The sequence below is a fragment of the Ictalurus furcatus genome, chromosome 2 (assembly GCF_023375685.1).
Source record: "Ictalurus furcatus strain D&B chromosome 2, Billie_1.0, whole genome shotgun sequence".
Classification (NCBI taxonomy): Eukaryota; Metazoa; Chordata; class Actinopteri; order Siluriformes; family Ictaluridae; genus Ictalurus; species Ictalurus furcatus.
In genome coordinates, this window is record NC_071256.1 from 8,588,275 (window position 1) to 8,732,453 (window position 144,179).

General features: G+C 40.4%; 3 protein-coding genes across 8 annotated transcripts in view; 2 read left to right on the top strand and 1 right to left on the bottom strand.

The window, feature by feature from the left end:
- The first annotated feature begins 2,740 nt into the window (after window positions 1-2,740).
- Window positions 2,741-99,600, top strand: enpp1 (ectonucleotide pyrophosphatase/phosphodiesterase 1). 5 transcript variants are annotated; one of them, XM_053646503.1, is made up of 25 exons: window positions 2,750-4,350; window positions 14,687-14,759; window positions 16,536-16,661; window positions 24,659-24,784; window positions 25,927-25,987; window positions 43,859-43,956; window positions 44,165-44,244; window positions 44,377-44,496; window positions 49,041-49,150; window positions 53,406-53,471; window positions 55,528-55,600; window positions 83,060-83,168; window positions 84,936-85,067; window positions 85,236-85,267; window positions 85,391-85,518; window positions 86,329-86,398; window positions 87,153-87,240; window positions 93,011-93,192; window positions 93,453-93,486; window positions 93,568-93,722; window positions 95,238-95,373; window positions 95,492-95,566; window positions 96,891-97,023; window positions 97,175-97,319; window positions 98,727-99,599. In XM_053646503.1, exons 1-25 carry the CDS (start codon window positions 4,210-4,212, stop codon window positions 98,877-98,879), a joined length of 2,646 nt encoding a protein of 881 aa, XP_053502478.1. In that variant the 5' UTR covers window positions 2,750-4,209; the 3' UTR covers window positions 98,880-99,599. The 5 variants fall into 5 exon arrangements, 4 of the variants coding, with proteins under 4 accessions (XP_053502493.1, XP_053502478.1, XP_053502485.1 ...); XM_053646510.1 differs by lacking the exon at window positions 53,406-53,471; XR_008388225.1 differs by lacking the exons at window positions 97,175-97,319; window positions 98,727-99,599 and having other exon boundaries at window positions 2,741-4,350; window positions 95,238-95,416.
- An 8,008-nt stretch (window positions 99,601-107,608) lies between these two features.
- Window positions 107,609-113,870, bottom strand: rpl7l1 (ribosomal protein L7-like 1). The gene is made up of 6 exons (XM_053646541.1): window positions 113,755-113,870; window positions 113,384-113,492; window positions 113,132-113,292; window positions 112,879-113,016; window positions 112,595-112,704; window positions 107,609-108,320 (listed from the first exon to the last, which is right to left on the bottom strand). Exons 1-6 carry the CDS (start codon window positions 113,829-113,831, stop codon window positions 108,112-108,114), a joined length of 804 nt encoding a protein of 267 aa, XP_053502516.1. The 5' UTR covers window positions 113,832-113,870; the 3' UTR covers window positions 107,609-108,111.
- Window positions 113,871-120,934: 7,064 nt separating this feature from the next.
- The window catches only part of ncoa1 (nuclear receptor coactivator 1), a 49,126-nt gene continuing 25,881 nt past the window's right edge, over window positions 120,935-144,179 (top strand). For both annotated transcript variants that reach the window (XM_053646552.1, XM_053646559.1), the window contains exons 1-3: window positions 120,935-121,368; window positions 127,266-127,442; window positions 136,048-136,156. In XM_053646552.1, the coding sequence (XP_053502527.1) occupies window positions 136,068-136,156 (89 nt within the window). In that variant the 5' untranslated portion in view covers window positions 120,935-121,368; window positions 127,266-127,442; window positions 136,048-136,067. The remainder of the gene's footprint in view (window positions 121,369-127,265; window positions 127,443-136,047; window positions 136,157-144,179) is intronic.

Sequence of the window (144,179 nt, forward strand, 5' to 3'; positions counted from 1 at the left end):
CAAATGTGGTGTGCCACATATACCTGGTAATATTACTAAAATATTATTATTATTATTATTATTATTATTATTATTATTATTATTATTCACACACTTACTGCATCTTATGAACTTTAAGAACCCTGGACAGGATCCCCTGTTTTAGAATTCACGACACACTGTGGTTAAGTAGAGAATTACAGATCAATGCATAAATCATCACTCACACATACTACAAATCAAATTACACAGCTTAAAACTGCATATAGACTACTTAGTCATGAAAAGAATTCAACCCTAACAGTATTTTTGATAAATGTGTTTTATTTGTGTAGACTGGTTGATTTGCCTGTTTCTGTGCATCAATATTTATTTAGATATAGACTACTTAGTCATGAAAAGAATTCAACCCTAACAGTATTTTTGATAAAAGTGTTTTATTTGTGTAGACTGGTTGATTTGCCTGTTTCTGTGCATCAATATTATTTATTACTTTAAGTAACTATTTGTAGTCTACCATTTGTTTAATTCCCTCCCAGAATGAAACAGTAAATCATTAACTGTTGGTACTGATTGTGGGTAACTACAGGCTGCAGATAGGTGTTACATAGCTTCACACATACACAGATCTATAAATAGACTAGAGAGATACACATAAGCTAGGCCCTATTGAATGATGCATTGTCTATGACACAGTGGCACTTTGACATTGTTACTGATGATCAAAATTTCCTCACCACTGGCAACAACCCCAAACTCAAGAAGATCTCCACAAAAAGATGTCTTTTATATGGCTGTTAAACTGAACAAAGCTCACCTTAGGATGATTGATTGACTCTTGACAGCTATAATATTTACTAATGTCAACATGTTGTTGATAGTTACTTTTCTGAGTATTGTATCACCTATTTTGTGAGGGTCACACAAAAATCCTAGGACTAGTTCACAAAAGTATATATAGTATACTTTTGCTCCACACATCAGTGGTGGGAACTGTAAATCCAACTGATGACCAGGTGCAAAGAATGTCATGCCTTTGTGAAGAATTCCAGCAGTTGCACAAGGCAAGATGCATGTTTGCGCTCAGTAGCACAGATCTATTGCAGCACCATATGCGACATTGAATACAGTTGTTGTAGTATGACCAAGCACAACTTGTGTGCTGTGGAGGAAGAGTAATTTCATTGAAAGTGTTTGGACCAAACAATGAAGGGTGTACCTCTAATAAAGAACAATCCAAAAGTACAGTGACGTCCACTGAAGCGAAGACACCATGTGGAAATGAGGTACCAAGACCAGAACATGGTGAAGACTTCCTGCATCCTACAGCTGTATGAAGAAGATGAAACAACTAAAGAGGCACCAGAGCCAAGAGGAAATGCACAGAAGAAGACAGGGAAATAAACAGTGTTGGGATATACAGGGATCTACAGTGTTGCTCAAAAGTTTGTGAATTAGAATTAGAATTTTCTATATATCTGCATAAATATGACCTAAAACATCATCAGATTTTCTCACAAGTCCTAAAAGTATATAATGAAAACCCAATTAAACAAATGAGGCAAAATATTATACTTGGTCATTTATTTTTTAAGGAAAATTATACAATATTACATATCTGTAAGTGCCAAAAGTATGTGAACCTTTAGGATTAGCAGTTTAATTTGAAGGTGGCAGGTGTTTCCAATCATTGGGATGACAATAAGGTGTGAGTGAGTGCCCTGGTTTTTTTTTTTTTTTTTTTTTTTTAAGAACAGTGATATATCAAAGTCTGATCTTCACATGTTTGTGGAAGTGGTAATGTTTGTTAGCTTGTTTTTTTTTTATATAGTTAAAAAAGTGTTGCAATCAAGTGTTGCTTTCTTGTTTTCTTTGTTGAATATAAAGTAATTTTGAGGTGTAATTAATAGTTAGTAATTTTGTAAGTTAGTCATTTTGTGTATATTTTTTTCTCTGTGAAAATATATGGTCTAACAGGACAATGAGCCAAAGCACAGGGCAAAAATTTCAAAGGAATGGCTTAAAAAAAAGAAGAAGCTTTGCGGAGTCAAAACCCAGACTTAAATCCAAATATTCCCTATTGTATCCTAATTAATTCTCTATCTAATCAGTCTACCAAATGCTCTGTATCAAAAACATACCAGTGGTTTTACACACTTATAGTTTTTGGGATACTTCCAGTGTTTCAGTCATATTCGAAGCTTTGGATATCATCAGTCATGTGGTAATAGAAATCTTACACAAGCTGCAACACACTGTGTGGAAACAATGGGATTCGCTGCAGTGAAACGAGCTTTGATGCCTTGGCTTTGCAGGTCCTTGTCAGGCGGCAGAGACAGCTACAATTGCATGATGTGCTTTATTGCAAACAGGACAGGCAAACAATCCAAAAACAAGAGACATAAATGGGGTCAGTAAACAGGCAAAAGTCAGGCGATCAGCAAACAGAGTTGTGAGGGCAGACAACTAGAATTGAGAAGCAAAATACACAAAACAATAGCTACCTCATAGGGCTGATATCAAGCATGCTTCAGGGTGGAAGAAAGAGACTAACAGCAGGAGGATGGCTGGAGTTTGAGTGTGGCATGTCAGATTCATCTCTCTGGACTTTCATTGGGTTTTTTTCAGTCAGAAGTCCACATCATCAACATGAACGCTGCTTTAATTCAGCTAGAGCTGACACACCACGGGTTCGTGGTCCTTCATCTGGCCCTTGCTTTTGAGGACACAAGCTAAGATGAGTTGGCTTCAGTGGTTTCGAACCACAGCTATAGCCACACATATTACAGTCAAGTCACATGTGCATGTAAGTTCCAACCTGTAGGAACAGCGGTGTGGTTGAGTCAGGAGACATTAGTTAATCATCTAGCTGGAGCCAGCATAGGTTCTGGATGTCCACTAGCTCATGACAGCCAGCCTCATGCAGGACAACCCCCCAAAATATGTTTCATGGAGATGCTCCTCCTTAGTTAAAAAAAGTGACCTACCTAAGACAGACAAGAAACAAAGAGAGAGAAATAGAGAGCTGCATACAGACGTTAGAGAGAGTGATAAAAGATGGTAAAAGTCATGTTATACCTTACACTTCAGTTCATTTAAAAGTCCATACAAAGGTGTTGCCATTTTTCAGGCCTGAACGAAGAAATTGTGTAGGTTTTGACTGTTGCACGATTTCAGGGCTCTTATTCTGGGTTTCCAGCATGAAGGGGAAACACTGAACAGAAAGTGGCTGGGATTTTTGGGCTCAGCCATGATTTTCTCCTGCTTATTTCACCCTGGATGAGTGAAGGTCAGTGAGGGTGAAGTGCTTACAGCCAGTGTTTGTGTCTGCACGCCATATGCTCTGCTCAGACTTGTGTTTGGAATTTGATTTGTTGGAGGGCAGTGGAGAACTATGAGCTTTATTTACTCTAACGGCTTGTGTAAACATCTAAAACAGTTAAGTTCTTTGAAGTGTTGCGAACCATCAGTCTATCTATGACTTTTATTTTGAAAGTTCTGCCTTTTTCACCGACAATTCATTCATTAAATCTGTGCACGTTTTGTCTTGTGCTGTGATCATGACCAAGTTGGAACTAGAAAGTTTCCTGGGGAGAAAGAGTGGTTTTAAAGGCTGCCCAACTCGTAAATCCTGCTGGGAAACTTCTCTCAGTTGCGCTTCTGTGACGTAGAGGGGAAAAGTAAGAACTAGAAATATATAGCCTACATGATTTAATTTTTCATTTTCTTTTTCTGTTGAGTTTCTGTTTAGATTTGAATACTGGGTGATACTTCGCTTTCTGTAAGGGTTTTCATTAAAATGCTCTTTCATGTTATTTTATGAGTTATTCACAGTGAATTATCACATCCAATTTATTAATACATTAAGCACTAACCAAACAACTCTAATTCCAGTTTTACAGACAGTTTACAGTGAGCATTCATTTTATTTCCGACTTCAGACAGAGCAGTTGGTGTGAACTCTGTAATGTGGGAAATTGGGAGGTTCCGAGCTGGAGAATTCCGAGTTACCAGTTGAACTCAAGCGTCATTATGTCTCTAGTCTCTACATGTAACGGGGATAGACATTACGTCTCACAAACATAAACAGCGCGACAGTGTTACACATGCAGGGGGACTCCAATTCGCTCAGGAACAGCACGGCTTTTAGTCAGCAGTCACAAAGTTAACAGAGCTGGTAACTTTTCTATTCTTGAGAGGGAAAGTGGAATAGTCTCAGTCTGAAGGTGAATGAGAATGGAAATAGCGGAGAGAGAAGAGAGTACAGCCAGGCAGGGAGCCACACTGCTGGGGAGAGTCACAACACGTCCACCGGAGCATCCACAAAACTCCACTAAGTGTACAGCCACTAAAAGGAGAATAATCACAGGGGTAAGTTTGTTCACATAAAATAAATACTAATGAATACAAACACATTCTCTAGTAAATTAAATCTTCAACGGTTAGAAAACTTGATTTCATGTTTGTTTGAGATATAAAAAATATTTATGCTACTCCTGTTAGTTTACAAATACATTTTTGGACAATGCATGAGTTTGAAAAACAAATCATCAAAATTAGAAACTGGTTAAAAAAAGAAAGACTATATGATTACCAGGTGTTTGCTTATGTTGCTCTTAGCCGAAAGAATTATATTCATGTCTTTTTGTTTGTTTGTTTGTTTTTAGTGCAAACGGATATCCCTGGCGCGATGTGTATCTCTGTATCACTTAATTCATTTAGAGTCTGTTCATAGTATATTTAAAACATCTGCATATTTCAAACGAAAGGATTTGGTGACCTCTCTGGTAGTCATGTTTTAGCAAGGTGAGAGCGAAAGGACATGGGGTCTTGTGGGCTGTAATCCGTTTTTTCTACCTAGTGCGGATTAATCTGATGATGGCGTGTTGCTATGTCCACTGAGTACCGCACAAAAAAAAAAAGAAGAAGAAAAAACCTGAACTGCTGCCACTTAATTTTGTGGGTGGAGTTTTCTGTTTACATTGGGTTAATTATATTTACTCGTTAATTAGGGGTGCCAAATTGTTAATGCTTTTATTAAAAGAATATGGAGAAACACACATTTGACACATCCCTGGAGAGTGGCTTCCTCAGTGAGGCCCAACGGGTGTATATTTAAAGTGCTACAGTAATGTGTTTGTTTTTCAACTCAAATATGCAGGACCCACAAAGCAGTGTTTTTCCACTGAGAACACAGTGTGGGGAGCAGATTTACACCCAGCCCTGAGAAAAGTGTTTCCAACCACATGCATATTACAGTTTGAGTATTGTAAAGCACTCCAGTGATGTATTTAGTGTCATCATTACATGTAACAAAAATAGTCTGTTACACTGAGAACATGAGAGCAGTAACATAAGAACCTCTGAGAAACTGTTTTCCCCTTAGAATATTCCAGACTAAATGTGCCAGTATGTCATTCATGTGTCTGTTTTAGTAGGCCTTTTTTATTCTACAGATTTCACACCTATTTTAGTACTTTAATTGACAAAACCAGGGATAACATGTTCTCAAAAACAGCTTGTTGTCTAGTGTTGAAGAATATAGTATGGGTGAAGCTTGTTTGAATGAGGCTGTGAAGCAGATACATGAGTACCATAACAGTAGGATATAAACACAATCCTACTGCAACATGCTACAAGGAAACCACTTTTCTAGGTGCAGTTATTATCAGAGTAAATCCTAGTGTGTAACTGAGCTGAGTAACCTAAAATAACAGAACAGACGACTTACTGTGTCATGTAATATAGTTTATTTGTGTCTGCTACAAAACCTCCAGCTTGTGACACGCACACACAGAGAAAAGAAAACTACTGTCCAAACAGCAGAATGTCTCTGAAGAACGATGTATATACCGTTCTAATTGGGATATATTAGTATATTAAACATTGAATTGACATATTAAATTGAATGTTACACAGAGGTGCTGAAAACACATGGAGACTGGTTCAAGATGACAGGAAGCCTTGCTCAAATAACGACTCTTAAAATTCTATACAGTCCCCTTTGTATGTATTGGAATGGCAAAGTCAATTCTTTTATTTTTGCTGTACACTGAAGATTTTGGTTTGAGATTAAAAGATGAATATGAGACAATGAAAAGGAGACTTGAGGGTGGACTGCCACCAAAGATGTCATGTTCTAAGTTGTTTACCGGATATAATCTAGATATAAATATGAGAGCTAAAATTCTGATCTATCATCTCATATTCATCTTTAGATCTCAAAACCAAATGCATTCAGTGAAAACAATAGAACTGGCCATACTGTTCCAATACATTTAAAAGTGACAATATAATTTTTTAAAATTACAGCATAAAAAAACTTGCATTGATTGCTTCTCATTTCACATGATTAATCTCAGTTTGTGAACACACACCACTTCTTGCTATATGGAACAAGATTAGCTGAATGGGTTTGAGTTTAACAAATAATATTTCTAACTTGCCACATTTGTTGCATGAGCTCAAGTGTAAATAGAAAGATGCCTTAAAGTTGTGTTAATAATAATAATCACTGACTGTGACAGGCAATGTTTTCATTTCTACGGAAGCAGTAAGTGTATGAGATTTAACACAAAAAACTCACTTCAGCTGCACTGCAAAAAATGGGTTTCTTGAAACAAGCAAGACACACTTAAATCTAGTTAAAGTGTACTAGAACCAAGAGAGAAAAAAATCTGCCAATGGAGTAAGCAAAACTGACTTGGTAATAATTCTCAAAATAGCATAAATATCTAGTCACTAAAAATGCTATTGGATCTTAAAACTAGACAAAACTGCCAAACTTTAAGCAAGTTGTGCATATTATAAGCAATGAAAACTCAGTTATTCAAGATAGACTTAATGAGTATTTTGGTCTCTTGATTGAGCTGACTTTAAGAACTTATTCCTTAATTTGGGGGGGGGAGCTTACAATAAAACACAATTTCTTCAAACAGAATAATAAAAATAAGTGACTTTGTCCAAAATTAAGGCACCAGAAGCATCGTTATTTTTTAGCATTTTTATTGAAGCAGCGAAAAACTCTGCAACATGGTGTCATGGATTGTTGAAGGCGTCGGATGTAAGCACCGATTTCTACTGAATAAAGTGCAAAACTGTGAAAACAAGAACCATAATTGTAAAACTGGACACAAGGCAAAAACATGCAGACTATGAGAGCAGCTGTAGCACACACGATAACACATGAACACGACAACATCAAAAGCTTGACATTTAGGTGCTGAAAAACAAGGGATGCTTTTCATTTCTTATTTGTGCATCCTTTTTTCCTTTCCTCGCTTCTTAGTTCCACCCCCTTAGGATGTAAGGGAAAGATGCGAGGATGAGATGCGAGGAGAGAGGAGTCGAAGCAAGTCAAATAGAATATCCTCGTTCTCTCAAGTGTCACTTCAAAGCGACGTCAATTAATGATGACTGTGTTCAGCTGGATTACCTCACTGTGCTTCAGGGATCTGCCATTATGTTGTTGGAACTTGGTTAATAACAACATTCTTATTAAAGCAACATGCACTGATAGTATGTGAAATGTCTGGTTTATTCAACAATGAATTAATAAACAATATAGAAAGTATCACATCTTTTGTGCAGCTTTGCATATCCAAACATGCAAGGATCAATTAATGACAATACTGAATGTAAGCATATTATTTAATAATATTTCACAGAAAATTCTATCACATCAAAGGACTTTTTGTTTGAAATTATGGCAGATCCCACAAGATCTGCCAGAGGGGAATTTATACAGTATCTCACAAAAGTGAATACACCCCTCACATTTTTGTAAATATTTGATTATATCTATTCATGTGACAACACTAAAGAAATGGCACTTTGCTACAATGTAAAGTAGTGAGTGTGCAGCTTGTATAACAGTGTAAATTTACTGTCCCCTCAAAATAACTCAACACACAGCCATTAATGTCTAAACCACTGGCAACAAAAGTGAGTACACCCCTAAGTGAAAATGTCCAAATTGGGCCCAATTAGCCATTTTCCCTCCCCGGTGTCATGTGACTTGTTAGTGTTACAAGGTCTCAGGTGTGAATGGGGAGCAGGTGTGTTAAATTTGGTGTCATCGCTCTCACACTCCCTCATACTGGTCACTGGAAGTTCAACATGGCACCTCATGGCAAAGAACTCTCTGAGGATCTGAAAAAAAGAATTGTTGCTCTACATAAAGATGGCCTAGGGTAAAAGAAGATTGCCAAGACCCTGACACTGAGCTGCAGCACGGTGGCCAAGACCATACAGCGGTTTAACAGGACAGGTTCCACTAAGAACAGGCCTCGCCATGGTCGACCAAAGAAGTTGAGTGCACATGTTCAGCGTCATATCCAGAGGTTGTGTTTGAGAAATAGACATATGAGTGCTGCCAGCATTGCTGCAGAGGTTGAAGGGGTGGGGGGTGAGCCTGTCAGTGCTCAGACCATACGCCACACACTGCATCAAATTGGTCTGCATGGCTGTCATCCCAGAAGGAAGCCTCTTCTAAAGATGATGCACAAGAAAGCCCGCAAACAGTTTCCTGATGACAAGCAGACTAAGGACATGGATTACTGGAACCATGTCCTGTGGTCTGATGAGACCAAGATAAACTTATTTGGTTCAGATGGTGTCAAGCGTGTGTGGCGGCAACCAGGTGAGGAGTACAAAGACAAGTGTGTCTTGCCTACAGTCAAGCATGGTGGTGGGAGTGTCATGGTCTGGGGCTTCATGAGTGCTGCTGGCACTGGGGAGCTACAGTTCATCGAGGGAAGCATGAATGCTAACATGTACTGTGACATACTGAAGCAGAGCATGATCCCCTCCCTTCGGAGACTGGGCCGCAGGGCAGTATTCCAGCATGATAATGACCCCAAACACACCTCCAAGATAACCACTGCCTTGCTAAAGAAGCTGACGGTGAAGGTGATGGACTAAACCCTATTGAGCATCTGTGGGCCATCCTCAAACGGAAGGTGGAGGAGCACAAGGTCTCTAACATCCACCAGCTCCGTGATGTCGTCATGGAGGAGTGGAAGAGGACTCCAGTGGCAACCTGTGAAGCTCTGGTGAACTCCATGCCCAAGAGGGTTAAGGCAGTGCTGGAAAATAATGGTGGCCACACAAAATAGTGACACTTTGGGCTCAATTTGGACATTTTCACTTAAAGGTGTACTCACTTTTGTTGCCAGTGGTTTAGACATTAATGGCTGTGTATTGAGTTATTTTGAGGGGACAGTAAATTTACACTGTTATACGAGCTGTACACTCACTACTTTACATTGTAGCAAAGTGTCATTTCTTCAGTGTTGCCACATGATAAGATATAATCAAATATTTACAAAAAAGTGTGGTGTGTACTCACTTTTGTGAGTTACTGTATGTGCATCAGGTTTTTTGACAAGAATCATTTCCGCATAGGCGTACACCTGTGTATCCTTGCTCCTCTGGATGGTTCCTCACTCCTTGCCTCCTCACGGTGCAATTAGAGGATTAATATGTCCTTCAAGATGTTTCACATTGATCATTTCCCAGGTCACGGCCTGGGGGACGAAAGAGCGAGGAAACAATAAAACATCAGTTTGAGTATTGAGAAGCACCCTAGAACTTCTATAGGGGTGCTTATTAGGGGTAACACAGAACAGGTGTGAGTGATCAGTGGGTCATGTAACATGCTGGGCCTGATGGGTAATGTAGTTCAGTGTGGATTTCAGCAAAACCATGACGCATAGCTGCTTCATTGAAAAATTAAAGTTGTGCAAGTGGTCTTAGTCTTAAAATAAGGAAAGCAATCTTGTTCCTCTGCTGGTATGTTATGCAAACCATTGCATATTGTAGCTTGTTACTGGTTAAATATAGCCTAATATTTGCTGGAAGACCTTACTAAGACAAAGTTAAATATTTTCTTAAAATGAAATTACTTTTATAATGCAAAACATGATTGACAAGATTTTTCTTTTTACACACAAAAAAATAATTCCCCAGAAACACGGCTTTTTACTTTATTGAAATTGCTTTTTTGCAATGCGAGATCATGATGAATATTAGAGTTGGAATGACAAAGGTCACTAGCTTAGCTTGAGGTTGAATGGCCACGTATCGCATCTGCATTGATTTCTGTACCACCCAGGTGATTCTCCAGGTCCTGTATTATCGTAACGAACTCATGCTGTTTGGAAGGTTGGAATCCATATCCTCCTGACTACCAGGGGAAAAAAATGTCTCCCAATTACTTTTTTTCTTAACTTCCCCAATTGTTTGGAAGGCAATAAGCATACTGAAAACTTTAAAAAAAAAAAAAAAAAAAAAAAAGGGGGTTTTATTTTAAAAATATACATCAGAACTCGGTACACATGAAACTGAATCATGATGACAATAAGTAAATAAGATTCCTACTTGGCCCTGAGTAATCATCTGCTCAGCAAGGTGCAATTTGAATTCAAGGAACTTTGAATTTGGTTTCTTTCCTAAAAGCTGGCAGTTAGTCTTATACTGAAGCCATGCATTGTTGATTGCCAAATCAAAAAAGTGGAAAATTGCACGCACTTGTCCATTACGAGTATGAGTGGCCATCCTGTAGAAACTCAGAGTCCTGTCTGCCATGTCCACGCCACCCATGTTGGACTCAGCAATTTACACTGGTCTTGGTACCTGGACATACCTTTTCTCTTTCATAGACCATCTACTTCATGTGTCCTGAGGCTAAGTGCCATAGGAAGATGATGGCATGACCACTGGGTTGTTGTCAAACCACTTAATGACAGCGAGTTCAGGACTTCATCTGACCACCATTTAAGATGCCCCTCTTCCTTTCTTTTTGAAGCCCTGATCCCGTATAATGTTGCACTCCTTTGGAATTCTGTTCTTCATGAGAGTTCCAGTACCTTCCAGCCCTTTCTCCATCAGGAGAAAAATGGAGAACAAAATGGAGGTAGTAACTACAAATGTCCACTGTGCAGGACCTTTTTTTAACACTCTCCTACCATGGTAAAACATTGTTACGTTACTTTAGAAAATGACTTATAGTGTTCTTCAGAGATTCATAAAATAAAATTCATAAAATATAACAAAGATTCATAAAATATAACATTTCAAGGCAAATTTTGCTCAATGAAAATGATTAATCACTTACTTTTCCTCTTTCCATAAAATGTCCTTGTGGTAATGGACACCATTTTCTTTGAAGAGGAAGTTCCCAAAACCCCACCCCCAGACATTTGCTATCATTTAAAAGTCCTAAACGTCCTCTTTAGAGAATAAAAGGAGTTAGCTCAGTAGTATGCATGGTGTGAGAAATATTTAAGTTTACAAAAAACTATTGGCCAAATGCGTGTACACACACATAGTGTACAACAGGTACATGTATGTGACCTCTATATGTACATATATATGTACACACAGTGCATCCGGAAAGTATTCACAGCGCTTCACTTTTTACACGTTTTGTTATGTTACAGCCTTATTCCAAAATGGATTAAATGAATTATTTTCCTCAAAATTCTACAAACAATACCCCATAATGACAACGTGAAAGAAGTTTGTTTGAAATCTTTGCAAATTTATTAAAAATAAAAAACAAAAAAAGCACATGTACATAAGTATTCACAGCCTTTGGAAATATATATATATATATATATATTTCGGACAGGCCTGGAAAGCCCAAACGGGTAGTGCGGGTGAACTGGGAATGTCTGGAGGAGGCCCCTGTCTGCGAGATCTTCAACTCACACCTTCGGCTGAGTTTTTCTGGCACCCCTGTGGAGGTTGGGGGCATTGAACCTGAGTGGGCAATGTTCAAAGCTTCCATTGCTGAAGCTGCGGCAGAGAGCTGTGGTCTCAAGGTCTTAGGTGCCTCAAGGGGCGGTAACCCTCGAACATCATTGTGGACACTGGTGGTCAGGGAAGCCGTCCGACTGAAAAAGGAGGCCTTCCAGGATGTGTTATCCCGGAGGACTCCGGAGACAGTTGCAAGGTACCGACAGGCCCGAAGGGCTGCAGCCTCTGCTGTGAAAGAGGCAAAGCAGTGGGTGTGGGAGAAGTTCAGAGAGGACATGGAGAAGGACTTTCGGTCGGCACCAAAGTGTTTCTGGAAAACCATCCACCACCTCAGGAGTAGGAAATGGGGAACCATCCAAGCTGTGTACAGTAAGGATGGGATGCTGTTGACCTCAACTGAGGAAGTAATTGCACGGTGGAAGGAACACTTTGAGGAACTCCTGAATCCGACTAACACGCCCTCTATGGTAGAGGCAGAGGTGGAGGACTATGGGGGATCATCGTCAATTTCACTGGTGGAGGTCACTGAGGTAGTCAAACAACTACACATTGGCAAAGCCTCGGGGATTGATGACATCCGTCCAGAAATGCTGAAAGCTCTGGGTGTGGAGGGGATGTCTTGGATGACACACCTCTTTAACATTGCGTGGAAGTCGGAGACCGTGCCCAAGGAGTGGCAGACTGTGGTGGTGGTTCCCCTGTTCAAAAAGGGGGACCAGAGAGTGTGTGCCAACTATAGGGGTATCACACTTCTCAGCCTCCCTGGTAAAGTCTACTCCAGGGTGCTGGAACGGAGGGTTCGGCCAATAGTCGAACCTCAGATTGAAGAGGAACAATGTGGATTCCGTCCTGGTTGTGGAACAACGGACCAGCTCTTTACTCTTGCAAAGATCTTTGAGGGGGCCTGGGAGTATGCCCATCCGGTCTACATGTGTTTTGTGGATTTGGAGAAGGCATATGACCGGGTAGCCAGGGGTTTAATGTGGGAGGTGCTGAGGGAGTATGGGGTGAGGGGATCCCTTCTTAGGGCTATCCAATCGCTGTACTCCCAAAGTGAGAGCTGTGTCCGGATGCTCGGCAAAAAGTTGGGCTCGTTCCAGGTGGGGGTTGGTCTCCGCCAGGGCTGCGCTTTGTCACCAATCCTGTTTGTGATATTCATAGACAGGATATTGAGGCGTAGTCATGGTGGGGAGGGGTTGCGGTTTGGTGACCTGATGATCTCATCGCTGCTTTTTGCAGATGATGTGGTCCTGATGGCGTCATCGGTCCGTGACCTCCAGCACTCACTGGATTGGTTCGCAGCTGAGTGTGAAGCAGCTGGGATGAGGATTAGCACCTCTAAATCTGAGCCCATGGTTCTCAGTAGGAAACCGATGGAGTGCCTACTCCGGGTGAGGAATGAGTACTTAACCCAAGTGAAGGAGTTCAAGTACCTTGGGGTCTTGTTCACGAGTGAGGGGACATACGAGCGGGAGATTGGCCAGAGAATCGGAGCAGCTGGAGCAGTATTGCAATCGCTTTACCGTACTGTTGTGACGAAAAGAGAGCTGAGCCGGAAGGCAAAGCTCTCGATCTACCGGGCAATCTTCGTTCCTACCCTCACCTATGGTCATGAAGTTTGGGTAGTGACCGAAAGAACTAGATCGCGGGTACAAGCGGCCGAAATGGGTTTTCTCAGGAGGGTGGCTGGCCTCTCCCTTAGAGATAGGGTGAGAAGCTCGGTTATCCGAGAGGAACTCAGAGTAGAGCCGCTGCTCCTTTGCGTTGAAAGAAGCCAGTTGAGGTGGTTCGGGCACCTGGTAAGGATCCCTCCCTAGGGAGGTGTTCCAGGCATGTCCGGCTGGGAGGAGACCTTGGGGAAGACCCAGGACCAGGTGGAGAGATTATATCGCCACACTGACCTGGGAACGCCTCGGGATCCCCCAGTCAGAACTGGTTAATGTGGCTCGGGAAAGGGAAGTTTAGGGTCCCCTGCTGGAGCTGCTGCCCCCGCGACCCGATAATGGATAAGCGGTTGAGAATGGGGATATATATATTATATATATATATATATATATATATATATATATATATATATATATATTATATATATATATATATATATATATATATATATATATATATACACATACATACATAAAATATTATACACACATAAGTATACATTTATATAGTAATATATTTAACAATTGTATATTGCAGAAAAATTTAACTGCAAAATAACTTTAACTAACTGTTCATAAGGCAGATGGCATGTTGGAAAAAAACTGTTCATGGGCCCAGATGTTTTGGTGCAGAGTGCACTATAGTGCCTGCCACAGGGGAGGAGTTGAAAGAGCTAATGGCTCGGGTGTGTGGGCTCTGTGGTGATTTTTTCATCCACTTTCTGACTCTGGACAGTAGCAATTACTACAGTTATTTCCTGACAGTAGTCATCAATCTACAAAATCTCTCCAGATTTACTCTCCTTTGCTTTATAATTGCTTGGTTTGAACCAAACACGCATTTAGCCAGTTTGCTCATACTGTCTCAAACATCTCTCAGCTCGCTGCTGGAGCCAAAGTAAAGACATCTCCTGATTGGCTGAACTTACTGCTGCAGCTGCACTCATTTATATTCATTCTATTGTTAAACTTTTGATGAATGTTTTGAAGAAGCCTGAAGTACAGACGAGTTGTAAAGCAAACTGTGGTCTGAATTGAAGAGGTAATTCTATATGCACAAACCTAAGAAAAGCACAAGTGGACCAAAATCCCTCTAATTGTCTCTAACCTTGTTAAAAATACCCAAACAATGGTTTAAATACAACTGTATAATGTGTATGTTTGTAAGACTCACTTGCTCACAACTAACTTGAAAGACGACAACATATATGGAAAACTTAGTACTAGTAGTAGTAACATCGTTATTGTTGTTGTTATTAATTGTTTTTATATTTTCTCCACAGGTTATTCTGACCACATTACTGGCTGTAATCCTAGCAGTTATATTTGTCTTGAAGCTACACTGTGATTTAAAAGGTGGGATCTTTATTTACTGCTTCACACTTAATATGGAAATTTAATCTTTCAATTTATTTTGCAGTCACAGATTTAGACTATAATGATGGTTGATCTGATCACAAATAGAGATGGATAGTCAGTCACTATTGGTTATCCTATGGGTCTCCTTTGTGCTATACTTTTGAATGTCATCAGCAGCTGGGTTTCCAGATCTGCCTGAAGGAGGATGATCATACTTCAAAACAAGACTCAAAAGTGCTAGCTAATAGCAGAAACTATAAATATGCATTAAGTGTATATTTACCACTTAATCAGACAGTATATCACAGTTAAACTGTCAGGTACTCAGATTGGTCAGTACAAGCTATACTCATAGTGTCATATGGTATTTTGCGCAGCTCATCACGCTTCACATGCACTCAGTAATCACACAGTCACACAGATGAAAAGAAAGTGAAGTAAAAACCCCAGTAAAATGTGAATTGCATTTTATTTTAATCAGTACGCACTGGGAGAGTGCTGTCAATAATCACACACACACAAACACACCCACACAGCTTTAACAAACTTGACCACAGTGCACAGGGCTATGAACTGCTGGAGTATGTGTAAACTGATGAGCTTTGTGTATACTAATGATTGATGCACATTTGAGAGGAAAACCCTGCATTCTCTCCAAAATCAAAGTGAAGTGCAAAAAGATAGAATGTGATATTTTTTTTTGTTTGTTTTTATAAAACAGACAAACAGGTCATTCAGTAATACAGGGTAGAATCTTTAATACTATGGTTTGGTATTAGGGCTATCATAAATGAATTTTTTTAAATATATTGTGTATCCATTTGGGCAGGAAAGTCCCTTTATGTCCATAATAAAAGTGGGATTTTTTTTATATTGTACTGCTGTTCAGATTTAGAAATATCTACAAATGAGTCAGCTGTAAATATCTTTCATTGCAATTGTAGACAGTCCATTATGTGCAATATAATATGGTCATGAACTGGACTGCAGAGCAGACATACAGTATGTTATGTTATTAACACTTATGTTAATTATATAAAGTAAGCTTTTCCACTCAACATTTCTGCAGATTAAAGTTAAATGAGATTATTTATAATATAAATAAATGACACCGAATTTCTTTTCGAATAGTTTGACTGTGTTATGAAGCATGCTGTGACCAGCTCTACACCACGTTTCTATTTGGAACAGAGAAAACAGTACTCTACAGTTTGAAAGTCTTTAGGAGATGTGTATGCAGGTGTATTTTTGGCCTCAACTGTAATACAACAGGGGAAGAAAAAGCACACAAGTTTGTAATATACAGTTCTTAGTGCAAAAACAAACAGTGTGAAGATGAGGTAGTGCAATCTTAGTAAATGCAATGCTGATATCCGTAGTACCATATTTACATGTACATTTACAATTAACCCAATCGGAGAGTACATACTGTACATGGTGGATTAGTGTAAAATCCCATTGTGCAAGATGCTCCATTAATGTCGGGTGTGCAAAAGTCATTTAAAAAATCATGTAAACAATGAGAATGGAACAGGGAGATGTGTCACCTGAGTCCTATTGCACTGGGTATTTATTAGCAGTGTATAAAGTAGGTGAACACCTTCTATATGTTAATGTAGTGATGTGAAAATATTTATTCATTGTTACCTTCTGAAGCCATAGAAATACATAACTTTTTTTTTTGTAAACTATAGCAGCAGATAGCAGGATGATTCATGTTTCAGAAATGACTAAATTACAGAGATCTCTCTTTTTTCTCTCTCTCTATGACAGATAACTCCTGTAGAAATAGGTGTCTTTCTGGAAATAGAAACAGCAAGTCATCATGTCACTGTGACGCACCATGTGTGCAGGAAGGCAACTGCTGTCTGGACTATGAAGAAGTGTGTGTTGAACCCAGTAAGTAGCTCAGCTGTTCATTCAGAGTTGACACCTTGAGTCAGTGATTTAAGTTCAAAAGTTATATCGATGTCTGTGCAGGGGAGGTTCTTCGTATTCAGACTCGACTTGAGCAGGGGCTTATGTTGACTTTCTGGACGACTTATTGAAGTGATTAAAATGTAGACTAGACTTGTGTGATATAATGATTTAATCATCGCTAAATGATGTTATACGGCAACAATATCCAGTAACGTTTGCTCTAATTTTGCATTTTGTGCAGGAGTTTAACATTGGCGTATGCTTGGATGAGTTATTACTCACAAATATACTAAAAGAGTGGTGTATTTATCCCAGGAAATGAGCTGAAGGACACATTAATCTGTAATGATTTATGCAAGTGTTTTGAACTCCCTGATATTAACTAACACTGCCTGAAATCCCTGCCTCCTTCATCCCATCTTACATACTCTCAACATGCTTTTTGTCATGAGAAAAAGTTTTGACTTTCTTAATTTGGAGATAAATCTATCATCCATTATATCTATGTTTGCTCAGCTTAGTGAACAGTACAGTAGTATAGAATGTAGTGAAATAAGTGCAATTTGGGGGGTTTTTTTGTCTGAAAGAGAAAAAAGGACAATTATTTTGACCAAAAAATATTGAATATGCCTTAAACTCTGCTTTGACTCTCCTGTCAGCACTCAGACACGTTCAAACATGGAAAATGTAATTCACCTAAATTTCCACCATCCCGCTAGTTTTTGTGATGGACACTGCTGGCAGGAACCTGATATTTTATTATTATTATTATTATTATTATTATTACTACTACACCCTCCTGTACTTTCCTTAAACCTGAAATGGTGGAGATGCTAATTTTCATGTCTTTTTTAGTCTATCGTTTATGGTGATATTTTACAATGGTAAATCACAACCATAGGGGAAAAATCTATATGGCAGAAGACCTATGTGGACTGTAGAAGCAGATCAAACTTTTTAAAATCAATTTTTACTTTGTCTTTGTAATTTCTTTGTCTGTAAATGTTCCAGGTAAAGTAATAAACGTTCCTTTTTCCACCTTATTTCTTTTAGCTGAACTCCAATCAGATGATGGCATCACATAATCATAGTGACAGTAAAATATAATTAATTATGTTGTAGACATAAAAGTAGTAGACATGAAAAGACAGTGGATGTGATTGAGATATGGTACTTATCAAAGTGATGGGCTTGGGGGGGTATGGTGGGGAAAGTGTGTAATATTTGAACCGTCAGTTGAGTTAATTAATATGTATAACATAGACTTTGGATTCTGTAAATGTTGTATGCATGTATGTGTAGTTTTGTTACGTGTGTTTGTAAGCATAATGTTTGAGATGTGTGGTATGGCTTTGATCATGTGGTTGGTCTGTAGAAGCTGTATTGTTGGCTATTGCAAGGTGATTCCCTGATGTATGTAGGTGATCAGTGGTGTCCAAATAGTGTTAATTTTGAAAGTTTTGTTTTTATTAGGTTTTTCCAGTGTGTGATATTAATATTGTTCTTTGAATTCCAATATTTTAGTATGGTTTTCTTGGCGATGGTTAGCACTGTAAGGAGGACTATTGTATTTTCCTTTGTAATGTTGATCTCAGATGTATCTCCAAGTAGGCAAAGTGATGTTGATGATGCTCAGTTGAATAAATTAGTATAATTTCATCACTGTATTACTGTGAATACCCATGAAAGAAAGATCACAGTCCACACAAGCATTATTTCATGCTTCAATTAACACAATGTAAACAATAATGGCTGATAACTTTTGGTGTCTTCATAAAGACTATGAATGGGTCTAGTGAACATATCATCAAGATTTTCTCTGTTCTCAACTATTATGATATACGAAGGTTCTGAACTTTTAAATTCAAATTCTGGAATTCAAGCACAATGTGACTTTGATCGTTTTATCATTGGTGCCTTCATATATAAATCTCTAAAAATGCTCTAAAGTCAACCTAAAAGACAACACACCTCCCCCCATTAGTATAACAACTACTAAATAGTTGTGATACTAATGTGGGGAGGTGTGTTGTCTTTTAGGTTGACTTTAGATCATATAATGAATTTATGTTGTAGAAATTCAAGGAAATGTTTATTTTCTGGTCCATGCTTTTCAGCTAGATATGGGAATAGGGAGTTAAATATGCTAAGGTCTTAAACTTGTTCTTTTTTGTTCCTTTTTTTTTTAATTTATTTTATTTTTTTTATTTATTTTTTTTTTTTTTAAAAAGGGACACCGTTGTGTTTTATACTACCGGATTCCACTGAATAGGACCATGGGGGGGGGGGGGGGGGGGGGGGGATAAACATTCCCACCTACATAGTTGAATGTTAATTCTGAGAGTGATAAAAAAAAAAAGACCAGTAGCCAACACCCTGAAAGTTCTTGCTTAGTTTATGAACAGTGAGCAAGTCAGAAATGTATTTGAGAATAATGGCATTAAATGTGTTGTAGATGAGTAAAAGTACTTTAAATCAATACTGTACTTAATTGGAAGGCATTGGAATGATTTAAGAATATGAGAAATATGGTCATGTTATGTGTAATATTATTATTATTATTATTATTATTATTATTATTAACAGCAACAAAACAACAATATGTTTATCTGTATAGCACCTGTCACAAACTCAAGGTCAATTTACAGAGCAATCAAATGAATAGTAACATTAAATCATAAAATAAAATGTTAATGATAAAATTTATGAAACTGACAGGTTAAGAAGAACCATGGCTATTCTGTAATTAGTGTTTAGCAGAAATCACAGGAACTGCAGAGAAGCAGAGATTTAAATAGTAATTTGTGGGAAGGAAAACAGTTTGTGTGTGTCTTGAGGTTTGATTTAAATCAGGCAAGGCGTGTACCGTCTCAGAGGGAGTGTCTCTGGATTTAGTAGAGAGATAAGTTTGTGAATTGTCAGCATAAAAGAGAAATTTTAGACTGTATCGATGAATAATGGAGGCGATAGGATTCATGTAGAGAGTAAGTAGAAGAGATTCCATAACGAACCCTCAGGATGCAGAATGCCTTGTATGGGTGTCTAATGTGGGATAGTGAGAGAGAGGAACCTGACCACAAGCAAGAGAGCAGTTACAATGTGAGAAATAGGAGGACAGGGAGACTGGCTTGAAGAGGGTGATGTACAGTGTTGCTTGAAAGTTTAAGTTAGAAGTTAGAATTTTCTATATAGTTGCATTAATATGACCAAAATCATCATCATATTTCCATACAAGTCCTAAAAGTAGACAAAGAGAACCCAATTAAACAAATGAGACAAAAATATTACACTTGTCATTTATTTATTGAGAAAAATGATCCAATATTACATATTTGTGAGTGGCAAAAGTATGTGAACCTCCAGGATTAGCAGTTATTTTTAAGGTTAACTTAGAGTCAGGTGTTTTCAATCAATGGGATGACAATAACGTGTCACCCCAACAAACAAGGTGCTCAATAAGTGAGCACCTTGTCTTATTTAAAGAAAAGGGATCTATCAAAGTCTGATCTTCACAACACATGTTTGTGGAAGTGTATCATGGCAAGGAGATTTCTGAGGACCTCAGATAAAGAGTTGTTGATGCTCATCAGGCTGGAAAAGATTACAAAATCATCTCTAAAGAGTTTGGACTCCACCGATCCACAGTCAGACAGATCTGAAGGAGCTTAATGACTGACTTGATGCTAGATAGGAAAGCTATGGAAAGCTAATATGACCTAGTCATATTAAGAGCATCTCTGTTATTTAATGTGATCTGTATAGGTAAGAAAATGAACTGTGAGGCCAGTTTTCTTGTACAGACACTCTAGCAGCCTACTGACAGCTGTTATGGTTTTAACCTCAGAGGTGAACCATGGAGGGGAACAAGTGGCTGGAACAGATCTAGTTATCTGAGGAGTAAATGTATGGAGAGTGTCAGAAATGCGAGTGTTAAATTTAAGAACTAAGTCTGTAGAAAAGAATGTAAGTAGAAAAAGAGGTAAAAAATCAAGTGCATTACAGATTGATGAGGTGCTAATGGATCCAGTTTTACGATATGATAGATGGGCTTTCGTGCAGTGTTTCAATACAGAAACATTGATTGTAAATTTAATTAACTTTTGATCAGAGACATGCAGGACAGAAACAGACAGATAAGTGGATCTAGCAATGGTGAGGAGCAATCCCCATTGTTCATAAACCTCAGAGGAGAGCCTGGAGGTAGAGTTACATGTAACCAGAATGAATATGAAAATAAATATTTGGCAAATGAATGATATATGGCGTGTTTTCAAATGATGGAGCTAAGAGGATGCTTGTATAGGCTAAAAAGCAGAATTTTGATTTTTAAGATTTTGAATTAAACTCAAAATGTGTCTCTTAAAAGAACAGGGTCATATTGTCCATTAAAGGTCAGTCTACTAATTAAATGTCACAATTAACAGCTGTACACAAATCTAATAGAACTAGAACAGAGAGTCTATTTGTGTCATTATTAAAGCTTAGGTCATTAATTTGACTAGAGTTACTGGTACACATCATACAAACTAGAAATAAGAGATAGCGGTGTCACTGTTGGTAGATGACCTTCAAGTATTTGTCTAAGGAGTGGAAGATTTGAAAATGGCTGTAGTTGCTAATGATCAATGGATCAAGATTGCTCTTCTTCAGAAGTCAGTCGTCTTCATGATAATACCATGGTTCAGACAGCTGAAGTAAGCACCTGTCTGTATGGAACAAGTCATGATGTTCAACAGATCATCAGATAACCAGTGTGTTTTGTGAAAGGCTGGTGGAAATGTACAGAAAGTACTCTTGGGGTTGCATGGATATCATCTGATCCATCACCATGAGAAATTAAAATATATTGTCTCTAATATGTGTTACTTTATCATGAAAAAAGAAGTTTGGCAGGGTTTATTAACTTGTCAATAACAGGGAAAAGAAACTGGTTGTTATTTTATCATTAATTAGTTGAGATGTCTGTAAATCTAATTTCAGGTCTTTTAAAGATATTCACTATTTTCCCATTTCAAATCGGGACATTTGAATTCGACAATGCCACGGTGAAGGAAGTAGATTTGGCCATGCTCCCAGGGTGGAGTGGAGGGTGTTCAGTCTCTCCCCTGTGAATCACAGCAATACTAACCACTCGTGGGAGTCATGAATGTGGTTAAGCAGCTCTGTGACGCAGCAGTTTGTAAAGTTGAGGTTGGCTGGCTTCATGTGTCTGTGAGAAAGCATGTGTTAGCCTTCACCCTTCCCAGTTGCTAGCTGTCATATGATAGGAAAAACTAGGTTGGTGTGTGGGAATTTGAAGGTGGCCAAATCTGGGAGAAGATGGGGAAGATAAACAAAATATATGCAAAAATAGTCATAACTTTAAATGTCTGAGATTTCCAATATTAATGTTTTAGAGATAGCAAGATCAAGATGAGTGTGACTCTAGTAACATACTGTGAATATTTAAATGTCTCGAGCAGCTTATTAAAATGTTTGGTATATGAGTTGCTGGTAAGTCACGAGAAATTAACATATAATTAAAGTCGGTGGAAATTTTGGACAGAAGCTTAACACATTCATCCATAAATTCTTTCTGACTTGATTTTATTTTACAGGACACATTACACTTAGTCCAATGTCAAGTGGGCCAAATTGCAAAATTGCAAAATTATTTACAAACAAAATATACAAAAGATTGCACTAATATTCACCCCCCATTGTTATGAACCCTTTACATTGGTTCATTTGGATGGAGACTTAAATTTTCAGATTGCTAATCAACAATTACATCATTAGCACATTTTGTTTTAGTTTATTGATCTAACTTGCTCACTAAAGCAAAAATATTCCGTTCAAATTTGTGACAGTTCAATGACAAATTTCCTTCCTTTTAACGAAGGACTGAGGACTGAATAGTGACAACAGTTACTATAGTTCATGACTAATGATTTAAAATAACACATCAAATATATGTTACAGTTTTATTTTATTTGGAACATTGCTTTATAAACAAATCAACTTGTAGACTATAAAGACTATTCATTTAGTCTTTATTGTTTAACTTTTTGATCATTTGTTCAAAAAGAATACATAGCAAGGGGTCTGAAACCATTCCTCCATACAGAAACTCTCCAGATCCTTCAAATTTCAAAGTCCATGCTAGGGGACTCTCCTCTTCAGTTCACCCCACAGGTTTTCTATGGGTTTCAAGTCAGGGGACAAGGATTGCCATGTCAGGACCTTGATTTTGTGGTCAGTAAACCATTTTTGTGTTGATTTTGATGTATGTTTTGGATAATTGTCCTGCTGGAAGAGCCAACCACGGCCCATTTTAAACTTTCTGGCAGAGGCAGTCAGGTTTTCATTTAATATCTGGCATGCTACTTTATGAGCTTGCTGAAGGTTAGCTTGCTGTTCCTGGACAAACTCAGGTGTACCTTTAGCTTCCCTGCTAAATTCAGCCGACCCTAGCCAAATGTCATATGGCTGGAAAACTTCTCGCCCAGAAGCAGGTTAATGGAAGCATTTCAAATTGCATCCTCCGATACAACCTATAAGTTTGTGTTTATGTGTAAGTTTATGTTGAATCAAAAAAATATATATTTCTTTCTAAAGCTACGTTTTGTAATGTATATTCAATGCTTTTCTCATCTAAAACAATAATGACTTTAAATGAATTTTTTTTGGGGGGGGGGGTAAACTTCTCAGCCAAAATTCATGTACGATTAATTCGATTGATTAATTGGCATATCATGTAATTGATTAATTTGATGATAAATTTTAATCGATTGACAACCCATATATATATATATATATATATATATATATATATATATATATATATATATATATATATATATATTCATTCTAATCTTAATGAGTATTAATTTGATCTTAATGAGTATTAATTTGTACACTCTTGAGCTTTAAGACAGCACACTACTAGCACAATGGGGAAGTTTTATATTGAAATGTATATTGAGATTTATTTGTCCTCAGAACAGAATTTTGTAGTGTAGGTTAATTCAAAGTGGTTATGTAACAAAAGTCAGTGTGCGAATGTCTCAGCATGCCTTTTATGGTCTTCAGGTACTTTCTACAGCAGGAATGTAAGTGGAGTCAGGTTTCTTAAAAAGTCCTGAAACTCTGGTTCTCAATAATGGAGAATGGTTTTGCATCATTAACAATCATGTTCACCAAACCTTCATCCAGTTCCTCTTACAGTAAGATATACAGAAATACTGTTTTATACATTTGTCCTAAATAAAGATGAACCAGAATAGAGCTGAAGTGGAATTGTGCACTAAAACTGACACAGAGACACTGGCATGCCTTATAATTGAGACCTGAGGTAATGAAGCTTTGTTTCCAGTGGTCACATAATGCTGTCATTTTGAAAAGAGGCTCTGGAGGCTTTTTAAAAAACAACTCAGTAAACCAATCTCTAATAAACACTATGATTTTTCACTCCACCAAACCTTTTCACTGGTTTGTTTCTGCCAGAGCATAACAAGACCAACATGTTGATAAAGGAGTTTAAAATAAAAAACAGCAGCACCAGAGAAGATCATGTTATTTATAAAGATTAAAATCTCTAGGGTGGATTTCTTTTAGTTTACTGTTTTTTCTTTATTTAGTGACAGAAAATATGGGTGATATTTCTTCATATAAAAAGGCTATACAGATTATTTTTGTGGATGTGGTTTGCTGTCTCTGGTTGAAATAGTGAATAACATAGCTGTCCTGTTAGGAACTCTTATGACTGCTATAAGTAAATCACAGTCATGATGATTCTGCTAATTATATTTACCCACTTTTTATTTATTCTCCTATTCTTCTTGCTCTCAGGTAGAAAATGTGTTTAAGCATAGATATTTATAAATATCACAGATATTTGAATGTAAATTTGAACATGGTCATTTTCGCATTGGTTTGATGCTAGATTATAATTATTAAAATAGTTTTCCCAGTGATTTGGCATTTTCCCCTACCAGGTCAACTATGGACATGCTCCAAATTCCGTTGTGGTGAGGAGAGATTACCCAGCAGCCTTTGCTCTTGTGCTGCAGATTGTGGTCAAAAAGGCGATTGCTGTACAAATTACAACAGCATGTGTAAAGGTAAAGAAATTGTTAAAATATGCCCAGATAAACTCTGATTTGACTTATATGCATGCAGGTACCATTTACTCCAGCCAAAGATCTTCTACTGTACTACTGCATACATTTACATTTATTCACTTAGCAGACGCTTTTATCCAAAGCAACTTACAAATGGCATACCCCCCGCCCCATCCTCTGTAGTGACTTTCCTCAAACCAACATAGATTTTTTCATAGTCACCCTGAAATTAATAAAGCACATTTTAATTATTATTTCTTTTATGGTGATTTAATTTGTAGTCATAGACTCCTAGAGTCAGTTAAATATTGTAAACTGTCATCAGAATTAATGAAGCAATACTAACTGTTTGCCCATGGCTGAGTCTCAAATGGCTCCTTGTTCCTTGTAGAATAAAGTTTGTATGGCATACTGTATATAGTGCACCATATGTCTGGTTTTAATGAGTCTTTTATGAAGAGAGTTCCTAGGAAACTTGTCAAATTGGTAAGGGGTAAAGGGACTTTGGACAGGCTACTGTTTACAGTGTACATACCGCAATGTCATCAGTAAAAGTTAATGATGCTGAGTGTAGAGCAAGGGTCATACACGGTAGATACAATAGTCAGACTGATCCCAGTTACTTAACATACTACAGTTAGTTGCTGGGTAAGTGGTACATGTAGGCTTGGGGGCTTGTCCAAGTTTCACATTCTTAGAACCAGTATATTTTTTAAATGAGGGTAGACATGCTTCTGTGCCATTATGCTGTCTATGTCTATGATGTTCCACATCAGGCAATTTATTATTCAATATTAAGTATTCAAGTTTTGATCGAATGTTGTGTGGTTTGTACATTGTACACTTTGGACTATGTACATAAAACTTGGCTGGCATCTTTCTAAAGCACACTCTCCATCCACTTTATTAGGAATACCTGTAAACCTGCATCTAATCAAATCAGCCAATGCAATATAAAAGAAAATCATGCATCAGGTTCCACTCCTGCCAGCCTCTTGATAACTGCATAAATGAGCAGGTGTACAGGTTTTCCTACTAAAGTGGACGGTGAGTGTATGTCAGACCTTTTTCTCTTATGGCACTTTTTACAAAAACCTCTGACTAATCATATTATAGCTTATAGCATTGATCATTTTGTGCAGGAGAAAAGGCATGGCTAGAAGATGAATGTGATGATATCAAGACACCCCAGTGCCCTGAAAGGTATGATCTAAAGTTAGAAATCAGTTTTCATGTGCATGCTTGTATAAATTTTGTACACTTTGAAGCAATGTCCTGATTGTTACTTTTACAGGTATAGTATTTGTAATGGGCATTTAAGGTAATTTAATGCTAGGTACAAATGTAGCTGTGGTTATTTGAACACCTGATACTACCTGGGATGGTGATTAACACCTGGATATGCTTGCATGCATTAGCACATCATACAGAGACCTTCAACAAAGTCACAAAAATGACAGTGACGCAGTATTTGCTATAAATACCTTATGCTCCATCCTGGAACCTACTCGCCGAGTGCCTGGTTGATGGCAATTTCAAATGACAGAGGACCCTGACATCTGCTGTTCATAGAACCAAGTGACATTCATAACTTGCATTCTATTTCTCCCCTTCTAACCAGAGATGGTGCTTAAAATCTGGATACCCCCGACCACAAGGTGATGAGGAACCACCTGTGGCTGACTATGAACATAACCGAGATGACTGCCGTGCTAACACAAATAGGAGGTGTAATGTTGACCTTGTACAATCTGGAGAGGTACACAGTAATGCTCCTGGAGTGCCATGGCTCTTAGCAGTATATGAGACACTCCTCATGGAATGGCACTCCACGGTAGGATTTGAGCATCCAGCCAGTTTGTGAGCTGTGGTTACTAACTCTGTCACATAGTGGACCAATTGATGCTTAGATGGGGAAGCCCTTGTGTCTTTTACTGAGACAGATGAAGAACTGCTTTGATGAATGAATAGCTTCTATGTGGTTCAAATACTTCCTTATAGCACTTAATAGTCACAGTACAAAACAGTCTACAGATTGACCTCTGTAGGATGCTGCAAGATTAATTACCTGGTTCACAAATTTGGGTGAAGTAACCATAGGCGTGAACTTTGAGTTTGGTCATGAGGTCACTAAGGAATTGTCCAACCACCAGCTTATGCCTAAGGTATGTGGGTGTTGCCACAGGGGGGAAGTTGCCAGGGCACCCAAACCACTAGTAAGAGTAACAGTGGGAACCAGGGGCTTGTTGACCATTTTGTTGCCGCAGGTAGAACTCTGGTTCGAATGCTGACTTTCTGTGCAACGTGGTCCTTGACAATATGTATGCTCCCCAATGTGCTGACCCATAGATAAATTATTTGCAGTGAGGTTGACCATCAGTAAGTCCAATTAAGTAGTTTCTGTGTAAGGTAGTGAGGGTTTTAGACCTTGTGTTGTCCTGTTGATTTATGTACCTGACCACAACACTGTCGCCCCAAATGGATCAGGATGTGGTTGAATCTTAGAAGTAGTAAGTACCTGAGAGTCAGGCAGGCTACCCTCAATTCTTGCAGGTTAATGTGTTGCATTCTCATTTTACATTGAGGTTCCATAAACCCCCACCCCTTGACACCTCGCTGCACCAAGACTGGTGAGGGAGATGTCTGTGGTGACTGCCTCTCTCTGATGGAGAACCATTCCCAGGCATAAACATTTTGCGAGAAAGGCTTGTCATCTTCAGCAGATCAGGGTAAATGCCCCTTTCACAGAGATGATGTGACTTTGTTGATTGATCCTGGGGTTCAGCCTCAGACTGAAGACCCATCTTGCACAAACCACTGCCATGGCTGCAGTCAACAATCCCAACATTCTTAATAGGAGCTGGAATTGCATCCTGCTGGTGAGTGTTGATGTCTGTGAACCACTTTGGTCTGAGGATGGCTATGAAAGTATGCGTTGTGCAGATTCATTGACATGAACCAGTCCCATGACTGCATTTGCAGTTTTGACCATGCAGTATCAAGATGTGTATGGGGATGGTGGGGCATGGGCAGCCAGCTAGCCAGTCAGCAAGCTGCATCTCTGAGCTGGAGGAGGCTGATACAGATCTCAAAGTGTACCTCAAATGTACCTCAAAGTGTATTTTGCTTCTGTACTGTGTGGGGCCTGAGCCTTTGTGACTAGCAGCCTGGATAGATTGATACTGAGGTAGACCACTGGTGGTCTCCTCAGACTCTAGGACATTTCAGCACTTGGTGCATGGCCATAAGGCTATGATGGTTAGGGCTAAAATGCAGCACAGTCTGCTGGAATCATTAGCGGCAAGTCCGCAAGTTGAAAATGGTGGATGATTGGTTTCTTGAGTTTAGTGCACTAAAATTTTTGCAGGGTGAGAGCATAAAAAGAGAAATGGGTGCTCTGGTGCAACAGGCAAGTACAAGGGCAATAAAGGGACAGACACACTCCAGCCCTGTGAATGATAGTTCTGGTTGAGTGAACTGAAAGCGAGCTCCTAACAAGATAACAACCTAGCAGAGTTTAATAAGATAACAATTAGAGCAAAATAAGATAACAATTAGCTGTTCTAGCTAGCAAGTGGATTGAAATTGGTGCACTCACCACAAAGGAGAAGGCAGAAGAAAACAAAAGAGAAATACCTGTTATTCTGCTGATAGTGCCCTAAACACTGATATTTCCAGGATTGATTTAGTGAATCTCCCTCTTCATAACAGTGAATAACACTAGTATAAAGATGAAACTGCAAAATTGTCATCAATCCAGGCATGTGATCTGATCCAGGTCCTATACAGAATGTGATCAGAGGTATTCGTTATTAATAACACTATAATACAGTAAAAATAAAATTATAAAAATACTATTATTATAATGCTAGCATAACCAACTATATTCTTAGTGCAGTTCATTGTAAAATATCTAAGCAACAAACCACCACAAAGATTCAGGTGTTTGCACTTTTTTGCTGACATCTTTGCACCTTGGCATTATCTGGTGGTAGTATGAAAGTGACTCTGTTTAACAGGACTCTAAGCAGGGGTTAAAGTGGAATTTGGAAGGTGGTGGAAGTCTGACGGTGATGGTGAGGGGTTGCAGTTTCAATTAGATCTCATTATCACACATAGAAAAACATTACAGGATTAGAAAGAAAACTCTCACTCCGGATAAAAAAAAAAAAAATCTCACAGAAAGGAAAATTTCATGCCAGCCCAGTGTCCATCCATTAGGGGAGTAGGGTGAGGGGTACTGCTGCCAAACTGAGTTTGAGGCTTTGTCATTATTAATGTTGTCCTGCCCCACCAAAGTTATGGTCACAAGCCATGCTGATATTGAGCAGTCACAAAAGTCACAAAGTGTGTGTGTGTGCGTGTGTGTGTTGTGAGCAGTGTTGGGTAAGTTAGTCAAAAAAAGCAATCCACTACAGATTACTAATTACTACTTTAAAATTGTGACTACATTACTGATTACTGCATGTAAAAAGTAATCAGATTACTAACTACTTTACTTTCATGTTACTTTCAATAACCTATCAAACCTACAAAAATACACTACAAAGTGAAACTCACAGTTCTTTCAGTAATGTTAGCACACAGTGTATGACATGATCAGAAAAATTTATATTTATCACAACACTTGTCTCGGGCTAGTTTGGTGTCACTAACCAAGGGAAGGCTCAACTAAGTTATCATGCTACTACTAGCTGATACAGTGCCATGCAAAGTACATATTCTTTCTTTATGCTCTGCTCATATCATGTTCACGTAAACTGGAACTCATATAGACATTTACACATTTAGACATGTTCCTGCTCCGCGTCAAAGGATGTTTCCGTTTCAACTCCTTTACTGGTTAAAAAAATCGGCGTATATTAATTTTTCTTAACACTGACTGTGTGAGCTAGCGTTTGGCAGAATTGAGAGCTGTCAGACAATAAGACACGAGTATTTCCACGTATTTTCCTGTAAACCCTGTCTGATTGGTCTTGCCTCCGTTCACTGAATATATAAAGCTATAGACAGTCTTCTTTTACTGACTTTCAGTTATGTAGTGGCAATCCGCTCCAAGTGGAGAAATATTCTGGGCCAAAGAAAAAATCTTTGGGGCAAAACTTGATTTTATTTTTAAAAAATGCATTTTACTTAATATTGTTTGCTTAACAATAAATTTGTAACGCAAGTAACATAATTTTATTGACATCAGTAACTGTAATCAAATTACATAAATTTAAAATGTAATGTGTTACATTACTGCATTATCAGAAAAAGTAATTAGATTACAATAATGTGTTACACCCAACTCTGGTTGTGAGGTGAGGGGTGGAATCAGGCAGTGTTCAGCTATTTTACAGCTCTGGGGAAGAAGCTGTTTTTCATCCTTGTGGTGTGTGAGTGAATTGTCCTTTATTGTCTGCCAGAGTGGAGCAGTTTGAAGAAGTGGTGTGCAGAGTGTGGGGTCCCTGATCATTTTAGAGGCCCTGCTCTGACATCTGGGCAGATAAATGTCCTCAAATGCCAGTAGCTATGTGCCAGTGATGTTTTGAGCCACCCTGATGACCCGTTGAAGAGCCTTCTGGTCTTCTCTTGTGCAACTGGCATACCATGTTTTAATGCAGTACGTCAGTACACGCTACACTGTACATCTATAGAAGTTCATGAGAACATCCTGGGGCAATCTCACTCTCCTCAGTGTTCTCAAGAAGTAGAGGCATTGTTGTGCCTTTCCACAGATGGTGGAGATGTGTGTGGCCCAGGAGAAGTCCTCTATAATGTTCACCCCAAAGAAACTGGGGGTCTCTCCATCGCATTGCTATTTATGAGCACAGGACTAAGGTCAGTTCTCTTTTTCCTCCTGAAGTCCACCACAATCTCCCTTGTCTTCCTGGTGTTAAGGATGAGATTGTTGGCAGAGCACCATGCTGTCAGATTTCATACCTGACAGGAGGATATGTGCTTTCCTTACTTGACGTTCTGCGGTCAATTTTTCAGGAAGTTGGAGTTTGGACAACATTGCATTGGGTAATGAAGAGCATTCTGACATTCATACATGTTTTGCCCATCCAGGTGCTCCCATGTGGTGTGGAGGGCGAGGCCGATTGCATCTTCTTTTGATCTGTTTGCCTTATTGGCAACCTGATACTGGTCCAGAGTGGCAGGGATGATGCCTTTAATATCTGCCAGTATCAGCTTCTCAAAGCACTTGGATATCAGAGACGTGAGTGCAATCAGACGATTGTATTTGCTTTTTGGGGATGGGCATAATTGTTGTAGTTTTGAGGCAGGTAGGGACAATGGCACTGGTCAAGGAGAGTTTGAAAAAATGCTGGTACAGACCTCTGTTAGCTAGTCAGCACATGCATGAAATATACACCCTGGGACACCTTCAGGACCAGCCGCTTTCCTCACATTAACAAGGTCAGAATGGTTCTGTGCAGTTTCAGTGTCCAGTGTTGGCGGTTAATGTTGGTCAGGTGGCAGTGCAGGCCTAACTGTTTCCCTACTATTGTTCTCTCTGTAAAAGTGGGCAAAGAACATGTTGAGTTCTTCCATTATGGAGAGGTTGCTGTTTATAGGCTGGTTATCGTTCCTATTGAAGTCAGTGGCAGCTTGTATGCCTTGCCACTTATGTCATGGGTTATTGTTATTAAAACTGTCTTCAATTCTGAGTTTTTGGTTGAGTTTTGCTGCTTTTATGCCTCGTTTTCAGATTACCCCGACCTCTTTGGTCATCCAGGGTTTCTGGTTAGGGAACACACACATTTCCTTAACTCTGTATTGCTCTAGATCTATAAAATACACTCCACTCTGTGTGTACACAACAGTCCTATAGGTGTAGCATTGCTCCATCAGACCATACTCTAACCATTTTGCTAGTTGGTTTAATACTGTTAATCAGTGGCTTATAAGCTGGCAGCATTAACAACGAAAGATGATTAAACTGTCCTAGATGGGGTCATACCGGGGCCTAATATGTCAACATTTGCCTAAAAATTGGTCTAGTGTGTTCTTACCTCTGGTTGAGCATTTAACATTCTGGTGGAATTTTGGATAAACTGACCTGAGGTTTGCCTAATTGAAATAATAATAATAATAATAATAATAATAATAATAAAAGTAGACATCAGCAAGCAAATGCTAGTTCAAAAAAAATATGTCTCGAGTTGAGCTTTAAATATGTCAAAGGTCTGAACTTCCGTAAGTTCAAGAGGAAGCGAGTCCCAAAGGGAAAGAGCATAGACAGAAAAAGCCCTGTCACCCATAGATTTTAAGCACCTTTGTGGAACCGTTAACATATTACACTGTGAGGAGCGCAGTCTGCGATTTGGGGTGTAAGGTATTAGCAAAGCAGATAAATAATGAGGAGTCAAGCCATATAATGCTTTGTATGTCAGGATCATTATTTTAAAATAGACACGGAACCTGACTGGAAGCCAGTGCAAGGACTCCAAAACAGGAGTAATATGATTGCATGTCCTGGTCCCAGTCAGGATTGTGGCAGCAGAGTTTTGTACATATTGGAGCTTATTGAGTGTGGATTTAGAAACTCTGGCTAAAAGGGCGTTACAGTAATCTATCTGAGTGACAATGAATGAGTTTATTAGCTTTTCAGCTGCAGAGAAATTTAGCATAGGGTGCAGTCTTGCTATATTTGAGGTGAAAAAAGGATGCTGTGCTCTGTACAAAAGAATCAAATGTATGGCTGATATCAAAAATAACTCCAAGGTTCCTCATTTTACTTTGAGTCTCTTTGAAATCCCCTTGCTACCTGTACAAGTAAGACTCAGAATGTGAGTTCTGTTGTTTGCTAATGGCTGAGTGTAGTAACTCGAGTGCTAGCTTAGCATTAGTATGCAGTGGTATGTAGACTGCATTTGCAAAAACCACAGATGAGTCACTAGGAAGCTGGAAAGGCCTGCACCTCACCATGATGTATTCCAAATCGGGTGTGCAGAGTCTGTCTGTGGTGACTGCATATGTGCACCATGTATTGTTCACATGTATACAAAGTCCACCTCCTGTTTTCTTGCTGGCAGCAGATGTCCTGTCGGCACGGAACAATGTGCAGCCTTCTAGCTTCACTGCAGAGCTGTGAATGTTGTGGTTTAGCCATGTCTCTTGTCATGATCAGGACCAGTACCTAGCTGAAGTGTTATAATCAGTTGCTGTTTGTCCATCTTGTTGGAAAGGGATCAGGTGTTTGCAAGAAATATGGTTGGGCGCAGTAGTTTGTCCAGCATAGCCTTTAGCTTAGCTTGTATTCCCGTTCTCTTCCCTCACTTCTGCTTCCATTAACTCTACCAACGCTGTTGTCTCCCTGCTGGAATAGTAACCCAAACTGATCCTGGTGGTGTGGCGATCTCCGCTGGTATTTGTTACACTCAAACTCGAGGTGACTGCATGTAGTACCAATGCTTAGAAGATCAAGACAGCTATATGCTAAATGTGCCTCAACTTAACACAAACAGAAACTGAGAACTTATTTGGAAGTACCAAGCCACTTCATCCATGTGCACCGCCATCTTGTATCTTAGCTTCACAAGACACACATCTTGGCATGTCTTTGTGACATGCTTGTAAATGTTATGTGTCCCACGCACAAAAGGGAAAAAACGCTCCTTCCACGACTGCTGCCGGATTGCTGAAAGAACAGCTCTGCTTCAGCACCACTAATGTTATGGACAGCCTGATGGCGCATGCCTGCGAGGCAGGGCCACAGAAACACACATGGCTGGTGGCTAATGATCAGTACCGCAGCAATCCAGCAGCTGACGGGAGAGTATAAGATGGCTCTCCTCCTACAGCAAGGGGAGCGACCATCTCCATGACACTTAACGGTTTTCTCTCTGTTTCACACAGAAGAAACTGACTCTAATGAAGACCCCGCTTCCTGGCTGCCTCCCCAGAGCTCATGGACCACCCAAAAAGGCTTCAGCACTTCTGGGTCACACCACCATGCCACCTGTCCTGGAGAAAAAGACACCAGCACCAGAAGACCTCACTCCACTCCCCCTTTCCCCACTTTCAAGACACTTATTAAGTAAACAGCACCCAGTTTTGTACCTAAGTGGCCTCCTGTGTGTCTGTGCTCAGCCTGTCACATCTTAGTCTCACTATCGTGCTGGAGAATGTGGGCATGAGCACAGGCCTGCCCACCCAGACCCAAATGGATCCCAAGCTGCAGCACTTGATAGCAGTGACTCAACAGCTATCACAAAGCCTAAAAGTTACAACCAGGGATCTCCTAGCACAAAAGACAACTGCCACCACTACCGCCATCCCCCTCCCCAACCTCTGCTGAGATGCCCAGCGCCTCCTACCCCGCCTGAACAAGGAGGACGACGTCGAAGCCTCACTGGAGGCCTTCGAATGGACTGCCCTCCATGAAGCCTGGGACAATGGTACTACATACAGTCACCTTGAGTTTGACTGTAACAAATACCAGCGGAGATTGCCACACCACCAGGATCAGTTTGGGTTACTAGAAGAATGGTCCAGCAACCTCGCCCCGCTACTCTCTGGGGAAGCCCGAGTAGCTTACTACGTGCTCCCACCAGAAGAAGCAGCTGACTATATGAAAGTAAAGGATGAGGTTGTAGCACGATGTGGCCGGGCACCAAACCAGTCAGCAGCCACCAGTTTCACCAGTGGAGCTACCAGCCCAGAGCCAACCCCCGGGGACAGATGGACACCCTCCTGCGCATCACCAAGAGGTGACAGCAACCAGACAAAAAAACTGCCACCGAGGTTGCAGAGAGGGTAGCCGTGGACCAGTTCCTAAGAACTCTGCCACCCACGGAATGCCAGGCCATTGGAATGCTGGTCCCCAACAACCCTGGAGAGATGTTAGCGGCCGTGGAATGAGCCATGGCCACCCTGGAACTCAGTAGCGAAGGGTGGTGAGCAGCCAGCCCAAACCATCTTAGAAGGTTCCCACCTTGCCGTCCTGAATGGAACTACACCAGGGAGAGTGAAGTCGCCCCGCCTAAGGATCACCACGGGATGAGGCCATGCCAACAGAGGGTTAGGGTTAGGATTAAGTACTTCAGCAGGTGACACAACAGGGGAACTTCGGGTTAGGGCAGAAAGAAGACAGCCGCCTAAAACATTGCTGGGCCCAGGTGCGACAGATCAAAGGGGTTGACCAAGACCCGGACCAAAGACTCCCCACATACTACTTCTTGGTCAGGGGAGGACTACTCTAATACAGGACCAACTGCAAAGGAGAAACCTGCGACCTCCTGGTGGTCCCCAAGGCATGGACCCACCTACTGATACACCTGCCCCATGCCCATCCACTTGGCGGTCACCTGAGGGCACGAAACATGCTAGAAAAACTGAAGGGCCGCTTTCTCTGTCCCGGAAAGGATGCAGAGGTATGAGGCTTCTGCCAGCAGTGCCCCCAGTGCCAGCACACCACCCAGAGGAAACCCCCACTGGCACCCCTCATTCCCTTTAACTTCATCAGTGTCCCCTTCGAAAGGATTGGCATGGACCTTGTAGGGCCGTTTGCAAAATCCACCCGGGGTCATGAATACATCCTGGTCATAATGGACTACACCACCAGGTAACCCGAGGTGGTGCAGCTATGGAAAGCCACCTCCCACAACATTGCTAAGGAACTCATGGTTCCTATTCAGCCATGTTGGGAACACGAAGGAAATGCTAACAGGCCAAGGTATGCCTTTTACTTCTAAACTAATGTCTGATCTGAATTGGCTGTTGCAGGTTAAACACTTGAGGACATCCGTCTACCACCTACAGATGGATGGGCTCGTGAAATGTTTTAACCAGACCCAGAAACGGATGCTGCACCGGGTGGTAAATGAGGAAGGGAGGAACTAGGACCTCCTCCTGTCCTACATCCTCTTTGCTGGAGCATAGAACCACAAAACGCAACCATGGGAGTTGCAGCCAGGCATCGAGTACTCCTGTTAGTGCCTAACACTTCCTACAAATTTCTGCCCGATGGCAAGGCCTGTACACAGTCCTCGAGAGTGTGGGTCCCATGAACTACTGCCTGCAGCAACCCGGTAAGTGAGCAGTCACACAAATATATATGTGTGTCTGCCCCCACACAGGGACAGGAGCTGATGGATCAGTTTGTCAACGTTTTCTCAACTACCCCAGGGATGATGCAGCTCGTCCACCATGAGGTTAAGACCCATCAGTGAGTTGTGGTTAGACAGCGGCCCTACCATGTCCCAGAGGCCCGCAATAAGGCTATTGAGGAGAAAGTTGGCCGAATGCTCCAAGATGGCATCATCGAGGAGTCCCACCAGCCCCTGGTCCAGCCCCATCATGGTTGTGCTGAAGCCCACAACCTCGACAGCTATCCCCCCACCAAGTGGACAACCTAGTGGAGCTATTGGGGAGAGCCCAATTTATATCCACATTAGACCTCACAAAAGGTTACTGGCAAGTAGCATAGGCCCCAGAAGCAAGACCAAAGACCGCCTTCAGTACCGTGAATGGCCACTGGCAGTATCAGGTTCTCCCCTTTGGGTTACACAGAGTGCCCATGAGACATCATCCTACAACCACATCGTCCATTGACAGCCGCCTAACTGGACGATGTTGTCATACACTCCTCCACTTGGTTGGATTACCTGTTCCACCTGGGGGAGTTCCAGAAGGCCGGGCTGATGGCCGACCTGAAAAAGTGTCACCTGGGGTTGACCAAGGCACAGTACCTAGGATACCGTATCAGCCAGGGCCTCCTAAAACCACAAACACAGACGATCGAGGCAGTTAAGGACTACCCCCAGCCGACGTCAAAGAAACAGGTACATGCTTTTTTGGGGGTTGGCGGGGTACTACCACAGATTCGTGCCTAACTTCTCCTCTGTAGGCTCTCCCCCCTCAGATCTTACAAAGAAGGGACAGCCTGACTGGGTGAAATTGTCTGCAGAAGTGGAGCACGTGTTCTATGCCCTGAAGGTGTCATTCACCAGCACCCCAATGCTATGCAACCCTGCTGTTGGCAGTACACATGGATGCATCGGACACCGGGCTGGGCGCCGTTCTTTCGGGGACCTTCGACAGGAGAAGAATACCCGGGCTTCTACATCAAGGGGTACTGTGAAGGCGGGCTGGCGGCCCATGCACAAAAGGGGAAAAAAGGCTCCTCCCATGACTGCTGCTAGGGTACTGAAAGGACGGCTCTGCTTCAGCACCACTAATGTTTTGGACAGCCCGACAGCACGAGGCTGTAAGGCAAGGCCGCAGAAACACACACAGCTGGTGGCTAATGATCAGCACAGCAGCAATCCAGCAGCCAACAGGAACAGCCAATCCAGCAAGTGGAGCGACCGTCTCCATGACACTTTTAACGCTTTTGTCTCTGTTCAAAACAAAAGAAAATATCTCAGATGAAGGCCACGCTCCCTGTCTGCCTACCCAGATCTCACTGACCTCCCAAAAAGGCTTCAGCACTCCTGGGTCACACCTCCTGGGTCACTTCACCATCTTGGAGAAGATGACACCAGCCCCAGAACACCTCACTCCACTCCCCTTTTCCCCACTTTCAAGACACTCTTTAAATAAAAAGTTATAATAAAAGCCTCCTGTGTGTCTGTGCTCAGCCCGCCACAGCCTAGTCTCACTACATATGCCATTTAAATTCCATTTAAAAATGAAAAAGCATTCACTTATTGTCCGGAGATCGCAAGTTTAAATGCAGATGTTGCCACAGCAATCCATGGCCAGGAGTCCAAGAGAGCAAAATTGGCCATGCTTTCAGGGAGAATTAAATTAAGGAGAAAATTGGTGGGAAATAAACCGTAATACTGAAAATTGTGTTAAATTGGTAGATTTTTTTTCTGTCAATTGCCCTAACAATAGCTAATGTTAGCCATAACCAGTGAAACATTAAACTTTGAGAGTGACTTGTCATCCTCTAAATGGTGTCTTTTCTCAGTGGATGACATGGCAAGATGTTGGCCTGTTGAGCTCATATTTACAATGGAAAAATACCTTTTCATTGTGTCTTATTTTACTTCATCTATTGGAGTTAGCTATGACAGTTAGACAAACTGGTAACATGCTATCAGTCTTATCTATGTTATATATCACTGTTGAGGCTCTTGTGCTTCATAGTAGGACAGTAGCACTCTGATAAAAGCAGAACTTTTGGCAATTTGGTGTTCTCTAGCATTCAGGTCTCTATCTACATCATGCCAAGTTGAAAGAACATCAGAGACAAGTAAAGTAAAAAATTGTTGCTGCTCATCAGTCTGGGAAGGGTTATAAGGCCATCTCCAAACAATTTGAAATTCACCATTGTACAGTGAGAAGGATTGTTTACAAATGGCATCTCAGCAAATTCAGTCAAAAGTCAAACTGTTTGATGCTCAGGAATATTAAGTAAATACAATGGCTATATCATGTGACCTACAGGCCTCAATTTTCATTTAATTCCATGGATTTGCAGCTGGATTTAAGTCTGGGCTTGGACACCATTCCAAAACACAAACCCAATTTTAAAAAGCCATTCCTTTGTAGTTTTTGCCCTGTACTTTAGATCATTGTCTTGTTGGTGTCTTGGTAGCGCTGAACAGTGCAGAACTACACTACCGATCAGCCCCCTCTCACCTGTGTCTTGTTATACCTTGATTAGCACCACTATTTAAGCTCCAGTTTTTCTGTGTCTCATTGTCATAATTTGTTGTTGTGTGTACCCTTTCGTATGTTTTTGCCTTGAGATCATGTTTAGGATTCTAGTAGAGCTGCAACAACTAATCGATAATAATCGATTATGAAAATCGTTGTCAACTAATCTCATTTTCAATTAGTTGGTCTGCGTGTGGCATGGGGCACGTTTACTCATTACGTTACTTCTGTTCTGAAAACACACATTGGAGAGTACAGACCGATGTTTTGTCCCAAATGACATACTATATACTTACACTATGCGCTCTGCCATCTAGTGTATGAATTTTAGAAGGTAGTATCATCTCAAATGGAACACGAGCGGTTTTTTACTATCCAGAAGTATAAGCCAGACGATGGCACATGGAGTCAAACACAAATAATGTGACACGAGTCAACGTTTCCTTTTATAACCAACATGACCTCAGTCACCTCAGTGACAACAGAAAAAATGTGCCATCTGCAAGTCCTCTAAGGCAGGGGTGCATTTTATATTAAATGTAGTGTAGAAGATTATAACCTGCAAACTTTACAAAGTGGAGCTCGTGTAGCGCGGAAGCACGAAAGCGATGCACGAGCACAAACTTGTGTTTATATCCAAAATGCTCCACAGTTCAAGGGGTTGGGGAAAATGGTGCAAGTTGCTTAAGAGGTTCAGTTTAAATAAAATTTATTGTCATTATATTATTTGCGTGCTTGCAGTGTAACTTCTGTCGTTTATTATAACAGGATCGATCTGTAAGTGATCCATTAGCAACAAGGCCGCGTGGCTCCTCACTCACAATGTAGACGCAGTGATCAACAGTGGGAGCACAAGTAAGATCTGTGTAAGATGTGTAACGGAAACCATAAGGTGCAGTGAAAGTCAGCTTTTATTATTAACTTAGTATTGTAGTTGAATTATCGGTTACATTTTTACATTCCGGACTATAAGCCGCTACTTTTTTCACACGCTTTGAACACTGCGGCTTAAACAATGATGCGGCTAATTGATGGGTTTTAACGGGCTAACGAGCTTCATGCCGCCAAAACATTTAGCCTCGTCACATCGGACCAATGAAATTACCGAACAGGTCACAGTGGACCAATGAAACTGTTCGAATTAAATCAAACGCACTCACACTAAATTCTTCAGATCAGTCATTTTGCACTTCATGCATACACCCTCATCATGGAAAACACACGAAGAAATGCATATGATGCAGCTTTCAAGTTAAAGTGGCACTCCGAGTTGAGTGGGAGGCTTGAATGACTAGCGGCAAGAAATCATTTACCAAAACTGGCCGCATGCGAAGAGCAACTTTTGCTCAAGTCTGCCAGTGGATCCTAACAGCGTGGAGCAGTGTCAAAAAATCTATCACCAACGGGTTTCGAAAGGCTGGAGTGCTGCGTGATGAAGAGGACAGCACAAGCTCAAGGGCGAATTTGCCTCAAGATGTAAGTGACATTGAGAGTGACAACGAAAGAGAGACTGAGGAAGTGTGTGATGAAGTACCGGTAATTCTGAGGCTGTTCAATTCCGACACTACCTGCGTTTACATGGACAACAATAATCCAATCTTAATCCGATTAAGACCATACTCTAATTAAGAAACTACCATGTAAACATCAATTTTCACTTACCTTAATCTAATTAAGGTCATAATTGAAGTAAGCAATAATCTAATTAAGACAGGTGGAGTACTCCTGTTTTAGTCGCATTATGGACGTGTAGTAGTGACATGTAAACACATTAATCACATTATGAACGTCGTGTGGGAGTTTTCACCGCATTTTGCGACAGGTCACGATCACACACGGCAGTTTTACGTTTTACGGCGAACAAGAGAGTTCGGCTGTGTCCCAAATTGCATACTTTCCTACTATAGGCCTGTAGTGGGGAAAATACATGTATCTCGGCTACTTTATAGACGGTAACTACGCAATTTGGGACACACCCACCGCTTCAAGCAGTTGTCTAATAGCACGTATAGCATGACAAATAATTAACTGCGCGTAAAGCGTCCGTAAAAAAAAAAACACCCAAAACTGTATACGGTACCATAACGAAGATGAACTGTATGTTGATACATGAAATTCTGGAGGGACGTCGGGCGGCATGGCGCGGTGACATAATGACGCGGGCTGTTAATCTAATTATGTTCTAAATCATGTAAAACGGGAACATGACAGGAGTATTCTAAAAGCGACTCATGTAAACACCTTAATCACATTATTATCTTACTCAGGTTAAGGTCAATAATTAGATTACTGCTGTCCATGTAAACGTAGCAACTGAAGAAGACGACTTTAGTGGTTTTAGTGCGCAGGAGGAAGATGAAGATAGCGATCAATGACTTTTCCTGGTAGGCAACTGTATTTTTTATTTTTTTTAACCAGCCGTGTTACAGGCACTGTTTGGAAAAAAGCATTTACGGTACGCCTTTAATTAAATGTTTAAAAAATCTTTCCGTGTAACATCTTTCTGTGTAAATATCTCATGTTACAACGTGGACACCTGCGGCTTATAGACAAGTGCGGCCTATATATGTACAAATTTTTTTTTCTTTTTATTTTATATATATATATATATATATATATATATATATAACCTCATCGTCTCTCACTGCTTATGTAACTACAAGAAGTCATATGGTGAGTCTGCACAATTTTTCAGTTTGTGACCTGTAATGGCATGTTTGTGTTGCATTTGTATTGATTGGGAAAGCTGAGCAAAATGTGTAATTTACTTATATATAGACTGACTGTGTGGCTGTAGCATTGTGGATAATTGTAACTGGTATTTTGATTCAAATTAAATTCTAGTTGACTTACTGAAATGTCAGAAGCACTTATAAAACATAGCAGTGTAAACATCTCTAATTTTATAGCTCCATGGGTAGTTAGAACTGCCCAGTCCACCGGTTTCCTGCCATTGAGGACATTTAAGGCATGAGGTGGATAGATGGCTTGCAGCACAGAAAGGATCTCTCTCACCTCCCCATGGAATGTTTAAACTCCTCCCTCCTGGAAGAAGTCTACAAAGCATCTATCAGATTCATTAAAACAGCTACTTTCCGAAAGTTGAGGATCAGACTCCTCAACAGATCCACTTGATTATCATTTCATTTAATTACATATCACTTCACTCTGCTACCTATCTACTCAGTTACTTCACAAGAGAGACATTGTATAGTTTATTGTATATTCTGTTGTCTGTATTTATTGACTTTTGCCTTGACATTGTGCTACTTATCCCCTTGTTGGACATTGTATCAGTAGCACTGTGTTTCTGGGGGAACTATATTTAATTCCCAACATTACATCTGTCTGTAATGAGAGGAACACTGAAGCCTACTTGATGTGTTATGTTTGGTATATTCAGCAACATTTTTTGTTTTACAATATGTCAAAAAAATCATTTTGCTATCCAGATTGTTATTTTATAATGACTGGTTTGAGGATGTACTGACTTGTCGGAAGGCTTTAGGTGCAATTTATGTACATCAGCTGTAAAGTCCCCTCTGAAATTCTTGGAATAACAAGCTTGATTCGGTTGTTTTCGCTATACACTGAAGACATTTGGATTTGAGATGAAAAGGTGAATACAAGGCGATAGATCAGAATTTCAGCTTTCATTTCCTCATATTTACATCTAGAAATGTTAAACAATTTTGAACATCTCACCATTTGTTTTAACCTTTCCATTTGCTGTGTTATCAAAAATATTGGAACATGTGACTGACTGGTGCTTCTTGTTGCCCAAGTGTGTCCTGTTGGATTAATTGTTTAAACTATTAATAGCTCTGAATATCTAGTCTTGGTTTGAGACCTGGGTTTTGTCTGTGAAGACAAAGGATAAACTAACATGAAGATCAGAGAGCTGTCTATGGGAGAAAAGCAAGCCATTTTGAAGCTAAGAAAACAGGGGAAATCTATCAGAGGCATTGCAGAAGCATTGGGCATAGCCAATACAACAATTTGGAATGTCCTGAAAAAGAGAGAAACCACTGGTGTACTGAGCAATAGATACCAAATGGGTTGGCCAAGGAAAGCAACAGCAGCTGATGACCGAAACATTGTGAGCGCAGTGAAGAAAAACCCCAAAACAACAGTCAGTAACGTCAACAACCTCCACAGGGCAGGGGTGAACGTATCACAATCCACCATTTGAGGACTTTGAGAGCAGAAATATAGAGGCCATACCATAAGATGCAATCCACTCATCAGCAGTAAGAATTTGAAAACCAAATTGGAGTTCGCAAAGAAATACAGAGATGAGCCACAAAAGATCTGGAACCAAGATTAACTTCTACCACTGTGATGGAAAGGCCTAGGTATGTAGAAAGAAAGGATTTGCTCATAATCCAAGACATACAAGCTCATCGTGAAACATGGTAGAGGTAGTGTCATGGCTTGGGCTTGCATGGCTCCTTCTCCAACAGGTTCACTAATCTTTATTGATGATAGAACTCATGATGGTAGTAGCAGAATGAATTCAGAAGTTTTCAAGAACATTTTGTCTGCCAATTTACAGAGAAATGCATCCAAATTAATCTGGAAGAACTTTATCATGCACCAAGACAATGATATAAAACACACTGCCAACTCAACAAAGGAGTTCATCAGGGGGAAAAAGTGGAAAAAGTCAATCACTAGACCTTAACCCAGTTGAACAGCATTTCACCTCCTGAAGAGGAGACTGAAGGGAGAAACCCCCTGAAGCAAACAACAACTGAAAGAAGCTGGGTTAGGGTTAGTAAAAGCCTGGAAAAGCAACACAAACGAAGAAACCAACAATTTGGTGGTCATTGATTCACCAGCTTGATGCAGTTGTTGCAAGCAAGGGATATGCAACCAAATATTAAGTGTGATTTACATTTATTTACTTTAAAGCTCCTCTGATCTAATATTTTGCTCACCTAAAAATTGTGTGGTCCAATACAAAAGGTTCTATGTTTTATGTTGTTTAGCACGTTTAGATGTAAAAACAAAAGAAATGCTCTCGCTGTTTCAGTACTTTTAGAGGGGACTACATATCAGAGTCCTTGGTTGATGTAATCACTCTGGTCACGTTCAGTCTGTAAGCCATTCAATTGGGTCATTTGAATGAGATTTGAGGTTCTCTCTTTACTCCATTTTTAGTCTCAGAATTTCTTATGCTGTCAGTTCTTCCTCAATAATTGTCGAAAACATGTTGAGCCCTGATAAGGTTTTTTGCTCATGCTATAGTCTGTCTTCGGTCCACCAGGTACAGTTCTGATTAACTAAAAGAAAGGAGTCAGCCCATGGCAGTGACTCCTTTGCATTAGTGGCTTATTCAAAAAGACTAAATCATTAAATCAGTGTAAAGACTAAAAGACTAAATGAGTATAACATCTTTAATCTGGAATGTTGTTATTCATTGTAGATGTACAGCAGCAAATTGTATTGATGTTATTCATTTTGTTTTGACAGTTTTTCCAAACCACCACTAATTCTAATATCACTGGATGGCTTCAGAGCAGAGTACCTAAAAGTTTATGGAGGCCAACTTCCAACCATCAGCAAGCTAAGTATGTGTTACTGATTAATTTATGTCTTATGAGTGGTTTTGTAGAAATAATTATGGAAAGACTTCACTGCACCTGGGGATGTCCTTTTAAAAACTTTTTATTTTTGTCTAGAACGTATTTGCAACCAGAAGGCTATTTATTGTTTTAAGGATTTAAGAAGATATTAGGAAAAATAGAGGAAAACATTTGACCCTTTTTGTCTTTTCAGGAAAATGTGGAACTTCTACAAAATATATGCGTCCTGCTTATCCCACAAAGACCTTCCCCAATCATTACACCATTGTAACAGTAAGTAGAGAGAATATGTGCATGTTACTTGGAATAAAGATTTTGCAATCTATACTTTTTTAAAAAAGCTTATTCTGGTTGGGTATGACATCTATAAAAGAATAAATACATTAAATAATATATTTTTCAAAGGGTCTTTATCCAGAGTCACATGGGATTGTGGACAATAAGATGTATGATGTTATCCATAATGCCACCTTCAGTTTGAAAGGAAATGAGAAGTTTAATGCCTTTTGGTACCATGGTGAACCAGTAAGTATGTGCAAACCAGTAACTAGAGTAATATTTTGTGTTTAGTCATATGGAGGCACTGTAAAAGTTTTGCTTTAATGCTGGATTCAAAACACTGGCTTAAATTGCTTATAATTTCCACAAGCAATATTGAATAATCCCCTTCTGGTGAGAACACTTGTAGAAGGATTTTCCACCCTTCTTCAAAACAGACAGATAGATGAATATAAGATCATTTACTTATATTCATAGGTTTCTGGACCATATGCTAAAATTAAGAGACCACTGCATTACATTAATGTAGAGTTTTGTCTGTCTTGATTAGGATATGTTTTGGTCACGGCAGAGGAAACCAAGTTTAGTGAAATTCATTATGCAGTCATTTTTTACAGCAGCCCTTTTACCATCTTATACAAATATCTCAGATGCTCTTCTTTGTATGGAGGCTTTTTATCTAGAAAATTTCTTTCTTTTTTTTCTTATTTGCCATAGCACAATAACCAGCCTGGCCCGTATTGATAAAATGAAAAATGCTGAAAGCTTTTTTTTTCACATGGTGCCATGTTATTATGGTAGCAGACTAGTGCCAACAAGTTAATGCAAGAGTGAGCAACCATATATGATCAGTGTGGTTCATATGCTCAAGGCTAAGAATATGAAGAAGAAAAATGTTCTGCTTTTGCAAGGTCAAACTATTACTAATTACATGTGTTATTCATTTTATATACAGTACTGTGAAAAAGTATATATCCTGATTTATTCCGTATTTGTATATCTCATACTATAGTTTTAGATATTCAAACGAAATACAACATAAAACAAAGGTAACCTGAGTAAACACACAATACAGTTTTTATTTTCTTATTGAAGCAAAAAGAGTTATCCAACAGCCATCACCCATATTAAAATTAAAAACTTATTGTCCCTTAAACTTAAAATCTGGTTGTGGCACCTTTAGCAGCAATAACTGCAACCAAATGCTTCCGACAACTGGAGATCAGACTTTCACTTACTTCTAGGACTAGGACTTACTCATATGCTTTGGATCATTGTCTTGCTGCATAATCCAGCGCTTGAGTTTCAACTTTCAGACTGAACACCAGACATTCTCCTTTAGGATTTTCTGGTAGAGAGCAGAATTCATGTTTCCCTCAATTATTGCAAGTTGCCCGGGCCCTGAAGCAGCAAAGCATCCCCACACCATCACACTGTCACCACCATGCTTGACCGTAGGTATGATGCTCTTTTTGTGGAATTCTTTGTTTGGTTTATGCCAGATGTAACGGATCCCTGTCTTCTAAACAGTTCCACTTTTGACTCATCAATCCACAGAACATTCTCCAAAAAGGTTTGATCATGATCAGGGTGTGTTTTGGCAAAATTCAGACGCGCCTTAATGTTCTTCTGGGTTAGCAGTGGTTTTCGCCTCGCCACTCTTCCATGGATGCCATTTTTGCCCAGTGTCTTTCTGATAATGGTCAACAGTGACCTTTATTGATACAAGAGAGGCCTGTAGGTCCTTTGATGTCCTTTGCTCTTTTGTGACTTCCTGGATGAGTAGTTGCTGTGCTCTCTGAGGAATTTTGGAAGGTCGGCCACTTCTGGGAAGGTTCACTACAGTGCTGAGTTTTTCCATTTAGCTCTCACTGTGATTCATTGGAGTCCCAGAGCCTTTGAAAACGCATTGTAACCCTTCCCAAACTGATGTATTTCAATCACCTTCTTCCTCATCATTTATGGAATTCCTTTTAATTTTGGCATAGTGTGTAAGACCTTTTAACCAACCTCATGCTGTTGAAAACATTCTATTTAAGTGTTGATTTGATAGAACAGGTTTTGCAGTAATCAGGCCTGCTTGCGTCTAGTCCAGCTGAACCCCATTATGAATACAGTTTCATAGATTTGGGGAATTAGTAACTTTGGGGGCAAATACATTTTCACACCAGTTGGTATTGGATAACTGTTGTGCTACAGTAAATAACATTATCATTTAAAAACTGTATTTTGTGTTTACTCAGGTTGCCTTTGTTTTATATTAGATTTTGTTTTAATTTCTGAAACAATTTAGTATGAGATATACACAATAACAGAGAAATTAGGATGGGGCAAATACTTTTTCTCAATACTGTATGAATTTTTGCTCATTTACTCTAACAATACTTGAATTGACTGTACATAGAGTTGTGCCATTTAAATGCATGAACTACATACATTATTTTATAATGTAATACAAGTCTTCCTTTCTGGGTTAAATACAGTTCATTACTGAAGCTGTTGAAGGGAGAGGCAGTGCTGCTTATATTGTTTTTCTCTGCATAATTGCTATACACAGTGGGGGAAATAAGTATTGAACACATCAACATTTTTTTCAGTAAACATATTTCCAATGAGGCTATTCACAGGAAATTGTCACCAGACTTCGGTTTTAACTCAAGAAATACACAGAGATAAAGAAATACAAACATTAAAGTCCATAAATGAAGTTATGTGTAATAAAGTGGAATGACACAGGAAAAAAGTATTGAACACGCTAAGAAAAAGCAGTTCTCCAAGGCAAGGTAAGGCAAGGAACCAGCTGAAATCCGTAAGTAATTATACTTCCTATCTGTGCAAATTAATATCAGCTGGGTTAGCAAATTGATGGTCTATAAAAAGGCTTTTCATTACCAAGGTGTCGCACAAGAAACAGATCTCATGACGGGTAAAAGCAAAGAGCTTCGCAACCTATTGTTTTTTCAATATGTTTACTGAAAATAATGTTGACATATTCAATACTTATTTCCCTTACTGTAACTCTTTCTTTATCAGCAGAGGTTTACATGTTGCTAACAAGAAAATCCTACCAGGCAGAGAGAGAGAAAAAAAAAACCCAGAATATTACTAGAAAACCCCTGGTGTATGCTGCTGGCTGGGACAACGATAAAAGATGTATTGGTTGAACAGATATTTAATTGCAATGTTTGGGTTTATAAGCAACCAGATGAGTATATAAGCTTAGGTTATTCATTTATTCATTCATTTAATTAATTAATTCATTTATTCAGAAAGCATTTTGGAAATGGAGTCTATCTGGGTACAAAGAGGAAGAAATCCATTGCAGGGATCCATCCATCTCCTTGTATTGATGTCCAAATGCTTCCTCCTTTGAGAGAATGCTATTAACTAATTTAAGATCAACATTTGAGAGAATGCTATTAACTAATTTAACATTGTAAACTATCATTACTTCACTGATTCTGGAATTGTACAATTAAGTCATCGACTTCTGACAAAATGTAGTACAAACACACCTCTCTTTTTTGCCACTGACAGAGTTAGAATATTTTGCACGTCATTGAGGCCAGCTGTAACATGTATAGATGAGGTGAAGCAGTACGCAAGTGGGTGTTCTCAGCGTGGTATTTATTTGTGGTAATCCATAAATCATTGTCCTTAAAACCTTAATAAAGACAGTGTATTACATTCTGAAACACAGTTACAGTTCAAATGGGGAAACATAATTGTGGCAATGACCTTGCTTCTCAGGAATCCAACAGACTCAGTGTGATTGCGTATGTAAACTTTTATTATAGGAAAAAAGACATGAAAGGGAGGAAAATCATAAACCACTTTAATTTGCTGAAACTTGGCTGCTTTGCACCTGCGTTAGACGTCTGTTTCATTAGGCACACAACACATGAACACAACACGAGATTGAGTGTGTGTGAGAGAGAGAGTTTGTGATTGTATATATGAGTGGACTTCATAACAGGGCAGGGGTTTAAAAGTGAAGCCAGACTGTCCCTGAGGCCCCCTAGTGGCTGCTTGCAGTACAGTTTTTAACCCTGCCCATTCCCATGTTAGTGAAGAGGGATTGAGCCAAACTTCCATTTTAAGTTACAACAGTAAACTCACTATACCTGCGAATGCCTTAAAGCACCATCTTAAGTTGCATTTCAGGTAGCTGCCAGCATGAATCGGGGCGTGTCCAATCTGACCAGTCTCTCTACTGTGCAAATTCAGCCAAGGTCATGACTTTCTATCCGAAAAAAGACTTTAAAAATGCACTATGGAAGTCAATGGCACCTTGTTATCCACTCATATATACAGTCCTTGGGTGTGCCACATTAAATCGCTCATTACACACACTCCCGTTGCAGAATTGTTAGACTACGCCCCCACATCCTCTTTAATAAAAAGAGTTCAATACTACAGGCTACACGGTAACAAATAACATAACTACAATAAAGGTGGATCTATGATTTATGTGACTGCTTCTCCTAATTATAAATAATTAGTGAATTAATATAAACCACACAATAAAAAGCTTGGTCTCATTAGCAGTTAGTAACCAAATAATATATGGTGTTTATCTGATATTTGCTTGATTAAATGGCTAATCCTATTAAAGCCTACTTGATTTAAAGTCAAGGTTTTGATTGCACATCTATTAAAGTTAAGAGGAAGTGTTAAACTCTTACATGTAAAACTTTTAAGTTGTATATTGCTATTCCATATCTTAACTGCAGAGTACCTGGACATTTCATACCAACAAGTGCACTTGATTTTATTAAACTCACGTTTAGGTTTGGCTCACAGCCATGAACAACAACCTTAAATCTGGGACGTTCTTCTGGCCTGGATCGGACGTAGCTATTAAAGGAAAATTTCCAAATTTGCATAAAAAGTATAATGAGTAAGTATGTTTTAATTATTATTCAGTGAACTTATCTGCATTAATCATCTTAATTTGTTTGTGTTTTATTGAATATACACTGCAGGTCAAAAGGTTGGGGACACCAAGCTTATTATTCCCCATTATGCAGCTTTGAAGCATAAATATAAGATTTTCCATCTATCTGTGCAGTGTTTTCTGTGCCAACAGCTACCACACAACTCCATCTCATAATAGATCCACCCCCAGGCTTAGCAGGGGCAAGGTGTTCTTTTCATCAAATGCTGCTTCTTTTTTCTCCAAAGAAAGAGTTAAATTTTTACTTCTCCAGTCCAAAGTATTTGTTGCCAAAATGCTTCTGCTGTATCTAGATGTGGTTTTGCATTGATCAGACATTCACTTTTTTTGATTGGGTCATGGGTAAGGTTTCCTTCTGATGACTCTTTCATGCAGGTAAATGCTGCACACTAGAATGATGCACCACTCGGCTAAACCTTCCTGCTTGTCCTAAATGTCATACAGGAGTTTTGCTTTGCCTTTCTTCCCAGCATGCAGGCAATTTTACTGGAGATATTTCTTGGTCTTCTAGATCTTGCCTTGACTTACATAGCTCTGCTTAACTGCCATTTTTTGTTAAAGACGTTTCAGACAGAGGAAAGCGCTTCGATATCTTTTTATAGCCTTCTTTAGTTTTGCATGCATTTTCATATCCTCAATCTTTTACTTAGAAGATTGTTGTTGAGTGTTAGCACAAGGTTTGAAGAGTCAGAGAATTTACAATGGATATAAAGTCTACACTTCCCTGTTAAAATGGCAGTTTTTTGTGAAGTTAAAAAAAATGCATTAAAATAAATCATGTCAGAACTTTTCTCAACTTTAATGTGAAATTGCAAAGTATACAAATAAAATGAAAAATGATCAGAAACTTTTGAGGGGAAAATTACAATAACCTAGTTACGTAAGTATACACACCCCTAAACTAATACTTAGTTGAAGCACCTTTTGATTTTATTACACCTCTCAGTCTTTTTGGCTGCACTCATCATGGGTGTGGTGTTCCTTTGGTGATGTTTTTTGCATTAAACATACCTGGGATTATGGAACTGTTGTACCTTTTGAAATCGGTCTCATCAGATCATAACACATTTTGCCACATGGCTTGGGTGATTTACTTGAGTTTGGATGTTTTTTTGTGAGAAAGGGCTTATGTCTAGCCACCCTATTTAGTACTTGTCAGATGTTCCTGATGTCACGCCCAAGTCTACCGACCCGGTCACCCAAGTTCAGCCCACGCCCAAGTCTACCGACCCGGTCGCCCCAGTTCAGCCCACGCCCAAGTCTACCGACCCGGTCGCCCAAGTTCAGCCCACGCCCAAGACTACCGACATGACCACCCAAGTTCTGCCAAAGCCCGAGTCTGCTGACACGCACAGCCAAGTTCTGCTCACGCCCGAGTCTGCTGACACACATAGCCAAGTTCTGCCCACGCCCGAATCTGCCGACACGCACAGCCAAGTTCTGCTCACGCCCGAGTCTACCGACTCGGCCGCCCAAGTTCTACTCACGCCCGAGTCTACCGACACAGCCGCCCAAGTTCTGCCCATGCCCAGGGTTCACCTGGTGACCTCAGAGCCCCAGCCTGAGATCTACGAGGTGATCTCAACTCCAGAGCTGCAACCTCGATACGTGACAGAACGAAAGACCATTTATCAGAAGCAGCAGATCACCAAGATGGATGCCTGGTTTGCAGCATATGAGGAGTGGTATAGAGGACTATTGGAGCAGGGAAGAAGGACAGATGAACTACTCGCTCAGAATTACCGCATGCTCGGGCTGCTGCGGCGGGACAGACCATGCACCAGGTCACCACCGGCAATGTTCACAAAGGACTACGCCATGCCACGCCGACAGGAGGGGGAGTCTGTGGTCAGGGCGGAGACCAACTCCCACCCTCTCTCCCCTATTATGGCTCTTGCTCAGCCTTCATGTTCAGTGGAGAATGTCGCTCTGCCTCCACGTTCTGTGAGAGACGTCGCTCCATCTCCTACCGGACTCAAGGATTCCCCACTGTTCAGCTACCTCAAAGTCGCTCAGCCTCCCTGTTCAGCTGTGGACGTTGCTCAGCCTTCCTGTTCAGCTGAGGTCGTCGCTCAGCCTCCCTGTTCAGCTGTGGACGTCGCTCAGCCTCCCTGGTCAGCTGTGGATGTCGCTCAGCCTTCCTGTTCAGCTGAGGTCGTCGCTCAGCCTCCCTGTTCAGCTGAGGTCATCGCTCAGCCTCCCTGTTCAGCTGTGGATGTCGCTCAGCCTCCCTGTTCAGCTGAGGTTGTCGCTCAGCCTCCCTGTTCAGCCGAGGACGTCGCTCTGCCTTCATGCACCACTGAGGACTTCGCTCAGCCTGTCTGCCCGGCTGAGGTCGTCGCTCTGCCTACCTGTTCAGCCGGGGACGTCACTCCACTTCCATGCTCTAACGAGGACGTCGCCCTGCTTCCCTGCTCTGCTGAGTACAGCGCTCTGTTTCCCTGCTCAGCCGAGGACGTCGCTCTGCTTTTCTGCCTGGCTGTGGTTGTCGCTCTGCCACGGCAGGCTGAGGACGTTGCTCAGCCTGTCTGCCCGGCTGTGGTCGTTGCTCTGCCCTCGTGCTCCGCCGAGGACTTCGCTCAGCCTGTCTGCCCGGCTGTGGTCATCGCTCTGCCTTCATGCTCTGAGGACGTCACTCCACTTTCATGCTCCGCCGAGGACGTAGCTCAGCCTGTCTGCCCAGCTGAGGTCGTCGCTCTGCTTCCCTGCTCTGCCATGTATGTCGCTCGGCCTTGTTGTTTCGCCAAGAACGCCGTGCGGTCTCCAGGCTCTGCTTGGGACATTCTGCCCAGGGGGCCGGGGCCGCCAATGGAGATGGATGTTTCATGGCACTCCGGGAGGAGTGCCCTTGGGGGGGGGGGGGTTCTGTCACGAGTTCCCCTTTAAGCAGCGCGCTGTGGAGCATGTGAGCGTGCGTGCACGAGCAGGTGCGCGAGCACCTGCATTTCCCTTGTGGACAGTCGTGACATTTCGACACGTGCATTTGTTTATGTTTCTGTCATGTCTCCTCCCCGTTCTGTCATTGGTTGTAGTCTCACGTGTGTCTGAATTGCCCTCAGCTGTCAGCCATTACAACGCTGATTATCTCCGCATATATACGGCGCGCCTCACAGCACACAGCGCGGAATGTTGAATGAGTTAGTCGTTTAGTTTAGAGTCCTTACGATAGATAACCACAGTTATAGTCATAGTTTCATGTTTCGTTTCATAGTCTTAGTTCATAGTTCATGTCATGTGTAGTTTCGTTTGTTAAGTTCACTCTGGTTTCTCCGCTACCAGTCCCTCGCTGCTGTTTCTGTTTCATGTTTGGTATATCGACCCTGTATCCCAAGACCACGACGTTGATTTCTGCCTTGTCTCGTTTATGCCTGTTTGCCGATCGCCTGAACCTTGCATGTTACTAGATTACGTTTTTGGATCACGTTTGGATTTGTCTGCCTGTCTCTCTTTAAATAAAACTGTTGTTCAACCTGCGCTTGCATCCTACCTTATCTCCGTTGCGTCACGAAACGTGACACTCTTTATTACACGCTGGAATTATTGTTATTCTTAATGGTAATTCTTGACCTGCCTACCTTTTTCTATATTTTTAAGTTCATAAAAAATAAAGTAACCGTCCATTCAACAGTGGACATTGTCACATAGCAGTTTTACAGAAATTTGATCCAGATTTAGGTCCCCAATGAGCAAGCTGGAGGTGATAGCATTGAGGAAAAACTCATTGAGAAGACAAGAGGATGAAGCATTGAGAGGAACCAGACTCAAAATGGAACCCATCCTCTTCTGAGTGACACTAGATAGTGCCATTATGAGTCATTACTCTTTCACATCTGTATACTATAATCAGACAATGCTAAGGATCTTCAGTACAAGCATCAAAGTCATTTTTCAGTTCATTTGAGGGTTTGTTTGTTTTTTTAACTTTACTTAAAAATGTTTATTTTATTAAAAGAAATAGTTGTATAAATAATATATACATTACGACAAACAGTACTGCTAGACCCCAAGTATCACTGGGTGTTGTTGGTGATACCTGTACACTGGAACCACTGGTACCATTGATGCTGAAATAGTGTTGAAAAACAAATTTTACAGCCATTTAAAATAAAAAAGATGTCCCCAAACTCTTAAGTGGCAGTTTAAATAGTAAGTTTAAATTTAATGGCATGATTTTCTTTACTTTTTATTCTTACAATAGGAGTATTCCATTTGAAAGTAGAGTGATGACCATTTTTGAATGGTTGAGTTTGCCACAAGCAGAAAGGTATTTGGATGTCTTTTTTTCATGTACAAAGAATAATGTGTGTGTGTGTGTGTGTGTGTGTGTGTGTGTGTCAGCCTAGGACAGTGCCTTCACATGGTGAAATTTAGACAATTCTCTTTATATATATATATATATATATATATATATATATATATATATATATATATATATATATATATATATATATATATAGTATCTCACAAAAGTGAGTACACCCCTCACATTTTTAAATATTTGATTATATCTTTTCATGTGACAACACTGAAGAAATGACACTTTGCTACAATGTAAAGTAGTGAGTGTACAGCTTGTATAACAGTGTAAATTTGCTGTCCCCTCAAAATAACTCAACAAACAGCCATTAATGTCTAAACCGCTGGCAACAAAAGTGAGTACACCCCTAAGTGAAAATGTCCAAATTGAGCCCAATTAGCCATTTTTCCACCCCAGTGTCATGTGACTTGTTAGTGTTACAAGGTCTCAGGTGTGAATGGGGAACAGGTCTGTTAAATTTGGTGTCATCACTCTCACACTCCCTCATACTGGTCACTGGAAGTTCAACATGGCACCTCATGGCAAAGAACTCTCTGAGGATCTGAAAAAAAGAATTGTTGCTCTACATAAAGATGGCCTAGGCTATAAGAAGATTGCCAATACCCTGACACAGAGCTGCAGCATGGTGGCCAAGACCATACAGCGGTTTAACAGGACAGGTTCCACTCAGAACAGGCCTCGCCATGGTCGACCAAAGATGTTGAGTGCACATGCTCAGCGTCAAATCCAGAGGTTGTCTTTGGGAAATAGACGTATGAGTGCTGCCAGCATTGCTGCAGAGGTTGAAGGGGTGGGGGGTCAGCCTGTCAGTGCGCAGACCATACACTGCACACTGCATCAAATTGGTCTGCATGGCTGTCGTCCCAGAAGGAAGCCTCTTCTAAAGATGATGCACAGGAAAGCCCGCAAACAGTTTGCTGAATACAAGCAGACTAAGGACATGGATTACTGGAGCCATGTCCTGTGGTCTGATGAGACCAAGATAGACTTATTTGGTTCAGATGGTATCAGGCATGTGTGGCGGCAGCCAGGTGAGGAGTACAAAGACAAGTGTGTCTTGCCTACAGTCAAGCATGGTGGTGGAAGTGTCATGGTCTGTGGCTGCATGAGTGCTGCCAGCACTGGGGAGCTACAGTTCATTGAGGGAACCATGAATGCCAACATGTACTGTGACATACTGAAGCAGAGCATGATCCCCTCCCTTCGTAGACTGGGCCGCAGGGCAGTATTCCAGCATGATAACGACCCCAAACACACCTCCAAGACGACCACTGCCTTGCTAAAGAAGCTGAGGGTGAAGGTGATGGACTAAACCCTATTGAGCATCTGTGGGGCATCCTCAAATGGAAGGTGGAGGAGCACAAGGTCGCTAACATCCACCAGTTCCATGATGTCGTCATGGAGGGGTGGAAGAGGACTCCAGTGGCAACCTGTGAAGCTCTGGTGAACTCCATGCCCAAGAGGGTTAAGGCAGTGCTGGAAAATAATGGTGGCCACACAAAATATTGACACTTTGGACCCAATTTGGACATTTTCACTTAGGGGTGTACTCACTTTTGTTGCCAGCAGTTTAGACATTAATGGCTGTGTGTTGAGTTATTTTGAGGGGACAGCAAATTTACACTGTTATACAAGCTGTACACTCACTACTTTACATTGTAGCAAAGTGTCATTTCTTCAGTGTTGTCACATGAAAAGATATAATAAAATATTTACAAAAATGTGAGGGGTGTACTCACTTTTGTGAGATACGGTATATAATATAGTTCTGAACACCACGGACTTTTCTTTGTTTTTTTCTTTTAGGCGCTTACTAACTAAAATGCATGAAAGAGAAATGACAAATCACATGCTTTTTGAATGTTTATTTTAATTATTATTTAACAGTGCAATGCTCTTTAAATTGTTTCATTATCAATTAAGTTATGCATGGTTAATACATAATTACTTGAATGGGAACTGAATGTGTTAAAGTTAAGAATTTTATTCTCTACTTCTTTAGGCCAGACTTTTACACTTTATATTTGGATGAGCCTGATAAATCTGGACATAAATATGGACCAATGAGTGGTGAGGTATGTTTTTATTGGGTTTTATTATTATTATTATTATTATTATTATTATTATTGCTGTTATTAGCTATATGATGAGACTACTACATTTCAGAATACAGAGATTGGTATGCAGTTGGGCTGTATGTGCTGAGAAAGCAGAAATATAGCTTTAAATATACACAGTGCCCTCCACTAATATTGGCACCCTTGGTAAACATGAGCAAACAAGGCTGTGAAAATTGTTTTTATTGTTTAACCTTTTGATCTTTTGTTTAAAAAAATCACAAAAATACTCTGCTCTCATTGATGTATAACAATTGCAAACACAACATATGTTTATAAAAAAAAAAAACAGTTAAATATAGGTGTGCAACAATTATTGGTATCCCTGTGAATTCTTATGAGAGAAATATATATATATATTCAATATTTTTATTGAAAGGTTTTGTGTACAGATTAGAACACACATTCATACATTTGTACATACTCAATAAAAAATATCAATAGCTAAAAAATAATAATAAATAATAATAAAAAATAAAATAAATTAATAAACTAAATAAAATTTTAATAAATAAAATAAGGGGGGTTCCCTCAATCAGAAGACAAAAATGGCAGAGACTTGAAGAAGGTTAAAAACGGCTGCCAATTACTGTAAAACATATCAGAGTAGGCACCCAGAGAGTACCTAATCTTTTCCAATTTTAGAAAAGACATCACATCCCTGAACCACTGAGTGCTGGAGAGAGGCTTTATGGATTTCCAATGGAAAAGAAGGTGCCGTCTTGCTAACAAGGAAGTGAACGCCAAGAGATCTAATTGGTTCAAGTTGTACCTGTTATAATCCTCCGGATACCCAAATATGGCAATATGGGGAGAGGGTTTAACAGTAATAGACAGTATTTTTGAGATGCTATCAAAATACCTCTGCCAAAACGAGAATAATAATGGGCAGGGATAGAACATGTGGGTTAGGTTGCAGGGAGAGGCATGACATTTATCACATCTGGCAGTGACAGTGGGATAAATCTGTGACAGACGTGTTTTGGAGAAATGAATCCTGTGCAATATCTTGAACTGTATCAAAGAGAGACGAGCACAAGATGAGCTTGTGTGGATCTTGTTAAGGGCAACATCCCACCAGGCTTCATGTAGGGTCAACCCCAATTCGCCCTCCCAAGCAACCTTGATTTTAGTGATAGGTGGGCTGTCGTAGGGTAAAAGTTTATTATAAATTCTCGAAATAAGAGATTTCTGAAGAGGGTCAGAAGAGAGAAAATCATCCCATAGTTGATTTGGGGGTGAGGAGGGAAAAGTAGGAAACAATGATTTTGTGCAGTGTCTAACTTGAAAATAGCGAAAAAGATGGGATGGTGGAAGCTGAAATTCACTCGACAGATCTGCAAATCTATGAAAAGCACCGTCCCTATAGAGATCTTTGAAGGTTTTGAGACCTTTGTCATGCCAGATAGCAAACATGGGGTCAGATAGTGCAGGTTGGAATGAGTGATTTTTCAGTAACGGAGCTAAGGTAGACACGGAAACAAATTTAAAATTCTTCCTGAACTGGTACCAGATTTTTAGACTTGAACTAACCACTAGGTTATCTGTAAAGCCAGAGAAGTTGGTGGAAGTAGATGGGGTAAGCAGAGCCATTGAAGAGGATGAGCCACATGAATGTACCTCTAACATACATCATGGGGAATGCGCTGGTCTCGACCAAAATAAGATTTTATGAATATGTGATGCCCAGTAATACAGCTGGAAATTTGGGAGAGAAAGGCCAGCATTGAGTTTACATCTCTGAAGCATTGGCTTACTTATTCTGGGTGCCTTTCCACACCATAAAAAGCTAGAAATGTCCCGATCAATAGTCTTAAAAAAACGTTTTGATAAGAATAGAGGGAGACATTGGAATAAAAAGAGGAACTTAGGCAGGATATTAATTTTTACGGTATTAATTCTTCCTATAAGCGATAGAGGTAAAGACCTCCATCGCTGAAGGTCAGTTTTGATTTTAGACATTAACGGGGAGAAGTTAGCAGAGAAAAGTGAAGTTAGAGTTCTGGTTATATTGATTCCTAAATACTTAAAGCCAGAGGGGCTCAGTCTGAAGGGGATATCAGATTGATCTAGTTGTGATGCCAAAGTATTAACCAGATAGCACTCATTCTTGGACATGTTAACTTTATAACCTGAAAATGAACCAAATCTCTGGAGAAAGGAGAGAATTACAGGTTAAGAGCGACTTGGGCTGGAAACATACAGTAATAAATCATCCGCATAAAGAGAGAGTTTAAATTCCATTCCCAAACGTGATATCCCAGTGAAAGAGGGGGAGGACCTCAGATAGATTGACAAGGGCTCTATAGCTAATGCAAAAAGTAAAGGAGAAAAGGGACAGCCCTGTCGAGTGCCACGGGATAAAGTAAAATAAGTTGATTGTATACCATTGGTGGAGATACTAGCTTGCGGGGATGTGTACAGAAGGCGTATCCAAGAAATAAATGTATCACCCAATCCAAATTTATGTAATACAGTAAGCAGGTAGTCCCATTCAACCCTGTCGAACGCTTTTTCAGCGTTGACTGAGATCACTACTTCGGGGTTGTAGCGGAGGATTTGGAGTAGATAATGTTTAAAAGGGTGCAGATATTGTAACATAGCTGACGTCCCTTTATAAATCCAGTTTGTTCTTCTGAAACTGTGACAGCAAGAATTCTTTCCAAGCGACTAGCCAAAGCCTTAGCAAGAATCTTAGCATCCACATTTATCAAGGAGAGGGGTCTGTAAGAGCTGCAGAGATTCGGATCTTTGTCTTTTTTTAAAAGCAGATTCATAGAGGCTTGTCGTAAAGTAGGAGGAAGAGAGCCATCCTGCAGAGATTCCTTATATACAGAATGCAATAAAGGGGACAGTTTAGATATAAATCTCTTGAAAAATTCTACTGGGAATCCATCAGGGCCAGGAGCTTTATTGTTTTGCATGCTATTTATGACTAGGTTGATTTCCTCTAAGGTTAATGGTGTATCAAGATCTTTAGCAACATCCGGGTTAATGGTAGGGAAGTTGAGACTGCTTAAAAAAGCATTCATTTCAGAAGTCCCAGATGGAAATTCAGACGTATACAGAGAGGAATAGAATGAGCAAAAGATTGAGCTAATGGTATTAGGGTCTGTATGGAGTATGCCAGATGAATCTTTTATTTGAGGGATTATGCACGAGGTTGCCTGGGGACGCAGTTGGTGGGCCAAGAGTCGGCTTGCCTTATCGCCATGTTCATAATATGCGGAGCGTGAACGTAGAAGAAGGCACTCTGCATCAGCAGTTGTAATGAGGTCAAATTCGGTCTGTAAGTCAACATGATCTTTAAGTAAGGCAGAAGAGGGGCCAATGACCAATTGTCGATCTATTTCGCCAATTTTAGTCGATAGCTCTTGAAGTTTGGCTGTACGCGTTTTGTTCAAATGTGCGGAGTCGGAAATTATTTGGCCCCGTAAGTACGCTTTTAGTGATTCCCACAGCAGATAACAAGAAATAGGTTCAACCTCATTCTGATTGATTTCAATAAAATCATCAATCGAAGCTGCAATAAATGTATTAAATTCGTTGTCTGACAAAAGCAGAGTATTAAACCTCCACGGTGTTGAATATCGGGGTTGGGGGGAAAGCTGAATATCCAAAGAAAGCGGAGCATGATCAGAAATCACAATAGGATGATATTTAACCATCGACACTTTTGAAATAAGTTTGGCGTCGATGAAAAAATAATCAATTCTACAGGACTTATGCATCTGCGAAAAGAAAGAATATTCCTTGATACTGAGATTATAGAATCTCCAAGGATCAATGCAACCATTCTTGGCCATGAAATCAGAAAGCGTACTTGACATTAGTGACGGTGTCATGGTTTTGGCAGTAGAGCGGTCCAACCTAGGATCAACAACGCAATTCATATCTCCTCCAAATATAAGGAGAGTATTATGTAATGAAGGGAGACGCTCAAAGAGCTTATTCATGAAGTGTGGGTCATCAAAATTTGGGGCGTAAATATTAACTAATAATACAGGGGCGTGCAATAATGTACCTGAAATTATTAAGTATCTGCCATTTTCATCTGATATTACTTTGGAAGATGAAAAGTGAATTGACTTACCAATTAAAATGGCAACCCCCCTGGCCTTAGAGTTAACATTAGAGTGAAACACCTCAGAAATCCATGGACATTCAAGCCTAAACTGTTCTGTGGTTTCTTGTAGAAACATTATGTCTGCATTGAGCCATTTCAGATGAGCAAATACCCTAGATCTTTTTATAGGGCTCCCCATACCTTTAATGTTCCAGCTCACAAAGTTCACATGTGAGCCAGAATTTCCAGTATTAGTGGACATTTATTAAGTGCTTACGGCAGGAAGAAAATAAAAACGAAGCATCACCTCTGAGAGAAGGAAAAGGGGAGAGGAAACAAGAAGGGGGGAAAAATGGGAATAAATAAATAAATAAATAAATAAATAAAAGAGAAAACAGTCACACACTCCAAACAAACACTTGGCAGGCCAAACTGGCAAGACAGTGAACAGTATTTATTTATATAGCACCTTTCAAAACAATGTTTACAAAGTGCTTTACAGAAGACATGTACAATAGATACAAGAAAATAAAATCAGTAGTAAGAATAAATAAAAATAAGCAATAAAAGTAATAAGACAATAAGCAAAAAGAAATAAAAGGCTAAGCAAATAAAAGAGAATAAATAAAAGAATACAAATAAAATCAATCAACTTAACTGATTTGCAGAAAGGCCCCAGTGAACAAATGCGCTTTAAGATACTTTTAGTATAGCACAATAGTGCTAATTGAATCAACTGAACATAGGTGGTCAGAGAGAGAGTTCCACAGTTCAGGCCCATAGTGACTAAAAGCCAACTCCCCGCTATTCAGGCGTGTTTGGGGTACAACCAGCAGGTTGCAGTTGGATGACCTAAGTGATCTAGCAGGAGTATATTTAGTGATCATATTACAAAGGTATGTAGGAGCACCACCATGAAGACATTTGAAAATTAATAACAGGATTTTAAAATCAATTCTTTAAGACACAGGTAGTAAGTGAAGTGATTTAGGTGCCAGAGTGATATGATTCTTCAGTCTAGTATGTGTCAGCATTCTTGCAGCAGCATTCTGAACTCTTTGTAACTGTTTAATGGAGCTCTTTGGTAAGCCAACCAAAACACTGTTGCAGAAGTTGAGTCTAAGATGTTACAAATGCATGTACGAGTTTATCTGTGGGGGAGAGAATATCACATACTTTAGAGACGTTACAAAGTTGATAATATGCTGTTTTACAAACATTGCTAATATATATATATATATATATATATATATATATATATATATATATATATATATATATATATATATTTTTTTTTAAACTAAGATCACTGTCAAACACGACCCCTAAATTTTTAATGCAGTTATTAGCCTTGAGAGACAATAGATATGGCATAATTAACTTATATAATAGATATGGCATAATTAACTTTCTCTGTGCATCATTTCCGATAATAAGTACCTCTGTCTTATCTTTATTTAGCTGCAGACAGTTCTGTGACATCCACAAGTTTATGCTCTCTATGCAGTTTACAAGGGTGCTAATCCACTTGCGGGCATCTGGTGCAAGTGAGAGATAGAGTTGCGGGTCATCTACATAATGTTGGAAGGAGATGTTATATTGATTAATTACATCAGCTAATGGCAGCATACATAAGTTATATAACAAAGGACCCAAAATTGAGCCTTAGGGAACACCACAAGATACCGCATGACGTCTGGAGCTGTGTGTACCCAGTGTAACATAATATTCCCTGCCACTTAAGTAGTATCTAAACCAATCTAGGTCTAGGCCTGATAAACCAACCCAGTTTTGCAGTTGGTCAAGCATAATCCCATAGTCGACTGTGTCAAAGGCGGCACTGAGATCTAAAAGAATTAGAATTGACAGAGTCAATTATTAGAGTCAAAGACTGAGTCCTTATTTTGTTGCAGATCATGTAAAACTTTTAGAAGAGCCGTTTCTGTGCTATGGTTGGAGTTAAAGCAAGACTGAAATGTCTCATTAAGATTATTGATGTTGAGATAGTTATTGAGCTGTATGGATACAATGTTTTCAATTATTGTGTGGAAACATTCCTTATGCATTAACAATGCTCAGGACAGATTAACAATGCTCAAGACAGATTAACAATGCTCAGGATGCCTGGTGGTAATGAATTTAAAACCTTAAGAATGTTGGTGGGTAATGGGTCAGGAGAACAGCCAGAAGAAATAAGTTATATAACCAGGGCAAGCATGTTAGGGATGACCACTGAGAAAGAGGATAGATTACAGTACATTTAACAGTTTCCATTTCCATTGTCTTTCTGCTCTTTTACAGTCTCTTTTTAGTCTTACACTAGAGGTACTATTTCTCCAAGGGGCAGCTTTAATTATCCCAGAGACGGTTTTTGTTTTTAAGGGGGCAACAGAGTTAATACATTTGATCAACTTGACATTAAAGCTCTCCACTAGAGTGTCTAAGGAAGGGAGTTAAGGAGGGGAAGAGATGATATCAGCTCCATGAAGATTGCAGCTGTGTCAGCAGTGAGATAGCAGTGACAGTCCTTTTCTAACTCAGTGTTAGTACATGCTGAAATTTCAAAGAAGACACAATAGTGGTTAGAAATTACAATGTCTACTATCTTTGGTTCATTAATAGTTAAACCATATGAGATCACCAGATCCAGTGTATGTTTGTGTGTGAGGCCAGATACATGCTGCATAAGGCCAAAAGAGTTTAGTAACACTGTGAAGCTGACAGTCGATGGATCAGAGATTACATCCATATGGATGTTGAAATCACAGGTAATTAACACACATTCATAGTGAGTTAATGTCCTAGAAAGCAGTTCCCTGTAATCAAGAAAACCTTTGTTAAATTTAGGAGGGTGATAATAAAATAACAGATTGATCATCATTGAGGTGCACTGCAAGGTACTCAGATGTTTCAAATTTCCCCAGAGAAATCTGTTTGCAACATAATGTATGACAGTATAGACAGGCAACACCCCTGCCTTTCATATTCATTCTAGGGACACAGAAGAATTTAAATCCTGGGGGGATTATTTCATTAAGTACAAGTTATGATTACTGTCAAGCCATGTTTCTGTCAGGAAAAGAAAATACAGCTTATGATTTTCAACAAATTGGCTAATTACAGAAGACTTATTTTTTTAATGACCAAACATTTAGTACTGCAGATTTAAGAACGGGGAGATGTGATTTTTCAATAGAATAATTACCTGTACAGTTCACCTTAATTAAATTACATGTATTTGAGGACCTCTTCTGTTTCTGACGGCCATGCCACAAAACATTGCAAATGACCAGAATATTCTGAAAAGTAGCATGGTTACCTACATGTTAGACAGGCTCACTTGTAGGGACTGCTGAAAAATGTAGTGGGAGAAGGAATAAATTTTGAGGTGCGATGCTGACTGAGCTTAGTTAGATCCCCATGCATTTCATCCATTTCTTCAGTCATATTTCTCAGTCTGGTGACAACTGATCTGAGAGGTGACTGTGGCTGTGCCACAGGGTTGTAGGTAGCATTGCTGCTGCTGCTGTTGCTGCTGCTGAAAGCTGTTAAGAGTGGATGAGAAATAAGATAATACTTTATTAATTCCCAGATGGACAAATTAGGGAGATGCTGTAGAGTGGGTTGGAAGTGATCATTCCAGTTCCAGCAATGTTCAGATGAAATCCGTCCACTTTAAACAGATGTCTTCGATCCCAGATCAGGTTAAAGTTGTCCATGAAATACACCCACTGGCCAGCGCATGTAGAGGCCGGCCAGGTGTTTAGCCCCAGCAGCCTACTAAAGCTGCTGGACCCCCACCCGATTGTTGGTATCGGGCTTGATATATGCAATATGACTGAGGAGGAGTTCACAGAGTCCAGAAGGCAAAGAAAATCTTTTAAAACTCTGCTGTTTAGAAATGTCATTTGAACCCGCATTTTGTCAGTTCTTGGATTGTTCCTTAGAATCTGTGGGATGTTTTCCATGATATTGCATACAGTTCCCCTGGGAAAACAAAAGGTTTTAATTCTTTTGTTTCTAACATCCCTGATTATTGTGTCTCTAACAAGTAGGTGCTGTTAAAGGGCTTTGGTGCATTCTTTCTGCATGGAGAAGGATTCGGTGCTGAGTGTCAGGTGAGTTGGCATGGTGATGAGTGTGGTGCCGGTGACCCACAGAGCTGCGAGGGGTTAAGCCTCTGTAGTTGTGATGATGATAGTACGATGGTTTTCACAGCTGGACTGGGATGATTCTGGGAGTGCAGCAGCACCTTTCCTTGGTGAGTTAGAGTGTGGAGTGGAGGAAGCTGACGGTACCTCATACAGGTTTTGATGTACGAGAGGTTGATGATGAGGTGAGTAGCTAGGCCTAAGGGTGTTCTTAGTCACGTTTGTCTTCCCCAGTGCGACAGATCAAGGTCCCCTCTGAGACACTTCGGCATGTATGACAGGATTAGCTTCAGTTTTGCACCTATTTTGTCCCATCGAGTTGAGATCTCTGGGTTAGTGCTTAAACTGTTCCAAGGAACAGTGACGTCAGATTCAGCCACATGAGTAGATAGTACAAGCAACTAGTCCAGAAATAATTCATCCTCCTTAATTTGATGGAGTGTGGAAATCCACCCTTTGAGTTCCACAACTTTTTGTAGGGGTCTGTGGCATTCAAAACAGCTTGATGCAGAAATAGTTGTTTTTTGGCATCTGTCTTGACTCTCTGATCCTCCGTTTGTCATATTTGCAAATATAATGAGTGTTTTATGTGCACAGTCTTTGAGATCCTACAAACCTCAATGTTTGTAAAAGTATCTCAAATAAATGAAGTAAAACTCCGAAAAAGAAAATAAAAGTGGAGGGGGGAAAAGGCAGAGGAGAGAGAACAAGCTGCTCACTCCTCAATTCTAGGTCGAGGTGTACTGTATGCTAGGAGTATGCGGCAGACATATGTGCCACAGCACAGATGGATGGCATTCTCCTCTGAGGCTTATAAGGTCGACACCATGCATCAGTGTGTTTGTATCATTGTCGGAAAGTGTCAGCATGTGTTAGCATGCACGCAAGAAGCTGTTCAGGTCATTCTCATTGCTTCTGGTGATTATCTGAGATCCATAGAACCCCAGGTGTGTGTGTGTGTGTGTGTGTGTGTGTGTGTTTATTGTTGTCATTATTATTATTATTTTTTATTATTATTGTTATTATTGTATTGCTAAGAAATAACAGGCCCTTAATAGATATTTTCTAACATTTGCTTTTCTGTTAATGTTTGGAGAATCTATTGGGGGTAATATTAATGCAAATAAAAAATTTTTTTGGAAGAATCACATCAGATATATCAATTAAACCAAATCAACAAACATTTTTGTATTTCAAAAAAACTTTTTTGGCCACTAATTGTGGCTTAGTGGATTGAGATGTATTAATTATAATACTATTGCACATTTCCTGTTTGAATAAGAAAGCTACAAACTCATCAACAGGGTCAGGGCCGGTCCTCCATCACTACCAGGTGTATATACTCTGCAACAGGGTCAGGGCTAGTCCTCCATCACGAACAGGTGTATATACTCTGCAACAGGGTCAGGACTGGTCCTCCATCACTATCAGATGTACAGTATATACTCAGAAATAGGGTCAGGGATGGATCTTGGGCAGGGCAGCATACACAACTGCCAGGGCCACCAGGCATATAGATGAAGGAGATAGATGAATAATTACTTAGAGATCAGTATACCATTACAACTGGGTATAATGGCCACTGGTCGATGTTATTGGTCTTTCTCTCTCTCTTTCTCACTATGGTTGCCATTCTGTCAGTTTACATATCAGAAGCATGACATCATATTGACCATTGTCTAATATTAGATCTAATGTGTAATGGTAGGTGCATGATATTAAGATGAAATGTTTAAAATTGACTCCAAAATATTGCTCAAAACAGTGCAAGTTTTTAGCTAGACACATCTGTGGCACATGCTTCTGTGGAACAGGGTGCTACATCTTTGGCAGTTCCACTGATATCTTTCCTGAGATTCTCTCTGCTTGGGCATTTTAATGTTTACACATTTTTCACTACTAAGAATTTCAGCACTCTTCCTTATAACCTGTATCAGCTCCTGTATTTTTAACCTTGACCTTAGTCAATGTGTTGAGTGATGATTAGTTAAAGATGTTTTATTATTAATCTTATGTCCTTAGGAATAGTTTTATTTCTGTGGACTAATAGGCATTCTGACCTGAGTCGGTAGAGATCTGGGGGGCCTTAGGCAGATATAGTGAGCCCGCACAGGGACAAAAGCACATCAACTCAGTGGCATAGTCACAAAGCTAAGACTAACGCTAAAGCTCATCCATGGGAGCAACACTAATCTGCTGGCAGTCATGAAATGTCACTCCATCATATTGAGATTGTGTCTGTTCCTCAAACTCAACACCAACTAAATGCAGAAATTCTGTAGAAAGAAGTTCAATCCCCACACATGTGGTGATCCTTATTATTCTGCACTTATTTTTTTCATCCTCTCTTTTTCTGACTTCTCTGTACACTTTTTTCTTTGCTTCTCTTCTTGCATGAATTAAAAAAGGATGGCATGATGATTATAATAGGATGACAATTAAAATATATCCCTCCTCTGTCCAGCATTTGTTAAGGCTAATCACACCTCTATTATCCTCCTGCATGAATACAAACAAAGACTCAAACAGGATAAACCGGGTTCCCATACAGTTTAGCAATTGAATTAAGACTCTATCAGCATACTCCCGCATTGCTGTAAAACCCAAGAATGCAGCAGGTAGAGAGAGGAATGATTATACAAACTCACAGCATACATCAGTAAATACACCGATCGTGCTATTGTTCCAAAATTCACAATCAAAAAAGGCTGCTGCTTACCTGCTGGCCTACAAGAAAGTTAGATATGACTTCCAGAAAAGCACCAGTAAGAAATTAAGACAATGTAGACTCCAACTACCATGGGTCAGAATTCATACGTATGTGTAGTGACCTGCCCTCCATAACAGACTAAAAAGGAAGGAAAAAACAGTGATAGGAATGTCCACCTCACTAGGAGATGAGCTCATAATAATGCCTACCCAGCTGAAAGACTTTCTGTGGACCAGCTTTCACACGAGTACTGTCTGTACCTGATGTGGCCAGCTATTTCAAAGCAGTAAATCTAGACAAGGCACCAGGACCTGATGGCATCCATGTACTTGTCCTCACAGCCTGCGCCATCCAGTTAGTGGAAGTATTCACTGACATCTACAATCTGTCCCTAAACCTGTCAGCCATTCCATCATGCTTCAAGAGGACCACCATCATTCTAGTTTCCAAGACTCCTGTCATCTCCTGCTTTAATGACTACCACCCAGTCACACTGACCTCTACTATCATGAAGGGCTTCGAGCAGTATGTTAAAAGTTAAAACAAGCATCTGCTCATCCGTATCTACAACCATGGACTCTCTCCACACACCTAGAGAAAAAGAACACCTACAGTGGATATAAAAAGTCTACAAACCCTTGTGTGTAAGAAAGTCATTTTTCATTGATATCAGTATTTGTGTTGTTCTGTTCATCTAAAGTTGTTTATTGGGCATAATGTACTTTGGGAAGTACATACCCAGAGATTTGAGCAAAATATTTGTTGTGGCTTATGTAACACATAGCAAATATGTAGCTGATTCCTCCAGTCATACCACAGGAATTCTTAAAGGTTATATTTACAATATCTTGTTGTACCCTGTTCATCATACCTACACTACTAGCCCTAGGTCTGTGAAGGCATTCAACACTACTGTATTATGTGAAGCACTTTGAGCATGGTTACGTTTGTATGTTCCTGGACTTTTTCTATCCCTGCCCAGTTGATGGATCACCTCTCCCTTGGTGTTCTGGTACTTCATGTTTTACAAATTAAGCACTGAATAGTCTAGTATATTGCCAGTATATTGCTGTATCACATTAATCATCACAAATTTTGTTCCATTTAACAATATGGCTTCCACATTCATTATTTTGAAGCTTCTAAAATAGCACTTGATCCAGCACATACTACTATATTAAATTTTACTTGTGATTGTATTGACCAATACATTAAACTGGCTGATTTTCATGGCAATTTGCACACCACTGACATACATCACCTCAAATATGTAGCCAATAAAACCATGCCAATAACTGGGCTAGTATGTCTGCTCCAGATTGGGGGAGGGCTGTGGGACTGTGCTTTGTTTGAAAGTGTCCCAGTTCTCTCCATCCCCAGCAGACATGTCTGGACCCTCTTCCAGCTTTCTGGAACTGATTGGCACCTGGCGTTTGTGGAAAAAATACACGTCTGGGAGGCAGGGCTCCACTGGCTGCTGCAGTCTGTTTTGAAGTAGCACCAGAGTGGGAGTTTTGGAAGTGGACAGGAGGGCTCACCACGTCCCTGGTTCTGTCGTGTCAAATTTGGTCCATTACCTGAATGTAATTATAATTAAAATACAGCATAGAAATAGATACTCACATCTACCAGACTGTTGCATGAAGAAAGCAAGACACCTACTCAGTGAGTGAGAAGAAGCAAGGGTCCAAGTTTATTGTTCCAATTCACATGAGATCCACACAGTTGAGACGTCCCAAGGGTGATCTAAAAAACCCAGAGCTGAGGCTCTCCTATTTATACAGCTTCCCTAGGGTCAGATTTCCCACCCTCAGCATTTTTCCAAATACCAATATGTTCCGCATTGACTGACCCTAACGGTGTTTTCCAACAACGCTTATCTCCGCAAAACAATATTTTCCAGCAACGCTCATCTCTGCAAAACAGTATTTTCCAGCAACGCTTATCTCCAGGTTCAACTTGGTTCCATGCCCCCTTATGTTCAGCCTGTCTGGTTTCGCTTTTTTTAAAATGGACTTCCACATACCATGTCATTCCTAACTGGATTTTCATTGAGAGAAGATCTCCGCAACTTTGCACAAGCCATCTCTAAAATTATGTGTAAGTTCTATTGCTTTTCCCTATACTTCTATTTTAGTGCCTGCATGTATTTTTCCCTATAAAAGTAGGTATGTATGTATACACATTTTTATATTTATATATATATATATATATATATACACACACACACACATATATGTATATATATATGTGTGTGTGTGTGTGTGTGTTTTTTTCTGAATGCACGACAGGCCTCTGTGTGTGACAGCCCCCCCCCCCCCCCTTATGTGACTGTGTGTAGAAGTAAACCACCCAAGCCCTCTGGCATGCTTCACTACTCAGACTGACCCACTGCCTGCTGTGCCCCCCTCCAGCTATCAAACTGACGATGACATGGCCTTCTCTCACCCAGGCTCTGACCTCTCTCCTTCTTTTTCACCCACCAGTCCTGAATACTCCCCTCCATACACCTCAGCTGGCTAACATTCCTCCCCAGGACGCACCCCGTACTATCAGCCATTCTCTCGCTCATCCTCCCCCACCGACTATAGCCCCACGATCCCAGTGAATTCTCAATAAAATGATGTGTTGCTCATACTTGGTCTCCCTCGTGTTTTATTCATATCCATTTTATACACAACATTCTCTCCTCTGAGGCTATTAAGCCTCACATAATACTTCAATTCAGCGGTTACCTATGAATAAATTGGTTTTGTCGCACCCCTTGGCCATCCCCTGTTAACTGCCGGAGGGTTACTTTAAGGAAGCCAAAACGACAACGGTCATACTCGTCATGAAATGGATCTCTAACTGTAACTACTTCCACATTACACTGATCAGGGTAGGAGCTAAGAAGGGTTTGTAGAGCTGGTGGGAGACGCTCCAGGGTCGTGCGACTAGGAGCCTTAAATTCGATTGGCAGCTGGAGAACAGGCCTCAGGACCCCTCTACGTCTGCTCTTGGCTGGACCCATGTAGATGAACCTAGCCATAGATCCGCTTAACTTCTTCTCTTCTCTATGTTACTTAATCACTAAGTCTATATGCTGCTTTGAGCCCTAACTACTTTGATTAAATGTTGATTAACTTTGCCCCCTAAACGCTACTTAGAATTACTACTGTCATTAATAAATGACAATAAATGTTAAATGTTTTGAGTAAATACTTGAGTGGATCTCCGTGTCCCTATCTTTCTCAACTGGGCCTATCAGTCCTCAGTTTTGTATTTGTCGGGACCACGCATTGTGTTGCTTTTTCCCAAAAATTTATACCTCGCACTCAGGGGTGGGCGAAAAAACCTCTCGGAGGAAAAATTCCCACCCTGCCAGCACCATGTGCTCGACAGCACCGTTTACACTTTTCTCGTGCCTGATTGCATTCACACTTCTTTGCACATCACATGTCTCATCACACACATTTTGTAACCTCCTACGTAAAAAATCTTTGGTTCAAGTTAAAGTCCATCTTTCTCCCCTTGGCAGTGTCTTTCAGTATACTGGTTGTCTTGGGCCCAGGCACTTTATGTACCGTAGGGGGCCACCCTTGGGGAGTGGTTAGGCTAGCACTTACACCCAGGGCATGGCTCATCACACCGACTTCTCATCCTCACGTCAGTTGTAGTGGTGCACATGACAAGCTTGGTTGTAGACATACTCCGTGGGGAGGACAGACCCCCCCCAAACCCCCCCCCCCTTTCATCACTTCGGGTCTGCCATCCTGTAATCACATATGAACACCTTTAACTTGACCTGTGTCTGTGGTAGATCCTGTTTTTCTCGGATAGGCCTCGAGCAGCAACTACCTTGTATAAACTGGACCTACGCCGTGTGTCTCTGGCCTTACAGGTCCACCCCATCTAGGTCCACCCCAGATGGGACGGGCCCCACCGGAGCGTCCCCCTGCATTGAGTCCTCCATCCCTGGCATAGGGTCCTGTTCACCATCATCGTCATCTTTGGGCTCATAAGCCTCGTATCCACATTCAAGGTCAGTTGCTACGTCCATCCCCCCGCTGCTACCGCTGCTCATAACCCAACGTCCATGTGTGAACAACCACCCCCGTTGAGGTGGAAACGCCTCACCCATGACAACGTATTGACCCGAGAAAGTGTTCGTGGTGACGGTGGACACCACCAACCGCCTGGCACACGGGATGACACAACAGGCGACCAGACCCACGAAGAGAAGGAGAGCAAGGGGGGACGCACCCAAGCGGGTCAGGGTAGCAGCCCAGTCCCCAGAGAGAAGCCAGGAGAGCCATGACGGAAGGTGGAGCTGCTTCCCAAAGCCAGAGTTAGCCACATGTTCCTCCTGTAGGGCCTGCAGATGAGCCAGGACCTTAGAGCTCCTTCAGCACCGGTGTGTAGTGGGATCGCAGCACAGCACTCGGGCCCAATCATCGTACAGTCACCCTCCTCTGGGGCCCTGATCTGGTCCAGGACGAAGCAGTTCTGAGCGGCCATAAGTGAGGTGGCATGCAGCTGATCACGGAGGAGGCCAAAAGTGCCCACCGAGTAGTTGATAAAGCGTTGCTGATTGTACCACATGTAATTTATCCAAGCCGCATTGCGGTTAATCTGTACAGCTGGGAACAGAATGGACGCAACTCCGTTACCGACAGCCTCCATAGCCTTGTAGCGAGTGGGGACACCAACAGGGGTTCCCCCAAAGTCAAGATGGATGGTCTTATCAGCGGCCCAGTCAGAATAGCTCATTGTATCGGTGTCACGGAAATACTGAGTCCACAGGGCAGTGTCACGGCGGGACCGGTAACGGCCAGACGAGAGCTGGTCAGCCAACAACAGAACACGGGTCTTACCATCCAACCGGACAGGGGCGCAACATCCTTGCTATTCCGCGGGCAAAGTCTGTCGGACACGCTGCCCACCGCAGTACCAGACAACATCAGCAAAGGGCATGGTGCCCGCACTCAGGTCCGGGAGGGACCAGTCACATTTACGGAGTCAGTACACGGAGAAGAATCGCAGGCAGGGAGGGTGTCAATCTGCAGGTTATCAGCGAGCAGGGAGACATTACAGCAGGCGGACAAATTACCCACGGGGTACACGCCAAAAAGAGAGCAGAGGCACACAGGAAAAAATGGGGGCAGAGACAAATGGACAGGGACAAAAGCCGCCACCTGAGTGGAAATGGGTTCAAACAGGCACGAGGAACTAGCATTACGCATCCACGATGGGCCAAAATCTACAGAGAGGGTCTCTCCCCTCAACCTTTACAGCCGTGGGGGTTGCAGCGATGACGGTAAAAGGTCCTTCTCGACGTCCCTCAAGGGGGTTTTTCCTCTTTCCTCCAGTGAGCATTTCGTGCGGGGTCAAATGAGTGATACGGCTAGTTTGGGAACACATTTTCATTAGTGCCAGTGGTAAAGCTTGTACCCAATTTAGGCGAGAGCTCTCGCATATTTTCGCATATTTGCTTTTTAGGATGCCGTTTGTTTGCTCCACCATGCACTGGAATTGAGGGTGATATACACATCCTAACTTATGATCTATCCCCAAGGCAGCTGTGACATGCTCAATTAAGTTATTCACAAAGTGGGTGCCATTGTCTGAGCTCAGAAAATCAGGGATACCGAACCTTGGGATGACCTCGCGACAAAGGAACTTGGCAGCAGACCTGGCGTCTTCTTTGGAAGTCGCAGTTGCCTCCACCCATCTGCTGAAGTGGTCTTCTATTACTAGAATGTAACTCTTCCCTTCTTTCCTGTTGTCCGCTCCCATGTCTATATAGTCCATCATTATATGCCTGAAGGGACCCATTGGTGGGGGTATGTGTCCTAAGGGGGCAGTAAAGTTTTTCCACACATTGTTCCTGATACACACATCACATCGGTTTAGAGCAGGGGTGGGCAATCTTATCTGGAAAGGGCCGGTGTGGGTGCAGGTTTTCATTCCAACCAAGCAGGAGGCACACCTGATTCCACCTGTTTAATCAGTTGATCTTGGCTTTCAATAGATTCAGGTGTGGCTTCTGCTTGGTCGGAATGAAAACCTGCACCCACATTGGCCCTTTCCGGATAAGATTACCCACCCCTGGTTTAGAGCATGGTCCACCATACTAGCCAGGTATGGGGACCACCATTTCCGGCGAACCTTTCAGATAGTCTCAGCCCTGTTGGTATGGTCCAGACCATGAGCTTCTTTGATCAGCAGTGGGAGAAAACTGGCTGGGGCCACGCACAATCCTTCCACGCTGTGCCACAATCCCGTACCCGCTTCCTTTTTTGCCCCCCGTCTAATCCAAGTGGTTATTTCGGCCACCCCTGCGGCATTTTGCAATTCCACTATATGGGCTACATTGTCTTCCTGTGGATGCCGCATCTGCCCCTCCCTGGGATGTGTTAAGGCCATCATTTGAGCTGGCCCTATGGCAGCTTTCTTTGCCGCCTCGTCTGCAATCGTGTTCCTTTTAGTGACAAAGGAATCATCAGTCTCATGTGCTTTACATTTTACTACAGCCAACTTTGAGGGCAATGTCATAGCATATAACAAATCCGAGATCGCTGCCCCATGGATCACGGCAGACCCATCTGCCCGTTGGAATCCCCGTTGGGCCTAGATCGGCCCAAACACATGGCAGACACCATGAGCATAGGCCGAATCTGTGTACACCGTACAACTTTCCTTGCTACTCAATTTGCACGCAGCTGTCAACGCCCTTATTTCAGCCAACTGGGCTGAGAAGGGTTGGGGAAGGGGAACACTCATTACTACCTCAAACATCACTGGGTGGCGTTTTGCTTCTAATACCGCGTACCCAGCTTTGTTACCCGTATCGGTTCGAAAACAGGAGCTGTCTATGAAGAACGTGTGTCTGGCATTCTCTAAGGGGCAATTCTCCAGATCAGGACGTGCTTTCAAGAATTTTTCTGACTCTGCGACACTCTCATGGGGTACGCCATTGAATGGTGTTACCAGCTTATCGGCCAGATTTACCGCTGTGCACCGTTCTATAGTGAGTTCCGGGGTTGACAAGATAGAGTCATATCCCGTGCGACGAAAGTTTGTTATCACAAATGTCTGGCTTGTCAGAAGCGTGCGTAGTGCATGGGTCGTATACAGTGTGACCGGTTGACCCATCGTGATTGAGGACACTTTTTGATATGCAAAGGCGGCCGCTGCCAAGGAGCGATAACAGGGTGGCATCCCCTTTTCCACATTATCAAGAGCTGTGCTATAATAGGCAATGGCTTGTTTGCCCATGCCTTGATGTTGGGTCAAAACGGCGGATGCAAACCCCTTTCTCTCAGACACATAGAGATGGAATGGCTTACTGTAATCCAGGTTTGCCAATGTGGGGGCAGTCATTAGCGCATTTTTTATATCCACAAACGCCGCCAGGGCTTCGGGAGTCCAGATAAGGGGGGCATTTGGCTGTGACCGATCTGCTGCTTAATCATGTCCCTGAGCGGTTGAACCCTAAGTGCGAACTCACATACCCACGGTTGATTAAACCCCACCATTCCTAGAAATGCCAACATCTGACGAACCGTTTTTGGTTTGGGGGCCTTACTAATAGCATCCATGTGTTTTGGTGCGATTGTATGGCTTTCCCCTTCCAACACGCGACCTAAGTATTCCGCTTTTTGTTAACAGAACTGCAACTTCTCTTTACTTATTTTGTGGCCATTTTCGGCCAACATCCTCAGGACTTTTAGTGAGTCATGTTGACATCGTTCTTTAGACGCACTACAAATCAGGAGATCATTGACATATTGCAACACTGTGCTGCGACACTCTAGGGCTGAGAGATCTTGAGCCAGTACCTGATTAAATATGGATGGGCTCTCGCAGTACCCCTGCGGAAGTCTGGTGGACATGTATTGTTGTCCTTCATACGTGAAAGCAAATAAATGCTGGGAATCTGGGTGTAGCGGCACACTAAAGAACGCCGAGCATAAATCTATGACAGTATACTATTTGGTCCCTTCCGGGATGTTCGACAGTAGGGTGTGTGGGTCTGGCACTACAGGTGTTTCCGGCATCACGACCTTGTTAACGGCGCGCAAATCATATACCAGCCTCCACTTACCCGAGTCAGGTTTTCTAACTGGAAAATGGGGGTATTGCAGTGACTTCGGGTGGGGATTAACACTCCAGCTTCCACTAGCCCATATATAGTAGGCCTTATGCCCTCTCTGGCCTGCACTGACAGGGGGTACTGTTTTTGGTAGGGAAACCTTGCATTCTCTTTTACCTTAATCTGCACTAATCCTGCCAATTTAATGAGCCCTACATCAGTTGAGTGTTTCGTCCATAACTGTTCTGGGACTGTTCTCAGCATTTCCTCATTTTCCTGGTCCTCTGCTGCCTCCACCACTGCCATCTGAAAACTTCCTTGGTCCGTGTCTGTGCATATGCTAACGCTGGTAGCCACCGCAGGGTCAACTGCCACTGCCGAGATTCATACGAAATTTCCATCTATCGAATTGTGTAAATATGGATTATTGGTTGGTCTCCACTCCCTTACTTCCCTTGCTTGCCTTATCATTGGACCTACATCTTTTGGTTCAAATCCTTTCGCGACCATGAGAGTGACGTGGGGAGCCGCCTCATCCACCTGGTACCAATTTGTGATTCTTTCTGGGAGCCTGATCATGGCAGCCACACCTTGTGGACCGCTTATTGTATCCAGGGTTTTGATATCCATCACTTGTCCCTGTTCAATGTCCTCCCACAATTGTGCATATTCCTGGTCCTGTCCTTCATCATATTTGATGGTGCAGTGTAAGGGAGTCTCTGCCTCTGTGCAGTCAGGCCGCATGTACTGCAGCCATGGTCTCCATTCTACATACTTTTGCCAGAGTTCTGAGTGAGATGGATTGGATATTTCCAACCAGTACACCTTACTTGCTTCACGGACTGTGTGTTTTGGTTCATGCAAAAGCAGATATTCTGTGGCCATGGGTCTGGGGAAGGTTACCCAAATCCCAGTTGCTTCGCACTGTATTTGGGCCCCCAGTTTACACAGGGCATCGCATCCTAGTAGGTTAACAGGCGCTCCTGGTGAGTACAGCAGTGGAGCTTGTATTGTCACGCCATCCAGTGTTAGTTCTTGTGGCTCAGTAAAATGTAAGATTTGCACTTTTCCTGAGAAGCCCATGGTTTGAATCGCCTTACATGTGAGGGGGAGCTTTGAGCCTTCTTTCCCTATGCTTGAGTATGTGGCTCCAGTGTCGATCATAAAAGGTGTTTGCAATGTGTTTCCGATCGTCACTGTGACAGTTGGTTCCTGTTCCGGGTGCAGTGTGGTGACGTACTGCATCAGCTCCCCCGCGGGCATCTCTAGGCCTCCTCAACTTTGGTTGGGGCTCTGTTCCCCGTAGGGGCCATACATGGGGCCACCTGGGGGCACAGGGGGTTAAGGTTGCCACTGGGGTTGCATCCTGTAGTTTTCTTGTACCAGGTGAGGGGCTGTTGGTCCAAGCATCTGACCTCTTCTTTCGGCCTTATCCACGCGGTCCCCCCAAGTTGGTCTTGCAACGTGTGGGCAATTTCTTCTGAGGTGGCTAGGGTCGCCGCACTCCCAGCACCCTTCAGCCACGTCCGTAACCTCTTCCCCTTCCCCAGGCGGGCGGCCCTTGGTACATCGGGGGTTCCATATAGTACGTGAGATCCGCTGGGGTGGGTTGCATCATTGCCGGTATGTATGATGTTTGTGTTTGTGGCTGAGCCTGGTGCCCAATTGGCTGTGTTGGAGGGACTGTACTCGTTGGGACCGTTGTTGGTTGGGGAGGTACCATCAATGCCGCTTGTTTAATGTTTTCTTTCCTTCGTTCCTTCTCTTCCTGTTTGGTCCTTGTCAGTTCTCCGAGCTGTGCTTTATAAAGTTGGGTCATCAGGGTCTCGGTGGCATCTTTGGCTCCCTTTTTTTGCTTTCTGTGTTGTTCCACATGATGGGTCACATGTGCCAGAAACGAGTTAGATTCCATGGAGCTGAGTCCCACTACTTCCTCCAACTTATTCTGCACCTCCCCTGGAAGGGCCTTCTTCAGCAGTAATTTGAACAGCCCCACACTTGCCACTGAATCATCCCACTTGGCACCCGTTTCGTCCCTCAATCTGTCTTGAAACTCTTGTACAAAGGTGATTACATTTTCTTCATCTTTCAGCTTGATGTTTTCAAGTTTCCCAGGGTCCATTTTTGCAGGATACATGCTTCTTACTGCGTCCCATATCTCTTCTCGGTATACGCCAAAAGGGATGGTGTCAGCCATGGGGTCATCTATCAGATCTCCATGTTGTGCCGTGTTGAACATTTCTTCGGCCTGTCCCTTACCCACTGTTTGGCAGAAAATGGCTTTTATGTCGCCTATTGCTAGATGTTCTCCTGCTTTTTTTTCCTCGAATTGTGTGATCCATTTCTGCTCCCCTTCACACATACTGGGTAATCGTTGGATCAGACCAGTTAGGTCCATGAAGCTCCACGATGTATAATGCAGAGCTTTTCCTTTGACCATGAGGGGCATCTGACCTGGGGGTAGCTTGCTCTGATATAGACCGGACTCGGACTGGGAGCGAGAAAGCGATACTCTCCGGGCCTTTGTGACACTCTGTTGGTACCTCGCTGGGGCTCTCAAGCTTGCTCTGTTTCGCAGTTCTCTGGCTTCACTGACTCCACCTTGTTGGGGGGGGGTTTGTGGGGGGCACCTAGTTCCTCATCCTCGCTGTTCACTCGTTCATTTTCTTCTTCCTCTTCAGTCTCGATCCCCTCACTCTCTGTCTCTTCTTGTCCTTCTACCAGATCCATGTCTGAACTTGTCTGCTTATGCTTCAGCTGTTGAGTTTCTTTGTGTACTCATGTCAGGACCTTTGAGGCCTCACTCATGCTTTTTATTTGTTTTCCTGCCGACTGGTTCGGTGCTTTTCCCAATTTCTGCAACCTCCTTGTTTCCTCCAGTCGGTGCTTGTTCGTATTCTTTGCAGTCTTTGCCATCCGGAATGCTTGTCCTGCGAGATCTTCCAATTTATCCATTTTACCTGCCCCGTACACTATTCTGCTTTCCAGCCACTGAACTCGGCCTTCCAGTTCTTTTTCCTCCTCTGTCACGTATGGGGTGAGCACCACATCTCCTTCTATGCGGACCACCTGCCCATCATTCTGTCTTAGCCCCCCTTCTTCTGTTATTCTATTGTGCGGAGCTCCTTGTCCTCCGTTTTCAGCCCATTGTTCCCCCTTGTTCTCATTCTGCCATTTTCTCTCTTTACCAATGAAGCATTAATTTTCGATCCTGTTCCTCCTCCGGTTCCCTGTCTCTTTGCTTGCTTACCATTTGTTGTGTTGCTGACCCCAGCCTCGGGGTACTAGTGGGCACCTCCCCGTACCCTGGCCACACTGGCATGCAGTCCCAGTATCTCATATACTCCTGCAGTTCCCTATTCCTTTCTCTATTGCCTACATGTGGTAAGTCAAGCCATGGGCTTCGTCTCTCTACTGGGCTTTCATCTACCTGCCCAGCTGCTTCGACCTCCATCTTGATTGGTTCCCTGTCTTCCTGCTTGGGATGTCTCATTCTCTGATATCCAGTGAATGTTCCCTGGATGTCCACCTCAATCTCCCTCCAGTCTCCTCCTCCGTCCTCCATCCCTTGCATCATGTATAGCCCTGCAGGCAGGGTACGCCCAGGGGGTTTCACCGGTGGACGGAACTGTGGATTATACGGAGGTGGAGGCTTTGGCTCTCCTAGCTTCTCCAGTGGTGGCGCAGTTTCTTTGCTATCCGCTTCTTTCTCCGCCCCGGCTCTTTCCTTCTGGATAACTTCTTTTATCTTTTTTGTTAATTTCATCTCCCTTTCCTCTTCTTTCTTCCTTTCAGCCATTTCTGCCCACTCTCTTTGCTTTCTGTCTTTTTCCCTTTTCTCTTTCCCTTCATTTGCAAACCAGTCCACTATCCTCTCCTTCTTTATCAATTTTTCCTTTGCCTTTAGTCCTTTTTTCTGTTCGCCCCATATGGCTAGCCTCTCCCTCATTAGCTGGCATAGCTGTTCATCGAAGGTTCCCTCCTCGGGCCATTTCCACTCACTAGTCTTCTTGCTCCACTTTTTACAAAAGTGTCTTTTTCACGCTGATGTCTTTCTCATCTGCGTGATGTTTGTCAATCACCCTCTCTATCGGGCTAACCCCTATCTTTTTCCCAGCCATATATCTGCTCCTTTTGCTGTTATTCATTTCGTTGATGCAGGTCGTGTCTTATGCCTCTCAGCCTCTGGTGTTCACTCCCCTTAAAAGTTATATGAATGCCTCCAACTTATACTTTCCCTCCAGTTATCCTTCACAGCCAAACATTTTTTCCCTACCTTGTCCTGCTGTCCAGGCCTGTCTCACTGGCGTCAATTATTCTACCTTGTCGTACCGCTTATTCCTGTTTCCCCTTCCGTCCTTACTCAGTCCGGCTTTCCTAGGGACTCACACACATACAGCATATATATTAATAAATAAGTATATTTTATATGTATTATTCTCAGCTTATACTTACTTCTCTCCTTTTCTCCACCACCACAATTATATTCACACACATTTACCTTTTACACAAATGTTATTCAATTGTAAATCACACTCATTCCCCGGGCATGCTTCTCTTAATGGGTCCTTACCCTGAGTTGCGCCGACCTGGGACCAGGATTTCACCCCTCTCTAAGCAAACCTGAATCACTTACTGGTATTAGGGGTTCCCCACCAAAAGCAGCCACCACCTGTCGTGGGTGGTATCTGGGGTTTGAGGCCTCACTTTCACCTGCCCTCTATGCAAACCTGAATCTCTCAGTGGTATCCTCAGGACTTTCACTCACTCAACACACACACACTTACATACACACAATTAGTATAGACCATTAGTATAGACCATTAGTATAGACCATTTCATACACTTACAAACAGGTTACACTCCTCTTACCTTTTCTCACTCACTCTTTGGCTCATACGTTAGCTGGCAATAACCCGTACTATGCTAGATTCTTTTGGAGACCAACTCCGTCTTCCTTCCCACCCTGGGGCTTCCCACTTGTGATAACAGATCTCACTAAGACAGAGCTTTGAACTTAACAGGCGTCTGCAGTGCCTTTTTCCCTACACGGCCTATCTGTTGCCTTTGAGCGCAAAGTCCCACGAGAGGGATCTCAGCCTTACGGGTCTTAGCCCAGTCCTGCCGAGGTCGCCAAATGACCTGTTAAATTTGGTCCATTACCTGAATGTAATTATAATTAAAATACAGCATAGAAATAGATACTCACATCTACCAGACTGTTGCATGAAGAAAGCAAGACACCAAACCAGTGAGTGAGAAGAAGCAAGGGTCCAAGTTTATTGTTCCAATTCACATGAGATCCACACAGTTGAGACGTCCCAAGGGTGATCTAAAAAACCCCAGAGCTGAGACTCTCCTATTTATACAGCTTCCCTGGGGTCAGATTTCCCACCCTCAGCATTTTTCCAAATACCCATATGTTCCACATTAACTGACCTCGAAACCCCTTACGTTCGCTAAACAGTGTTTTCCAACAACACTTATCTCTGCAAAACAATATTTTCAAGCAACGCTCATCTCTGCAAAACGGTATTTTCCAGCAATGCTTATCTCCTGGTTCAACTTGGTTCCATGCCCCCTTATGTTCAGCCTGTCTGGTTTCTCTATTTTTAAAACTGACTTCCACATACCATGTCATTCCTAACTGGATTTTCATTGAGAGAAGATCTCCGCAACTTTGCACTAGCCATTTCTAAAATTATGTGTAAGTTCTATTGCTTTTCCCTATACTTCTATTTTAGTGCTTGCATGTATTTTTTCCTATAAAAGTAGGTGTGTACATATATATATATATATGTATATGTATATATATATATATATATGTATATGTATGTATGTATGTGTGTGTGTTTCTTTTCTGCATGCACAACAGGCCTCTGTGTGTGTGTGTGTGTGTGTTTGTACCATGACTCTTAGTTGAACTTCTACCTGCCGCCCCCCGTATGTATGTGCCTGCGTGTGGAAGTAAACTGCCTAAGCTCTCTGGCATGCTTCAATAATAAGGTACATGTGTTGTTTTTTCTCCTGCGCATTGCTTAACCCATGTTCTTTCTGCATGTCTAGGCGAACGTCAGCTCTTCTTATCTCCTTTACTGGAGGGGTTGGATTTGGATCTGAACACTCGCTATCAGCTTGTGCATCTAACTGCTGACATCACCATGTTGATAGAAGTCCTCCGCATTGCGTCTGCTAACTCAAGTTTTCCACCACCACTTAGGTACAGGATTCGCCCTGCGACTGTGTGCATGGACACTGCCACTCAGACTGACCCACTGCCTGCTGTGCCCCCCTCCAGCTATCAAACTGACGATGACATGGCCTTCTTTGACCCAGGCTCTGACCTCTCTCCTTTTTCACCCGCCAGTCCTGAAAACTCTCCTCCATACACCTCAGCCGGCTATCATTCCTCCCCAGGACGCTCCCCGTACTATCAGCCGTTCTCTCCCTATCGCTCATCCTCCCCCACCGACTATAGCCCCACGAGCCCAGTGAATTCTCAATAAAATGACGTGTTGCTCATACTTGGTCTCCCTCGTGTTTTATTCATATCCGTTTTATATACAACAGTTCCACGCAGGTGGACATGTGATCCTCTGCTGGTAGTTGGATGGCTTCAGTCAGTGAGTTGGGTTGATGGCAATGGACATGCTCTGATGTTCTAGCCGGCAGCTAGTAGATTAACTGCTCCAATGTCACAGAGGAATGCAAAACAGCTTGTTAATATAAGCCAACAAATAAGCAACAGGTGTGGCATGTTAATTGCCCATTCCCCCATACTCATGGCTGCAGGCTCCCATTGAAGCATGCCCCCACCTTCCTCAAAGAGATTAATGATTCCTGACAATATTGAAAATGCTACATTTTTATTGATTATTGATTTTTGATGATTGATTATATATTAAATGGCAATATCTTTGGAGCACAGTTAACTAATAAACAGTATGACTGTTTAAACAGAAAATGTTTAATTATTTCCGCAATCCTTCATGATTTCACAATGCCTCATGTGATGGAGCTGATATTTTCAGATGCGTATACTACATAGTAATAGTAACACATATTGGTAACAGAAGATTCGCTGTGGTGTGCGTGACTGTGACCTGATCCTCATCCTCTCTGCTCTTTGAATGAATGGCAGTGCAGAGTTTTCCAAGAGTTGTCTTTGCAGTTAAGATTGATCTCTGGTGTTAATCCACTTCATTGCATCTCCATTTAGAAGTGTTTGTTTTTGTGCATATGTAATCTGTTGTGAATCAGTTCTTAGTAATGCAGTTCAGTCAGATTTATACCTTGTGGAGGTCCATTTTAATGGCCCCTGATTTCACCATTAAATGTGAAAGTACTTGTAGAAAAATGGAAATAAAAGAGTCTCTGCAGCAAAGCCCTAATGCAGCACAATGGCTATTGATTTTCAATAATTGATCAACCTGAAAAAGAGAGCAAATAATGGCTTGCAGGTACTTTTTATTATGATCAGTGTTGCATTCATTCATATAACTGTTCCAGTACTGTAACGGATGGGGCTCTCTATCTATGGATGCATGGTAACTACACCAGTAACCAGTATGTATGCCCTATGATTTAAGAGAAAATACTATGTATGCCATAGTTTACATAAACATATTTAGTTTCTTATCAAGAAACTTCATTGCTTATACTAAATTTTCTTTAATCATGTATCTAATCTACAAGTATGAATTATGTACAGTGAATGTGATGAATTTGGGTTATATTATCCAGATTCAATTATGTTATCAAGTCTCTCGAGGATATTGGTGCTGACATTAAGGAATGACTACAGTATTAAATTAACTTGATTAAATCATATGTGCCACAGTGTGTAATCTCACTGCCTCACAGGTCTTGGGCTCGATCCTCAGATTGGGTGACTGCACAGATTTTATTCCAGGGTTTTGAAAATACATGATCAAATCCTATTGGCTGTGCAAAAACAAATTCTGTTAATTCAACTCAATTAATTCATGAGGCACCAATGAATTAAGCAAATTAAGTGAACTTTTTGTTTCAGTGTGGGTGTCTGACCCATAACCGTTACATAATTTCCAGCGTTTGATTTGAAAATATGTACTTAAAGCATGCTTTCATGCTCATGTATGTCCCAGTCGAACTTGTATACCTTATAAAGTAGTCAAACATGAAATCAAATTGCTTAACACAGAAACATCATCACAATCATTTCTGCCACTTTGGATTTGTGGAGATCATATAACAATCCTACAGTATGTCTGCATTTTTAAAAGCCAAATGATAAAAGATGCATTTCCAAACCTATCCATATTAGTCTAGACTACATCATTCTCTGTAAGATACCTAAATGATATTCAACACAGTCAACTTTTAATTCAAATGTCATATGCCAATGTGGTAAAGTCATAACTTTGTGTTTTAGGTGTTTGAGGCTCTAGTGAGGGTTGACCGGATTATGCAATTGGTAATGGATGGTCTCAAGCAGCGAAAACTCCATAAATGTGTCAACCTGGTTATTCTGTCAGATCATGGTAATAATGTTTTACAGATTATGCCTTGTTATTCATTTTTTCCAAGTTTAGTGATCATACTGTCAATCTGCTGGACTGGTATACTGGTACTTTATTTGGTATATCTACTTTAAAACTGTTTGGCAGATGTAGTAATTATAAGCCACAAAATTCCAGAATCACTATAGAAAAACACTGTATGTTATGCCACTCTTTATTGGCTTTTTCCATGAGTAATACATAAAGTATAAATAGAGTGGGCCTTTTATAATGGGCATGAACAAAGTATGGCCAAGCAAATATATGACATTGTATAACAATGGAAGAAATATCTTTAATGCTTAGAAGAAAAAATCCAGTCTTTTCACTGACATGAGGATCTATTTGAACTACATTACCCTACAATGGCATAGTGGTGCTAGTGGGAAATTAGCTCTCATTTTAACTTTATCTAAAGGGGCCGATACAGCAGCCCTTGAGTCTGTCCAGCTCTCTCACCTTCTCATCTGTATACTCTGCCTCAAACTCTGCCATGGATGTGTGATTTCCTATGCTTTTGGCTTTGACAAGGCCTACAGACCTTCAGAGGATATTGGAGCACTGGATGTTGGACTTGATAACATTTGTTCTGTACATTATTTCAGTTAAAAATCACCAAAGCCTTACACATGCATGCCAGTTACATATTAATATGATGTGTTTTCATCAGCAATTCGCCACCACATCTGCAGCAGCATACCTTGACGTGTAATATTTTGTCTGTTTTTAGCAATGCAGTGCAGTGCAGAGTTCCACAGGGAGCATGCATTTCAGGCTGATCCAATCTGCACCAAACATAATAGCCAAGTCTTGTAACACTGAAACCTGTTAATGTAATTTGTGCGTTTAGGTACATCAAATTTGGTGGTGACTTGTGAGCAGAAGAGAAAGTTATGTTGAGCCACTGTGTCTAATCTTATTTGAGATGCCACAATTTTAAGGGTGGCTGTCACAGATGGTCCATAGCCTGTCAGCTGGCCAAGGCTGATCTGGACCCCTGCTTGGCTGCTATTAAGTCAAGCGACACGATTCAGTGGCCGGTTTATCCTCTGTCACCTAGACATGGCCACAGACATGTTGTTCTCATGCTCCTCAGTCGAGCACCGACAGATGAGCTCAGGAAGGCTCCGCTGAAAAGTGTGAACAATAGTAGGTGACTTCTAAGCTTTAAAATGAGTGATTTTAACTGAGCTAAGTCCGAGCAATGTCAAGCTATTAATTTGCTTCGAGAGAACCTTGAAGTGCTTCTTGGGGGGTTTTGTTTGTTTGTTTTTTTGCAGCCAACAGCTTTATTAGCTATAGTTTCTGTCAATACTTACAGCACTGGCTAATTGAAGGCCTTCTAGTCAGTAGAGAATGGCTAAGGCATGCATGCTGTCTAAGGCACTCTGAATATTTTTTTGTTGAGCCTGTGCATTGTGACACAATTGCTGTGTCCAGACTCCCACCATTTTGAGGGTGGCTACTACACCTTATTTAGAGCTTTTTCATGGAGCATGCGAGCTTGTGGAAGTTAGGCTTCTGTATTATAATGATGTAATCTGCCATTATATCTAGTGATACTCCGATCATTTCATGATAATAATTGTGCAAGTTTGAAGTTTAACTCTTGAATTTACTCTTTTTAATTGTCTTGGATTTTACTCTCGAGTTATTTATTATGCAAAAAAGTATGCAGAGTCATCCTAAAAATAGCAAAACATCTTATTCCAGTCTCTCTGCTTTTTATGTTGTTGCTGTGACCACTAGGAATGGAGGAAGCTTCATGCACAAAAGCTGCTTATGTGTCATCATACCAGGACAACATTGAGGATTTCATAGTCATCCAGGGCCCTGCTGCACGAGTCCGACCCAAACGCCTTCCGGAAGAGTTTTTCACTTGTAAGTCCTTATTGTAACACATTAAACATGTGTGTGTGTTTCCTGACATGTATAAAATGTGCCATAAGTTTGCGTTGTTGCATGTTTGCAGTGTGTTTGTGTGTAAGTGGACTCTTTTTTTAAGCATGGATGTACATTCATTTTCTTCTCTGTTTTGTCCTGTGACAGTCAAGTATGAAGAGCTGGTGAAGAATCTCTCGGTATGAATTCTCTTATTATGACCAGTTAACACTGTGTTAATAGTCTGAGCTTTTATTGGATTTTTCCCCTTTTTCAAGTTAAAGCAGCTTTTATTCTTTCTTTCCAACTACATGCATTTGAAGTGCAGAGCTCCTGATCAGCCAATGAAGCCTTATCTAAAAGAGCATCTTCCTAAAAGACTCCATTTTGCTAGCAATGTCCGTATAGAAAGAGCACATCTCTACATGAAATCTCAGTGGCAAGCAGCCCTGTAAGTATTCAAATTTTTTTGTCATTGATAAGTTGCTTGACTGTTGACAAGCATCCACCATCCTGCTGATAAATCCAGCATGGTCTGACCAGCTACCAGCTGCTAAAACAAAGAATGGTTTCTAATGGTGGAATCATGAACACTGTGAGGCCTGCAGGTACTTAGATGTTCACCTGGGTTCTTTTGTGACTTCTTGGATGAGTCGTCAGTGTGCTCTTGAAGGAATTTTGGTAGGCCGGCCACAACTGGGGAGATTCAACACTGTTCCAAGTTTTTCCCATATGGAGATAATGCTCTCAATGTGGTTTGATAGAGTCCCATAACTTTGTAACCCTTTCCAGTCTTATATAGTTCAACTTTCTTTCACATCTCATCTGGAATTTATTTTTATTGCAGCATAGTGTGCTGCTTGTTGAGAACTTTAAGTGATTTTTAAATTCAGCAGGACTGGCAGTAATCAGGCTTGATTTCAGGGTGTGTCTAGTCTAATTGAACACAATTATCAAAGCAAATTGTTAATTGGTTTATTAAGTAACTAAGAGGGCAATTACTTTTTCACACAGGGCCTGCTGGTGTTGTATAACAGTAGAGACTGTGCTGCAGTCTGCTTGTTGCAACAGGAATGAACATGAGTATGTCACTTCAAGTGGCCTGTTAGGAGCTACTTTTACCCTTGAGTTTCTTTGTAAATATGGCCTCTGGTTTATATTCACCAGCTATCAAAGACGTTAATATAAAAGTGCGTGATTCTCCACATTTTAGTGAAATTGCATCAATCATTATTGTCCTTGTGTGCCTGTTTTTCTCCAGCAAGCCAAATGAAATCAAGTACTGCAAAGGTGGCTTCCACGGTTCAGATAATGTCTTCAGAAACATGCAGGTCAGTGCAGTACGTCCTATTTAGTAAGTAATGAGTCATGACACTTTATCATGTATAGCGACAGTGCCCGCATCTGGTCTACATTTACCATTTGGTTTGTCTTCATTGCTTTGATATTTATACATGCTTCAAGCTAGTAACTTGAAGGACATGAATAGATTCATCCCAATAGGTCCTGGCCTCAAATAAGAAACCAAGACAGATGCCAAGTACTTGCAGCTGCAATATGTTATTAAGAGTCTTTCCTTAGAAAAACAGAACATGTTGGAAGATGTCAATCAAAGAGGTTTAATTTATGTTCTCTGACTTCCCTGAATATCTCATGGATCAACAACAGTTTGCTGCGTGTGATGTAGTGTCTATGAGTATCATAATAGGTAGATGTTGTACATTATCTTGTTTTAACATTGCTCTAGCCAGGGAATTAAAACACACAGACTTGTAATATAATGTAGAGAAATTATTATGCACTTAGGTCATTTTTATTTGTGCATCTGTCCAAGAGGGGCTCTTTCTTTAAGGAGGATGATACTGTAGTATAACGTCTTGGACCAAGTTATTAAGCAAACTAAGACACAATAAAGGTAACTAGAGCTACACTGTACTGATCCTACACAGCTGTACAGTCATAATTCCTACCCATATAGGCCTTATCATATGGATATTTCGTAACAGTATTTCATAATTCTCTAAAATTAATATAACCAAAAACACACTTATCTGTTCAGAGTTTTAAAACTGTCCTTGTTTACAGACCATTTTCATAGGATATGGACCAGGAATGAAGTACAATACAACTGTGGCTCCCTTTGAAAACATAGAAGTGTATAACCTCCTTTGTGGTAAGTGATCTCAACTCGAATGTTTGTGGGGTTTTTATTAGTTGAACACTGTTTGTATTTGTCACTATTTCCCCTTTAAGCAGTGCGCTGTGGAGCATGTGGGCGCGCATGCCGAGCAAGGTGCACGGGCACCTGCTTTTCCCTTGTTGACAATCGTGACATTTCGACACGTGCATTTGTTTATGTTTCTGTTATGTCTCCTCCCCGCTCTGTCATTGGTTGTTGTTTCACGTGTGTCTGAATTGCCCTCAGCCGTCAGCTATTACAACGCTGTTTATGTTTGTATATATACCGCGCGTCTCCCAGCACACGGCGCGGTATATTAGATAAGAAACTTAGTATAGATGTAGTATATTAGATTAGTTTAGAGTCCTTACGATAGATTCAATTCAATTCAATTCAATTTTATTTGTATAGCGCTTTTTACAATAGACATTGTCTCAAAGCAGCTTTACAGAAATATCAACATGGTATACAGATATTAAAGGTGCGAATTTATCCCAACTGAGCAAGCCACTGAGTGACGACGGTGGCAAGGAAAAACTCCCTAAGATGTTTTAAGAGGAAGAAACCTTGAGAGGAACCCGACTCAGAAGGGAACCCATCCTCATCTGGGTAACAACAGATAGTGTGAAAAAGCTCATTATGGATTTATATGAAGTCTGTATGGCCTTAGGAGCAGCCGTAGTCCCAGCAGTCTGGAATTAGAGAAGATTTGAGCTCCATCCAGAGGCAGAAAGGATCTGGATCTCTAGTATCTCCATAAATTCATGTGGGGCTCGGCGAAAGGAGAGAGGGAGAAAAAAGATTATTATGACTGCGAAGTAGTAGAACAGAATCTAGTCAGGGTAGGCTTGAGTAAACAAATACGTTTTAAGCCTAGACTTAAACACTGAGACTGTGTCTGAGTCCCGAACACTAATAGGAAGACTGTTCCATAACTGTGGGGCTCTATAAGAGAAAGCTCTTCCCCCTGCTGTAGCCTTCACTATTCGAGGTACCGTCAAATAGCCTGCATCTTTTGATCTAAGTAGGCGTGGCGGATTATATAAAACCAAAAGGTCGCTTAGATATTGTGGCGCGAGACCATTTAGTGCTTTATAGGTTAATAAAAGTATTTTATAGTTAATGCGAGATTTTACTGGGAGCCAATGCAGTATTGATAATATCGGTGTGATATGGTCGTACCTTCTAGTTCTAGTTAGGACTCTAGCAGCTGCATTCTGGACTAACTGGAGCTTATTTATATTCCTACTGGAACATCCAGACAGTAAGGCATTACAGTAATCTAATCTAGAGGTGACGAATGCATGAACTAGTATTTCCGCATCATGTAGTGACAATATGTTTCTTATTTTAGAAATATTTCTGAGATGAAAGAAGGCTATCCTAGTAATATTATCTACATGAGCATCAAATGATAGGCTGGAGTCAATAATCACTCCAAGGTCTTTAACTGCTGCACATGATGAAACAGAAAGACCATCCAGAGTAACCATGTGATCAGAAAGATTACTTCTAGCTACACGTGGGCCTAATAAAAGTATTTCTGTTTTATCAGAATTAAGTAGAAGGAAGTTAGTTAACATCCAATGTCTGTCCTTTACACAATCCTCAGCTTTACTAAGCTTCTGTCTGTCCTCTGGCTTCGCTGAAACATACAACTGTGTATCATCAGCATAACAGTGGAAGCTAATTCCATGTTTACGAATAATTTGACCTAGGGGTAGCATATATAAAGTAAAGAGCAGTGGGCCTAAAACAGAACCCTGTGGAACTCCAAAAGTAACCTCAGTACGCATGGAGAATTCACCATTTACATCTACGAACTGATAACGATCGGTCAGATAAGACCTGAGCCAGGAGAGGACTGTTCCCTTAATACCAACAACATTTTCTAATCTATCAAGGAGAATAGTGTGATCTATAGTATCAAAAGCTGCACTAAGGTCGAGTAACACAAGCAGAGAGACACAACCCTGATCGTAGGTCAGTAGAAGGTCATTTACTACTTTAACTAACGCTGTCTCTGTGCTATGATGTGGTCTAAACCCTGACTGATACATTTCATGAATGTTATTCCTATCTAAGTACGAGCATAACTGCTTTGCTACAACCTTTTCTAAAATCTTAGAGATGAAGGGGAGATTTGATATTGGTCTATAGCTGGACAATTGAGACGGGTCAAGATCAGGTTTTTTAATCAAGGGTTTAATAACTGCTAATTTAAGTGATTTAGGTACATAGCCAGTGCTTAGGGAAGAATTAGTTAGGGAAGATAACCATAGTCATAGTCCATGTCATGTTTCATGTTTAGATTCGTCTGTTTAGTTCATGCTGGTTTCTCCGCTCCCAGTGCATAATCATTGTTTATGTTTCATGTTTTGTTTCTCGATCCTGTTTTCCATGACCACGACATAGTTTCCTGCCTTGCCCCGTTTATGCCTGTTTGCCGATCGCCTGACCTCTTGCATGTTTTGGATTACGTTTTTGGATCACGTTTTGGATTTACCTGCCTGTGTCTCTCTTATTTAATAAAACTGTCAAACTGCATTTGCATCCGTCCTATCTTCCTTACGTCACGAGACGTGACAGTATTAGTATATGATGTGTGAATGGCTTCTCCTAGTGGCTTTGGTAGTTAGATTTTTTCATGTTAACACCACTAACTAAAATACTATTATGAATATTTCTATATTTATTGTTAGTCAATGCTTCTACATGTAAATTCTAAATTATAGAAGAGGCAATTTATGCATAACAAAACACATACAGTAAATTACATGAGCACAATCCCAGCAAACAAGTCTGTACTGGAACCATGGGCTGGACCAAAGGCCCAAAACAGGCTTCCTTCATAGGACCCATAAAAATTTGTTTCACAAAATCAGTTATATTAGTTACCCTTAGCATATCTTAAACCCTGTTGCCTCTTGCAGGGTATAGGTCATCCATGTATCACTTCCATCTGACTCTATTCTAGGCCATCTTGTCCAACTCCTTCCAGGAACATCCTAGTTCTTTCATCTCAGCCTGATCTCTACTCATCTTCTCCAGCTGTTCCATGGTTTTCCTCTGTAACTCTTTCCCTGGGGGGTCCATGTTAAAGACTGTCTAGTGATGTTGTTCTTGTCTTTTCTGAGTGTGAGGCCATTCCATGCCCACTTCCTGCATCTGATCTATATTTCTATCATCTCATCTCTTCCCAGTTGTTTCCCACAGGTCCTCATTGCAGAAGGTGTGTGCTAGTGATTGCTCAGTATGCTCCTAAGGCACTTGTTACGGAACAATTGTAACTTGTCTGTCTTGGCCCTTCTTGTTCTCCATGTTTAGGATCCATACAGGAGTACATATTTGATGTTGATTGATGTTGGTGTAAAAGATGCAGAGTAGGGTTTTCTGTGAGATCTTGTTTCATATTGGCCTTAAGACTAGCTAAGCCTTAAGTCTTAAGACTAGCTTAAGACTAGCTCTTGCCTTGTCTGGCAAGAGCAGCCTAGATCCACCACAACACTTCCCAAGTAGGTAAAACTATCCCGTTGATTCACATCACCTTTTGTCAGATGCTTATTACTACCCTAAATGTAGACTGGTGGTACAACCTCTGAACAATAGTGACAAGGCAAGGTTCTCTGGTTCTTTGCCATAGTGCCTATTAGCTACCACATGGATTGGTCTCGACTGTTGAAGGTGTTGTATCGTGGTGGTACAGTGTGGTTATGTGGTCCTTGCAAGCTGTGTCCTTCCTAAATCCGTGCTCAGTCTTTCTAGGTTGACTCTATACAGCACTTTCCCAGGAACTGATAGTAGCATGATGCCCCTGTATTTTTGATACTCCTTCAGGTTGCCTTTCTTTGGTAGCTTTATGAGTTACAATTCCCTCCATTCATCTGAGACCTGTTCTTTTTCCCCTAAACTTGATTGAAAAGATGGTAACTATTTCTGTAGATAAAGTCTGCTTTGATGACTTCTGGTGGAGCAGGTTGTCCACTAATCGTAGGGTTGGCGGTTCGATTCCTGGCCCACATGACTCCACATGCCGAAGTGTCCTTGGGCAAGACACTGAACCCCAAGTTGCTCTTGATGGCAAGTTAGCGCCTTGCATGGCAGACGTGCTACCGTTGGTGTGTTTGTGTGTGTGAATGGGTGAATGAGACACAGTGTAAAGCACTTTGGATAACAGCGCAATATAAGTGCCATTTACAGCAGCAGAAGACCACATTTGGTTCTACTGAGTGCCGTCTGAAGCTGCAGTGGCCACAGGTTAACTGAAACTGGTTCAACAGAAACAAACAATGACCAATCAAAATCTTCGGCTGTCCTGTTTCAGGGAACTTCAATTTCAGTGACTTTAATAAAACTGGAATTGAATTACCAATGTGAAAAACATTAAATATTGTAATTAGCTAATGTGCAATGCGTAACTAAAAGTACAGTGCATCGAAAAAGTATTCACAGCACTTCACTTTTTCCACATTTTGTTATGTTACAGCCTTATTCCAAAATGGATTAAATTCATTATTTTCCTCAAAATTCTACAAACAATACCCCATAATGACAATATGAAAGAAGTTTGTTTGAAATCTTTGCAAATTTATTAAGAATAAAAAACAAAAAAAAAGCACATGTATATAAGTATTCACAGCCTTTGCCATGACACTCAAAATTGAGCTCAGGTGCATCCTGTTTCCACTGATCATCCTTGAGATGTTTCTACAACTTGATTGGAGTCCACCTGTGGTAAATTCAGTTGATTGGACATGATTTGTAAAGGCACACACCTGTCTATATAAGGTCCTACAGTTAACAATGCATGTCAGAGCACAAACCAAGCCATGAAGTCCAAAGAATTGTCTGTAGACCTCCGATACAGGATTGTATCGAGGCACAGATCTGGGGAAGGGTACAGAAACATTTCTGCAGCATTGAAGCTCCCAGTGAGCACAGTGGCCTCCATCATCCGTAAATGGAAGAAGTTTGGAACCAGCAGGACTCTGCCTAAAGCTGGCCGCCCGGCCAAACTGAGCGATCGGGGAGAAGGGCCTTAGTCAGGGAGATGACCAAAAACCCGATGGTCACTCTGACAGAGCTCCAGCGTGTCTCTGTGGAGAGAGGAGAACCTTCCAGAAGAACAACCATCTCTGCAGAATTCCACCAATCAGGCTTCTGTGGTAGAGTGGCCAGACGGAAGCCACTCCTCAGTAAAAGGCACATGACAGCCTGCTTGAAGGACTCTCAGACCATGAGAAACAAAATTTTCTGGTCTGATGAAACAAAGATTGATCTATTTGACCTGAATGGCAAGTGTCATGTCTGGAGGAAACCAGGCACCAGTCATCACCTGGAGAATACCATCCCTACAATGAAGAATGGGAGAAACTGCCCAAAAATAGGTGTGCCAAGCTTGTAGAATCATACTCAAAAAGACTTGAGGCTGTAATTGGTGCCAAAGGTGCTTCAACAAAGTATTGAGCAAAGGCTGTGAATACTTATGTACATTTGCTTTTTTTGTTTTTTATTTTTAATAAATTTGCAAAGATTTCAAACAAACTTCTTTCACGTTGGCATTATGGGGTATTGTTTGTAGAATTTTGAGGAAAATAATGAATTTAATCCATTTTGGAATAAAGCTGTAACATAACAAAATGTGGAAAAAGTGAAGCGCTGTGAATACTTTCCGGATGTACTGTAATTATTATGAAGGCATTTGGGAGATTGTGTAATATCTCATATCTAAATGCAGGATAAATAACTGTTCGACTTCATTTAGATTTGTTGGCAATTCCCCCTGCCCCTAACAATGGCACTCATGGGAGTCTCAACCATCTACTGAGGAACCCACCTCATCACCCAGTCCACCCTACTGAGATCTCTTCAGCCTCCATCTGTTCCACCATTGTTCCATCTCCGAATGATGACCTTGGATGCTGCAGGTTCCCCAACAAATCCAAGGTTGATACTACAAAAGAATCAGTTGAAATGAACATTTGTATGATAAAAAAGCGAGACAGTATGTTCAAGCTCATAGAGTTGTATTTACCTCTGAAAGTATGCAGTGACATTTTTAAACTGTATGCATAAATATTTTATGACCAGTTGTTGTCTTGGGATTCACGTTTCACTACAAGTGTAAATGCATGTGCTTAAAATGATATCAGGATGCAAACCAGTGTAAACAGGGTTTATATTGTCAAATCATTCATCTGTTACAGGAGGATTATCTCAACCACCATCTGATTAGTTCAAGTAGGTACATCCTTTTTCCAAATTTTACATTTACTTTACTTTTTCAGCATTGCTAATTAATGAGTTCATGTACCCTGACAGACCCAGTGGCCAAAAAACTTCATCTGCCATATGGAGTTCCACGAGTTCTACAAGAGAATGCAGACTACTGCGTGCTTCAGCATTCTTCCTACATCAGTGGATACAGCAAAGACATCCTCATGCCTCTTTGGGTTGCATATACTCTAGAGCCACTGGTGAGAATCTTTGAATTTCAGAAGTCAGAATAGTTTGTTACACCACTTCTGGGTATAATCCTTAGTGTCCCAGCTATATGTGCTGCCATGACAGTATCACTGTGCTGATCCAGTAGTAAGTCACTCACTCTCAGTGAGGCTAACCTTTGGCAAGGCCACTTGTGGAGCTTTTGTATAAGACATAGACCATGCTTTTTCTGGCAAAGGACTAGGACATGTAGGATCTTAGCACACGTAGGAAAATAAGGCTCAGCCAGGCTGCCCCAATCATAACAGTTTGTTAGATCCTCTTTTGTTTTGAGAGAAAACCTTCAGAGAGTTGGAGCTTGTGCTCTTCTCACTGAGACCAGGATGTGTCTCTGTCTGTATTTGGGGTTTAATCACAGGTCGACACACTTCCCTAATTCAAACAGTGCTTAGGAAGGGCCAGAAGAAGGATATTTTTCTTTATATGGTCAGTGTGAGGGGGGAGGACACATCGCTGGTGTTCAACACACAGATAAGTTGAGGGTGCCTGTCAGGAGTCTGAGACTGTGACACGTGTGTGCTTAGGGCTTGTACAAGGCCTACATAGTCTTAAATAGAACAGGAACTAGGAAGGCAGAACATTCCCCCATTTATTTCAAATGGGAAAAGAATCAAACGGTTGCTACTCAACCAGTCAAAAAGCTCCAAACAAAGAAACCATTCCCAATCAGACTGAGCAATATGGAATTTGATCCATGTTGATATCTTGAAAAACTGCAGGACAGTTTAGTGGACAAAATTTGGGTAGTAAAATAAGAATTATACTGTAGTTTGCACTGGACATCACATTCAAGCTTCCTGCAAATGCATCCAAGCAATGCTGAATTGCAGTTGTTTGTGTAAATCAAGCTCCACCCTGCTAAGAAAGACTGGCATGGGACAGGAGTAGTTTACATTTGGATAATTATTGAGGTAGTTATTATACAACCCCTGGCAATAATTCTGAAAAACACTTATAGGTTTTTCACCTGGCTTTTTTTTTTTTACAATTAAACAAAATTGTTGTGTGTCATATCTGTGCTTTGTTAATTTGCTACAAATTTTTTTTAAAAAAGCAGAGTGAACATATGTGGTGATTTTCATATTTTTTGCAAGGGGTTGTAGTCACACCAGTTTGATAAAGGTAGGCCCAAAATCCTTGGACTAGTTCACTAAAGTAGGTTTTGCATATCAAGCAAATTATCATAAATGGCCAGAGTTAAATGGGGTAATTTAGGGTAATTTAAGGATAAAGAAACAAATCATAGGAAAAAGTTACACTGTAGACTCGATTTCAAACAGAGATTCTTATTTTCTGTGCAAACTGGACGTGAGAAATAGTTATTTGAGAGAAACTTTCTCTGCCCCCTAGTTTAGTTTTGCACGCTTGCTCTCTCTCTCTATCTTGCTCTCTCTCTCTCGCTCTCTCTCGTTCTCTCTCGCTCTCTCTCGCTCTCACTCTCTCTCTCTTGCTCTCTCTCTCTCTCTCTCTCTCTCTCTCTCTCTCAGTCTGGTGTGCAACTTCTAAGTTCCTCACAGGAAGAGTGTGTTCATGCTGATATGCGTATTCCAGCAGAAGCAAGTCAGTCCTGCAACTACTACAAGGACCACCTCAATCTGACATATGGATTTCTCCATCCTCCCAGTAGGCTCAACTTGATGTCTGGTTTTACTCACACTTACTTAAAGTAAACAGACATAATTGACATGTATATGGGTATACTTTCACTTTCAGTATTTAATAAGCCTAATTTCCAATACAGATTTGGCTTCATATGGAACTGAGTCTGACTCACTGATCACAAGTAACATGGCACCAATGTTTACAGTCTTCAAAGGTAATTCCATATTTAATGTCACCTGAATGTATTAATTATTCTAGATTGTCAGGTATTTACTTACACACACACAAAGGTAACAAAGAGGACTCGGGGGATAGTGAAGATCCATGTGCATGAGGTTTAATGATCTTAAAGTCCACAATTCAAGTTGCCAAAACAGGAGTAAACTATGGTCCTACACAGAATGAACTCCAGGGCAAACAATCCAAAAGGGAGATCCAATCATGAAAGAGTTCAAGGCCAGAAGAAAAAAAATGGAGAATCCAATCAATCAGAACACAGGGGAAATCCAAATTTCAAGAAAACCATAAGAACAGGGCAGGGGTCACAGTTTGTGTGCTTTATATATGCCAAGAACAGGAAATGAGAAAAACCAACAAGGAAGTGCTCTAGAACTGAGGGGCTGGTGCCTTCTGGTGGTGAACTGTCCACCACACACACACACACACACACACACACACACACACACACACACTCACACATACACACACAAAGAGAAAGTATTCAAAGTTTCATTCTATTTTTACAATTAAAGTGATAATTAAAAATAATTAAAGTGGATTAAATAATTTTTTTGCTGTACACACACTAATCCACACTATACTACACACACTAATCCACATTATACTACACACACTAATCCATAATGACATAGTGAAAACATCATCCATCCATCCATCCATATTCTGTATCTCTTATCCTACACAGGGTTACAGGGAGCCTATCCCAGGGGATTCGGGGCACAAGGTGGGGGACACCCTGGACGGGATGTCCCCAACCCATCCCAAGGGCACAATCACAGACATGCACACATGACACAATTTTGAAATGGCAATCAGTCTACAACACATGTCTTTGGACTGGGGGAGGAAACCCCTGAAACACGGGGAGAACATGCAAAATCTGTGCACACAGGGTGGAGGCAGGATTCGAACCCTGGAGGTGTGAGACAACCTCCAAACACCAGCACATGAGCTGCTGCAGTGTGACTAAAGCCTGAAATACTGCGTTGACATGCAGTAAATGTTTGACAATTAATTTTTTTTCAGACCATTATTTCTCTATGTCCTCATGCACTGCTCTGGAGGAAAGTTTTAATGGCAGTGCAAATGTGATGAATTATTATAACACATATAAGACATGTAAATGTTCTTCTCTAGTGGTTAACTAAATATCCATTCATTAACTTTTACAGATATTCAAATATTAAATTTAGACATAAGGCACATTCTCTCTCTCTCTCTCTCTCTCTCACTCACACACACTAACACACACATCATAGAATCAGATTTTCATGATTACTTTGTCTCTTTTTTTTCAGGAATTTGGGATTATTTCCACAATGTTCTTGTTGTAAAATATTCAGAAAATCTGAACGGTGTAAATGTCATGAGTGGACCAATATTCGATAAAGATTTTGATGGAAAATATGACAACATGAAACTGAACACAAAGTGAGTTATTTGACATAATGTTTCAAAAAAGTTCAATTTAAGTCATAGATCTGTCACATTTAGTTTAAATGAGAAACTTGGATAGAAAAATATAGTGAGATTAATGTAAGAGTGACAAACTGCAAACCACTGTAATTTCTGTCTGTAACAGGTATAACGCATCTATACCCACTCATTTCTTTGTGATTCTGATGAGTTGTAAGAACTTGTCTGTGGCTCTACAGAAGTGTGACAGTCCGATAGAGACTGTATCTTTTATCCTGCCCCACCGTCCAGATAACATCGAGACGTGTCACGTAAGTGGAGTTGTGTTCTACTGTTGCAGTCCCTATTTATGTCTAAATGAATTTCAAGAGTAAAAACTACTAGAAACTAGAAAAATTACTTATTGGCTTTTATTTTTCTTTATTATTTATACCTGAACATACCGGTTATTATTATATGCTCTAATAAGCCTACAGAAAATTATCTGTCAGCTATGTCTGAGATAAAAACTTTAAAATATATTTTAAAGTAGTTATAAAGTGGGTTTGGATATAGCTGTTGAGCTTGAGTGTTGATTCTAATAAAGGAAATATACCAATCAACAATAACATTAAAACCACTGACAGGTGAAGTGATTATCTTGAGGTGACATATATTAGGCAGCTAATGAACAGTCAGTTCTTGAAGTTGGTGTGTTGGAAGCAGGAAAAATGGGCAAGCATAAGGATCTGAGTGACTTTGACAAGGGCCATATTGTGATGGCTAGATGACTGGATCAGAGCATCTCTAAAACGGCAGGTTTTGTGGGGTGTTCCCGGTTAGTACCTACAGTACCAAAAGTGGTCCAAAGAAGGACAACCAGTAAACCGGCGACAGGGTCATGGGCTCCCAAGGCTCATTGATGCTCATGGGGAGCGAAGGCTAGCCTCTCTGGTCCGATCCCACAGAAGAGTTACTGTAGCACAAACTGCTGAAAAAAGTTAACGCTGGCTATGACAGAAAGGTGTCAGAACACACATTGCATCACAGCATGCTGCATATAGGGCTGCATAGCTGCAGACTGGTCAGAGTGCCCATGCTGACCCCTGTACACCACCGAAAGCTTGTACAATGGGTACATGAACATCAGAACTGGACCATGGAGCAATGGAACAAGGTGGCCTGGTCTGATGAGTCTCATTTTCTTTTACATCATGTGGATGGCCGGGTGTGTGTGCGTCACCTGGTGAAGAGACGGCACCAGGATGCACTAGAAGACAAGCTGGTGGAGGAAGTGTGATGCTTTGGGCAATGTTCTGCTGGGAAACCTTGGGTCTTGGCATTCATGTGGCTGTTACTTTGACACATAATGCCTTCCTAAACATTGTTGCTGGGCTTATACAGGTTTTGTGTTCCAAAGTTGACTGATTCTTCCCCCTTTGCTGTTAATTGCTGTTAATTTGCAATAAGATTTAACATACACCGATCTTCCTCACTGTTCTCCAAGCAGTGAGTGAGTCTGTATTTTTATATCTGTTTTGATATTAACAGCCCACTACACGGGCTTAACTCAACTTTTAGACAATGGAACCAAAACATTTACTGATTTCGAAGTTTAAAAAATCAGTTTAAAAAAAGAGTGTCAGTTTAGGTGTGTGAACATGCCTTTCATATACACATTCAACTCAGCGATGGTTTATTCTTTACTCTTGTTTATTCTTTATGTCTTGCTTGTACAGAATGGGAGTGAATATTCGTGGGTTCAGGACTGGACTCAACTTCACGTTGCACGGATACGAGATATTGAACTTCTAACTGGGCTGAGTTTTTATCCTGACCTTCTACCTGTTGAAGATGCATTACAACTTAAGACCTTTTTGAAATCTTTTTAATATTTAATTCTACACTATACAAGGACCTCATGTTATGATAACTTCTGTCTGAATGAGTGACTGTATATGGACATGCCTTAAACTCAGTACCAAAAAAATTCAGCCAGAGAAGCTTTATAACCTTCATCGAAATGATTTGTTTCACAAATCACAAAATATTCTTCTTATACTTAATTTTTTATATGTATTCATACTTTTAAAATATCTATTATCCTTTTAATATAAAGAAAAAGCACAGCTACAATCATATTTACATATAGATAAAGTAGTTTTATTACATATACATGTGTATTATGTTTTTAATTTATACAATTCTGTGTTGTTGATCTTAATAAAATGCATAATCACAGAAATTAAAGGTAGAGTTCATCCTGATTTTTCTTCTTTAAAAACTTTTAATGTCATCTTCAGAATAACTTACCTGAGTCCAACTGTAGGATATGAACAGAAATAATGTTTATTACAGAGCAGAGAATGATGGATTCACGCCCAGCCAACATCTCCCTGAATTAAAGTAAAACTCTTGCCCATTACATACATATCTAGCTCCTTTTTCGACAGCACATTACTCCATCACCATATCTTTCCTTCCAAGGAAACAAAGGGTAGATCTTAGAGGATTATTCTGCCTCTTCTCTGGAAAGTCTGTTCTTATCTGTATCCTGCAGGGAAATCATACACGCTGCTAAATTCCTAAATTAATTCATATTCAGTCTGATCATGTATCACATTTAAAAAAATGATTCAATTGCATGCTTATTCTCCAGTACCATAACAAAGTTTTAAATTTCTACATTTCAAAAATAGAAAATAACTATATATTATATACATATTTTACAGTTCACATGACAAAGGTCAAGTCTTGGGATTCATGATGACTCCACCAGACCTGAGTCTGCTCGGGTGTCACTTCCTGTGGTTGTCGCTATGCAGCACATTCACTCTGAAAAATAAAGGGTTTTTAGTGGTTCTTTACAGCACCATAGGTTCTGCGAAGAATCTTCTTCTTGTCAAGAACCATCTTTCATTGTATAAGGTTCTTGAGTTGAGCTATATGGTTTTTTGGAGATTAAATATATTTGTCATGCTTCATTATAGGTTCTTCAGAGCAGTGTATTAGTTCTTCAAGGTATCATCCCTTAACAGGTTAAAGTGAACCCTATAAGGTTTATTGTGGGACTAGAAAAGGTTCTTCTAGCAGGCATAACTCTTAAGAACCTTACTTTTGTTCCTTAAAGCACCAACTAAGGGTTTTGGGGTTTTTTTGAGAACATATAACATGGTTCCTTGTGGCACTGCTGTGAAGAACGATTTCTGGGTTCTATAATGCACCAGTAAATAGAAGGTTCGCTAAATAACTTGAGAATAAAAGTTTCTTTTTGCAAAAAAGAGTTATCCTATGGCATTAGGCTGAAAACCCTTTTTGGTTCTAATTAGAACCTTTATTTTTAAGTGTGTTCTTCCTCAGCTGATGGAAAACACAAGGAAAATACAGCCAGGTCCATCTCACAGTTCCTTGTGGTTGGGTTCATCGTGTATAATCGTCAACTCACCCATACTGACCCATACTGTCTCTCCTGGTGACAACTCATTAAGGGCTTTGGCTCAGTGACACTTTCTGTAGTTTACCATCTAACATCCTTCTGTCCTTTTCCTTTGGAGAGACAGCTGAGCTATTAGGAAGTTCAGGGTCCACCAATGGATGTGGAGACGATGCCCCAGGAGAAGTTGAGTTCGGCGATTCCTGTGATGAAGGTGTGTGGCTCTGTATGCAAGTGTAACAAAATACGAATCCTCTGCTTTATTTTTAAAATGTTTTTAATAGTCTGCGCTGCTCATTTAACTCCAGTGGATGCTGCAAAGGATGAAATAAAATGCCCAAAGACTTGTGGACCATTGTCTGTCACTAGGACCTCAAGAATGAAGTGGCATGCAAATATATATTTCAAATAAATGATGACCTGCTGAGCACTCATAATTGTAAGAAGTAACTACAACTAGAAGGTAAGTATTGTGTCCCGGGACAAAGACACACTTTGTCACATATATGTTCGGGGTGCTGTGAAGGTATGAGTGGTTCCTTATGAATTTGCTTCTCTTGTATGCACCTTCTGCAGTTAACCAAAATTACATTTAACTGCTGGCTGAGTCCAGGCCTCCAAACAGTTTGTTCTCTTCACTTAACCACGTCCATGCATCCTTCTCGTAGTTGAGCTACTTGCACAGAGCTACTTGCAATACATTCTCTACTTGTATGATTCTGCATTATTCAGTAGTAAGCTGTCTTCAATACTGAGAGCTGCACGTTCAGTACTGTTTTAGTGCAGGTTTGTGTCTTGCATGCGTTGGCCTTCCATCTGCAGCTAAATGGAACTCACTGGGAGGTTTTACATCATAGAATCTATAATGTATATCCATGCTCTTCATTAACTCACAGTCATCCCTGCAGGTGCTCTGAAAGGAATGTGTGATCGTGCGTCTGCTGTCCATAGCCATTTCCCTGGCACACGTGCAATAGTGTTGTAGTGTGTGGAGGTGAAGAATCAGGACATAATTTCGTGAGTTCAGTGTGTCAGTGTGTCATTGAGGTCAGTCCACATATCATTGTCAAAGTTCATAGCATGGATCAGAAAACCTACAGTAAGTAAGAAATCACAGAGAAAACATGGAAAACCATGGCTCGGAGCTTCATCAGCAGAAAAGCACAACGAGATCTTGCAAAGAGACAAAAAAAACCCCAGACAAATAGACAATCTAATCAGTTGGTAATACACAGGGATCACACAGAAGTGATCAAAAGAAAACAAAAACACAGAAGCACAATCATGCTGGAATATGTGCCGTGTACCGAAAGACGCAGCGCACGCTGAGGTTGAATTACATGATGGGTGTAAGTCTTATCTCTCCTAGAATTCAATAGCATAGGATAACATCTAGACCTTGGGCTTTAATTAGGCTAAGGAGAGGTTTATGATTAGTTTTGAAACAGAAATATTTTCCAATGTGATAATGTCAAAATCTCTCACATGCCCATATGAACCTCCTTTTCCATGTGAATATATCTAATATGTTCTGTTGGGGTAAGTGCTCTGGATGTGTAGGCAACGGGTTTCCCATTCTTTCCTCATTTCTGGAGAAGGACCAACAACAAAGCACAGAACGATTCCATCAGCCAATACTTTGCTGTCCCTGTTTGGCTAACAAAAGTGGAGAGGACAACTTCTCTTTTTAAAATATTGAAGACTGCCATCTGCTCAACCCCCCAGAACCAGCAGTTCTTCACAGAAAGTAGGAGCTTTGTCTTTGTGACTCAGCTGGGGAATAAATTTTGATTATTGATTAACCATAACATTGGAAAGCCCTTCAAATTCATAAAGCTTTAATCTTTCTCAGGTCAGGCCGAATGCCTGTGGCTGAGATGATGTGGCTTAAGAAGACATTCTCCGAATTTATCAATATTCAGTGTAATGCTGGCTTTTAAGCAGCATTAATATTATCAATAAAAAATAAAGTTTGTTTTCATATTTTCCCCAGGAAAATATTTCCCCAGTATCATCATCCATACACTCTAACCCTGACACCTGAAAGCCTCAACCCTAAGCACTGAAGCTTAACCCTAAACCCAAACAAACCACATATGCCCTAAGATTCTACCCCTTACTCTAACTCCTATAAACTCTAACCCATGAAAGCCCATGAAAGCCCCAGCCTTTGATCCCTAGCTTGAACACCTACCATTAGTGTGTGGGATGTTGGACCACGTCCTGCAGCCTGGCACAAAGCATGCAACCTGGACATGACCATTATCAGTACGGACAGAGACCAATCGTACAGGACACTACCCTAAGTACAAAACAAAGCCTGATTATGGTGAACTTTTACCACACAGGAGAAATATGCAAATTGATTAATTTGTATAAATAAGGAAGGGCAATGGATATTTAAATCCCTTTTAATTGCCTTTTAAGCTTAAACTCCAATAATACTGCTTCAAAAAAGAGCTCTCTATAGGTACGATCACACAGCGGTTTCACACTAATTAACACCACTAATTAACACCACTACAGAAACAACAGGTATGACCTTCCACTAACTATCAACATGTACTAAAATACAGTTTGGGAAACATCACACACAAAATAAAGACAAAACGACAATTATGCAAAAAATAAATACAGAATAGATCAAATCTTCTGTCTACACTTGGTTATTCATTCATTAAGTTAAAATAAATTGAAAAAGACCTGGAAAATATTTTAGATCAACTGAAAACTTTCAAAACATTTTGCAACGAAATAAGAAAAACAGTTTGCTCTTTTCCTATGCTATAGAAGACAATGAGCAGAATCTGGGATTGTATCACTTGACCTGATCTGATTGTTTAGCAGAAAATTCAAGCAGAACCACTGGCCAATCAGAGGCATTGTATCATTCAAATCCAAATTAAGAGACAATACAAACTATGCAATTTGCATACTTTTATTTTGAATGCCACTAATTTTAATGCACCTTCTGTTTTTAACTTGTATACCTAACCATAACTGTACATTCCCTAACACAACAATTCACATCCCGTTTATCAACTTTACAGCAAACTTCCAACTTAAGAATAATAACTAACCTGATCAAGGAAATTGGGAAAAGTATCCCCGCACTCCCTAACCAACCCAGTCTCACAGAAAAACAGCATTTTCTAAACCAGTGGTCACCAACTCTCTTCTTTGAGATGTACCTTCCTGCAGGTTTTATCTCCAACCAAAATCTAACACGCCTGTTTTCGTTGACCAAGAACTTCTTAAGGCAACGATTGGGTGGGCACCATTTTGGTTGGCACTAAAGTCTTCAGAAAGGTAGATCTCCAGGAACAGGGTTGGTGACCACTGCTCTAGATATAGAATATCAATATTCTGTCAGAAGCATTAACTGTGTCTCCATCGCACAAACTTTCCCCAAGATCTAGGGACTTTTGGAGGTACTCGATGTGTTCCCACCGCAGGGACCAGGGTCTAAATTAAGTTCCGGGTAAAATATTTCCTCCTCAGAAGTCCCTACAGGGAGGTGGTACTTTTTCAAACTTCAGGAATTTTGGTGGGTGGGACTTGGGCGCTGAACATGCTGTTTGGTTGAATGCACACAGCATTTTATTTCAACCACCATTTTTAAAAGTCTGTTGTGGTGCATACAGTAACTGCTGTTTATTGTGATTCGAATCAACACAATGGAGTTTCTTAAAAATACGACCGATGGACTGACGACGAGGTCCAGCCCTTAATAAGTATTTATGCCGAGGAGGAAATACAGCGGGAACTGGAAATGGCAACCCTCAATGAAAAAGTATACTTATATTGTATTTTGTAGAATTTTATTTTGTAGATTTTATTTTGTAGAATTTTGAGGAAAATAATGAATTTAATCCATTTTGGAATAAGGCTGTAACATAACAAAATGTGGAAAAAGTGAAGCGCTGTGAATACTTTCCGGATGCACTGTATTTCCTCTTATACCCCTGAGCCTCTTTGTAATGTACAGTGACCAAGATACCAAATAGGAATGATTGTTTTATGGCAGGATAGAGTCACAGCTAATTAGCTCACCCTGTGGACCTGTATGTGGATAAAATTCCTGAGAATGGGTTGGTGGGATCAAAGGAAAAATGTTCCCCATGCAAACCAGGGATGCCAGCGTGTGTGTGTGTGTGTGTGAGAGAGAGAGAGAGAGAGAGAGAGAGAGAGCACATATTGCAACATATATTGTAAATGTTGTTTCCTAAACCTGTATGATATTTATGATTTCACCACATCGTTCACCATGAAATATGGATAAAAATGGTACCAAACATGCCCTGAGAAATACTGTAATTCATCACAGTTCCAATGACCAGTTTTGGTTTCCCTGGTATTTCGGAAAGACATTCCTGATCATTTCAACCTTAATCAAATAATTGCCAAAATTTATAAATCTGCTACATTGGAAAATTAAGGATCACAATAATAACAGGAACAGTTCCGACCGGCAGACCAACGGTGGTTTTCTGACCGGACTAATTTGCCTAATCTTCACGGTACTTTAGACTACAATGAAAAAACGCAGACATAAAGTTTTAGAGGAACCAAATGGTACCTTGAAAAAAGTTCCTGGGGCTAATTGTTGAGGTTAATTTCAGTGGAAACATGGCTATTCGCTTGAATTGTGCTTGTATTAGGTATGAAGTGGGCCATGCTCTATATGTTAAAATAAAATATATTGGTACAATTATTTATTACAGTAAAGCTCAGTGTGTGGTGTAGGAAGACTTGGTGAATTTTTGACAGAACTTCTGGATTCACTTTTATCTATCACCAGCACTTTCCAGTGTGCTTTCCTCCACAAACTAAAAGAAACTCAACCCAAATGGGTAGTCACTAGTTTGCAGCTTTTGTCTTGTTCAAGCTCAAGATCAAAGAGCTCACGCTATGTGCAAGTGTGTATGTTGTGATCTGGCTCGCTCTCTGTCTCACAGCACTCACTGTCTCAAAACACACACCAGTAGGCTTGCAGTAATAATACACGGGTGAGAATCATCACACGTTACTGCTGGTTCAAACCGCCTCCTCTCTATCCGCAATGCTCAACCAAGCCCCTGCTGCCACATACCCCCTCTGCCTGACTCAAGATGAAGAGCCGTCCGGCCTGCGGCCAACTTCCCCTTAAAACCTGGCGACCTGTGCTTTCTGGGATAGCAAGGGATGGTCTCCACAGGGGACCAGGGTGGATAGAGCCAGGGTTTTTTAAGGACACTTTTGGTCCAAGTCACCATGACATAGAAACGACATCTTTGGCCCCTGCCCCGCCTCCCCAGCCAGAGCTGGACACCCCCCTTACCACCAGCTCAATGATATATTCCATGTCCCACTCCTCCACCAGCAGCCACCTCCGACAGGAGGCTTTCAGCTGCTGCACATAGACAAGGGGACCTGCCTCAATGAGCTTCGGGGATCAGCAACGCCAGCAAGGTTACTCTGGTGTCCAACCCTCTGCAGTACCGCCCTGACGCTCTGATAATCCACCTGTGTCAGTGACAGCAGCTGCTCCACAAGCAAGCTGGACTTCCCCTGTCAGCAAGGGGAGGATTCACAGAGCCCATTCATCCTCCTCATAAAGGCAGCTGGAGATGAGGTGAGCTGCAACTTCTGGAGTGCCCGTCAATCCTTACCCTGCTCCTGAGTGAGGGCTTCGAAGCACAGTTGCTGACAAAAGAAATGCAACCCAAAAGGGGGTCTTGAGGCTTTCGCCTCGTTCATGTTCAAGTTCAAAGACCAAGCTCTCACACTGTGTGTGTTTATGTGCTTGTACCAGAACAAGGATGTTCAATGTGTATAAGGTATGTAGAAGAAATAAGTGAAATAAGTAGCATGTGAACGTTTTTGTCTGTGAGACTGGGTTGCCCCAACTCAATCTTACATACCAAGCAGGAAAATGTTCTAAACCAGAACACTTCCAAGCTGTTTCTCTGCACTGACAAAATCCTGATTTTATAACCATGACGTCGTCTGACAAAATCATACACATAAATTAAAGACAACGGCTGTGCTGTGATTTTGGCTATATTTACATGTAAAATGAACGCAGAGAAAAAGTTATAAGGGAATGAATGTGCTGCTTCTCTCTACCCCTCACTGAACAGAGCAGCCACGGAGAGAGGTGTGACTACAGTGGGAAAGCAGGACCTCGTGCTCGTGGGGCAGTACTAGCCATTCTATTCTACGGAAAGTAGCTAAGGTTTGTGCAAACAGTCACTAGATTTGTCACTAGGTGTTTTTTTTTTTGGGGGGGGGGGAGGTGTTGCTAAAGGGGTCTGAAAAGTGTACCAGAGTTGTTTCTCTGAATATGAGCGAGTGAATAGCGAGAGGAGGGGCAGCAGCGAGGAGTCATATTTTAAGTGATGTATTCGTGTTCTATTGAAAATAAACACTAAAGTTATTTAGCGATTTCGTTTTTATTGACTTTTTAATAATTCAAGCACTTTTAAGCACCACAAGATAGAAAAACTTCAAGGTTTTCCAGTACTTAAATTTCAAAAAGACAAATTCAAGCAGTTAAAGCACCTTGTATGAACCCTAGCATAGCGGTTAGCATAGCATTAGCTCGCTTACTAGCAAACAGGAAATCTTTAAAGATTAAGGTGAAGAATTTAGGTTAAATGACAGGTCACTAACCTTTGTATATCCTGCAAAAGCAGTGAGCTGGGTCGTTTTTAGCAAAAATAGTATTAACCGCTGCACATACATAACTGATGGTACTACTGTATTATTGATACAACCATTTAAAAAATACAGTGGGATCAGCAGTATGAGAAGCTTTAGTATCACAATGCTACTGTAGCAACCCTACTGTATATTACACTTACTTTTCAGCACTTGTTATTTTCAGAAACTGTACACAAAGCCCACAGGACATAGAGGTCGTTCGATTGATTGGTTTTGCAGTTTAATCGGCACCGATAACTGATTGCTGGAAGTATAGGTTATCCACATACCGGTTGCGTCCTTTGCGGGAGCAGCTGAGAAGGGTCCGCTGTCATGCAGTGGCCTCTAGACCCGAAATAAAATCTATCACTGATTAATTTTGTTGTTATTTGAAGTGTTTTTTATTCATTTTGGATGTCCAATTTTTATTTGTTACTTGGAGTGTTACTTTTAGGTTCAGTTTGAATGTTTTATTTACTTTAATATTTATTTAATTTAAAAAAGTTAGTCAGTACTGTTTATTTTAGTAATAAAATTCAACATTATTTTGAGTGTTATGTTTTCATTCAGTATCAATTTTAAAGTTCATAAGTTGATTACTTGGTTATTGTTATCAGTAAAATCCACTATTGCTCGACCTCTAATGCAGACAGTATTCATTCACGGTGAGTAAAATCTGATGCGAGTGCTGATTTACTGCACAAAAACAAACACATACATGCGAATACCACATAATTACCATTTATAATAAACCATATTTGTTTTAATATAAACTGCTGCACAGAATTAAAGAAAACTCTGGCCTGTGAGACGGAACATTTCACCTTTTCAACCATTACGCTGAAGACAAAATCTGGTCTGATACTTCCTTTCGAAGGAAATGATTTGTAACTATGTCCAATCTCGATCTGACCCATGGTATCGCATCAGAACTGAGAAAAGTAAAGGCAGGAACGCCAATAACTCTCCATTAAACAGTAGAGTTTGTCCAAGTTCTTCACAGAGATTCAGTTAAATCTCCTGATCACTCTGTTAATGTCCTCAGCTCGAGGTCCGGGCTCGCCCATCTCTTTCAAAAGGCCGGCTTTATCTTGGGCGGAGTGTCGAGGAACGGACAGATAGAATGGCCAGAGGAAGCTGTTTGCCTCCTTGAAATTCTTTCCGGTTGAGTAGATTTCATGGATGAGGTCCTCCAAACATATGATCCCATGCTGACCTACAGGGAAATATGCAGACACGCAGCAAAATTACTAATCTCATCCTAAACCAAAATGGCAGACACACTACGATATAAACCTAGTGTTAAAAAAACACACACATTTTTATTCATGTACCATTGCATAAATATTACTTTGCTTTTAATGAAAGTCCAACTATAATTGATATAATCAATAAATTCTGGTGTTTTGATTAAATGTTTTACTGGGACATGAAATTAGTTTTTTAGAAATTAGAAATGACATTTTATTCAAAATATTTGCCATTTTCTCTTTTCACCAAAAACTGAAAGTCTCATTTCTACCCATTTTTGCTTGAAAATATACTAAAAATCATTTTCTGCCGTTATAAACCGGTATTTTACCTTCAACTGAGATCCAAATAACAAAGACAAGTTCAGACATGAGAAGTGAACATCGACACAAACCTTAGATTATTTATTTAACCCAATCACTCATTTCACATAATACACTTTACTCCACATCATGCTTTTACTTCATTGAGATTACGTGTCATGGATGTACACAAAATAGATTGCAAACTTATTTACAAAAATATAAATATAAATTTGATCCGATTCCATAAATATTACAAAACCCTAGATAAGTTCTTTAGCTTTACTTCAGTTCCTTACTGGATTCTCAGATTTTAGCCCTGAAGGAGCAGAACGAGGCAAAACACGTAACGCAGATCCATGCAGAAGAGGATTTGAGGAAAGCGCTCCCTGCCCTGCCTACGAGGCAGTGTGTGTAACACGGCTGGAGATGGGAAATGATGAACAGGTAAATAGAGGGTGAAGTAGCATGAAGAGCCTCCACCCACAGTGCCATCATGTGGACTTCACAACACCATACTGCTGTCAAAGAACAGGCTCAAGTCTCATCTGTGGCCAATAAGGCCTCGTTTATATTTCTGCATTCTGCACAGGGGAATTATGGGTAAGCACTTTCCGTCAGCGTGCGTCAAGCATGTCTGCGGTGCTCTGCTTCAACACTCATGAAACTAATTCAGAATAGTACTGTTCAGTTCAGAGTAAAATACATCTCAAGTGGAGCTGCACAATAAATTGAATATTGATCTTGATTTTGACTGCCCACGATTACATGAACATGATCGATTGCAATATTGACGCTTAAAGTCCTCCGCTCATAGAAAACTCTGCTGCATATCAAATCAAGTACTTCTTAACCTTACAGCCAGTCACCATAGTGGCACAGGAATGACGTCATCATGTTGTATGCAGGGATCCCACTCCAAGTCAAATGTAAAATTCCATGATTTTTCCCTGACCAAAATCTTGAATTTCCATGACCCCTTCCATCGTCCCAAAGTCAATGGGTTTTTTGAATGGGATTTTGGTTAAAAGCCTGAAATAAGGTCTGTGGTGAACACAAGCTCAAAATATTTTCACGTTTTATTCTACGATATAAAGTACACCAGTAATACCCTGCTCGTGATTTTTTTTTTTTTTTAAATTTCAAGTGTATTGAAAAAGGCGGTTGCTAACATGTTGCTAAATGGGACTACAGACCTTGTGGACATTAAACATCATCACGCTGAACAGGAAACAACTTTGCAGATAAACTGGTTCAGGTTTGCTGTGCACAATCCCCCCCAAAAAAGCCTATGTGAAAATCCTATTGGGTTTTTGTCGAGGGAAACCGTGTGATGCTAACTTCCGGGTTCTGGTACAAAATGGAGTCGTCTCTGCATCACCGCTCTATTGGGTGATTTGGCTGCGTCTCTCCTCCTGTAAACACTGTTATTGCATTTTCTGCAGACGCCTGAATTGTTTTCATTTGGTTGCATATTGTTATATTTGATGCATATTTGAATTTGGTTGATGGAATTTTTATTTATCCTATATTTTGGGTACAATTTTATTTATATTTTGCTTCTACGAGATGATGCATTTTAAGGATCAGTCTAATTTGATGCAAAGATTTGTACATTAGCAGGAATGTAGCACAACATGGAGGTGAAAGCAGCGGTCTGTTTATTTAAATGTGAAAGTGCAATAAAATCTCAATATCGATCAAAATAATCGTGATGATCATTTGCCCATAATCATGCAGCCCTAATCTCAAGTGTAAACAGTAAACTTTTTCATCACTGGATCTAATACTTTCTGTCTCCTGAAAGTATAGTCCTTTAACAATAATGATGAAACGGAAACGGATAATAAATGAATAACCAGTATAAACATGTGTTTAACCTGTATGCTTCTTTTTGCTACACACACACATAAGTAAGAAACAGTCTGCACAGGATTTCACTGAGTTTTTTGTGGTTGTTGCGGCCAAAAATGCTCACGTTTGTTGTAGCTTTTTTCAAATTCTGTGATGCATTTTGCAGAGATTTTTGTGCTTTTTTGCGGAAAACTACTTGAATTGGCGAAATCGCAATTGCAAGGAATTGTTCTGCACAGTCTTTCACAGTGATGTTTGTTGGTAAATAAGGCGCATGAATCGAAGAGGGCTTCGGTGCATTGTGATAACGTCACACAATGCTTGGCCCAAATCTTGTGTAAATCTGTGATAATTTTTAAACATTTGCAGACTCCTCTGAATACTGTGGCATTTGCTTGATTTTGCACTCATTTCTGTGATCATAAAATACTGGAGGAACTGATTAATGGATTTATTTACAGAAAACTAGTCATGATATTGTGTTGCATGTGAATATAAAGTGTGACGCTTTATACCACTTGTAGTTCATTATAGTGTCCAGTTTAATCCTGCAGGATCGCACACTTTACTTTCTCTTACTTCAACGCTCTATGACTGACATAACTGTCGGCTTAAAACACAGGTTACACTGAAGTGCTTCAACACAAGACATCTTTCAGTGTCTAATTCGGTAATATCTGGTGTGGTTGATGCAACACTGCTCCCTAGCGCACACCCTCACCTAACGTTGGGGTATGGAGACTTCACCCTGTGTTTGTTTATAAACTGACTGGAGATGTTTATTTAGAAATGGCACTAATGTTAGCTAAAATGTTCTCCACATATTTTTATGCATTACCACCTCTCAGTAGATAAAGGATGCTAAATGGTGCTTGAGCCTGCACTGACCGGCCACATACAGTACACACACACATTTTATAGAAACTCCAAGGGTTTACACTACAGAGAAACTGAAGGTGAAAATGTCTCTTTACGATTAATCGTTTATGGGAACGTTTAAGACGTAATAATTTACGATTGCAATATTAAGGACGTCATGGTACTGAGAGCAGAGCTTCTGCCCAAACAGAACTTATTTGTTATCGAAAACACGTTTTGCTGGCTAAACTCCAGCATTAGCTAACTAATGTCTTGATGTAGATTTTAGGCGAGCGACATAGGTTTGTTAAATTCTTAATTAGTTCACTGAGCACTGCAAAAACGAAGCTCCTCAGACCTCAATCATCCCTTCTAGCCTCTTGTAACCACAACCTTCTTTTGTTACCTTGGAAACATGTCATATCAGATAGCATGCGGGAAGCCTATGAGACTCGTATGAGGCGTCTCTGGGAACGTTTCGCTTGCACACACAGCAGGTGGCAGGACTGCTAGCTCTCTTTGCATGACAAAGCCAGCAGGCATCACGTTGAGCTTTCTGGTGCAGAGTGAAAAGCACAACCTGGAGACAACCTAATCTGAGGAAAGCGCTCCGTTCCAAAAGGACTAAACAGCAGCTAATTCTGAGACTCGCTTCAGCAGACCACGAGGATGGTACGAGGACGTTAATCCAAACAGTGGAGCATGGAGACGAATCGAACGTAGCTGGTTAGCTCGAGTAGCTCCAATGGATACGAGTGATGTTCTCAGTGAGGTAAGAAGATTAAGTGCAAAGAGGAGATGGTGCTGACTGTGGGGCAAGAGGGGAGCTGTACACCTGACCCAACCCTACATCACCGTGTGTTATAGCATATTATCTGTGTTATACAGAATGAAGTGCTTCAACACAAAATGATTCATCCTCCTGTAATTTGATTGTTACGGGAGAAACTTCCGGTAACTAGCAGAAGCGACAGTAACAGCCAACACTGAACAGTGTGTTTTTCATTAAATTACTTTTGTTTACGTTGCACTTCTCCTTACTTTTTACCGTTATGGAGTTTTGGGAGAACTGCACTTGTACTAATAATCAAGCTTAAGATTTTATTTGGGATATTTTGAGTACACCCCAGCGTGATGTGGTGCCCCCACTCTATTCTTTACTTTCCTTAACCCTAAACGGCCTTTAATGAATACCTTTAACAACCATCACAGTTACAAAGCTTACCTAAATACTGCTCAATGACTGTGTTGTCTGTAAGAGGAATCCTTCTCTTGTCAGCCTTTCCCTGGCCTCTTTTCAAGATGAGCTCACGAACTGATTTCAAATTAGGAAATCTGTCAAAAGTATATATTAAAAAGAATAATTATTAAAAAGACTTATATATATATATATATATATATATATATATATATATATATATATATATAATATTCTCAATGCTAATTTATTCAAGTTATACCAGTCGAATCAGTTCACAAAAGCTGAATATGAAAACAGGGACTTCTTACCCCCAGGCGACGTAGGGCTCAACGACTCGCAGCATATTCATAGAGGACTTGCTGACTTTAATAAAGGTACCGCTGAAGATTTTGCTCAGCCTGAACATGTGAATGATCTTCATCACTTTTGGACTGACGCCTTTGATCCTTTAAACACATCAACATACAGTATAAATAATTAGTGGGATTCAGGACCTGCTGGAGCTCGTGCTGAGACCCTGTGAGTGACAGAAGGTTGTGAAAACGTGGTAAAGGAGCTTACTGTCGAATGCGCACAGCAAACACCAGGCTGTTCTTGGCTGGAGGAAGAGCAGGAGGAGGTCTGTGTCTATTTCTCGCCAGTCGCACTTCATCCCTGTGCTTCCTCCTGCTGTCTCTATGAAATTCCTCCAGACGCTTGAACCTCACCTGTCCCTTTTTTGTCTGTTGGAAAGATATACAGTAGATCTGTTCACATCACATCTCAGTTGTGTTTTTATTCTGCAAGTATCCACTGAGCTTTGTGTACAGTTACCTTGCTTTTCTCCAGTAAAGCAAGCTTGGCCTGGGTCGCTTTAATGGCCTGATACGCTTTTCTTTTCTTAAGAAGGTTCTCAGGGACCAACTTAATAATCTTCTTTGTCCTAAAGGAGACAGGAAGGTAGAGAGAGAGAGAGAGAGAGAGAGAGAGAGAGCTGTTGATACTCAGCTCGAGTTAACACCAGACCCATGTGCGGTGAAAAACAGATTAAAAGATTCTGATTTAACATAATCGATTCTTCAAAATATCTTCTACAGTCGCACACACACACTACACATGGCGTGTTTACACAGCGACAAGAGTGTGTGTTAACCGATGCAAAAGATTAATCCAGATAGAAAACGTAAACAAAATAGAATACATACTCGGACTCTGCCATCGTGTCTTCGGTGCGGAATTCGTGTCGCACGCTGATGACGTCAGATTGCCACCACCTGCACATCGCTAACGTTGGGGGTTTTTTTCTTGTTTTTTTTTTTAACTACAACATGGCCGCTGTGTGGTGTGGAGGAGCTCCTGCAGCCAGCCGCTTATTCACTCACAACCATTCATAAAGAGAACATGGACTTTAACTATTAAGCCCTTACTCATAATAAAACATATAACGTTGTAAAATAAAACGCTTTATATGTTTAAGTATATTATTAATAAGTTATTTCCTGTAGTCATTCATAAATACATATTTTACAGAAGCCCAAGGCATGAAGTTCTTTCTGAATTGCTATCTCATTATTCTGACATAGTAACTTGTTGCTTAAAGATAGTTATCTGGTTATTTTCACTTAGTATTTTGATGGTTTGTAAAATACCATTACAAACCATCATCTAACCATTAAAACCATTACCATTATTGGTCCTTAATGGTATCCACTAGACATAACATGCCACCAATAGAAGGCAACAAATTACCAGTGAAGACCCACACGGACCGTTACAGCTTACATTAAAACCAATACAATTCCCATGAAAACCGGTAAACCATTACACATTCTATGAGGGTTTCTATTGTTTTTTTTTCAGCAGGGGTTACTTTGATTACTCATTGTTTTGACTTAGTAACTCATTGTTTCAAGATACCATCTTGTTATTTTGATGCAGTTTCTCGTTATTTTTGACATAGTATACCCAGAGGAAACCCCCAAAGCACAGGAAGAACATGCAAACTCTACACACAGGGCAGAGGTGGTAATCGAACCACCAACCCCAGAGGTGCAAGGCAAACGTGCTAACCACTGTGCTTTTCTTTGTTATATAACAACACATTTATAACAACACACTATCTCTGTTAAAGACTATCACTGCAATTGAATTATCTCAGAAGTGGGAAGTTAGAACTTTTTTTGACTTCTGTGCATTTGAGCTACACAGTGAGCTACCCCCAGTTGAGTTGGCACCCCATCCAGGGTTTCCCCACCTTCTGCCTTGAGTCTCCTGGGATAGGCTCCATGCTCCCCATGACCCTGTGTAGAATAATCAGTACAGAAAATGGATGGATGGGTGGATGGGAGATGTTTATGGAAGGAGTCTCAGCAGTTTGTAAAAGTCAGTTTTCCACAACTCCACACGAGGTCATTTTTAAAACAATAAATTAGAGATATTTATTTAATTGACCATATCAGAATTCCAGAAGAAAAAGAAAAAAAAAACTGTGAATCTTTACAAGTCCAGTTCCTCCTTATGAGAAATTTCTATTCACGGCTGACAGGGCTGACAGGCCTAACTTGCTTAGGCCTGTTGTAGCCCATCCACCTCAAGGTTTGATGTGTTGTGCATTTTAAGATGCCTTTCTGCTCACCACAGTTGCTGCCACTCAATAACCTGGTGATTATTGGTGATGCCACTACTGAAGCCATCAAATAACACATTTTAATCTCATACACTAGAAGTTCCACCTTGTATTCCCTAAGATTCCTCTTTCCTGCTTTTCGACTGACATTGCCACGGCATAGATAAGACCACAGGTATCTAGACATGGTTCAATACTCAGTATTAGAAATCCTTTTATGTACTTTATCTACTTCTTGGTGGCTTATGATCCCTAAAAGTGCTGTTACATAATTAATCAGGCTATTGAAACACAGCAGTACATTCAAAAATATTCCAAGAGGACCTACTTTTACCATCTTTTTATAGGGAAAATGGGTCAATTTTGAATTTCTGTTACTTTGTTAGTGAATTAATTCACCTTCATTAAGCGCTTTATCCTGGTCAAGGTGTTGGAGGTGGAGCCTATTCTGGGAACACTGGGCATGAGGCAGGAATACATCCTGGATGGGATGCCAGTTCATCACAGGTCACCATCTGCATAACATCTGCACACTCATTCAGGCCAATTCACACCAGAAGTGTCACATCAAGACTTATTCCATTCCATTTTACAAAAGCATTTCGGTCCACACTGGCCACATCACAGACATGATACTGAAGCTTAAAATTCGAGCTTGTGAGTGATGCTGCCCTTTAAGCTTTGAAGTAATTTTATTCCCACTTGTGTGCATGTGAGAGAGTGAGTGAGTGAGTGAGAGAGAGAGAGAGAGAGAGAGAGAGAGAGAGAGAGAGTATAAACTCACAGAAATGCATTGAAATCTTAAAGTCACATTTTTATACGTTGTGCACTTTATTTAAAATCACAAAGGAGATGTAGTAATGAAAGTTCCTCTGGTGGAGTACTGAGCACATTTCCCCATCTTGTTCTTATATTCTATTATATAATCATCTATAGCAATATGAGCTAAAACTGAGGGACGTTTATACAGAAAAGTACGGAGTTAATTCATGAGCATCAGGTGAGTGGAATGCGCCCATTTAAAAAAAATTGTAACTAATAAACACTAGCATTCTTAACAGCTCAGACGTCATTGTCAATGCTAAACACGTAGAGCTCCAACCTGAATAAACAGACACAGAAACGTAAGCTTATTTTAGCTTATCTTATTGATGATAATCAGCTTTGTAGTTACGTGATGTTGTTCATGTACTGTTCCAACCATTTCAGCTCATTTGCATTATTGTCACTTATGGAGGTTGAGACGGATGCAAGTGCAGAATTTTCCAGTTTAATAAAGAACAAAACAAAATACAAAAGACACTATGACCTACACAGTAAAATCCCTAGTGTTGAATTAACACCCAGAGTGTTTATTTGAGTCCAATGGACTTATATAAACACTGTAGGGTGTGAATTCAACGCTGTGGGTGTTAAATCAACACTGGTGATTTTGCTGTGTAGAGGCAAAACACTATGGCAAAACTAAACATAAACCAGAAACATAAACCAGAAACATAAACACAGCAACAAGAACTACGCGAAAGAAAGACAAACATGAGACAAAGAGTGCAGTGCAAACTGTGGCTATATACACGAGTGCTCGATTAACAGGAACGTGATTCAGGTGCAGATGGTCATGTGACTGTGATGGGAACTGTAGTTCAGAGTTTCTTCTCTGATTACATGACAATTATTCACGTTACAGAATGATAAAACAGTTGCTAGACTAATGAGTAGGCCTTTCAATCTATTAAAATTTTAAATCTAATTAATTACATGATGTACTGATTAATTCATCAAATTAATCACAATTAATCACACATCAATTTTGGCTGAAAAATTACCCCCCAAAAGATCATTTAAAGTCATTATTGTGTTAGATGAGAAAAGCATTGAATAGACATTACAAAAAGTAGCTTTTGAAAGAATTGTATTCTTTTATTTGATTCAACATTGAATTTATTACACATAAACTTTTAGGTTGTATCGGAGGATGCAATTCGAAAATGCTTCCATCCACCCCCTTCCACCATGTTAATAGGCCTACAGTCCACAGCAATCAATTTAGCTGTAGCATTTGTTAGTTTTTCCACAATTAATCGAACTAAATTAATGCATGAAATCGACAGTAAGGAGTTAATTAAATTATAATGGACAGCAACCTTTTGTTAAGGGTAGATGGCTATAGTCCTAGCTAGTCAACACTTGTAGTGATTAGGTTACTTTTTACTTTTCTGCTGATTGGCTAAAAACATCTGCCAGATTAGCTTTGAGTTAATATAACTAACTGTAATGCTAGCTTTCCATAAAATATTATCACATTTTAACATAGTACATAGTGCCATTGTCCATAACAAACAATTCCACAGGCTGTGCTCTATACCAAGCTCTTGCCCTCTTAGATGCTTCAAATAGTTACCACAGGGGTGTCAAATCTTACTATTATTATAATAATATAACTATTATTAAATAGTTACCACAGAGGTGTCAAATCTTATCTGGAAAGGGCAGGATTTAATTACAACCAAGCAGAAGCCCCACCTGAGTCTACTGAAAGCCAAGATTAATTGATTAAACAGGTGGACTCAGGTCTGGCTTCTGCTTGATTGGAATGAAAACCTGCATCCACCCCATGCACCCCTTTGCAGATAATATTGGACACCCCTGAGTTAATATCTCTCTTAAAATAAAAAACCCACCAGAAATATAAATTCACCTACTCGTAACTGATAAGTGAATGTAGGAGTTACCAAAACAGATTAAAATCTATGTGGTTCTTTTTCTCCTGCCACTAGAACGTACAGAAACAAATCTGCGACATGGCCAGTGTGGATCCAGATTCAGGGTTAGGCATTGGTGGCTCATCTAAAGAGGCAAGTGGCTGCAATTCTTCCCTATCGGCCATTCTTCATAAAGTCCTCATTCACAACTCCATACATTTTAAATTCCATCAAAATACATATTACCTCTTTTGAGTGACCAATGAATTCAAAAATATTTGCTGTTTGTTAGACAGAAGCTGATGCTCCATTGATCTGGCCACTTTTCTAGATGCTGCTCAGTTATGTGGCCACATTCTCAGCTCAGCTCAGCGCTCCATTTATCTCCATAGAGTTGTTACTGCCCCTAGTGGTCAGAAATAGGAACTACAAAAAGGTCCAACAGAGGCACATTGGGGCACAGATCACTCTGCCCCATACTTACTCTATAATTGTTTTGTTTATGAGTTGGGGAGGAACAGCAAACAGGACAGTTCATTTAACAGATATGACATCTTTGACTGTAAACTATCATTGTTACCTAGCTAGCTATATAACTATCTAGGGTGTTATTGAGTTCATAGATAGCAGCCTATAGTATAAATCAAGAGTGATAGCCTCTCAACTTCATTTGCTTGAGGCTATATATTGTTATTAATATCATCATGTAACACTAGAATCTATGTTCACGAGCTGCCCCAGGGGTTAGGGCCAATTTAGAGTAGCCAATACATCTTCCAGTATGTTTTCTGGTGATGACAGGAAACAGGAAAACCTGGAGGGAACCCAAACAGACACAGTGAGAACATGTGAAATGCAGACACAGACAGAACCCAGAGAAATGATCAGAAATGCTACCTGCTGTTGTTCAAAACACTGATACCAATTAATAACTAAAACTGCTGGGATATGTTATCAATCAACATTGTGTTCTTCAGTTCAATGGCATTGTGTATTGTATTCTCATGTTTGTAAATAAAAACAAATAAAATGAAGCAATTATTTAAAAAATTCTTTATTTGTTTACTGTGGAGAAAGTGACGTATACGTTCTGTACAACAGATACAGAAGAGAAAAATCACAGTTTTTGAAAAAATAAATCACGAATGACATCACTGATGTGCTCTCTTCAACCACAGATTAAATAAAATCACTGTCTCTTCCTGGAGAAGCTGACACGTCATTTGATTTATATACAGTTCAATGTTATTTAAGACTCTTTCTGTTAAGTCTTGGCTCTAAAGAGTGAAAAATGTTAAAAACAAGCTAGCCACCCTGCTGAAGAAAAAACAATAGAAACCATCACAGAAATTCTAATGGTTTCCATTGCAAATACCATTACAAACCATTTGCTAAACATTAAAACCATTACCATTATCATTACAGGTCCTTAATGGTATCCACTAGACATAACAATCACAGCTAATGACAGGTAATGAGAGTTAAGGACAGGTAATGACAGGCAATCACAGCTAATGACATGTAATGCCAGGTAATAACAGCTAATCACAGCTAATGACAGGTAATGACAAGTAATGACAGATGATCACAGCTAATGACAGGTAATGACAAGTAATGACTGGTTTTGTCAGGTAATCGCAGCAAATGACAGGTAATCATAGCTAACGACAGGTAATGTCAGGTAATCACAGCTAATGACAGATAATGTCAGGTAATCACAGCTAATGACAGGTAATGATAAGTAATGACAGGTAATCACAGCTAATGATAGTTAATGACAGGTAATGACAGCTAATGTCAGGTAATCACAGCTACTACAGGTAATCACAGCTAATGACAGGTAATGACAGCTAATGTCAGGTAATCACTGCTAATACAGGTAATCACAGCTAATGACAGGTAATGACAGCTAATGTCAGGTAATCACTGTTAATACAGGTAATCACAGCTAATGACATGTAATCACATGTATCAACAGGTAATGCCATGTAATGACAGGTGATGACATGTAATGACATGTATCGACATGTAATGCCATGTAATGACAGGTAATGGTGTGTAATGACAGGTAATGGTCAAGAAACAGCTAAAGATCCACCTTTTCCATGAACACCTAACCAGCCCCTATCAAAAAAATAAAAAAAACTTATTCTGGAACTTACACCTCTACTCTGCACACTTTGCTTCTTCTAGAACTCAATTAATGGATCTTGTATGGTAGCACTACTTGCATGGTTCTCTGCTTGATATATCGCTTTGATTGTATCATTTGTAAGTCGCTTTGGATAAAAGCATCTGCTAAATGAATAAATGTAAACATGTAAATGTAATGGCGTGTAATGACAGGTGATGACGTAATGACAAGTGATGAAAGGTAATCACATGTAATGACAGGTAGTCACATGTAATGACAAGCCTGCAGTAAGTGTAGTAACAGTGAACTATCACTAGACGTGAAATGAGAAGCCGAGTGATACACACAGAGACAAGTCCCAGTGCTGTTATACTGAATATCAGCACTCGCTGAACGTCGCTCGTCCAATCATATTAGTGGAAATAACTGCCGTATAAAATATGACAGCAGTTATTTCCAATAATCTGAATGGATTATATATATATATATATATATATATATATATATATATATATATATATATATATATATATATATATATATATGAGTGTGTGTGTATATATATATATATATATATATATATACACACACACAGTAAGTTTATATATCTTGAGGTTATAGGAGTAGAATGTAACAGAAAGCTAACACTGTTCCGTGATCAGTCACTGTTTTGTCTGTTATTAACGTTCGCTCGTGAATGCACTTCATGGAGGCTCCGGTCCCCTGGTTCTCGTGCACGCGCATCGCCTGGAATCCTACGAGCCGCGGCAACGTGCAAGAACTGCGCGGATGATCAGATCCACAATCCATGTGAGCCGTGGACGTTGAGCGCGCACCATGGGATGTAGATCGGCGCGGGGTGAAGGCATCATGTAGGTGACGTGAGCGGGTTCGCTGTTTGTTTGTGTAGCTTAATGGTGAAAATGGCGGTGCGGAGAGAGAGAGAGAGACCGAGCGTTGTGCGGGTTAAAACACACCAATAAGGCCTCGCTCGGGCTGACAGCGTCCTCACGACTCACGGCGGGGGACGCAGGGAAGTTTCCAGCGCAGGATTTATTCTTCACTTCCGGTTTTTAGTGCAGGACGCGGAGTGAAAATTAGCTGCGTCCTGGATTTCAAATAGCAACTCGGCTAACACTTCGCTAGCTTGGTTAGCATCTTCAACTAGCACACGCAACCTTATTGGCTGAAGCGTGCTCATGCAAAACAAACAAATAAACAAAACTTTCCGTGTTTTGCACGCGCGCGGCGGTGTGTGGGATTAACAGCGCGTGGATTAATACTCAGAACTGTAACGCACTCGGACTCGCGGCTTGTCAAAACATTTGCATTAGAACTGATCTCTCCATCTGAGCAGGTAGGTGTGTGTGTGTGTGTGTGTGTGTGTGTGAGAGAGAGAGAGAGAGCGGGCGAGAATAGTCGGGGTCATATGATGGATTAATTTGCTTTTAGTAAAGACACACACAGAGCAGGCTAGCTAACTGTAGCTTAGCCCACATTCCTGCTGTCACTCCATACACACTGTGTTACATAACACATGCTCCTGCACTAAAGTGTGTATTGACATGTAGCACTGATCGTCTTAAACCGTGTGTGTTTGAATGCGGTTTCAAAACAACATCTAACCAGCAGTTCCAGTTCAGCCAGTATGTCACAGCGGTGTTGTGATTGAGTGACCCGGAAACAGCTATACACACACACACACACACACACACACACACACACACTGAAAATGTATCATGCTGATTGTTCAGATCAGATGAGGGGAAACTTGACATTGATGAGCACCTAGACGATATAGTGATTATAGAGTAGAATAGGAGATAACATTAATATTGACAGATTTGATTTCGGACATGGTGTAAAACGTTCCTGTCCAAGAGCTCAAACCAAGAGTAGATGTTCAGAGCTATTTATTGTTTAAACAATCAATTTAACAGGATGCACCTGAGCATCAGGAAACACCTATCAGTCATTTTGATCATGTGGAGAAATGGGTAGGTTCAAACAAAAGGTGCCATGTGCTAAGTTGTTTAAGATGTCTAGATGTTGAAATGAGGAAATGAAAGCTGAAGTTCTGATCTGTCGTCTCGTATTCATCTTTTGATCTCAAACACAAATATCTTCAGTGTATAGCATAAAGAATAGAATTGGCCTTGCTGTTCCAATACTTTCAGACAGGACTGTGTTTAAAGGTGTACAGGAATCTGTTAGAGCCTTAGAGCTTTCTTTTTCTGAACTTTTCTCCAACAGGACCCATTAGGCCCAAATCGACATTATTTAAAGACTATTTAAAGTTATTAAGCTTTGGATTAAATCCATTCAGGCAACGCTTCATGGATATTATTGGAAACAACTATATATCTGACTAGTAAATAAAAAACAAAAACAAGGATCAGATGGGAAGGGAACTCTCCACTACACATACTTATAAATAACACATCCAAAGAGCATTCCAGTTTGAGAAGCACAGTGTGAACACGCAGCATTACAACCGTACATCAAAAAATCAAACATACACACAAGTGGCATTTAATTATATTATCATATTAAATATATATATTCGGGGAAAGGTGCCTGTAATAAACATGACTGCTCCAATTAGCTGTACACTCGGGGTCTGTGGATACGAGAGTATATTACAGAGCGTATAAGAGCGTATAATTTATGTTATAAATGCAGGACAGAAGTTGTGATGTTCAGCAGATTTCTCAGAGGTGTTTGGGAAAGCTGAACATCTAGCGTAGAGAAACATATGTGTTCATGCTTGCTGTGCCTCTGGTGAGCTGTGTGATGGCCTTTGCACTCCCAACCTGGTGCTACTGTTTATATTGCTTCCAATTTCAAACTGGTCTTTACACACACACACACACACACACACACACACACACACACACACATGTTTTTGTCCTGAATGTCTTAAAAAAATAACCATTTAGATTAGGACTGCACAATTAATTAGATATCGATCACGATTACGATTTTGACTGCCCACGATTAAATGAACATGATCGACTGCGATATTGACGTTTAAAGTTCGTCCCCCACTCATAGAAAACTCCGCTGTTTTCTTCACTCAAATCAAGCGTTTCCTACACTTGGTAATACAGCCAATCACATAGAGCAGCGCAGGGCTGACGTCATTTTGTAGTGCCAAAACCCGGTAACGGAGTTAGCGCTCGAGCTGCCAGTTTCTCTGCGAGCTCCAGCGCTTGCGCGAGGGGAAATCATGACACTAGCTAGCACGATGCTAAATGGCACTACAGAGGTTGTCGAGGACATTAAACGTCATCACGCCGAACAGGAAAAAACTTTGCAGATAAAGTCAGGGCTCTACAGTGTGACCATTTCACTCGCGTTTGCAACTATGAATAAATATTTATTCGCACCGGTGCGAGTGACCTGTTTGGAGTTGTATAATACAATCGGAATAAAAACTACAGGAAGTCCAAAATGCATCTACATCGAGCAACAGTTACTTTCACACTGCTTTTCATTTCAGCAAGTGTGGAAATACTGCAGAGAAGCCATTATGATGACGAATAACGCTGAACATCATCTGCTTCTCTGAACTTCCCAATCTCACAACCGCCATCTTTTATTGATCACGCACTATGTTCCTAAATACTGTCATAATTGACACGCTCAAGTTTTCTCATGCCTACTTGTGTGTTATATTGTGGCACATTAATGCTACCATCTTTTAAAAAAATAAAAAAAACACTAAACTTCAACTGTGCTCCTAAATTTTTTTGTATCTTCTAAAAGAAATTGTCTTGCGTCTCTCCCCCTGTAAACACTGTTATTGCATTTTCTGCATTCGCCTGAATTGGCTGATGGCTGATGGCATTTTTACTTATCCTATATTTTGGGTACAATGTTATTTATATTTTGCTTCTGCAAGATGATGCACTTTAAGGATCAGTCTAATTTGATGCAAAGAATTGTACATTAGCAGGAATGTAGCACAACATGGAGGTGAAAGCAGCGGTCTGTTTATTTAAAATGTGAAAGTACAATAAAAATATGTTGTCACTAAAATCAATGAATAATCGTGATAAATAATCGAGATCTCAATATTGATCAAAATAATCGGGATTATCATTTTGTCCATAATCGTGCAGCCCTACTTTAGATGTTTTGTCTTAGTTTACTGATTGTAGGAATTATGCGACATTAGCCATTTGATACAAGCTACCTTAAAATGTATCGTATGTCTTTCATTTATTGTCAGATTAATCTTTCATTATTAAAACTAATAATAGTCATTACACAGATATATTACGAGATAACTTCTTAATAGAGATGCACCGATACTAAATTTCTCAGCCGATACCAATAAGCGATTATTCAGAGTGATATCGGCCGATACCGATAGTTCTGCCTTTTATGCCTTCTTTTAAATGAACAATAATTAATTCCACAATTCTGAAAGAAATGCAAATAAAAACTTTATTCTCTCCATTTCAAGTTATTTCACAGTAACTGGTCTCATAAACAGAAAACACATTACTCAAAATTTTTTTCGTAGTTTACACGTTGTAATTACGAGTTCTACGACTACGTGAACACCATTTACAAGTTGGAATCTCACTATCACGGTAATTACGACATGGTGTGAACGCAGCATTAGTGGCAACAATTTGGGGAAGAACCTTGAGGTTCCTAGAGGAATCTTATAGAAATTGTTCCACAATACGGTAGAAATTCTGATTAGAATCCTGTACAAGTTTCTTATTCGAATCCTTGGGGTCATATGGGTGTGATGGTCAGGGGTGCACATACTTTTTGGCCATTTTCAATTTGTAATGAAAAATACTATTAAAAAAAAAGTGCTCGCTTCTATATACAGTTGGTATTTGTGCTTCAGTGGTGGATTTGTTCCTAGTTAACTTTGATAATGTATTACCTAAGGATAAATGATTGTTTATTATCTTGTATTAGGGTGGAGAGATGTTGATGTAGGGTTAGGGTTAAGAACCTTTCTTTAGAAGTTAAGAAGGCTCTGCATCTGTGCAGAATACCTCCAGTTTAGTCCATTTCAGATGGTGTGAGTGTAATCATTATTCCAAAGAGCTGTTTTTTTTTTTATATGTAATTATTTATAAGTGGGGCTACATTATCTACAGCACTAGTGACCAACTCTGTTCCTGGAGATCTTCCTTCCTGAAGACTTAATGGTCCAACCATAATGGTGCACACCTGACCATCTAATCACTGCCTTTAGTTTTGATCAGCTAAAACAAGTGTTAGATTTTGGTTGGAGATGAAACCCACAGGAAGGTGGATCTGTAGGAAGAGGGTTTGTGACCACTGGTTTAGAGTGTAACAGTCAGTAGTTTACATGGACAACAATAATCCGATATTAAGACGATACTCTGATTAAGAAACTATCATGTAAACAGCGGTTACTGATTACCTTAATCCGACTAAAGTCATACTCAAAGTAAACACAAATCTAATTAAGACGTGGAATATTCCTGTTTTAGTCGCATTATCGACATGTATCACAGACATGTACACACCTTAATCTCACTGTTAACATCGTGTGGGAGTTTTCACTGTATTTTCCAACAGGACATGTACACACACGGCAGTGCTCATCCGTTTCACGGCAAACAAGAGAGCACGGCTGCGTCCAAAACCGCGTACTTACCTACTATATTGTAGCCAAAATACATGTATTTCTGTATGTAAGTATGTTTTTGGACGCAGCCCACGGCTTCAAGCGGTCGTCTATTTGCACGTACAGCATGACAAATAATTAACTGCACTTGAAGCTTTCGTAAAATTAAAACCAAAACTGTATACGGTACCATAACGAAGATGAACTGTATGTCAATACGTGAAATTCTGGAGGGAACGTCGGACGGTGTGGTGTGGGGACGTAATGACGTGTGCCGTTAATCAATCTATGTTCTATAACATGTAAAACAGGAACATGAAAGGGATATTCTAAAAGCGACTCATGTAAATACCTTAATCTCAATATTGTCTTATTCAGAATAAAGTCAATAATTAGATTACTGCTGTCCATGTAAACATAGTCAGTGATGTGTTTTGTTTTACGGTTGTTTGATATCCATGAGAGCATTTTTGTGATTTTAAGGGTGCCAATATTAGTGGAGGGCATTGTGTAGATATAAAGGACAATTTCTTCCTGAAAAACAGTAGCCAAAGTCCCACTTTTCCCTTTTGAATTTAGATACATTTTAGATGCTCCATCATATCATCATCAAAACAGAAGAGTGTGAGCAAAGTTTTAATCTGTTTAAATGACCTGATAAATTATAAAGACACTAATAACAATAATAATAGACAGTAATAACAAGAATTCGAGTCAACAGAATGGACTGCATTAATGGCATGCACATCCCTTTTTCGTCCCCTGACGGATGGATCAATTCTGTCATGTGACACATTTTTTTGTGTGAATGCCATTTTTCTTGACAAATACTGTTTCCAGACTATTTGAACTATCGACATAGAATTTATGCGCCATGGTTAAATGAAAAAAGATTATGTCCATAATTTGCTAACAGTAAACATGATCAGCTGTAACAGTAAACATTTCAATGTGCATTGTTCTTTTTTATGTAAAAAAAAATCCTTGGATGGAAATGTAGCTATTGATGCGGCTCGTGTCATTTTTGCATTTTTTGCATTTTTCACATTTGGGGGTATAAATTGACTTCTGACTGCAGATGAGATGCAAAAGGGCACCATATTTCACTTTACGAAAGGCTGTAGTTTAAAGAACTACAGTGTATATGGTAGAAATGATCAAAATTTAACCATCCGGAGGGTTTTCCCAGGCCGCCACACCAAATCCTGTATTTTTAAAACTCATGCTCAGTAATCTGTGTGAAGTTTTCCCCATTTGGCCCAGCGTGACTCTCAATGGGTATGATTTGTTTTACAATATCCAGTAATATTATCATTTTCATTACAGTACAGTAAATAGAAATAAACATAAACAGATAAACTCCCTTCACATGCCTGGGCCAGCCGGTGTTTATCAAGCCTCTGTATGTGCACAGATGATGAGAATTATTTAGTACATTTATTACTATTCGGGTAAATATAATCTAATCACGATCTAATCACAAATTGTTTGGACCCAAACAGATCACTGTACTTAAGGAGAGTATATATAAAAATATATTCATTAACATTCTAATGCTTGTTTATCCCTCGCCGTTTCATTCAGCGCAATTTCAAACAGTATAAAACCTTTCTTTGTTTCTTTGGCAGGTTGTGTTCAGTGTGCCATTGTTTTCTGCCGGCTGCAGTGGGATGGTGCTGCATGACAGCGAGGGCATGGCACTGTAGCCCCCTCTGCTCCACATCTCTGTTCGTCTGTCACCATCACACAAGGCCAGTGCCAGTGCCGTGGACCACAGAGAACACTCTCTTTCCCTCTATGAGCACGTAAGTTAACACTATCAGGCTACGATACAACATCTCCTCCTATTGTGTACAGTTCTCAGTCTCAACTGGATCAAACGCTATAGATGTACTAAGTAACGGCATATCTACTGATGATGTTTTCAGATGTCTGTATTGTGCTTGTTGAAGATCGTACACTGTAGAGATGCATAAAGAAGCGTTGAGATGTGTAAAGAAGCATAGACATGCTTAAAAAAAAGGTCAGACGCGTGTAAAGATGCGCAGAGACGCATAAAGATGAGCAGAGATGCTTAAACAAAGGGCAACGGATGTGTAAAGAAGTGCGGAGATGCTCAGAGAAGTGCGGAGGTGCGTAAAGAAGCGCAGAAGAGATGCGGAAAATGCGCAGAGATGCGTAGAAACACATGGAGATGTGTAAAAAAGGAGCTCAGAGACGCCTGAAGAAGCATAGAGACACGCAGAGACACATAAAGAAGCGCAGAGACGCATAGAGACATGCAGAGACGCATAGAGACGCGCAGAGACACATAAAGAAGCGCAGAGATTCTTAAACAAAGAGCAACAAATGTGTAGAGAAGCACGGAGATGTGTAAAGAAGCATAGAGACGCATGAAGAAGAGCAGAGAAACATGTAAAGAAACATGGAGGCTTGTAGAGATGCGTTAAGAAGAGCAGAGACGCATAAAGAAGAGCAGAGACGCGTAGAGACGTGTAAAGAAGCATGGAGGCTCGTAGAGATGCGTAAAGAAGCATAGACACGTGTAGAGATGCTGAAAAAGTGCAGAGATGCGTAGAAACACTTAGAGATGTGTAAAGAAGCGTAGAGACGCATAAAAATGAAGCGCAGAGAGGCGTAAAGAAGCGCAGAGACATGCAGAAAGCACAATAGTGAGTGCAAGTGAACAGGTATACCTTCATTTTACTCACTGAGACTTTCACTACACACGTTACCTAATTGGTTTCTAGGAATAGCTTCTAGTCTACCTCTAGCTTGCTAGCAGCTAACATTATAAACCTTATTAACTAATCCTTAAACAGCCATATAAATATGGAGTTCTGTAAAATCACAATGATTTAACTTGCCAGACATGCTTGTGTCAAAGTGTTATGTTGTTTGGTAGGTAGCGAATGAATCTATAGACTTGGTTTATACTTATGTGTTAATGTCTAGTTGTGTTGTGATACAGAGATGGGGATTATGGGTAACCGTGACGCATACAGAGACTTTCAGTGAGGATTAATTTGGCTTATAACTGATCACAATCGTGTCACATTCTGTTTATTATTCCTGCAGTGAAACAATGAACTCTCCTTTTTTGTAAATTGTGGTATGGTCCCTGAGAAGCCTTAGAAGCATAAGTCAGCCCTTACAAGTCCCTTTTGAATAAACCTGATTATTAATTACACCATAATGTTGTACACCACAATGTCATGTCAATTATGCAACAACTTTGGTTGTTCAGTCTGGATGTTTTTTGTTTTTTGCACCATTCAGTGTAAACTCAAACCAGCCCATCTGGCACCAACAACCATGGTTAAAGTCACAGAGCTCGCACTTTATTTTCATTCTGATGTTTGATGTGAACATGAAGCTCTTGACCTGTATCTGCGTGATTTGATGTATCGTGCTGCTGCCACATGATTGGCTGCTTAGATAACTGCATAAAACTCAGGTTCAAACTCAGAACTTTAAAACGTAGACAGCGGTTAAAAGGACGTGTCAGAGAAGCGACGTTTCTAGTGGATTGATGTAAATTTAATGAATACATCATGTGCAAATTTTCTATTTAAATAAGGTGGCCTGTATGTAGTACGTATGGAGTTATTAGTGTCAGAAATATGCATACACCATGAAGACACACAGGTGCATTTTTAAAATGTGCATTTCTTTTGTTGAGTCGCTGGGAAACCACCTGAGCGGACACATCCTGGCTGGCTGCCTCTATAGCGCCATGTTAGTGCGGCTCCTCAATCCTTTTCTGGACTACTCGAGACTCCAGACTTTCTCAGGTTCATGTAGATACTAGGGCTGCACGATTATGGCCAACATGATAATCACGATTATTTTGATCAATATTGAGATCATGATTATTTATTGATTTTAGGGACAGCATATTTTTATTGCACTTTCACATTTAAATAAACAGACCTGCTTTCACCTCCATGTTGTGCTACATTCCTGCTAATGTACAAATCTTTGCATCAAATTAGACTGATCCTTAAAATGCATCATCTCGTAGAAGCAAAATATAAATAAAATTGTACCAAAAATATAGGAGAAGTAAAAAATAAAAATTCCATCAACCAAATGAAAATATGCATCAAATATAACAATATGCAACCAAATGAAAACCATTCAGGTGTCTGTAGAAAAGGCAATAACAGTGTTTACAGGGGGAGATACGCAGCCAAATCACTCCATACAACGGTGCAGGGAGGACGTCATTTTGTAACAGGGAACCCGGAAGTTAGCATCACACCGGTTGATGCTCGACAAAAACCCTATAGGATTTTCACATAGGCTTTTGGATTATTGCAAAAAATAAGACCTGTGATCAAAAAGAGTTTACAATACTAACACATTTTGTCCATCAAGATCATTTTCACAAATGAACACAACCTTTATGAAGTTTGAAGCCTAAATACAATCGGCAGAAATAAACAGCTAACCGTACACTATAAACGAACTACACCACGGTCGCTTGACTTCAACGTCACCATCACCAAGCTTCCCACAACTTGATTTAAAACATTTTCCATAATACGGATTTACTCTGTGGATGAATCTTCATCCAGGTTTTTTTGGGGGAACTGTGCACAGCAAACCTGAACCAGTTTATCTGCAAAGTTTTTTCCTGTTCGGCGTGATGACGTTTAATGTCCCCAATGTTTGTAGTCCCATTTAGCAACATGTTAGTGTCATGATTTCCCCTTGCACAAGTGCTGGAGCTCACAGCGTGCTCTTTTAGTGACATTGACTTTGTTTACTATCTACATGTGCATTTGTTATGATTTCTGTCCTGTCTCCGCCCCTGTATTGTCACTGGTTGTTCCCTTATGTGTCATCATTAGTCTCAGCTGTTTTGTGTTCACCCTTAATTACGTTTGACATTTAAACCCCTCGTGTCTCATTGTTCGACGCAAAGGATTCTGTGAGTTTTCCATGTTTGTTTCCATGAGTTTTTGTACATAGTTTCACGTGTCATAGTCTTGATCGTGTTCTCAACCTCGTTGTTGGATTCTTGTTTAGCCTTGTTTATGCCTGTTTGTCGATCACCTGACCTTCTGCTTGTTTTTGACCACGCTGTTGTCTCACGTTTTGGATTTGTCTGCATCTCTTCAATAAAGGTCTTATCTGCACTTGCATCCTTGTCCTAAATCCTCATTATGTGACAGTTAGCAACCGCCTTTTTCAATACACGTAAAAGGTTTTTTTAAAAAAAAATTATAAGTGGGGTTTTACTGGCATATTTTATGTCATAGAATAAAAAGTGAAAATATTTTGAGCGTGTGTTCACCACAGACCTTATTTCAGGCTTTTAACCAAAATCCCATTCAAAAAACCCATTGACACTGGGATGGAACCGGAAGGGCTCAAATGTTAACTCGTTTCCGGGTTTTGGCATTACAAAATGACGTCATCCCTGTGCCACTCTTTGGTGATTGGCAGTAAGTTTAGGACGCACTTGATTTGAGATGCAGCTGAGTTTTCTATGAGCGGAGGACGGACTTTAAACGTCAAAATCATAATCGAGATTGATATTCGATTAATTGTGCAGCCATAGTAAATACCATCAGAGCCCATGTCCTTTGTGTTCTATTCAGTATTATATAGCAGCATTGTTGCTCAGCTTGATGTTTACTGTGCTCTCAGGTACACCCTTTGCTGACATTGCTGAAATTCCTCCTTGTCAGAGTGCTGAATTCATATTGTGGTTAAATACGACTGGAATTCATGCCAAGGCAGATCACATGATGTTACAGTACTTTGAAAGATTTCAACTCCAGCACAGTTTCCCAGTTTTATTCAAAGATATCCAAATATCCTTTATAGAATTCAGTGTTATGTAGTTACAGAGGGTTTGGAAAGTATTCAGACCCTTTCACTTTTTTTTTTTACACAATTTATTAAAAGTCAAAATCTGGAATATCTCATTTAGATAAGTATTCACACACTTGGTTAAGGCACCCCAGATGAAAACTCAAGTTAATCCTGTTTGCTCTGATTATCCAGAGAACTTGCCTGGAGTCCACCTGGGGCAAATTCAACTGATTGGACATTATTTAGAAACACACACACACATTTGTGTGTATAATGTCTCACAATTCAAAGTGCATGTCAGACCAAAAAACAAGCCATGAAGTCCAAGGAACTCTCTGTACACCTCTGGGTGAGGATGTAAAACCATTTCTAAAGCTTTAAGGAGCACAGTGGCGACCATCATTGAGAAATGAAAGAACCACCAGGACTCTTCCTAGAGTAGCTGTCCAGCCAAACTAGGTTAGAAGGGCCTTGGTCACCTTGGAGGTGAGTCCTTGAGTCTTCTGTTCTCCTGGAGTGTTAATATCAGTATTCAAACAGGAAGTATTTGAGAGCTGAAGTTGAGTGTTGGAATGTCCCTGGTAGAAAACCATTAGGAAGAATTTATATTTAAATAAGTTGGGGACTGGCTCTGGATAGAATGCTTGTGAACTACTTGAGGAATACTTCCCAACCAACAAGTCCGAGGCTGCAGTCTCTTCTAAGGACTGCTATCTTCCATTCAAGGCTTTCAGGCCTAACGTAAGATAGGTACTAGCAGCATTTTAACCATTTGTCCTGTCTTTATCTTCTTTGTGGCTTATCACTGGGTGTTTTTGTTGGGGGTTTTTTTGCAGGTTGGAAATTCTGAGTAAAAAGTATTTCACAAGAGGTTCTGACTGACCAGGACACTACTTTAATGTCATGCAGACTGTGTGAATTATTAGGGATTAAGTTGATATGTACCAGCATTACAAGAAATGCTTAAAAACATTATTCTTAACTCCTTGCATGATGACACTCAAAATTAGCTCGCACCCCTGTGTGCATCTCAGTCCACTCTGTTCCCCTGTTGTGAGTTACTTAGTTACCCAGTTGCAAGTCGCACAAATCTCTTAGAGCACCACGTTGAGACTTGGTGTGGTGATTATGCACAGATACACAGCAATCCCAAAGACGAGTCCAACCAGGCAGGTTGGAGTAGAAGGTATCTGGGCTTCCGCTTGAGCCGTTGGGTGGCGCGTCCTCAAATTGATAAGATGCCAGCGAGTGTAGTGTGCCCGAGACTCAAGACCAAAAACTAGTCCGTACAGGATTTGAGTTTTTTTGTGATTGTTGTGGCCAACAGTGCTCGATTTTGCTGCGACTTTTTTCAAAATGTGCGATGCAACGTGCAGAGTTTTTTGTGCTACTTGATTTGGCGAAATCTCAATCGCACGAAATAGTTCTGCACGGTCTTTCGCAGTGATGTTTGTAGGTACATGAGACTTTTTAGCTGTACTCATGTTCGATGCACGTGAATCGAAGAGGACTGATTGCGTGTTGTGATGACGTCACATCTTGAGCCCAATCTGCAGACAATCTGCTGTAATTCATATCAATCAAGAAAACAAAAACAAAACAAAAAAGTTTACACACCCCAGGCTACACCAAGATAAACCGTGTCGGATCTTTTCCCACGATTTTATCACAAATTTAACAGGGGTGTGTAAACTTTTTTATCTTCACTGTATCTAATCAAATATGACATAAAATCATATCATCCTTCACACTGAGAACAAGTTGGCGGAGGAATTTTAAATCGAACGTGTCTTTTTCAGTTGAAGAAAAAAATCTTTGTTGTTGCTCTGACTTTTTATGCCGTTTGATGAAATAGTGGTTGAAAGTTGTTTGTAAAGTTGGATTTGTTTACATGGAGGTGTGATTAGGAGTAAGCAGGTAGGTTATTGTAGTATTTCTGGAGGAGCAGTATGAGTTTTCTCTCTGGGAAGCAGTGAGCTCGGCTTCCCTCTGAGCAAATGGTTCCAGCAGGGAAGGGGTGGGAGACGGCTCGAGCATGGCATTCGTCTGTTTTGAAACTCACTCTCTCTATGTCACCACCCCCTCCTCCTCCTCCTCCCTTTCTGCTGCTACTTTTCCGCTCTCTGAGCCTCCACGAGGGCCTCTTTTGATGTAAGGCCGTAACTCGTATTTCCCGACCTCCGTTTGCTCAGAATTCCTGCTCAGGAACTCTAGACTGTCTCCTCAACCCTGAGTTCAGCAAGTGACATCTCACCAGCATGGCTGCGCAGTAAACACGGTAGAGAGTGTAAACAGTCTTGCTCATGTCTCTCATTCTCCTTGTGTATGAGATGATTAGGATAGAATTTGCTCTACAGGATTGAGAGACCCATCTCTCTCTCTCTCTCTCTCTCTCTCTCTCTCTCTCTCTCTCTCACTCTCTCTGCCCACGCTGCCAAAATGATTCATTAACCAGAGCTCGCCTTCCTTTCCCTGAGCTCAGCTTCCTAACACCATCTCAGGTGCACAAGTCTCAGGTCCCCCCCCCCCCTTCCTTCCGTCTGTTTTTTTTTGCAGGGGAAGAGTGAGTTCTCCAGAGTGCAGGTATCTGTTTATGACTAGATGTGTTCCAGTTTAACACTGATTCATGTTGTGATATGATATTCAAATACTATTGTGAACCGTTGAAGATGAAACCTCCTGTGTAGAGGATGGGTTTGTTTTGGTGTTTGGAGAAGTTAGTGATTTTTAGCAGAATTATATTAAGAGTGCGATTTTATTTGAGCGCGGAGTTTCTGAGCCGGGGGCGTCATAAAGAAAACATAGTGGAATCAATGGATGCAACGTCTGTTAAATTTGCTTAAATTGAATGTTTCCTCGTCTCATAAGGTGATTTCAGTTATGTGTTTGGTTTATGCAGCAAGTTATTGTCAGGCTTTTTATTTACAATAAAACAAGCTGATTTCCAGCACAGAATACAATAACGTTGTACATTCACGATGTAAATGATAAAGTTTACAGTGGCTTCATAAGTTGATTAAAAACATAAAAAAGCAAAACACAGCTGATGCACATTCTTTGTTCTTCATTTTCTACAAGTAGAGTTAAAAAAAACCTTGCAGTATTTTTTTTTTAAAAGCTATTTAAGAGAAGATACACCGCCATCTTGCTCCGACCAAAATGACCTGAACGCACCTGACGTTGTAGTTACGACTTCCGAACTCATAAATACGAACTACCAGGGAGGACTTGAACACGGAAAGAATTTTTTCTTATGACACACCTTCCAGCTTTTCTAAGGAGACATTTTAGTGTTTTAGACACTAAAAGCAGTTAAACCTCCATGATCCCTGTCCATGATCACCTGGGTTCAGTGTAAACTGAACTTTCCCTTTGTTTTCATGTCGGACCATTTTCTTTTCACCTCACTTAATTCATACACCTTTATCTGTAATTTGTTTCCAGATTTTGGCTTTTTCACATGCTGTTATGCTGCACAAAATTTTACTGGCGTGACATGAGTCAAAAAAACGTTCACTTCTGACTGAGAAGTTCTTTTTCTTTTGCTGCTTTTTCCTCATTTTTATGCTTACAGCTCTATGAAAGTGCAAAGTGTTTATCCACACGATGCACACGCGTCCAAAGAAAAACTGCACATTCTGCAAAAGAATTTGTAATTCAGTTTGCTTTATGAAAACATTTACACACAAGTTTACTAAAAGATTAATTAATGAGGGTTGTTCTAAACATTATAAAAATTGATAGGCATTTTCAGGCATCTTTACATAAAGGCATGTAAACATAATTTAAAAAAAGGTTCTGCAGCACAAAGGGAAGGTTTTTTTTTAGCACCTCAGACGTTTCTTTGACAGTACGTCCACTCCTTAGCACCTCTTCAGCCTCATAGAAGGAAATCCATCTAGCTCTCAACCATCAGTTTCTTGTGGTTCAGCTGATTTATGAAGAGGAAACCTGCTCCCATTTAACACAAGCATTCCTTTCTGGATATCTGTCAGTGAGAACTCTATAGACTTTCAGAACAGCAATCAGAGCCTCATATGTACGCTACCACATATGGATGAGGCAGGATAAGTTTGAAAAAGGGAATAGGCTGTTCTCGCTTTTAATGGAATGTCCCAGCTCCTCCTAGCCCATTTTGTGTATCAGTGGAGAATGTAACCCACCAATTACCTTCCAGTGCTGCACAGATGGTGTGCTTCTTCTCTGGTTCTTCATTAACATGTAGTGCTCACAAATTAGCATGATGAGGACAGATTCCACAAGCATGGGTTGGAAGCATTCGTGGCTGGACAGCGCCATGGATCAGATCAGAGTGGCTTTTTGTTAGTGATTCATGCTGTGTGTTGCATGTAGTCATCTGATTTCAGTGCTCTCACCTTCCTCTGTTTTATAAGCAAAAAATAAAACCCAACAACATGACCTTTTATTATGCATCCTGATTTGGCTGGATGATTATTTTTCTGTTGTGCAATTTGTTTTTTGATTCATAGCTACACTGGTCTCCTACCCTCAGCTTATGTAAATAAGCTGCTGTTGATTTGTTGATTGTTTATTTGATCAACTGAACAGTTTTCTCTCCTACAGCTTTGCGTAATAAGCTCAAAATGAGTGCCTCTGGAGAGAGTGCCCTTGACCCTGTCACCCCGGAGTCACGCAAAAGGAAAGGATCTCCTTGCGACACCTCTGGTCCGAGGTAAGTCTGAATGACCTGATCAAGTCAAGTGACTTTTATTGTCATTTCAACCATATACAGCTGATACAGTACACAGTGAAACAAAACAAGGTTCCTCTAGGACCACATTGTTTCGTTTCGTTGTTTCATGATTTACGTGATTATGTGTAGAGGTCGACTGATGATTGACGGTTTTGCTGATAAATCTTCACTGTTTACCGATTGCTGGAACTATCGGCCATTGGCAAAAATCCACACGGATTTAATATTTTATTAATATTTATATATTTATTTAATTAAACAAATCGGCAGGTAGGTACTGCCCAACTTAATTATCGGTAAAATCCACTATTTTTCCACCTTTAGTTATGTGAAATGTTACTGTAATTCTCCATTTTAAAATCTGAGAGTACAGAAAACAGACACTCGTTTTAGCATCAGAAACAGCAGTGATTGATCCATTATACTGTACTAAGCCTAGCTAGTGTTTAAAACATACAGTGATGCACAAAAACAATAGTCAAGCTACAGTACAGGTTGTATAGTCCAGGACTGTCATGGAGCTCTACTATGAGTACAATTAATGAAAGAAAGCTAATGAATGAGTGATGTGTTTTACCTCAGCACCTGAGACTGCCAGTGGTGTTGAGATCAACTAACACTGCTCATCACTGACTCCTTCCTGTGTTGTGTACTAGATCTGTCCAAATGACTGAAAATCTGCATTTTCAGTCCAAAACAAGATTTGGCCAAGAATGAATATTTCTGTTCAGTCTCCAGATTAAATGTGATGTGAAGGCAGTGCATTTTAACTATAGATGTGTTGAAGTAATGTGCAGTAATTTATTTGTTTAAGGTGATTCAGTACATGAATTAATGTAATTTCAGTAGTATGAAATCAGTATTGTATTAGGAGACCAACTAATCAATAATGAGATTTGTTGACGATTTTCATAATCGATTATTATTGATTTTATCGATTAGTTGTTGCTGCTCTAATAGTATCTTTTTCCAATGTTGTCTTTGAATGAACTTTCTTCACAGGGTGTCTGGGTTCAGTCTTAGAGACAGGGTGATGAGCTTGGACATAGGCCTGTCACGATAACTACTTTTGTTGGACGATGTATTGTCCCAGAAATAATTGCCATAAATGATATTATTGTCATTTTAAGACCATTTTATGCCACTGGTATAACGTTAATATAATAGATTAGCTTTTGTCTTCTGACGAAAATATCCTTTGCAGGGCTCTACAGTGCGACCATTTCACTCGCATTTGCGACTGAAAAGTACTTTGTGCGACTGTGAAAAAATATTTAGTCGCACCGGTGTGAGTGACCTGTTCATAGTTGTATAATACAATCTGAATAAAAACTAAAACTCCAAAATGCATCTACACCGCGCAACAGTTACTTTCACACTGCTTTTCATCTCCTCAGCCAATCGAACAAGTGTTTAAATACTGCAAAGAAGCCATTATGATGAAAAGAGTAACTCTGTACATAATCTGCTTCTCTCAAACCGCCATCTTTTATTGATCCCACAAAATGACCTGCACCTGCGACCTGCTTGTGTAGAGACAGCGGTAAATTAATAATAATGTTAACGCTACAAGGTGGGTTTAATTCAAACTTCTTTATTAAACAATTCCTCACCAGTCATAATCAAGAGTAGCAACTGTTAGGTCTGTAAACTAACCAGTACACTGCTGCTCTCCATTCAATAACTCTAATAGCGCATTCACTTTATTTAAACTCACGGTTGCCAGATATCACCAGAAAAGTCAACTCCAGGTTCCATGTTTTGATTTAATCCCTTAAAATAACACACTATTATTAGTAGACAGGGCAACACTGTACTGGGGAAACCCATCTAAAAGGAACAACTGATAAACAGAAAACTAATAAAATGTAAAGACAGAAAATGTGCTTAGTTTTAAATAAATCATTTAATATAAAAAATAGATATTAGAATAACTTCATAAAATATAAATAAAATGAGAAATTAAATAATGTTTAATTACTATGGGTTGTATTTTATATCAATTTGACATTAAGCTTAGTTCGCTATCTCCTTAGAAAGCTATTAGCCTTTTTCCTAATATGGATCATGCTTGTGTTAATCTACTTTTAATTAGGACTCTTTATTGTTTAAAATACTTAAATATACTTAAATAAAATACTAAATATTTTATGCTTGTTTATTTATCAATTAACCAACAGTATTTCTCATTGCTATTATTGACCATGAGCAGAGAGCTTACATTTAACTGCTTATGAAAGACCTCCTGATTAAAGCTTAAACAAAAAGAGATTGGTATCTGAATCGGTATCAGTCGTAAAAATCCTGATCGGTGCATCCCTAATGAACACCATTACACTAAAGCGCTTTGCATCTTATGGGTAAATGAACTCACCCAATCACATCCTATATGAGATTATTCAGATATATACACAATATACGCAGAGCGGTTCAAGAACTGACTCCAGCCCAGAACCATGACAGTGGAAAATGTCTAATAGTGTAGCTTTAAATATATTTACATTTACATTTATTCACTTAGCAGATGCTTTTATCCAAAGCGACTTACAAATGAGAAAAATACAAGCAAAGTGATATATCAAGCAGAGAACAATACAAGTAGTGCTACCATACAAGATCCATTAATTGAGTTCCAGAAGAAGCAAAGTGCACAGAGTAGAGGTGTAAGTGAAATAATTTTTTTTTTTTTTTTATGGGTTGGTTAGGAGTTCACGGAAGAGGTGGGTCTTTAGCTGTTTTTTGAAGATGGTGAGAGATTCTGCGGTCCAGATTGAGGTTGGAAGTTCATTCCACCACTGAGGAACAGTTAGTGTGAAGGTTCTGGAAAGGGACCTTGTGCCACGCCGAGTGGGAACTACTAAACGTTGGTCGCTAATCTATCGCAGATTGCGCGAGGGAACATAAGCCTTCAGGAGAGAGTTGAGGTAGGAGGGTGCTGCACCAGACAAGGTCTTGTAGGTGAGCATCAAGGCCTTGAATTTGATGCGGGCAGCTACAGGAAGCCAGTGGAGGGAGATGAAGAGGGGTGTGACATGGGTTCTCTTGGGCTGGTTGAAGACGAGGCGCGCTGCAGCATTCTGAATCATCTGAAGGGGTTTGATGGTGCTGGCTGGGAGGCCCGAAAGTAGTGAGTTGCAGTAGTCCAGTTTTGAGATAACAAAAGCCTGGACTAGTATCTGTGTAGCCTGTTCGGTGAGGTAGGGTGGGATTTTCTTGATGTTGTACAGGATGAACCTACAGGACCGTGCAGTTGTTGAGATGTGGTCTGTAAATGTCAAGCTGTCATCAAGAATATTGTCGTCAATATTTAAGAGAAGCAGACTTCAAAGACTGAACATTGAGGTTTATTGTATTTGTTTACAAAGTGGAACAGGTTAACGGTTGTTGTTTTTTTGCATACAGCCTGTAAAATTAACTGAAAATATTAAATGTAGTTTATCAGAAGGTAAATTAATTGGTCATGGCTCACACTATGTTCCTAAATTCTGTCATAATTGACAAGCTCAAGTTTTCTCAAGCCTTCTTGTGTTATATTGTGGCACGTTAAAGTTTCCATCTCTTAAAAAACAAAAAAAACAAACTAAACTTCAACCGTGCTCCTAAATTTTTGACTTGTGCTCCTAAATTTTTGTAATTAGGAGCACAAGTGCTTCTAAAAGAAATTGTTACTGTAGAGCCCTGCTTTACGTTTAGTCAGTAATTTGTCTTGTCATATTAATTAATTTTAGTCACTTTTACTCTGACTAAAATGGAATTATATGAATATTAGTCAACAACATTTTAGTTGACAAGAAAATGCAAAGATTAACCCAGATATTCCCACCTTTTTATATATTAACTTGTATCAACAAAAACACTGGCCTTGTTATGAAAACCTGAAATAATAACATTACAATGAGACGCTACTGTAATATGATCCTGTGAATTCTTTATGCTTTAGTTATTCATTGTCCGTGTTAGGAGGTGGCTAGGGAGAGGGAGGTCTGGGCATTTCTGCTTAGACTGCTGCCCTTGTGACCTGGACCTGGATAAGTGGAAGAGGATGGATGGATGAATGGAAGTTTGGAGAGCTTTAAGTGTTTTCTATGAAAGTGTTAGAGGGAAGAACATGAATAACAATGTGTTTATAGTAGCTTATTTGGTAGTATAAGATGGAGTTTGTGGAATTTGTGGTAATTACCAGAGAAGGTGTGATGTGTGAGTAGATGTGGTAGGTCTGGGTGAGTGATAGTTTCTCCTGAACAAGGCCTTGGTGGAGCTGATGTAACCTCCTGTTTCTACAGCAACCCCACGCAGCACCTGATCCACAAAATGTGCCTGTGTGCAACCTTGGCAATGCACTGACCTACTTTCTTCGCTCTCCACACACACACACACACACACACACTCTCTCTCATAAGTAGTGAGTCATCCATATTCCATATGTACATGTCACCTCAGATAAGCCCTCTCCTTGGTTCTCACATTTAATTTTAGTCGTAAGCACATGTGGAAGAGAAGTACCGTATATACATATGCACGCACGCACACACACACAGGCATTTTCACTGGAATACACAGATTAGCCAACCGAGTAGAGAATGTTAGAGTAAACAGTCCCTGCTGTAACACATCTACCCTACTTTGATTCGTCATTTCCGCTTTGGCTATTGTCTTTTCCTCCTCTGAAATGTTTTATTTTTCTTTTCATTTTCACTTTCACACAGTGGAACACCAGGTACATGTGCAACTGTGGTTGTACGAACACTGGAAAATAGCCAGTGCTGAAAAATATACACGTACATCTTTGTACATTCTGTGTGCATGCATGCCGAGACCTGTAACAAAGATACAGAAAGACCATATGATGATGTATTTGATAGAAATAGCTATCAAATTGTCATTTGGCCATTGTTTCTTCTGGACCTTATTGGGAAGTTCCTGCTAGATCTGTGCTGGTTCCCGAATGACAGGGGACCATAGCGGTTATCCAGTGTTATCCAAAGAACCCCAGTTGTACTGGTATACTAGTATTCTATTTCACCCCTCTGAACCACTGGAGCAGAGAATATCACCAGAACGACATAGGAAGGTGTTTGGAGGTTCAGCCAATCAGCAAGATAATGATGATCATCATTGGATCATTCTGTTTCAGACAGGGGAGCTCCGAGTAAGTGTCTTTCCCCCGTTCATTGATGAACAGTTGATCTGATGACTGACTCACCATCACCTGGTCCAAATAGTACCATAGGTGGGTTAATTGAATGGTGGCAGGTGATAACAGATTTAAGCTTGTGAATTAGCACAGTCACACATAGGGAAATAGAGTAGGTAACACTGCTAGGAGCAGAAAACCTAGCTGCCATTTTGGACACTAGGCAGAAAACATGGGTTCCAACCACAAGGTCAGTCTGGAGTCAACTGGCAACCAGTGCATGGCAACCAGTCACTCCCAGGTTTTTTGTTGAATTGCTTGCAAAAAGACAGTTCTTGGATAGACCTACAGTGTTGTGAAAAAGTATTTACCCCATCCTGATTTCTTCTGTTGTTGTGTCTGTCTCGTACTAAGTAGTTTCAGAAATTAAAACAAAATCTAAGATAAAACAAAGGCAACCTGAGTAAACACAAAAAATACAATTTTTAATTGATAATGTGGACTAGACACAACCAGGCCTGATTACTGCAAACCCTGTTCAATCAAATCAACGCTTAAATAGAACTTTTTCAATAGCATGAAGATGGATTAAAGGTCTTAACTAGTAACACACTATGCCAAAGTTGAAAGAAATTCCAGAAATGATGAGGAAGAAGGTGATTGAAATACATCAAGGGTTACAAAGCAATTTCAAAGGCTCTGGGACTCCAAAGAACCACAGTGAGAGTCATTATCTCCAAATGGAAAATCTCAGCACAGTAGTGAACCTTCCCAGAAGGCTCGACTGAATTTTGCCGAAACACACCTTGATAATCCTGAAACCTTTGGGGAGAATGTTCTGTGGACTGATGAGGGTCCAGTTACATCTGGCGTAAACCGAACACAGAATTCCACAAAAAGAACATCATGTCTGCGGTCAAGCATGGTGGTGGCAGTGTGATGTTGTGGGGATTCTTTGCTGCTTCAGGTCTTCAGTCTGTAAATTGAAACTCAAGCGCAACTGGATTATGTAGCAAGGCAATGATCCAAAGCATTGGAGTAAGTCCTAGTCCTAGAAGTAAGTGAAAGACTGCTCTCCAGTTAACGGAAATGTTTGGTCACAGTTATTGCTGCTAAAGGTGCCACAAACAGATTTTAAGTTTAAGGGGGCATTTAGTCTTTCACATGGATGATAGGTGTTGGATAACTTTTTTTTTTTTTTGGCTTCAATAAAAACAACTGTATTGTGTGTTTTCTCAGGTTGCCTTTCTTTTATGTTGTATTTCATTTGAAGATCTAAAACTATTTAGTATGAGATGTACACAAAAAGGAAGAAACGGCAAATACTTTTTCACAGCACTGTATTTCACCTACTGATAAACCAACACATCTGTGTCACCTCTATGATAGCAAAAGGCTAAAGATACTGCCTTTGCTATCTTTAGCCATTTTTATAATTAACTGATAAAAGTGTAATATTGAGTACATTGTGTAAATTATGGCAGTAAAACTGCCAAGTGCGAAAATAAGGCCACCCTGGAATGAACAGATGCAAACATGGGTTGGTTAGCACAATTTTTGCTTTTAAACCAAATTATAATAGAGAACCAGAAGCTATTTGTAGGCTTTGCAAAAAAACATAAAAGCCTGAGACTCTCAAACTCCCATATCAAAGTACGCCATCCCAGAGAATCTTCGTCTCTCAGACCTAGCGTTGCAGCCATGTTGAGGCTTGAGCCGAGCAGGTGTTATATTTTACAATCCTTGCAATCTCTCTGATTGCCTAAGCTGAACTTTCCTCAGACAGTTAAAAAAAAAAATGATAAAAAGGCACTTCAGGGCCACAAGCATGACTCTTGTTGCTGCTCAGGTAGAACCGGATTTGATAATGTGTCATTTTCACAATGGATCACCACATGCGTCCTGTGCCTCTGTAGTACCACACTGCCACCCATCAAGCTAGAGTGGTGTCTGTGGTAACCCTCTGACAGCAAACTCTGCTCTCTGATGGAGTTTGTTTTGTGAGAAAAGCCTCGCATCTCCAGCGAGTTTGATGGGGTCTTTTATTGACAAGGTCCTAACCCCCAAAACAGGCTCTACTCTAAAGTAGTCATTTCCAAATGAACAAATTTTATGGGCTGAAAAGCATCCCACCAGCTATTGAAACCTGCAACTATATCTCCCTGCAGTTCTTGCCTGATTTCCCACTGAGGCTAAGCAAGGTTGAGCCTGGCCAGTACCTGGATGGGAGACGGCATGGGGAAAACTAAGGTTTCTTCTGGAAGTGGTATTAGTGAGGCCAGCAGGGGGTGCTCACTCTGTGGTCTGTGTGGGGCCCCAGTATAGTGACAGGACACTACACTGTAAAAACAGCACAGTCTTTTGGATGAGACGTTAAACTAAGGTCCTGACTCTCTGTGGTCATTAAAAAACCCAGGACACTTATCATAAAAGAGTAGGGGTATACCCCGGTGTCCTGGCAAAATTCCCCCATTGCCCCTTCTTTATCATGGCTCCTTAATAATCCCCATCTCTGAATTGGCTAAATAACTCTCTCCTCTCCACTAATAGCTCGTGTGTGGTGGGCGTTCTGGTGCACTATGGCTGCTGTCACATCATTCAGGTGGATGCTACACACTAGTGGTAACTAACCTTCCCTCCAGGTCTTCTTTTGATTTACACTTGTCCAGCAACGCGTCATTCGAGACCATCCATAAACTGGCAAGAGTGAGGTTTTAAGTCAGACCTGCAGATTGGAGTGATCATCCGTTAAAGTGATTTCTACTGGCATGATTGTGCTCTTCATACACTGGCAGTGTATTTAAAATTTTTCTAATTATCATCACCTTTAACATTATATGTAAAGTGTTAGATTTGACACTTCATTGT

Bases quoted from the DNA above. Each gene is read 5' to 3' on its own strand.
- rpl7l1 (XM_053646541.1), bottom strand. From the start codon at position 113,831: ATGTGCAGGTGGTGGCAATCTGACGTCATCAGCGTGCGACACGAATTC. The intron at 113,493-113,754 runs GTATGTATTCTA...TGTCTCCTTTAG, and splicing joins GACACGATGGCAGAGTCCGA to GACAAAGAAGATTATTAAGT. The intron at 113,017-113,131 runs GTAAGCTCCTTT...ATGTGTTTAAAG, and splicing joins TTTGCTGTGCGCATTCGACA to GATCAAAGGCGTCAGTCCAA.
- enpp1 (XM_053646503.1), top strand. From the start codon at position 4,210: ATGAGAATGGAAATAGCGGAGAGAGAAGAGAGTACAGCCAGGCAGGGA. The intron at 55,601-83,059 runs GTATGTTTTTAT...TTTGTGTTTTAG, and splicing joins ATGGACCAATGAGTGGTGAG to GTGTTTGAGGCTCTAGTGAG. The intron at 95,374-95,491 runs GTAGGCTCAACT...TTTCCAATACAG, and splicing joins TGGATTTCTCCATCCTCCCA to ATTTGGCTTCATATGGAACT.